Source organism: Pogona vitticeps, chromosome 2, assembly GCF_051106095.1.
Source record: "Pogona vitticeps strain Pit_001003342236 chromosome 2, PviZW2.1, whole genome shotgun sequence".
NCBI lineage: Eukaryota > Metazoa > Chordata > Lepidosauria > Squamata > Agamidae > Pogona > Pogona vitticeps.
The window spans coordinates 291,109,794-291,253,972 of record NC_135784.1 but is presented as its reverse complement, the minus strand read 5'-3'; the positions used below and the strand labels follow the sequence as shown (position 1 = coordinate 291,253,972).

The following is a 144,179-nucleotide window of genomic DNA, read 5'->3' as shown; positions in this document are numbered from 1 at the left end:
TAAACAAAAACACAATTGCACTAACAGAATATTGTACTTAAAGAAAGTAAAAAGACTGTATATGCTCCACTTTTTAGCCAGCTTTCTGTCTCTTGTCACTTGCTTTTTTTAAATAAATAGTTAAAGGATTTTAATAGTGGCTGTTACTATGGCAACTTGCTATAGCAACTAAGCAAAAAACAAGATTTTACACTAAAAAAAGGAAAGAAAAGGAAAGGCAATCTTTGCTTAGAGATAAAGTGTGGCAGGATTAAAGGGACAGATTTGTACAGTCCTGTGCTTAGGTCCATTTCTTGACACTAATTTAATACAACACCAAGCAAAACTTAATCTTAAATAATAGGAAGTCTTTGCATGTTTCATAGGCATGCAGATAAAAACCTTAGTAGTGAGAGTGGCTCTGCTTAAAAATGTAATTGTAGGAAGTCAATGCAAGCATATACTTCTTTCATTTTTTAAAGAACTTACTGGGGTCCAAAAGGCAGCTTGCGAGCTTTCAGTTGACCCTTCCCAATGGAAGATTTATCAGAGTTGCCAGCTTGGGCGATCCTGCCATGCGTATCACCACTGCGAAGCCAGTATGTTACGAACACCTAGAACTTATATGGACTTAAGAACAAAAACAGAATATTTTTCCCAGCTGGAACAGGCTCTGTTCGAATAAAAGAGAAATCAGCTGAAGGTATGTGCTTTCTGAAAAATAAAAACAAGGTATTCCTGCAGGTGCTACATGACATATAGTTTCTCTTTTGCTACAACAGACTAGCACAGCTACCTGCTAACTTACCTTTGAATAAAGCTAATCATCTTAACATTAATTCAGTACTAGTCTTCCCTGGGACGTGGTGGCGCTGCGGGTTAAACCGCAGAAGCCTTTGTGTGCTGCAGGGTCAGAAGACCAGCAGTTGTAAGATCGAATCCACGCAACGGAGTGAGCTCCCGTTGCTTGTCCCAGCTCCCGCCAACCTAGCGGTTTGAAAGCATGCAAATGCAAGTAGATAAATAGGGACCACTTCGGTGGGAAGGTAACAGCGTTCCGTGTCTAAGTCGCACTGGCCATGTGACCATGGAAGATTGTCTTTGGACAAAATGCTGGCTCTGTGGCTTGGAAACGGGGATGAGCACCGCCCCCTAGAGTCGAACACGACTGGACAAAAATTGTCAAGGGGAACCTTTACCTTTACCTTTTAGTCTTCCCTAGCAACTGGTATTCATTTCTTTTATTTCTTTTATTTATTCGATTTGTATGCCACCCACACTCTGCAAGAGTATTTAGTGGTATAGTCCCCTTGATTCAGTCTTTGCCCAAACTTTAGCCCATAGGTTGCTCTTATATTTGAGTCTTAAGTCTACAGCACCACAGTTCTCATGAACTTCTGAACAGATCAGTGGATCAGGTTGGGAGTTCAGTTCCCCACTATGCCTACTTGACAGGGGCTGGACTTGATGATCCACAGGGTCCCTTCCAGCCCTGCAGTTCTAAGATTATAAATATCATTATAGATGGTCAACCCTGTGTAAATTGTCATATTTGCATGGCTATATATTTACATTTTGTTAATATATCTGTTAGTAAATTATATAGAAAAATTGCAGTATTTTATTATAGAACGTTCTCTCTTGGATGGTAAAAGTCACATTCTCACTTACCTGTGGTATTCTGGGATTTGTCCAAAAAGACCCATCTTTGCAACATCTATGACACCTTTGCAACAGCTATGACATTAAGACCATCAATGGCTGGATCTACATCCTAAAATCTCAAGTGCTGTTGGTATGAATGGGGAAATCTGCCGGTTTTGCTTTCTCTTGCATTCAGATATTTAAACCTTGAGATTTTTTCCCCCTATCCCAAATATGCAGTTTGCCCATGATGGATTCTTCACAAATATGAATGAAAATCCAAGTTGACTCAATTTGCACTGGCAAAATTCAGTATGGACAATAGATACATTGCAATATAGAGATGACCGTGTTGCACCTCTCTGTTGTCATTGTAGTAAGAAGAGAGGTTTCTTAGTAAAAAAACAAAACAAAACACATGTACGTACCCATGCACAAACACACATACACAAACACACACACAGAGAGATGGCAATACTAATTCATCACTAACCAGAACTTGGATGTGTCTCGCTGGAGCATTTAGGGAATTTTAACCCAAAAAGTAACTTGCCTAAGACTTAGCATTAACATAGTTGAACATATAGGGATTCAGACCCTGATTTAAGCATTCAGTAACCTGGTCTTCAAAAGAGACATGGTGGCGCTGCAGGTTAAAACCGCAGAAGCCTCTGTGCTGTAAGGTCTGTAGATCTTCAGCTGTAAGATCGAATCCATGTGACAGAGTGAGCGCCCGTCACTTGTCCCAGCTCTTGCCAACCTAGCGGTTCGAAAGCATGCGAATGCGAGTAGATAAATAGGGACCACCTCAGTGGGAAGGTAACAGTGTTCCATGTCTAAGTTGCACTGGCCATGTGACCATGGAAGATTGTCTTCAGACACTGGCTCTATGGCTTGGAAACGGGGATGAGCACCGCCCCCTAGAGTCAAACACGACTGGACAAAAATTGTCAAGGGGAACCTTTACCTTTACCTAACCTGGTCTTCTGCCACCCCATCCCTAATATGATGGAGTTGGCATATTTGGGTACCTTTTTACCACAAAGCAAAACAAAATTCTCATCCTAGTTACCAGTGCCTGAGATACTGGGTCCAGGCTATCTGAAAGACTGTGTCTATCTAAGCGAGGATGCCCAGGTTTTAAGATCATCAAGGGAGGTGATTCTCTCAGTTCCGCCATTGTCATAAATGTGTTGAGTGAGGCTGCAAGACAGAGCCTTCTTCTCTGTTACTGCTCCACACGAGGCTAGGCTGGCCTTCTCTTCTACCAATAGGCAAAAACTTTTCTCTTCAGGCAGGCTTCCCCTTTCTAGGCTGCCAACAAGTTACTGTTTTTCTCATCAGGACTGTTGCATCATTTTTATTATTTAATATCCTATTTTTAGAATTGTTTTTCAATCATGTTTAGGCACTAGTTTTAATATGGCATTTGTTTAATTGCTTTTTAATATTTCATTGCATTTTTAATAGCTTTTAATATTGTGTGTTTTAATATTGTAAGCTGCCTTGGGTCCTCTTGGGCAGAAAAACAGGCAAGATACAAAAATTAAAATGAACGAATAATTGAATATTCTTAATAGCAGATTTTAAGAACTGGGTTTTCTTTTGTTTTTGTTTTTTCTTTTGACAAATGGAACTGACTCAGTGCTGTATTCTCATATTCATATTTTCTGCTTTTCCTGAAAACGCAATAATCACTTAGGTGATAAAATTAGACAGAAGATCAAGGAAAACCATTTCCTCTGTTCTACACAGAGATTGCTCATTTCATTTCAATATATTCAGACCAAATGGAACTCATTAGGTGACACACACACACACACACACAAAGACTGTGAGTATAATATTAAGGGAATAAGGCCCACAGGAAAAATTGCCGCAAGGGAGAAAGTCCCCTGTACTCCGTAGGAGTAACTTTAGTGCAAAAGCATTTTAGAAAACACAGAATGTCGTTAAAGATGTCAGTCAACAAGATAGCCAGTGGGCGTCAGAAAAAGTTCCAACCAGACTAACTGTACTGTTACTTCCTTGGTGCTGGAAATTACAGTTAAAATGACATGAAAATGTTGTGCCAAAGCCATCACATTGATTCATGTTCAAATCATTATTCTATTTTTGACTGTAATCTTCCTCAGTCTGTCTTGCATTGGTACATTTGTTTTGTCTTGTCCATGTGTTCAGATATTTTACAGCGGCATTTTTAGATTTAATCTAATTCACTTTCAACACAGCTCTCCAGATGAATTACTTAATTTTACTCATATTGTCTAAAATGCTTGCAGTTCTTTTTGAGTTTGTGTTAACTAATTAGTACAGTGTCAACATCTTCATTTCCAGTTTCTGATAATTACTACAGAAATTAGTGGGGTAATAAATGTCATTTTATGATGCTCCTCTTGAATCAGAGCTGTTGTTAGCACAGCACTTGTAGAAACTCAAATTACACTGACTTCAGATGGTCAGTTGATAGCCTATGGAAATGAATGCACTGATGTCTAAGGTGTATTACATGAATGTTCAAAGGATCATGTTTCTTCAGAGGGTGATCCATTCTTTTGCTCTCTGTTCCTCCATTTTTTAAAAAGAAGGGACGTGGTGGCGCTGAGGGCTAAACCGCAGAAGCCTGTGCTGCAGAGTCAGAAGACCAGCAGTTGTAAGATCGAATCCACGCAACAGAGTGAGCTCCCGTCGCTTGTCCCAGCTCCCGCCAACCTAGCGGTTCGAAAGCATGCAAATGCAAGTAGATAAATAGGGACCACCTCGGTGGGAAGGTAACAGCGTTCCGTGTCTAAGTCGCACTGGCCATATGACCACCGAAGATTGTCTCTGGACAAAACGCTGGCTCTATGGCTTGGAAACGGGGATGAGCACTGCCCCCTAGAGTCGAACATGACTGGACAAAAATTGTCAAGGGGAACCTTTACCTTTACCTCCTCCATTTTTATCTGCTTATTATCTCCTTTATTTTCCTTATGAGATGCATTTATAGTTCATATCACATGTCTCTCGTGAAGCTTTAATCAATGTTTATTTATGAAGTATGTTAATGCTGGGAACTTCAAAGTGCAAAGCTTTATTATTGTAATGAACCTCATATCTCTCCTTCCAACCATCCCTCTCCCCCGCTCTCTTTTTCTCCCGCACAAACCTGAAAACTGATGCTGTGACCTATTTTGACCCCCATGCACCAAACTGATTACAGTATTTCACAGCACTTTATACACCTGACAAGAAGTCCATTATTAGCCTTTCTCCACTACACCACCCTGAGCATATGCAGCTGCCACCCAAGCCATTATGCTGCCTGAGGAAATGATAAAAAGGCACCCCTTCCTTTCCCATTATTCATACACACAAACAGAAAAAGAATATGCAGAGAATAGCTGTCAATAAGTATTAGGACTGCCGATAAGTATTAGGCTGAGAAATAGTCAGCAAAATGAACGTATTCTTGTTTAATGCAAGCTTCACCACTAGGGAGCATCAGCGTCCCGGTTATGCAAAAGGTCTTTTGCTTTGTGTCAAGAGCGTAGGGTGGAATACAAAATTAAGGTCGACACATCTCATGCAATTGCAAGACTGTACCAGGCAAGTACCTCACCTGTCCGTATCCCATTGCTTTTAATTACACTCAAACCATAATCAACATGTCACCTATTTCTGAAAGCTGAGTCATCCAGCTGGTTTAATAAAAAAAGCTCTGCATCGAAGCTCAGGAATTCCTGCCCAAAGTAATGACATGAAATGTAAAGTGCTCTTACAGTAATTTCTTCCGCCCCCCCATCCCACCCTACTATTCCACACTTTTATTCTTGCAAATCCATTTTACCCATTCATTTATTCTTGCAAATCTAGGTGATATTTGTTCTAAACTGTTCGATTGCTAGCATTATCTCCCGGTTTTAGCATGAACTGTAACATTTTCTACTCATCATTTCAGTCCTCTACTTTTTAAAAAGCACAGTTTGGAACTATTACTGTTTTGGGCTATAATTCCTAGAAATCTCCAGCCAGCATTTTTTTTTTTTTTGTAAGCCCTGCCCCTTATCCCGAAGACCACATGCCTCCCTACAATTTGGTTTTAAAAAATATGATCATTAGAAGGTCCATTTTCACTTACTCCAATTTTGCCCATTTTTCAGATAACAGGAATCCATCATGACAACAATTAAAGTATGTAACCATTGTATTTTTTTAAATTAAAAATTTAATATGCAAAGCCCTTGGCTTTTAGATTTCAGATTTTAAATCTGAAAACAGCCCTTGGCTTTGCTGAGGTTGACCCAACCCTATTTTAGAGGATCTTGGGTTTCAATTTTTTTTTTAAAACAGAAAGACTGCCCACAGCTCAGCTACCATTACCTTGGCCAGAATAGTAGCAAGCAAAGGGTAGAACTCATTCCTGAACACGGAGAATCTGTTTCTCCTTGCATTACATCTTTAAGAGAAAGCTCAGTCTGCATGAAAGGGGTGATCAGAGGTGGGCAATTTGTTGTGTTGGGAGGGCAGTTTTCTGTCCCATGATCCTCTGAGCTGCACAGAGCATCCAAAACGCAAACACAAATGCAAAACACAAACCAGAAGTGGCCCAAAGTCTACTGGTTTTAAAAACAATTGGTGGTTTTGATGACACTGCAGCATATTAAGGTGTCTATTTAAAAGCATCAATAACCAATCAGCTTCCAGGAGCAAAAATTCACCGTTTTGATGGCAAAAACAATTTCCCCCAATAAGGGAGTCTGAAGAGACAGGGTGCTATAGAAACAGTCTTGGGCATATCTGATTTCTGTGAAGATGGGGTGACCTTCAGCATCTCTAGTTAACCATGGGTGCTTTGTATCCAATAGGGGAGCCTTGTAGCACAGTGGTTACGCTGCAGTACTGCAGTCAAGACTCTGCTCACAACCTGAGTTCAATCACGATGGGATCAGGTAGCTGGCTCAAGGTTGCCTCTGTGTCCCATCCTTCTGAGGTTGTTAAAATGAGTACCCAGCTCATGGCAAGGTGCAATGTGTAGCCTGCGTAACTGAAATTGCCCAGAGAATGCTTAAAGCTCTGTGAGGTGGTATTTAAGCAGCACACTTTGCTTTGCTTCCACATAAAGACATGCTCTCTTTTTTTGCCAAAAAGCCAGACAAGCACTGACTTCCTGCCATGCACAGACCTGCTCAAAAGGGGAACAGAACTTTTGACACACTGTGAATACAGTTGGAGAAAGCAAACTGGAAGCATATGATGCCAGGCAGCAGCAGGAGGTCACAGAATTAGTACAAAGAATGGCTAAGTGGGAGCAGTGTACCTGAATGGGGAGGGCTTGCTCTTTCAGCAGCCTTATCCTTAAAACTAACTCTTCTTCTTTTAACTTACCCCAGCAGTCCAAATTCTTCTGGATGACATACCGGTAGTAGAATTTAGTTCCTGCTACAGACCTAGAAATGGCTGGTTGTGTCACTCTTTCTGAATAGAGGGCTGGTAGTATTCCACCCAGGTGGCAACCAGAACATTGCTATATGTATTTGAAGCCTGGCAATCGAAAAGTCTCTTGACAAGAAGACATTAATTCATCTCTGTGACAGGCATCTCCCACCCATCATTTCAGCGGCAGCAGTATCCAGAAGACCATTTCCTTTAATGTGACACAATAAAGAAAGTCAGAGTGGCATCTGTGCTTTGTTTATAATGCCATTAGCCTTTCCTGAACTGCAAATGGTTTGGCAGAGGCTGGGAAAGCGGAGATAAACAACACTGGCACATCACGGCCAAACTCTCTGTAAAGGTAGAGAGGCTTACCGTATTTTTTGCTCCATAAGACGCACCGGACCTTAAGACGCACATAATTTTTAGAGGAGGAAAACAGGGAAAATATATTCTGAACCAAATAGTGTAATAAAATATTTAATAAACTATAACAGAATAACATTTGAACCATGTAAAGTGAACAGCAGTCAACAGTGGCATTAAGAACCATTACCACTGTCATTAACAAATAGAGAGACTTAAAGCTTTGTGTACTCTAGTTTATGTATCATAAATTTGTGTACCATAAATTTAATTCAAGTACATATAGACCATTATCAGCCAGTGATAAGATCTATACCACACTACCTATATTTTACATTTCCTTTCATCCACCTCCTCCCCATGCTTATAGAAATGTCTCAATGACAGATGAGATTGTTGTGCAACTCTGCCCATCTACAGTTCAAGCCTATATTAAGTTAGAAATGGTTTGTCTGATTTGGCACTGCATTGAGAAGTCCCTTTTAGTTGTGTGGAGAACAAATAGTGGAATTAAACTATTTAACAGCTGGTTTTCCTTATTTACTTTACGTTATGCAAAAGAACAGCAACACAAAGCTTAACCCATTCACCAGCAGTAGCACATGCTCAGCATAAGACCAAATCTCGGGTTTCTGACATAATTGAACATTTATAGCATGCAAGGCACAACAGCCATGAACAATGTTCTTGACGAGCCAAAAAAACTGAATACAAACTATAGTAACTGAAATCAGGAAGCAGGTACTGTAATCCAGTTAGAAGTCATGAGGCACAGTTAGTTTCCTTGCTGCAACACCCTTTGGAAATACATTCTCTATTAGATGCCCAGAACTAGTTGAAAAGTTTGCAAGTCGAATCCAAATTTCTCATAAGAATGCATTGAAAATTAATTAATGCATTCTTATGGGGGAAAAAAGGTCAGAAACTTTTAAAAAAATTAAAAGAAAGTCACTTAGCAGGTACTGTAGACTGAGCCCAGCTCTTCACAGTGCCTTGGTAGACCCCAGAACAGTCAAAAAAGAGCCCCAAACAGCTAAAAGCCAGCAGGCAGCCGGCAGCCATTTTGTGCTCTTCTCTGCTCCTGCCCCCTCCCCTCTCCCCACCTAACAGCTGATTGGCACTGGTCTGAAAGGCTTCCCAGGCAAGCAGGTTTCAACTCAAACAGAGCACCTTTTCACCCAAGCACTGTTTAACCCAAAACTAGCAGCTTTTAAAGAAAAACAAGCAGATTTTTACGGCAAGCATGAACGTTTCTACACAAGCAGGTTTCAACTCAAACGGAGCACCTTTTCACCCAAGCACTGTTTAACCCAAAACAAGCAGCTTTTAAACTACATTTTACATTTTAAAATGACAATACCAGGCAGTCCCAGGACTCTCTCTCCCAGCTCTCTAACTGCTTGGACTAGCAAGGAAGCAGACAAGCAGCCTCTTGACTAACTGAAAGTTTGAATTTCCCCGCTTTCCCTGCCTTCCCCGCATATTAGGTATGATAATATCTGTGCACTGGAGGATTGTGGGAGGAACATTCCAGCCCCTGATGGGGGTCCTGTGGGGCACCCCAAAATGCTGAACAGCTCTCTTGGCCTCTTTCAGGACTGGGGCTGTGCAGCCCTGCTCTGATCAGGAGGTGCAGCTGGGTCGTCACCATGCCTTTGGGGGATAGGGCACAGAAAGGGGAAGAATTTTCAGGGGCCATTCTAACTCATACCTGGCAGGAGAGATACCATTATTGTAAAAGTGGTTTTCCCAGGGTAAGGTTCATCTATTGCACTTTGGATATGCTGACCCCTGTGATTTCCCCAAATGTGGGAAAATCAACTGCCTAAGTGGGGGACTGTGTTTGTGGTTTCCCCTGGTCTTTCTAGAATCACCCTTTCCCCTTTGGTCCTTGGCTGTTTTCACTGCCTGCTGCCATAGGCCTGTTGGCCTTGCTGGTTTTCCAGGTGGGCTGCAGGAAGCAGATCCTGGAAAGCTAGCAGTGCAGAATGGTGAGGTCCAAACAGCAAGTGGTCTCTGATGCCAGTTCAGAGGCCTCCCAGCATGGCAGTGGGAGGCTTCTGGGTGGTGGTGGCTGAGCCCTTTTTTACTGTATTTACTCCATAAGACGCACATACTTTCTCCCCCTTTATGGGGGGGAGTGCATCTTATGGAGCAAAATACCTTCTTGCTATTTACAAACCTCGTTTGCTGGAAGTCATCACATTTACAGCAGATGGATAAATGCTGCATGGGCAACTGTAAAATAAAACATGACACTGCTCTAAAAGGATTATTTCTAATGCCAAAAATTAGCAATCGTGCTGTCGTACTGTTTGTGTATTTGGTGTGTGTTTTTACTGTTACAAGACGCAAGGTAGGCTTGCCTGTTCGGGTTTTTAGGTTGGGCAGATGAGACGGAGAAGAATAAAGTATCACTGGTTGGTTTATTTTGGTTTTTAAAAACCTGTCCCTATTCTCTTGATTTTAATTGGAAAGGGACTTGCAGAAATATAACAGGTGCATCTTCTCCTGGGCTGAGGGAAAGGATTTTCCACTGACTTTCTGTGTCTCGACCTGACATTAAGACTACAAGAGCAGAGCCGGAAAGAAAGGTGGCAATCCTAAAATTTGCCAGAGAAAGGACTTTTCAAATAATAATAAAAAAGGAGTGACTGTGTGGAATGAATAGGTTCAGGGAGCAACTATAGAGATCCTTTGCAATGCATCAGGAGAAAAGCAGCCTGGAAAGGAAGGAAGGAAGGAAGGAAGGAAGGGAGGGAGGGAGGGAGGGAGGAAGGAAGGGAGGGAGGGAGGGAGGGAGGGAGGGAGGGAGGGAGGGAGGAGAACCTGGAAAAATTTCTTTATTGGATAAAAATTTCTGAAATACCCAGGCCAGTCGTGTTGGCTCAGGAATCTGAGACTTGTTGACAAAGAAAGGCTGGACAGAGGACGGGATTTGTTTATAGAAAATCCCAGACTCAGTCTTTTCAAAAATTATTTATTGTTGGCAGCACCCCAGCTACCGGGTTTCCCTGAAAATAAGACATGATCTCATATGTATTAATTTTTGCTCAAAAATGCATTAGGGCTTATTTTCAGGGGCTGTTTTATTTTACAGTCATGTCATCTTCTTCTGGTTGCTGCACAATGGTGGAGGTTGGGGTTTCACTTAACTAGGGCTTATTTGGGGGGTAGGGCTTATATTACGAGCATCCCAAAATCATACTAGGGCTTATTTTCAGGTTAGGTCTTATTTATCGGGGAAACAGGGTAGTAGGTAACTTTCCCTATCTCTGCCATTAATAAAAGTCTTGTGTTGTTAAGTCAATTCTGACTTATGGCACCCCTTTTCAGGGTTTCCCAGGTAGAGATTACTCAAAGGTGGTTCACCATTCCCTTCCTCTGAGGGTGTGCAGCTTTCCCAAGGCTACACAAGCTCTCTCTGTTCAAAGGAGACACAGTGGGGGAATTGAATTCCCAACCCCTGGCTCTGCAGCCACGTACATAAACCACTTGTTATTATTATCTAGTCAGATGTCTCTGCCATGGGGGGCCTGGATGTTCTGCATCAGGCACAGAGTTGGATTACCCAGCTTTAGTTCTATGACTTTAGATAGGTAATGATGGCTAAGAATTCTAGTGGAGAATGCAGACAAGATAGGGCAAGGTAGACAAGCAGTCCAAGATGGTATAAGGCAACATTCCCTGTTCCTGTTTGTGGTGTGGAGATGACATGAAGCAGAGCAGACACCTCGTTCCAAAAAGGGAGAGGCTGCTCCAGTCACAAGGTGCCTATGGTATCCGTGTACAGTCGTGCCCCCTTAACGATTGCCCCATATAACAACGAATCCGCTTCATGACGATGTTTTTGCAATCACAATTGCAATCGCAAAACGATGTTTTAAATGGTTTTTTTTTTCACTTTACGAAGATTGGTTCCCTGCTTCGGGAACCGATTCTTTGCATTACGATGATCATGTAGCTAAATGTAGCTTGATCCTCAGAAATCAGGAGGTGACACTTTTTATCCTTGACCTTATCCTGAAAGCTCTCTAACTCTTCCTCTTCTAACTTACCTCAGTGGCGCAAATTCTATGTATGAAAATGAACACAATCACCTACTTTTGCTCATCAAAGTACCTTTAAAAGCACAGGAGGAAAGGAGAAGCAAAACCACCAGGCAGCTAAAAAAAGGTCGTGTGACCTGAACTGGTGGCATCCTCATTGTGTGATTTGCAAACTGTCAAGAGACACAGTGCCTGGAAAACAAGGTACTGTACATTCCAGGCATTTTATGTATAAATAAATGCACAGCAGTTCATCTCCAGATAATCCAATTGCACTGGTTGTTGGGTATCAGTTTTCCCAACCTTCAGACAAGAATATTTTATAGGAATGTAATGGTTCTCGCCCAACTGGTATCACACAACTAGAGTGTTGTCTAGTTGTGCAGGCACGGTGAGCAACTGTTAGATAATCTCTGTGGCATTATTGGTGCAAGGTTCCATCATCACCACCATCATTTGATTCATATACTACTTTTCCATGATAAACCACACTTGGAGTAGTTTTCAATAATATCAGAAAACACAGAGATAGGAACATTATTTTTATTATTATTTACTATCTCTCTCAGAAGATCCCAGACAGCAAGCATGGTAGGAGCCTGCTGGGTATTTTGAAGTTGTAGCCCAAAAATAACTTCTTGTATCTCTGAGAAAAGATGATGCAATAAATATATAAACCCCCTGGCTCCAGGGGATCCCGGACAAGATGTATTATCTGGATCCATTTCAATCTGACTTCAGGCCTCTTTATAGAGGCAGCTTTATAAAGGCGGATTTGATTGTTCTGGTGGATGACCTACACCAGCAACTGGACAGAGGAATTGTGCCAAAGGCTCATCTGGGCACACAATGTAGTCATGGAGATTAATTGTCACCACCGAATCTGATTAAATTATGTAGGATTCCTATGACTGACTCTTCTGAATTCATATCCCAGGTCAAAAATACTTGGAGTTTTTTCAAGTAAAATAAGCAAGGTGTTCATCGACCAGGACAGGGGGTGCCTCCTTGGAAAAAAAATTCAGCCAGTATCTCCCTACCTTGGTCACAAGCTCTCTATGATTACAAGTTGTGTTATCTGTCTGCTTCATGGTCACATGATCACCAAAAGTTTCTGGACGTATAGGAGCAAAATACGCCAGATGCAGAACTGGCTCAAGGTCTTTTACTGGCTGGGCTTTTTATTTTCATCTCATGTTCAAAGTAAGCCACCAGCTGAAGTTTTCTTCAGTTCTGACAAGACGACCTCGTATTCCTCCAAAACTGAAAGCAGCACACTAACAGAAGAGAGCAGGACAGGCTACAACTTACCTCTCTTCTCCAACAATTTGCTGCCACTTCCTAATACCTGTTGCCTGAGGCAGCTGCCTTACTGTGGTTAATGGTAGGACCAGCCCTGGTCAGACTTTAAGGGTGCAAATAGGCAGCCCAATAGCCCAGCCTGGATCAGCAACAGGGTTGCTTTGGTGTGTGGTATGTCATTTGTGGTGATCCTTGCATCCACACCTAAGAACCAATCAGACTGCACCTCCAGAGGCCCTGTTCAGCATGGTCTAGGCTGATCTTCTTTTCTTTTAAAGGGAAAGAGAACAAAAACTAATCCCCCTCCCATGTCCTCCCCCATGCTTTGCCTAAGCCACTTAACAATCTTGAGAAATGGGAAGCTTCCTTTCTGCTCACCTGTGGAAGAGAAGGGAGACAAAGCTTCTCATTTCTTTTAAATTGGTGCTAGCTGACACAGCATCTCACACATGCCCTTTCAAAGCATTACTGATACATTATCAACAATTAAAAAGAAATACAAAACATCCTCCCCCTCCCCCTCTGTACATAATAAAAAAGGAAGTGTCCCATTTCTCAAGACTGTTTATTGATTTCAATAAAAAGCTAGCCAGGAAGCTGCTTTGCTTCAATCCCAGTGAGCACACTTGCTGGAACTGAACTAAAATGGAGCTATTCTGTTCGCACCAAAAATAAATCCCAGTAGCTTCTGATAGGTACTCACAAAGGTCATGGGTGAGCTGGTTTGTGAAGGCACACGCATCATGAGGTCACCAAGGAAAGACGCGATCCAGCCCATCTCCAACGTGGACCAAATGCCTGTCTGATGGCGCCCTGAAATAACTTCAGTGAAGGAATTTAAAAGGATAGATTAGTGGAAGGGGAGACTTTAGCAAAGCCAATGTACAAAGAGGGTGGGGATGGTAAGTGCCTTCAAATTATGGAATAGGACAAGAAATAGTTAAGTAAGTAAATTATTAGTTATACGGATACCCTGCTCTACCTTATGCAAAAAAATGGTGGTGGGAGTGACTTATACCGAAACAATGGTCAGATCTTCATTTAAAGAGAGAACAGCATCAGGGGCTCACACACCCACTAGGTAAGCTTATCACACTGCAGTGTTGTTTATGTGCTTATTGAATATGTTTTCTAAATTTACTCACTACTATTTGATAGTACATCTCACCAAAGCAGCATGTGTGGAGCTCTGGGTGTAATTAAATGCAATTAACATAATTATACAGAGTTCCTTCAAATGCTATCCAGGGGCTTGATGCTTCCTGATAGTATTAAGCGCTCCTTCCGTGACACAATTCTGTAATCCTAGTAAGAACAAAGATAGGGAGGCCACCTAAAAGCCCCAGCTTTAGCTTAATTTTCATGCAAGCCTCTTTGAAAGAGTGCTCTTTCTATTGCTCTAAGAGATGAACGCTGTTTTACAGTTTCTCATCTAGGCCAGTGGTTCTTAACCTTTGTTACTCGGATGCTTTTGAACTGCAACTCCCAGAAACCCCAGTCAGGACATCTGGTGGTGAAGGCTTCTGGGAGTTGCAGTCCAAAACTCCTGAGTAACCCAAGGTTAAGAACCAGTGATCTAGGCAACCAAACAGGGGTATAGTGAAATTGGACAGGTTAAAAAGAAGCTTATTGGGGAGCAAGGAAAACCCCTGATACTCACTAGCAAAGGATGGAAGTAGTCAGTGCTTGTTGGATGGAGAGATTTAAAATCAGAGCAGTGTTCCTCCCAGATCAATGAGTTTGACAGACATTATTGTGTAGTTATGACAGATTCAGGCTTGTCATAAAAGACACAAATTCCTAAGCTACTCCTGACAAGACAAGGCTGGCCCTACTGTTAGGCGCCCCAGAGAGAGAGCACAGCTGTGATACAAGGAGATCTGCAAGCGGGATCTGAAGGCCTTAGGAATGGACCTCAACAGATGGGAAACCTTGACATCTGAGTGTTCAGCCTGGAGGCAGGCGGTGCAGCATGGCCTCTCCCAATTTGAAGAGACACTTGTCCAGCAGGCCGAGGCAAAGAGGCAGTCCCAAAAAGAAAGGTTACTTACCTGTAACGATGGTTCTTCAAGTGGTCATTCTGTGAATTCACACAAAGGGTTAATACCAGAGCCAGCGTTGGGCCTCTCGGAACATTCTCTAGCTGCAAGAGAAAAGTAACAATGTTTAGGACTACCCCTACTGCGCACGCCCAGCCTAACCGTCCCTCAGTTCCATTTGTCCGCCATAGGCCCTCGAGTCATAGAGATGCCAGTGACAGACAGACAGAGGGGAGGTCGGGCGGGATTGTGTGAATCCACAGAATGACCACTTGAAGAACCATCGTTACAGGTAAGTAACCTTTCTTTCTTCATCGTGGTCTTCTGTGAATGCACACAAAGGGTGATTAGCACGCTTACTAACCGGATGGTGGGCTGTCACTGAAGAGCCGACGCTAACACTGCCCTCCCAAATCTGGTTTCCTCTCTTGCCCTCATGTCCAATCTGTAGTGGGTTATGAAGGTAGAGGCATTGGACCAGGTAGCGGACCGGCAGATGTCGGGCAGGTCGACGCCACGGAGTAAGGCAGTCGATGAGGCAACAGCCCTGGTGGAATGGGCTTTAAGTCCTTCTGGAGGATCTCTGTGGTGGAGCTCGTAGGCAAGGGCGATGGTAGATACGAGCCATCTAGAGAGCGTGGACGGCGAGGCCGGACAGCCCTTCTTTGGGCCAAAGTAACAGAGAAACAGTCTGTTGGCCAGGCGGAAGTCCTTGGTCCTAGAGACATAAAAAGCTAAGGACCATCGAACATCGAGCATGTGGAGCATGCGTTCAACATCAGTAGTCGGAGACGGAAACAAGGTTGGTAGAATTAGTGGTTGATTTACATGGAAGTCGGAGACCACCTTCGGGAGAAAAGAGATGTCCAGGTAAAGCATAACCTTGTCCTTAAAGAATTGAAGGAAGGGTTGGTCATAACGGAGGGCTGCCAACTCACTAGCTCGGCGAGCAGACGTGATAGCCACCAGAAACAGCGTTTTCAAAGAAAGCATCTTGAGGTCACAGGTAGCCATAGGTTCAAATGGAGGTCTGGAAAGAGCATGTAGAACCAAGTGAAGGGACCACTGTGGGAGTGGGGGACGAACGGGAGGTAGGAGGTTAGAGAGACCCCTCAAGAACATTCTGACGGTAGGGTGAGAGAAGAGCCGGGAAGAGGGAGAAGCTCTGGGTTGGAAGAAGACAACCGCAGCAAGGTACACCTTGATAGTAGATATAGACAGGTGGAAATCAAACAGGTAACGGAGATACTGTAGAAGCGTAGAAAGAGATACAGGGGAGGGGACAAGATCCCTCTGCTGGGTAAATTTCAAAAAACTTTTCCACTTGTAAGTATACAAGCGAGACGTGGAGGGCTTGACGGCGTTAGTCAAGACCTCTTGGATTTCGGGACGATCCTCCACGCCGTCAGATGGAGCGTGTCGAGGTCGGGGTGAAGGACTTTGCCTGCTTCCTGGGTCAGCAGGTCCGGCCACAACGGAAGGGTCATGGAGTCCACAGCCATGCTGACTAGAGTGGGGAACCACACTTGGCGAGGCCAAAAGGGTGCAATGAAAATGGCCGGAGTCATTGAACGTTGGAGTTTGATCAGGGACCTCTGTATCAACGGTATCGGTGGAAATATGTACAAGAGACCGTGGTTCCATGGAATCATGAATGCGTCGCCGAGCGAATGTAGGCCGAGACCTGCCCGAGACGCGTACCGGGGACATTTCGCGTTGTGAGGGGATGCAAACACATCCAGCACTGGGGTCCCCCATTGGTGGCAAAGGTCCTGGAAGACCAGAGGGTTCAATTCCCATTCGTGTGTCTGATGTTGAAGCCTGCTCAGAGTGTCCGCAACTGTGTTGTCCTCTGTGGCTACATGGATGGCTACCGGGTAGATATGATGCCGGTAACACCACTCCCAGAGGAGGATGGAAAGGTATAGGAGTGAGTGAGAGCGGGTTCCTCCCTGCTTGTTGACATAGTGCATTGTGGTAGTGTTGTCCGTCACCAGCTGAACTCCGCGGCCCTGTAGCAGAGGAAGGAAGGACCTGAAGGCCTTGATAACTGCGAGTAGCTCCAGGTGATTGATGTGGAGCATGGTTTCCTGTGGGGTCCAGAGGGCATGAATGGTGTGATGGCCGCAGTGCGCCCCCCAGCCGGATGGACTGGCGTCCGTTGTGACCTGAACGGTGAGACGGAGTGGACGAAAGGGCCGGCCAACCGTGAGGTGGGGTGTGTACATCCACCACCGGAGCTGTCTGGCTAGCTCCGGGGTGACACGAAGGCGCTTCCTCTGGCTGTCCATCATAGGGTCGAAAAGGGTGAGGAACCATGATTGGAGCGACCGGAGCTTGAGGCGAGCGTGAGCGAGCGCCGGTGTTGTAGAAGACATCAGGCCGAGAAGGTGTTGGGCGTGATGGGCTGTCACCCGAGCACGAGGGTGAAATTTCCTGATGGCTCGTTGAATCTTGTGTATCCTCTCTGGGGGAAGAAATGCCTGACCCTTTACAGCGTCTAAGCAGACCCCTATGTATTGTACTGTTTTGGAGGGGATGAGTTGAGACTTCTGTCTGTTGACAGTGAGACCGAGATTGGAGAGAAGATACAGGATGAATTTTGTATCTTTCAGGGCTTGTCTTCGTGAGGTGGAGACTACGAGCCAATCGTCCAGGTAAGGGTAAACGTGAATGCCCCTGAGACGAAGGTAAGCTGCCACTGGGGCCATGACCTTGGTGAAGGTCCGGGGAGCTGTGGACAGGCCGAATGGCAGGGCCTGGAATTCGTAGATTGTGCCCTGAAAGATGAACCGAAGAAACTTGCGGTGGTCGGGGTGGATAGTGACGTGAAAATATGCGTCATTTAGATCTATGAGGACGAACCAGTTGTTTTTCTTCAGCAGGTGCATGATGGACTCTAAAGTGAGCATTCGAAACCGTCTGGGACGCAGGTAAGTGTTTAGGAGTCTTAGATCGAGGATGGGCCTTATGCCTCCTCCTCTTTTTGAGACAGCAAAATAGCGGGAGTAAAAACCGTGTTGTATGTCGCGGGGTGGTACTGTATAGATGGCCTCTTTTTGCAAGAGGGATGATATTTCTTCCTCGAGCTAGGAGTCGAATGGAGAATGATTTATGAAACCTAGCGGAGGAGATCTTATAAACTCCAGCTGGTAACCGTGCTGAATAATTTTTAGAGCCCAAGTGTCGGTTGTGATGGTAGACCAGTTGTGAAGAAACGGTTGAAGACGGGTGGTAGGCGGTGAATGGGTAAAAATGGGGGGCCGAAAGTCAAAGATACTGCTTTTGTTTTCTGCCAGGTGGTTTAAAGGACTGGCGGCGATGAGATGGGCGAGGCCGGTATCCCTGATAGCCCTGGACGGAAGAAGAGGACTGGCCAGAGCGCTGCTGAGGTAAGTGCTTGTAAGGACGGTACTGTTGAGAGGGCTGATATTGGCCATAAGATTTACGCCATTGGGGTCGTCGCTGTCTAGATTGAGTTTGAACAGAGTAGGACTTGGCAGTCCTCTTGGCCTTGTGAAGGTCTTCTAAATGAGAGTCGGTCTTTTCGTTGAACAGCCCGGTAGCGTCAAAGGGGAGGCTCTCGACTTTTGACTTGACGTCCTCCATTATGTCTGCAGAACGGAGCCAAGCATGGCGCCGGATAGAGATGGCAGACATGAGAACTCTAGCAGAGATCTCTGCTGCATGCCTGATGGAAAGACGTTCATACTTGGATACCGTCTGAGCTTCCTCATATGAGTTTAGGAAAGCTTGCCGGGTGTCTTCAGGTATCAATTTCAGTCCTGGCAAAAGCTTAAGCCATAACTGTTTGTGATAAGCCCCTAGAACAGTCTGATAATTTATGACCCGAAGTAACAAGGTGACAAGGGAGTAGATTTTCCTGCCGATGATTTCCAGTTTCTTACCCTCCTTGTCAATGGGGGTAACGTGAGCCTTGGCCGATGGCCTTGAACAGCTCGTTTCAACAATGAGCGAGTTCGGAATCGGATGCTTGAGTAAGAAGTGAGTGTCAGCCCCATGAATCTTGTAGAAGTGTTCTGTGCGGCGAGGGACATTAGGGGTAGTCGCAGGCTGGGCCCAGAACTCCTTAATGGCCTCCATAACTACAGGCACAAAGGCTATGCTAGGGAGAGCGGTACTGTCCTTCTTGATGTCCCCGAAGAACAAGTCCTCACCCGGAGGCGAAGGGAGATTCAAGTCCAGCTTCAGGGTCTTGGCAAGTCTGGACATCATCTGAGAGTAGGAAGAAAAATCCTCAGATGGAGAAGAGGCGTGAGGATCACCCGTATCCGAGAGCACCACATCGCCCGGAGGTAAATCGTGCGGTGGCAGGGGCGGGGGTTGTTCCTGATCAGAGTCAGAAGACTGCTCCGTGGACACCTCATCTGGATCCGAGGAGAAGACATCCCTCTTCTTTTTTGGAGGGGGTTTCTCGATGTCGACCGGCGCTGTCGGAGGTCGAGTCGGGACCGCAGTTGGCGCCGAGGTGGAAGGGACCGGTTGCGGTGGAGGGGCAACAGGTAGCGTAGGAGGCTGTTCTCCGACTCGAATGGGTCGGCGTCGACGTCGAGGACGGTTCGACTCCGAGGAAGAAGACAGGTATATGTACCGGATCTTCTTATGGTACCGGTCTCGAGATGCGGACGTCGAAGACGAGGAAAGGGACCTCGAACGCTCACGCCGACGTCGATGGCGTTTACGACGCTTAGGGCGGTCGGAGTCCGCCGAGCAGGAAGAAGAGGATCGACGTCGATGTTTGCTACGACGCCGACGGGAGCGGCGCTTCTTCCTAGAGCGTTTGCGCTTAGAAGATTTCGAGTCCGAACGATGGGAAGAGTCGGACTGGGTGGAAGCCCGGTGCCTCTTCTTCGACCGTTTCCGTCGAGGAGACTTCGATCTCGAGCGGCCGGAGGAAGGGGACCGACTCGGGGAGCGATGCTTCTCCGTGCGGGAACGTTTGCCTCAAGGAGATTTCGACCTCGAACGCACAGGTGAACGAGGCACCTTGTCTCGAGGAGATCTCGAGTCCGAGTGCACGGACGAGATCGACACGGGAGGCGACCCCTGGCCCGCAGGAAATGGGCTATGTGGGGCAGAAGTGAGACCAGTAGTGACACCGACTAACTGGCTCGGCGTCGGGGAAGACATTCCCGATGGTGGCACAGCTTCAGTGCGTCGAACCGGAGGAGGAGCGGGTGCATCAGACGAGGCCTCGAAGCGTCTCGACAACTCCTCGAGAATCGGAGACGGTATCGAGCCCGAGCTCGGAGAGAGTCGAATGGATGTCATTTTAAGCTGGGCGGCTGCCTTGGCTTTAGATGTCTTCGACGGTTTAGCTTTTGGAGCCGGGGGCTCGGGGTTCGAAGCAGGAGCGGCCGATTTCGACGACGCGGATTTTTTCGACATTTTCGAAACTTTGGAGACGACCGATTGAACAGGAGCTGCTCGAGAAGTGGAAGCCATTTCCCCCTCCGAGGGCGCCGTGGAAGACAACGTTGACTCCCACAGATGGAGTTTAAGGCGCTGCTGGCGAGCCTTAAGAGCGGCTTTAGTGAAAGCTTTGCAGTGTGGGCAAGTTTTAGAGTTGTGCGATTCCCCCAGACAATACAGACAAGTATCGTGGCCGTCCTGGTGGGGAATCTTGCGGTCGCACACCACACACCTGCTGAATGGCCCTGAAGGGGACATAGGGCAGTAAGAAAAACCGAAACGACTAGTTTAAGGGAGAAGGCAGAGCAGTCCGTAATCAGTCCGAGTAAAGCCAGAGAATAGAATAAACCGAGTCGTCTAGTTGAAGGGAGAAGTGCTAGGGTAGTCCGTGAGCTAAGCGAGGTCAAAACCAAGGAATCAATTAGGTCGCAAATAGACGCAGCTAAGACGAGAGGCTCCAAACCGCTAGGCGGAAAAATGGAACTGAGGGACGGTTAGGCTGGGCGTGCGCAGTAGGGGTAGTCCTAAACATTGTTACTTTTCTCTTGCAGCTAGAGAATGTTCCGAGAGGCCCAACGCTGGCGCTGGTATTAACCCTTTGTGTGCATTCACAGAAGACCACGATGAAGAACCAGCACAATCTGGGAGCTGGACAGGGAATAAATTGTCTTTAGTGTGGAAGGGATTGTCACTGTTGAATTGGCCTTCTCAGCCATACTAGCTGCTGTTCCAAGTCCTTCATACAGAGCACATTACCATAGTCCCTTGAGACTTAAGGATGCCTACCTATCCTACTGTTAGGCAAAGTGGAAAATGCTGAAAACTGGCAGCAGACATTGGAGGAGCAAGTGGTGGCGCTGTGCATCTTGCCCTGCCCCCCCCCCTCAAGCTAGCCTGCTGTCTTCTGGTATAGTCGAGGGTGCTCTTCCATTGCCAGGGTGGGGCATAATCCTGTTGTCTGCCTCTGACAGCAAAGTACTTTAGGATAGCCCTGCAGGTTCGAGAAGTAGGTCCCAAGACAAAGATCTAGTGTGAACAGGTAGGACTTCAGAGATGTGATGGACCTAGTATGAAACTGTTAAGTGGATCTCAGTATACTGTTTCTGTGCCCACGCACTTCTCAATTTCCCCTGCCTCCATGTTTGGGTGCTTAATTAAGAACACCTCCAACTTTCCTCTGCTTTTTCTTGTCTGTTTCTTTCTTCACTGCTGGAATAGTGTGCATCTCCTTCATTAGGATCTTTGCACATAAGGCTGTTAGGCAGCTGTGGCTGACAGTTCCTTTCCACCTGTCATGACTATTAGCCTCTTCATCCTTGAGTCCCACGGTGAGAGAAGTGTTGCTTATCTTGTCGTCTCCTGTGACATTTCTCTCAGGTTTTGATTGTGTGTGTGTGTGTGTGTGTGTGTGTGTGTGTGTGTGTGTAACTGTCACATTCTGTCTCTGTTCAGAATGTCAGTTGATGGGGAGAAGAAGCAAGACATGGAGAATTTTTAACGTATGTGCACTGGTCAAAAGCACTCTTATTGCTGCCACGCATGAACACAAGGCCCTTCTTAGCCCAAAAAAGAAGATGGTCCTGTTTAATTGAATGACCCTGAATCCTAGATGAATGTGTAGTGGAGTTGCTCACACACTTGTCAGAAAGATGCAGAGCTGCTGAAAGTAAATAGTTGACGATGGCACAGTTTCTTTGCCAAACGGATATGCAAGCTGTGAGCAAGGTGGCAGGTGTGTGTTCATTGGCAAGTGATTACACATTACATAATTAGAATAATTTTACAATTTCTGTAAATCACTGTGGGGATGAACAAATCACTGTGGAGGTATTCTTCATAGTGCTTAGGAAAGGCAAAATATCTGTGACGAGCATGGGTAGAAATAAGGTGTGGTGTGTGTGTGCGCACGCATGCACGCGCACGCACACGCATGCACGCACGCACACATTGATGGCCTTAGCCTTCATGAATTTCTCTAGCACCCGATGCTTCATTCAGAGCTAAACCAAACCTATGTTTTTGTTTCAGGATGTATCACTGGGGACCAAGATCATCCACACACTCATATTTCCAATCACAATGTATAGATATGAAAACTGACGCGGGTGGGGGGGGGAGATTCATTTGGAATATGGTGCTGGAGGAGAGCTTTGTGGATACCCTGAAATGGGAGAGAAATCCATTTCATTTCATTATGAGAAAATGTATCAAAATTTACCCAAATATTATATTTGGGATGCAAAAAAAAAAAAAATACTAGGTATTAAAAAAATTCAAAAGAGGCTGAAAGTGAAATTTCCACATCTTTTTCTGTGTAATAGGGCTGGAAAAGTCCTCTGTTTTAGACCCTGGAAAGTTCTTGTGGATCAAAAGAGACAAAACTTAGCAGAGGTACCAGTGGCTTTCTTCTTTCTTTCTACATTTCAATTTGAGTTTGTGGTTTCCCAAATGGCAAGTGGTCTAAATGCTTAAATATTATTTTGGTCCCCATTGAGCTGACTGCTTGGGAACGTGAGAATTTCAGCAATGATCAATTTCTCTCCTAATCCCTTGAGAGAGCTCTAAACTCATTTTTAATTAATTTAGTTGCAGCAGAACATTGTTATTGACATTTGGTGCCCTCATTTGTATGCAGTGCCATCCATCTGCCTGCGATCAGAAGGAGGGGACGAGGAGGCCTTTTTATTAGTTCGACTTCACCTTTTGCCACTAGGGCTAATTTGCATTGAGATTGCTTGAATCAATGCCATGAGTAAATTGCCACCTCTCATAATAAGCCATAACCAGAGCCATTTTGAAAGCAAAGTCTGAAACCATGAACCCAAGAAGGCAAACAAAGGGAGTGAGTGCCATCACTGTGACAAAAGGGAAATTATGGGAACAATTCAATGACAATGGTCCATAAAGCTGTGGGTGGATGTACAGGTGTGCACATGCGCACACATGTACATGCATGCATTCATTTTCTAAGGAGAGGAGGATATAAGATGATGCACTCAGTTCTGCTGGAGTGTTTGTCCTCTTGCTTTCAGTTGTTTGTTTCTCTTTCTAAATCTTTTTGTTGTTGTTGTTGTTGTTGTTGTTCTAACACTGCTGGAACAGATGAGTGCTCTAATGTTATGGAATTAAAAGGATTAAAAACCTGTCTTGGTCCCACAGGTGTGCTTCGTGGGGACACAGGAGAGGGCATTCTCTGTCACTGCTCCCAGACTCTGGAACTCCCTCCCACATGAGGCCAGACTGGCCTCATATTTGCTAGCCTTCTACAAGCAGGCAAAGACTTTTCTCTTCAGGCAAGCCTTCCCTCAGTAATGAGTTACCTGTGTGTGATTTTCAGATAGATTGTTACGCATTACTGCTTTGACTGGATTGTTAGTACTATTTGTGTTTTTCCATTTTTGTGTTCTTCATTGTTCAGAGTGAATTTTTTTAAAATTTGTGTATACTAATTGATCTTTGCCTTAATATTGCCTAGTAAGTGATGTAAGATATGTCCTTATTCAATCAATGATCATAATTTTTAAATATAATCTCTTAATGTTGTTAATCACCGTTGTATACTCATTATTCTCAATTTTAAATGGTGTCCTTCACTGTTGTAAGTTGCCTTGGGTCCTTTTCAAGGAGAAAGGTGGGGTAAAAATATTTTAAACACACAAACAAAAACAAACAAACAAACCCAAATGAGCAGGGCCAGATTTCATTTGAACCAATTTGAACCATTCCTTTATTCAACATATGTTTGTTTAGGAGTAATCCTCAGTACAGCAACTTCCTAGGCTGCAAACAGGAGGTCAGTACAATGCAACATCTTCCTTGGCATTGAATAGTTTATTATAAGTTATCTCTAATTATTGACCTAAGATAAAGTTAAAAGAAATTTGTGAACTGGATATGGACCCCTCCTCTTGGTCAGAAAATTCTGCATCCCTGGGACAAATGTTGCTCACGATTAGAGCAAATTGGAAAACTAAAGGTTTGTGATGGTTCATGGTTTGTGGCTACCCATGACCCCCCCTAAAACCAAACCAATTAGCTGTTCATTTTTCAGGTTTATGTCAGGGCTGCCTACCCAGTTGCCCCTTCCCAATGCTCCTGTTGTCTTCCTACCTGGTCCTTTCATCACTGCCGTCACCTGACTCATTGTTAGAGGCAGTGGGCTTGGCTCCTGCAAGGGAACCCAGCCCACTGGCATCATAATGATGGCAGTGGCAGCTGCAAGATCAGTTAGGAGGTGATAGGGCAGTGGGAAGCGGGCAGGCGGGCATCCATTTTGTCAAAGCAAAATGAAGTGCCAAAGGGAACACTTTGGCCAAACAGGATCCCCAAACCAGGTTGTGAAATGAACCACACACCAGTCAGATTTGTGGTCTTTCTGGTTCATGGTTCAGTTGGTCTCCATCTTTATTCATGATGATCCTATAAAATATCTGCCAAATCTATAGTTCTTAGTTTGAATTCAGGTGTGTCACTGCACTCATTTTTTTTCCAAGGGGGTTATGTTTTTATGGAACTTGCACAAACTTGCACAAGTCTGGTATCTATTGCCATCTTCTTTGCAATTTGCATGCTGTCTGTAGTTTATGTGACAGGGAGGGACTTTCTGGTCTTGAGCGAGCACCTATTTATCCAACTGTTCCTTCCAGCTTTTGAAATTTAAAGAGAGTCCCATCTCCCTGCTGAGTGCTTCTTTCCCTGTCTTTCTTCAGTTGACGTTGTTTGTGTGCTAGATCTGCTAGATTGGTTGCTAAGTATGTGTGTGCAGTAAAGAAAGCAGCATTTACAAGCCTGTAATTTCAAGCAACTGTAAGTAAATAATTTTTAAAATTCTTTCTCCTAGAAATATCTTTGTCGTGAATCACACCTGTCAACATCTGGTCCAACGGTCAAGAGACATCCAGAAGATTTCACGAAGCAGTCCCTACGCAATAGCATCCAAAAACAACAGTTACTTCCTGCACTGATTTTGCACAGCAGCCAAACCTATATGGGACCGTGATTAGTCATTGCTTCCAGCTGCACTCCCTGACCAATTCCTGCCAACACTTACAGCCTGGTCTCAGCTAAGCCCTCAACTGAACCACCACAATCTCAGAGTGAGTTACTTGTAGCTATTCTCTGCTTTGCTTTCTTCCATTTCACATTTCCTTTTTAAAATTTAAAATCCCACATTCTTTTTTCTTGCTTATGAAGACATTTGGAAATTTTGGTACATTTAGACATCAAAACTGGCTCAGCATCACAAATGTGAAATTGCTTACTGCTCAGAGGATATGTGGCTCAACAGTATTAGACACACAAAAGCCAGCCAATGTATACAGAAATGAATGTTAGTATCTGTTCAGAAATTGTTTGTTTTTTCATTAAAACTCAACATGTTATTTTCATAAATGTCCCCATCCATGTTATCCCTCTGTATGTGCTTCTTTGCACCCTGCTCATTCTAGAACAGTAGGTTGCATAGGGACAGCTGCCTTTGAGCATGTGATTATAAGAAAATTGATCTAAATGTCAGACATGGCTGTGCTTTTTTTTAAGGTCCCACCTCTGGGGCTGAGGATGTAGAATTCTATAAAAGTTTTCTTTTAAAGCCACTTCATCATCATTGATGATGATGAAGTGGCTTTGAATGAACTGCTTTGCATTCTGTAGCATCTTTCATATAGTGCTGTTTAAAAGTCAAAAGTTATGGACTACCATAACTTATATAGTGGCAGAGCAGTCAAATTGTTCCCTGCGATCATTTTTCTTTATTTCCCCAAAGAATGCTCAGTGGTATTTAAAAGAAAGGCTTTCTGAATTATGATGATCTCCTTTGTCTTCTGCTGGCAAATCTTTCAAACTCCTCAGAAGCATGTTGATAGGGGGAAATGTAACAACGATGTGGGGTCTCATTTGGAGCAGAGATCAACGGCAACAGTTATAAATGTACTGGTTAACCAACATAGTTTTGTTGTGATGGTTATAAGAGGAGACCTATTCAATCCATATTTTATTTAAACAATGTCAACTTTTTAGAAATAAGTTGGAACTTATACCGGTTTCAAGTTAAGTTGGAATTTAAACTGGCTTTACGTCCTCTTGTGCTGGAGAAAGACTCCAACTGCAGCAGGGCTGGTTTTGAGCAACTCTGCTGTAGTTTTTACTGGCCCTCCACCCCACCTCATCCTTCAGCCAAAGCCAAAGGATGAGGTGGGGCAAAGGCAGCAAGCAGGCTCATTTCCCATCCCTGCTAATCAATCACCTCCCAAAGGAAGTGGGGGGGGGGGAAGGATGGTTATGACTGGGGGAGGGGAGATGCAATGCCCTATGTGACGATTCCCCTTTGAGCCCCTTATTTCTTTGGGTTCCACAAAGGTAAACCTGCCCCTTTTCGCTGCCACCAGGTATTATCTTAATACTAATTCAAGTCCCACACACAGAAGCTGCTCATATAACTTAGGAATCAGGGGTTTTGATCAAATATTCTTTTATTAATGAACAAATAAAAAGGAAAATCAATATATAACTGTTTCAGGTGTGCATATATATTAGATCATGTATTCAATAACTGGTATTTCTCATGTTATGCTTATGTGTTCATTCCTGCTTGTTCAATATGATGTAAACGGTTCAATTTTTTTCCTAACCCCTCTAATCTATTCCTAAACCCTAACACTCTCTCAGTATCTCTTCTGGTCCCTGACTCTCTCTCTCTCTCTCTCTCTACCTCATTCCAACTGTCTCTAACTGTCTCTTCCAACTGTCTAACTGTCCTTTTAGCTCCACCCCTCCTGCCCTATCCACTGATTGACAGGCAGGAATGACGTCATCTTTTGGATTCCCCTACACCCTAATTATGGGACAACCTACCCACTCAAAGCCCACACAACAATCATTCTTTCACAATTACACACACAATAAAACCCTATCCACAGTGTAATATTTCAGAAAAGTTATATACACTAAGCTGATAGAGAGAACAAACAAAAAGAATGTTCTGGAATGCATAAAGTCAATCTAATATTTTTAAACAGTCATGCATCATTCCCCACAGTGCCTCCTAGACGGGGCTGGACTTGAAGATCTATAGGGTTCCTTCCAGTTCTGCAGTTCTAAGATGATTGTTATTCAAATTATTATGTCCTTCTCTTCACTTTACAGTTACACGAATTGACTGGCAGAGCAATTCTAAGTGGTTATATGTACGAGGCGATGACCTCAGTCTCAGCCATCCCTTGTACTTCAATGGTCTGAGTATCCAGGGGAACTCTTAGGTTTTATTGGAAGCTTCAGCTATCACTTGCCTTCTCTTTTGATACCGGCAGTTCACTCTACTGGATTAGTTTCGATCCCCCCTTTCCTCTAATCAAATAGTTGACCATCTTTGTAACTCCATGAAAGCTAAATGGGATATAAAAGATCTGTTGTGGAGCTGCTCCCACCTGGGGCAGGGGGTAAACAGCGGTTTTCTCTGCTTCGCCTTGAAGTTGCCTTGGAATTGCACACATACCCCTTGCTTGTCTGAAGGCTGTGAGCTTGCCTAGTCGTGGCATCTCCACATTGAGAACTTATGACGTGATAACACCTTCCACCTACAGTGGGGTCTTGACTTGAGAACTTAATCCGTATTGGAAGGCAGTTCTCAAGTCAAAAAGTTCTCAAGTCAAATCTGCATTTCCCATAGGAATGCATTGAAAACCATTTGATCCGTATCTGCTCTTTTCCGTCCATAGAAACTAATGGGAAGCTGCTATTCCGCCTTCGACCACTAGAGGGGGATATTTTGTTTCTTTTTTTCTTAGGTCAAGAAAGGTTCAGGGAAGGCAGGGAAAATACAGTCCAGGCAGGACAGTACCAGGCAGTCCGAAGACTGTCTCCCAATCCACTCTCTAAACGCTGGGAGGAGTGAGGAAGCAGACAGGCACCCTTTTCACGGGCCAACAGTTAACTGAAAGTTCACATTTTGCACTTTCCCTGCCTCCCACATGGTTTTTTTCAGTTCTTAACTCAAATCTAAGTACTTAAGTCAAGTCAATATTTTCCTATGAGAGTGGTTCTTAAGTCAAAATGTTCTTAACTCAAGCCGTTCTTAAGTCAAGACCCCACTGTAATGAAATTTACAACAAGAAACTTGGGAAATGTTACAGGACCCTTACCTTCTATGTGGAAATAGATAGCAAGGCTGTATTTAAAGCTATGGGCTTATCTATAGAAATGAGTCTAAAATCAGAAATGCAATGCACTATGATCTTATAAAAGTTTGCTGGGAAGTCAAGTTCCATCATTTTCAACTGGATTCACTCCCATATTCATGGGTATCATTTCACCATGCAATCCCACAATTTTAAATAAGATTTACTCAGTAAATGTGCATAGCCTTACAGCAAAATCTTCTGGATGCTTCTTCAGAAGTAAGTCCCCTATGTTGAGCAAAACTTGCTCTGTTGTAAGTGAGTTTCAGATTGTACCCTCCATCTATTTTTCCTCCTGAGACATGTCTGTCTCAGTTCAACTTCAGAGATAAAGGGAGTAAAAAACAAACAAACACCCAATCTGCCCCCACCCAGATTTGACAGCATTATGGATTTGCTGCAGATACGTGGCTGGGATACTGGAACTGGATAAAGAGAACGTAGCATATATTGAAAAGAGTAAGCACGAGACTTAGGCAGACCATGCTTGGAGGGTGGTGGGGGTGGCCCTGAGGTTGTATGCCCGTCGCCTCATCAGTCTCTCCCCCCCTTTGACAGAGAAACGGTCTTCCCCTGCAGAAAACAACTGCATCCAGGAGCAGTAATTGATCTTTTAAAGGGGTAGCAATCCTCCCAATAATGTTTAAATCTTGGAATATGATTTTTTTTTTTAAAAAAAATTGAAAGTACAGTGGGGTCTTGACTTAAGAACGGCTTGAGTTAAGAACATTTTGACTTAAGAACCGCTCTCATAGGAAAATATTGACTTGACTTAAGTACTTAGATTTGAGTTAAGAACTGAAAAAAAACCACGTGGGAGGCAGGGAAAGTGCAAAATGCGAACTTTCAGTTAACTGTTGGCCAGTGAAAAGGGTGCCTGTCTGCTTCCTCACTCCTCCCAGCGTTTAGAGAGTGGATTGGGAGACAGTCTTCAGACTGCCTGGTACTGGACTGCCTGGACTGTATTTTCCCTGCCTTCCCTGAACCTTTCTTGACCTAAGAAAAAAAGAAACAAAATATCCCCCTCTAGTGGTCGAAGGCAGAATAGCAGCTTCCCATTAGTTTCTATGGACGGAAAAGAGCAGATACGGATCAAATGGTTTTCAATGCATTCCTATGAGAAATGCAGATTTGACTTGAGAACATTTTGACTTGAGAACCGCCTTCCAATACGGATTAAGTTCTCAAGTCAAGACCCCACTGTAGATTTTTCACAACTTATGGCCATTTCTGGTTTCATTCCTTTCATTTTTGGTGGTCCGCCAATGGCAGAAAACTCCCTCTCCTGCAAATAGCCAACCCCTCACCCCATACTGATCAAGGTGGGGACAACATATGCAACTCCACTCCATTCCACGAGGACTAAAAGTGTGAATACAACTGGCATGACATTCTGTCAATATAAAGATATGTCATGCTTGTGATTGGCCATTCACTCTCCTTTTGAGACAATTCAGAATTCCTTCTGAGTTGTTTCTACCGCAATCTCATTGGGCATCTACGGAGAAAGCTGTCCATTGAACTCAATTTGTCTTGAAGCATTCAGGTTTATGAGATTTTTGGAATCTGAATGCACGTCTAACACTGAACTGAATTTTCACCGGCCATTGAGATTTGATAAATTCCCCATATTTATGACTGAATTATATTCCAAGCACTCAAGAACAACTACAAATCTAGCACTGCATATTTATTGCTTGCTTGATTTTTACAAATTATATTCTCCCCTTCTCGATAAATTCAAAATTCACATTTCAGGAACAGAATTGGGATTTTTCCAGAGTTTGGTCTAAATTTTACAGGATTCCCCCCCCCCCCCCTTGCCAACTTCCCAAACTGAAACCCAACTCGCCATGTGCACTGAAGTAAACAAATCAATCACAGCAATATCAGATTTGGGGTTATAGATTTGAAATATATTTATTTTAAAAAAATTCATTTTCATCTTTACAATAAAAACTTGCATATGAAGGGAAACAATCAAGCCCTGGGGGAGATATCAAGAATTCCAACTACTCATTGGGCTTAGGAGACATATGAAACTTCAAAATGTCACAAAATTAAGCAGATGCAGCGTTAAGAAAGATAGTACAACGACCCTTTCCATTTAGGATTAAGTTGATAATTCTCATATATTGTACAACATACACAACCCACACCCCTGTGTACATACATACAAACACACACATGAAGAACTTACAGGAACACTGGCACAATTTCAAAATTATGATTGGGGGGGAAATCACTGAACTCTTGACAAGTTTGCAACTGATAACATTTTTACAGAGCGTACAGCATATTTTATCTTTTATCGCCAGGTAAACAGGTATAGTTCAGAACAATGTAAACACAGAAGCGGCTGCAGAGTTATGCCACACATATTGTAAAATTCACGATTAGCGTTTGCTTCACTGTTGACAGAAAACGGACTTCTAAGATAGTTATCGGCTGAACTCTTACAGTCCACACAAAGGGCACTGTGCAGGCATTAGTGCTTGGCTCTTGGTGCCCTGCTTGAAATTAAACACACAGAAGCTGTTCAGTGAAGCAGATTGACAGCTCGTCTTCAGAAACTTTCTCTCTGAGGCTCTCCTAGATGCCATTAAGGAACACCTCTGCAGGCTCCTTTGAAAACAGTTATAATCACACTAAATTGAAATAGAAAAAATAGTCTTGTGATCCATGAGTAGAAACAAATTTCTTGAGGGATTGATCCTTTCATTGGATGGCTAAAAACCTAGAAAGTTTGAGATTTTAAGTCCTTTTTAACTCTTCTTTAGGCTTAGATGGTGTACTATAGTAATGGTGGGGTATTTGTTGTATTTATATGCATGTTCAATGTGTTGTACTCTGCTTAGAGAGTGTGTGTAGTATAAAAACCGAATGAATGAATGAATGAATGAATGAATGAATGAATGAATGAATGAATGAATGAATGAATGAATGAATGAACGAACAAACAAACAAACAAACAAACAAACAAACAAACAAACAAACATACAATTTGGGGTATGGAATGTGGAAAGTTCAGAAAAAAACTAGCCAGAATCATCCCAGCCATGTTTCTATTGAAAGAACAGGGACAGACATGAACAGACGACTTGATATTTTTCATTTTCAGTGAACTTGCAATGTCCTTCTTGCCTTGCTAGCAGCCTGCCTTCAAAAACAATGGTCATTGCCTCTAGTCTGTTTCAAAACCAGCTTTCTGCTTCTTCCCCAACCCTACATTTTATGTCATCAAAACCCAGTGAGGCATTCTGGAGGATGCAAAGGTTGAAACAGAATTTACATGGATGTTGAAAATTGTAAGATTAGGAAGGATTAGGCCAAAGAAAGATTACCACAGAAAGACACTAATCACTAACATCGTTCCATGGGTAGCAAGAATTGGTAATTAATGGCTGGATAAATAGGATCATTTGATTGATTGATTGATTGATTGATTGATTGATTGATTGATTGATTGATTGATTGATTGATTGATTGATTGATTGATTGATTGATTGGATTTTTACCCCGCCACTCTACAATATGTCTACTCGGCGCAGCTTACATAGATAAAAACAGAACAATATGTTTGTTTGATTTATAGGCTGCCTTTCTCCCAATAAGTGGACGATGGGGGTTACAATGGCTATACTGTACATTCATCTAATAATCCTATTTACATTCCATTGCTTAATCATAGAAGGTTGCCATAGTCTGACCAGCTCATTGGTCCATTTTGCCCTCTTGCCTGCAGTGGTGCTTTTCATCCTCTAGCAAACTGTGCCCGAGATCCTTCAACTGGAGAGGGCAGTGATTAAATCAACAATATTGGGGACATACAGTATGTGTTTGATGGCTGATTTATGGATCTTCCCATGATGCCCACGAAACAAATAAGCTTGCACTGATGCAAACAGAAACAAAGCTGATGACGGGAGAGGGGCAGAGGTGCCAAAACCTGTAGTTCTGAGGAATGGACAGCACCTTAATCTTGCTACACTTCGCTTCGTGTGAGTTCCATTCTTCTGTATTTTTCAACCTCACATCCCAATGCTAATAACACTTACTGAACACTTATTTTCACTTTGCATACAAACATGAAATGGAGAGAATGGAATTCAGCATGACCTGTCTTAAATAGCTTTCTGTACTTTAATTTGCATCAGTGTCTGATTTAGGGATGCAAAACTGGTGGCTTTCCAGGTATGGTGGTACTGTATGCAAATTCTTTTCAGTCTCAGCCAGCACAATCAAAATCCAGGATCTAGGACCATGTATTTATTGACCAGCCAGATGTTGGAGGTTCAAGGCCTCTTCCACTGCTAAGCTAGCGAGCACAATCCAGCTTTTAACACAACTGAGCACAAAGGGATTTGAAGCCAGACTTTTAAGAGCTGAGCAACCCTTGAGCCAAACCCATAATTTCATTTCTCCCAGTTCCAAATGTTTTCCATTCTAAAATTCTCCTCATTCCAAACATGTTTAAATCCACGTATCGTAGATAATTATACTACATTCTTTAAAAAAACGCAACAACCTTGAAACAGAATTCTCACCTACATTTTTTGCAAAGATTATAGGAACTGTAATTCACCAACATCTGGAAGGCTATCCACTGCTTTAGATGTTCTCCCAGCTAACTGAGAGCCACTTCTTCAGAGAACTTTTGTGGGCAGGCAGTGTTAGTCGACTGCACAGCTCTTTTAGATGACGAAGCATAAAGAGTCACCTGGCACTTTAAAGTTCTATTGAGCCTTTGTGGACTGCCATTCACTTCATCAGATGCAAATGAAGCTGTGCTCCATGCATTTGATGAAGTGTAGTTCATGAAATCCCATTTGAATAGGAAGGAAGGAGAGGGGGGAAACGGGGGGAAACTTTAAAACCATCAAGTGTTATTTTTTTAATGGTTCAGACAGACTCTTGGTTGTTTTCTATGATAACAGCTCCTGAACATCAGGGAGAATGACTCTTTTCACAGAATTTGACATCATACCAGGAAGAAGGAGCCAATTCTGTCGTAAAGAGCTTTGCTGTTGAAAACCTGCCCCCCCCCAATGTGGTTCATTTAATCAAGCAGTTTTCATGAGAAACTACAAAGAGCCCTGCTGGAGCAGATCAAACATTAGCTAGACGAGTGTCCGGCTTTCCACACGATTCAGGTGTTCTCCATGGAGAATTGACTCCTGTGCAGCTGGCAAATCATCTAAAAAGCCTCACTGTCATGGTGACAAGAGAGAAAATCGCATGGAGAGCAGCTTCACACAGACGGGTTGGACAATGAAGGCTACATGCAGCGGCATTCAGATCTTGGTGTAGTATGAACACGAAGTGGGGAAAACTGAATCCATTTCATCTAAACTGAAGGATGTAATTCTAGAAATGTTACGTTGATTCGTTTAAATCCGAGTCTTTCAGTTTAACTGAACTGTAGATCAGCCCAAAACAATTTTTCTGTCTGGGGCAAAAGAGATTCTATGTACAGAGATGTCAGCGCTGGCAGTTCAACCTGAACTTCTGTGCTGACAAGGGGAAAACATCCCCCACACTGAGCCTAATTCGGAGGCTACAAAGCAGGCTGTGTGTAAAACACAGTTTTGTCTCCCAAGGCAAGAGCCTTGTGGCGCAGTGGTTAACCTGTTGTACTGCAGCCAAAACTGTGCTCACGACCTGGGGTTCAATCCCAGGTAGCCGGCTCAAGGTTGACTCACCTTCTATCCTTCCCAGGTCAGTAAAATGAGTACCCAGCTCGCGGGGGGGGGGGGGGGAAGCAATGTGTAGCCTGCACAATTAACTTGTAAACCGCCCAGAGACTGCTTGAAGCCCTATGGGGCGGTATATAAGCAGCATGCTTTGCTTTTTTTTGCTTTGGATGTAGCTAGCGGGCTAAGTAGCGGTTGTGACTGGCCTTGCTTTGGCCACCTGAGGTGACTAACGGCAGAGCTGACTCTGTGTGAAATGGCATTCTTGTACTAAAATTATATGCATGACAGCAGATGGGTGAGAGGAGTTTCATGTAGGGTGGCCAGCATTAATCAGTTCAATTGTTTGATCCATTAGCTGAAGCTTTAGCTGACTAATTGGTAGAGACTGATGAGGAGGATGACGTGTAAGCAGTAGAATAATGACTTAAGGGCACACGTTTTCATCTACTCTTTAAAGCTATTTTTGGTCTGGTGTGAAACTAATGAGGGGAGAAATTGCCTCTTCTTTTAACAATGTGGCAGCTTTTGTGCATCCATGTAAGACTGGCTTGCACTTCCTGCAAGAGCTTGAAAGGGCACCATTACTGAAACTTTCTGTAATATGGACATACATTTATTTATTCTTTTTAGGCCATTTCAAGACTCTTCAGTGATATCCAGTTTGGTTATCCTTAACTTTTTGCAGAATTTTTTTTTTCAGAGATGAGAAATATTCCTTTTTGGGGGGGGGACTACTACAACTATCAGAATTTCACAGGTAGTCATGCTAGTTATGGGATTCTGGAAGTTGTCCAACAATGGGAACATTTTCTATTTCTGCTCTTTAAAATCTAGTATACCACCTAACAGTAGTCTTCAATTTTGCTGTCCTCCTCCACTCTTTATTGCTTTTCCTTCCTCTATTTCTGTTTCTTGTCTAACTGGAATGTCTGTTTTGCCGACAGCTATATAAAAATAATAGTTCAGTCTTATACACAGAAGTATTAGGAACCTAAATTAAGTTTGAGACTGAGCAGGGCTTGTCACGGTTGATACTTCCCAGATCATTTGTACACTGGACTCCATTTTGCAATCCAGAATCCTCATGTTGATTGGTGATTGTGGACACATCTCAAAAATGTGCCTATGTGAAAAGTGCGCACAGAAAAATGTGTACATTTCAAAAGCATCGGAACACTGTTTATATGTGGTTTCATGAATGTGAATGCATTCAGTCCAAGCATACCATTTAAAGCAGGTGCACAAACATGCCCATTTGAGGGGGGAAATGGGAAAAGAAAGACAAATTTAATTCTGTAAAAAAATGAAAACAACTTTGGATCCCCCCCTTCCCCACAATACATCAAAATGGCTGTGTTTGCTTCTTGAAAGGGAAGAGAGTCGATTAAATAATAATGATGGCATTTTATACCCTAGCTTTCCTCAAGGAAATTCATACGTTTTCCACCCTCCTGAGACATAAATTAGGGTAAAAGGTGATGACTGGCTCACAATCACCTGTGGGGCTGTTGGGAGCAGCCACGGAGAGATATGGGGACAATGCATATTGGAGCAGGAGATTTGGTAGTATCCTAATTTAAAAGGCAAATAATAAATTACGGGGGGTTATTTAACTGGTCATCGAAGCAACCAACATGAATTTGACACAACTCTGGGAGGCAGTGGAAGATAGGGGGGCCTGGCGTGCTCTGGTCCATGGGGTCACGAAGAGTCGGACACGACTAAACGACTAAATGATGATTTAACTGGTATGTTGCTACACTCTATATCTGCCTCTTGCTCTCTCTCTCTCTCTCTCTCTCTCTCTCTCTCTCTCACACACACACACACACACACACACACACACACACACACACACACACATATATGGGGGGCATATCCTCTTAGTCTGCAGGCATAGCAATATGGAACACTCTTAAATTCTGAATTCTGTCTAGAATCTTGCCTGTTATTTTGTCTAAGAAGCCCCTGGCCTTGCGGGTCAACCTTCTGACCTGATCAAATTTCATACTGGGGGAGGGGTGGGCCAGATTGCCCATAGGAACATTCTGACTCAATCATGATTATGATTTAATGGGCCTCTCTCACCTTTCAAGAAGCAAGGATCGACATGTTGGTCCATAATAAAAGGCTTTAAAATTCCCTGCAGAGAAATGCCACTATTGGGATTTAATAAAAATTTCACGAATTATTTCATTGAAGCAAAGTATGACAAACACTCCCCCGTTGCCCTGCTGCCCAATTATTGGTATAAAGCTGCATTTCTCCATTTTTGTGGACATTCTTCTAGGCAGCCATCCCATGAATGGCCTGGGAAAATTAGCTGAAAACATCAGTTCAGCATTAATTATGTTCCTTTGAATACACACATCTAATTTAAGGACAAAGAGGAGGTGATTTCCTATAAAAATTGAGTATATTGAATATATGTAATCCTCACTGATGAGGGTGCGTTAGCCTGTTAAATCAGTTGTCTGCCTCTGAAGACAAACTTCTTCAGTGCATCACCGCTGATAATACCAACGTGCGAACAAAATGTCTTGTTTTATGTCTTCTTTTTTAATTAAGGAAAAAATTGTCATGCTCATTCCCTAATATTCTGTTCTCCACTGGAAAGGAGATGATTAGCTACATGAAAACGAATGTTTAACAAGGGCAGCCTCTCTCTCGTTTTCTCCCTTTCTGCAGTTCAGTAAGATAGTTAAAATAAAGTTAGCAAGAAACAATGGACCTGTCTTTAATGCTTGTTCAGGATGCAAGAGAAGGTCTCACATTTCCTTGAGAAGTCTCCTGCTTCCTGACCTTCCATTGCCAGGCAAAGACCTTTCTTTTCATTCAGGCTTTTAAGTGATGCTGGCTAGATAGCTTAGTGAGTTAAATACCTGAGTTCAATCCCACAGTGTACCTCCTGTGTGCAGAGCCAGCCTGTGCAGCCTTGGGCAAGCTGCAAAGTCCCCGGATGCCCCCAGAAGGGAATGGTAAGCTACTTCTCTGCATTTCCTATCTGGAAACCCCTGAAACGTGTCACCATAAGTCAGATTTTACTTGACGGCACATGGTTATTATTATTTAAATGATCTGGATACAAGAGGGCCTTTAGGAATAATCCAGTTGCCAAATTCAGGAATTTTAAAAAAATGTTTTAAAAGTGTTTCAGTGGTGATGTTAATAATGTTATGTGGCTAATTCTTTTAATCTTATATCTTAAATATTACATATGTTAATACTAAAAGATAGATATTAAATATTAATATTGTATCATTTTAATTGTGATGATTGGGCTTTTTAAATTGATTGTGAACCTCCTTGAGTCCATTATGGGGAGAAATATATTTATTTATTTATTTATTTATTTATTTTATTAGATTCATACCCTGCCCATCAAGACAAATAGTCTACTCTGGGCGGCAATATGTAAACAAAACAAAACAAAGCACAAATAAATATTGTCTCTGCAGATGCCTTGGTTCTTCTTGCATTCTTCTTGGAATTTCCAACGTCAACAAACACAACTGAAGCTCAACAGTTATTTTAACAATTCCAGTAAACTCTATAGTCAGCGACCAGGATCCAGTTCAGTAGTTCTATTCCATTTATTGTGTGAATAGTTTGACGTTTGAGAAACATGTGTAAAGATCTATCAAATACTTTCCTCTGCAAGCAGAAGTCCCATAGGTTTGAATGGGCACTGTCCACAATCTGTTCCTGTGCAATGGAGATTAAACAGAACTAACCAGTGCAACAGTCCAATAGCATTCAATAAGCTTCTGGCCATTATAGTTGCATATATTTAATATTAACAGTACTGAAATAGCAACTGAACTCTGCCTCTAGTTCTGAGAAAAGATTTAAAAGATGTAACAATGTTATCAACTATTAATGCAGCTTATTAAAACTCTGTCTTCCATCCTAAAATGGCATTTGCCTGTTATGTGTCTCAAAGCTTTCTTGCATGCCATTCACTGAAATGCTCTGAAATCACAACAACACTGGAAAAATAACAACCTTGCATGCATTAAGACAAGGCTTGACCAAAGATGGTTGTCTTTTGCCATTAATTTGAATGGCAAAGCTTTACATGCCTTTCTCCTATTGATTTGTTGATACCCCCTCCTTTCTTCCTCTCACTAACATCTGAGAAGCAGCAAGCATGCAAGTGCTCCCATAGACTGGAGACTCCATTGTACCTTTCTTTTTCTTTCTGATTGTAACTACTGATAGTAACTGTGAGTAAAGATACTTTTTTCTACTTAAAGATGCTTCTAGGGTGACTTTTATTATGGAAAGAGCTAGAGATTTTGCACTTAAAAGAGGGAAATCTCCCTGCATTTATGTGTTTCTTCTGCATTGTGCTCTCATAACCATGGGAAGAGACAAATTCCTACTAGAATGCATGTTGTCCACCCCAGCTTAGAGAGCGAAGAGATGACTGGATGACACACATCATTTCCTGGTTCAAACCCATGCAGATGCCTCCCCCCATCTACTAGTGAAGTGACTACCTAATTCTGCCTAATGGCAGGGCCAGTACTAAACAAGGAATATTTGATTATGGGATTATTAATATTCCAATATATACAATGGAATATCACAAATATTTATTGGGAAAAGGCTTCATATTAGTAAATAACATATTCACAATTCCCCTCTCCCCCCTCCTCCAGCTGGATGAAGCTGAATGAAAAGAATACCTGAGCTACATCAAGGTGCAAGAGGCGGAGAATTGGATTGTACTTACTTTAATATATGTATGTGTGTAGTGTAGTGTAAAATGGCAATCAAATTTAAGCTACTTTGTTAGTTATAGTAGAACATTCAACTTCTGTCTATGAAAGAAATCACATCTCAGTCCTTTCCCTGATTTCTTTCAGTTTGCCCTCACTTTTTCCTCTATTCCTCACCCTGATTCCAGGAAACACATGACACTGTGTCAATCATGGGGGATTTCTTTGGTATCCTCATTGATCTGCAGAGATTTTTTTTGCTACCAGTAAGAAATGGTGCCAAAAATGATAGCTCCTTTCATGAATGTATCAGCAGAAGCCACTCTACATGGCAAAATTCAATTTTTAAAAAAATGTATATGTAATGGCAATGTTCATAGTGGTTTTATCTGGTTCCCCTTTTCTCATTTTTGCTCAGAACAAACCAACTAAGCAGGGATTTGAACTTCGGTCCCCCAAGAATGACTAATACTCAAAAAATCATTACATACTGGCTCTCCCAGATTAGTGGTTACTGTATAAATAAATATTAGCAGAAAAACAATTAATGTGTTCAATTCACATTATGTGTAAATTAGAGTGTGCAGATGTAGAGAAGCAGAATTTGGCAGCCCTAGTAATTAGACCTGAAATCATACTGGTATATGAGAGATACAATTTTAGCAGGACTTCATGTCTAAGAAATCAGACCTGCAAATGCACCTTGAGCTTAGCTTCTGAAGATCAATAACAAAGCAAAGCAAGCAAATCTGTGTACTCCAGGAGATGCAGAAACCTCTTTCTATAACAATCAGACACTTTCAGTTAAAGAATTCCAGCATTCCAAGCTATCTGGAATGTATAGCATGGACCAGATGTGAAGAGATGAGACATGAATTCTAGATGTTGGAAAGCAGCAATAAGAGCATGACTGCAGTCGCGAATGATATGTTTTTATGCTTTGTATTCATGGTCTAAGAAGATCTTTGATGACACCACACTGCCTACTTATTTTGAATGATAATGCTTTAAATCCAGTTGCTAACCCCAACTAGAGTAGATCCACTGAAACAACTGTTTGATGGTAACACAAAAGTAAACACTGATATCACTTCCACCGATTCAACAATCAACTCTATCTGGGAGTAGCAAATTGGAGAATTATTTCCTTACTCCATCAACTTTGTTTCCTCTCAGCATTTTGGCTACTCCCTTAAGAACAAAATCAATGGGAGTGTCTTCCATTATAATGCACAGTAAGTGGTTCTTTCCTTCACACATTATTTCACACAGACAATGAATGGTTAGTACAGTATAATTAATTACACACTGACCTATTCCATGCTTTCATTAAAAATATTTTTCTCTGGTGTTTTCATATTTCAGTTGGAGATGAGTGGGGATGATGTTAGCCTCTGTGTTTACAGGTTTCTTGAACAGAAATATTGTATATACTGTGGTTGGTGGGTTGGTTTGTTTCACAAAAATTTAGTATTTGGCATATTAAGTCAATTTAAGCATGACTGAATGATACTCAGAGTAGGCCTATCGGGAAAAAATGGGATTTTTTTAGTTAGGCCTAATTTCTCCCATTGGTTTCCACAACTGAACTCTAAGCATGACTTAGTCGAGAACCAATTTACCACACAGTACTTAACTGTATCCTGTTAGTCTTATGACGTATATTTTAAAACAGCATAGAGTTTTGTGGCCCTTTAATAAACAGTAAATTTCATCTGGCATCTGCTTTTCAGTGGACCACAGTCCAGTTCATCAGAATAAGTGGGCTGTAATCCATGAAAATGTATCCCAATTTCATCTTGCAAGTATTAAAGAGTCACAAGACTATGCTGTATTTGCCTCAGCAGACTATTATGGACCCCCTGCCCCCCCCAGAAAATGAATATCTTACATTTATTCATTGTTAAAGACTGGTCAATCACAATGAAGCTCTCAAGCAGAGTTTGCTGCTATTCTATACTTTTATTCCCAGAAGGGACTGCTATTGCAATTTTTAGTTTGTGATTACTTGTATATCACTTTGGGCTTCTTTTAGACAAAAAAATTATAAATACTTGCCTGCCTGCTTGATTAATTAACTAACTAACTAAAAAGTCTCCACTAAACGAAAGTATGTTTTCTATTGACTTTTTAAGATGTTTCAATCATTAAAGCAGAATCACCCACTTTAAATTCCAAGTAATTAAAATGTCAACAAAATTTGGACAATAGATATAGAGCTCCACCCACCCACCCTTTTGGCCAAGGGTATACACTTGGGCTAATTTTTCAGTTTGATGACACATCTTTCCCTCCCTCCTGAAACTAACAAACCTAATGCCACCAATTAGCACACCATCAATATATGTAGTACATTTGCTAATAGAGCACTTTTGTACAATTGTAGCAGGTTTTTGCTGGGACAAAACCACTTTGGTTCTTGTTTGGTAACAAAAGATGATGATGGGAATCCACAGCACAGAGAGAGGGCAATAACTGGCCATCATCACATATGAATTCAGCATAGTGAATGTTCATCAATATGGCGAAAAACACATTTATTTGTTGACAGAATATTTATTAATGGCTTTTTCGAGTAAGACAACTGGATGAATGAAACCTCGCTGGGTTTCAGGAAACACAGAACTGATGAACATCAAGAAAGGATCAGAACAAGTGAAAAAGTATCTCCCCTTTGCCTAACCTTTCTGTCCTCAACATGTTCAAAAGAAAATAACAATATTTAGCATATGCTTGCAAAATCGGTGTCACAAGATTACAACCTAACCTAACACAACTGGGGAAACAGTTCCACTTTGGAGCATATCAGACATGTTAACAGTACTATCAAGTCGTACCAGCTTCACCTTCATCCAAGTGGTAGTTCAGTTTAATGATTGTGCTGATAAAGTCACCAAGTTCTACAAAGTCTGCAGTGACAATGTTGATACCGCCTTCGCCTGGTGTCTGTGTTCGGACCCACTGCATCATAGCAGGGAGGGCTCTGGGGAAAGAAAAAGAGAAGGGTTGCCCATCAATGAAAGCAGAAGATTTTAATATACGATTAAAACTAGTAGATAATTATCTGTTGTTTTATGTGAACCGCCCAGAATAGTGCTGTGTTCTCATGGTGAAGTATATAAGTATCAGAATAAATAAATAATACCAGTAGCAAAGACACATTACCAACTATGACAACAACAAAAACACAACGTTGAAAGCACATTGCAAGGTCATTATTGGAAATATCCCATATACTGATGGTTGGAAGGAAGTCAGGTTTGGAGTTTTCTCTGAGTTGGAAGGGTATCTTTCTAATGGCAGTATAAAATACATTTACCTTTCCTTATCATCTGCAGTTCCTGCCTGCTTCAATATTTGTAACTGGCATTATTAAACATTTTAGTCAGAGAAAATGGAGACCACACTACACCGCAGTTATCCCCATGGTTGAATGCTCTCAAAAAACTAGAGCAAACGCCCTGTCATTAGCAAACACCTTCAGGGGGGTTGTTAAAAAACAAAAACAGAAATGAACGTGAGTTATGTGCAATTTCTAATGTACTGCTTTAGTCTTTCACATCACAGTGACCGAGAACCAAATGGAAAAATTCATAAAAGGAAATGAGGATACAGACCAGGTTCTGCAGAAAGCAGATGAAAACTCCTGTCAGAGGTATCCAGCATACACTGCTTTTCATCTACTGTAATTGCAGGAATAAAGTTCTCTAATAGCGGTTGGTGCAAGACTCACAAAATACTGCACTCAGGTCTACAGGCCAGAAAATGGCAGCAACTACTGTTCTTCTTTCTTAGAGTGTACCGTAAGACTTTTTCCCTCCATGCAACAACTTATGGAGCACTTTGGTTCCTCCGAACTTTAATATCACTGTGGCTACTCTCACTATTAGGCTTGTTAGCGGAGTTGTTTGTTTGGTTGGTTTTTTTAAAACTGTTTTCACCCTTCCACTTTTACCAACAGTCTGTTTCACTGTAATTAACAAAGCACAGTTTTCCATATCCCTTTATCTCTGGGCCAGGAAAAAAAATCCACCTCCCTCATGTCAGCATGCCAAGCTGTACAAAAGGCAATGGGAGCCAAAGGTTTGGGAACAGTTTATTGTCAGGCCATTCTTCAATTTTTCATAACACTCCTTCAACCTGAAATCCTTTCACAGAAAACAAAGAACACCGGCTCATCTAGATCAACACTGAGTATCTCAACGTGTAAGTACCTAGACGGAAAAATAATAATAATCTTGGACCTTCAGAGCTGAAAGGGACCTGACGTATCACCGAATACAGCCCGTCAAGGAAACACAGTGGGGATTTGATCTCCCAACATCTGGCTCTAAACTACTGAGCTATCCAATAGTCCATTACAAAATGATCTGCTGTGAAGTCACACTCAAGAAGTCAGGTTTCCCCGGATGAATTTGCTTTAGGAGATCACACAAGAGCCAGGAGAGAGAGCAGAGAGCTTTGCCTCGCCCCACTTGGTCTCCAGCTACTCTAGTGCACCAGTGCTAGCAGCAAGCCTTGGGTGGGGTAGGGGGAGAGATCTGGAGACAAAGGGTGCTCAGGTGAGGGGAATTGATACCCCCACAAGTGCCCCTTTTCTTCCTTTCACCCCCATCTTAAAAAAGGAAGCTGGAAGAGCCAGCTTTTGATTGCCCAGTCAACCATTAAGCAGCAATGTCTCAAGTAATCACACCTCCTGAGCTAATGTGAATTAGACCTGGGTTATATTAGTGCAGGAAAATCGCCCTAGAGGGAGACCAAAGCTGCAATACAAGGACATCTGCAAGCAGCATCTGAAGGCCTTAGGAATGGACCTCAACAGATGGGAAACCCTGACATCTGAGCGTTCAGCCTGGAGGCAGGCGGTGCATCACGGCCTCTCCCAATTTGAAGAGACACTTGTCCAGCAGGCCGAGGCAAAGAGGCAGTCACAAAAGCAGCAAAATCAGGGAGCTGGACAGGGGACAGATTGGATTTGTCTTCCGTGTAGAAGGGATTGACACTCTCGAATCGGACTCCTCAGCCACACTAGACACTGTTCCAAGTCCTTCATACAGAGCACGTTACCATAGTCTTTTGAGACTGAAGGATGCCTAACCTAAATTCATATTCGTATGCCTGGGGATAAGCATATGAATATCAGCACCATAGGTGTTGTGGAAATCTAGATTTATTTTCCCCTAGAGATATATACTTTTTAATGCACCATTTTGGTACTTCCAATGAACCACAAATTGCACCACAAAGTTCTGAGTAGCAAGACACAGGAAGGGTAACTGCGTTCCAATTCACACCTTATTCCAGATCCAAACCGTTCACCAATCCTATTCTCAAATGACACCTCAGATGGCTCCTTTGTATTTGTAGTGGTGGCTTTCTGCCTCTTTCTCTCCATTCCACCAACTTGAAAGCCTGGTTATGAGTAACAGATGTTTTCCACCACGGGGAGGCATTTGTGTGAGAATGTTACCATCATTAACATTCTACTGCACTGTCAGAACTTGATGACTCATACCCTCAACTCTTCTTGAGGCTTCTGTGGCCCAGGCATGACTCTTCTCCTCCAACCCCCTCGCTAAATGTTAATGTGTTTCGCTTTGCCAGAACTTTACGCACAAGAATTAATCGCTCTGCTTTCCCTCCAGCCTCTTTAAGCCAAACATTACTCAGGTTTATTGTCCTGAAAATAAAAAGGGAAAGTTCTGTTTTTCAGCACTAGGGATATGCGTTGAAGTTTTTGGACTACAAATCTCATAATTCCCCTTTCTTGGAGCACCACTTGCAGGACCCAGAACTTACACACACTTAAATTGTGTTCCTCTGTAGAGAAGGCCCAGCTGGCAGGTTTCATATTTGGATAGACCTAACTTCTTGTTTGAAAAGGAAGTTATCTAACAATCATTGGGGCAGCTTCTCTTTCAAACAGGAAGTGAGGCTTCTGCAAAGAATGAAGCCTGCCAGCTGGGCCTTCTCTCCAGGTGAGCACAACTTGGGTGTTTGTAAGGTCTTAGGTCCTTACAGGTAGGATTCCCAGGAAGGAGAATTATGGGATTTGTAGTTCAAAAAAAATCCAAACTGCACATCCTTATAAACACCTCCACAACTCTGCTGACAACGGCAACTTTGCAGAAGACAGAGAGAAAAGGAGAGAGCTGTAGCAACACAGAACACATATCTAATTTGAGGCAGTTATGTTTTTCAACATATGGCTGTAAGTGACCCTCAGAGCCAAAGCACTACGGGAAGTTTGACATGCAAAATGTCCTGTGTTGAACACAGGTGATTTTCTATCTTGCCCTCTCCCATACTGCCTCAGCTCTGAGAATTCCTCAGATCCAAAATATCCAAAATGGGCCCTTCAGGGGTGGCAGGGGAAGAGGTACAGGGGAGTTATCACCCTTAGCACTTTGTCACCTGAGACAACTGTCTTATTGAGCCTGATGTTTTAAGAGTAGCTGTCAAGCTAAGGCTTCTTTAAATACTGAGGACTAGATAAGTATCATTAGCAAATGCTAGGACTGACTCAGCAGCTATAGAGATGCAAGGTCTTGATCTAACTTGACTTTTGCAAATGGTGCCAGGAGGAACACCACCGTTCAACAACAACCTGTAGGGAAACATTTTTCCTCACTGGGGAAGATCTTGTGCCAGCCCACTGACCATTTAGGGGGCTGCAACCTCTTTCCTTGCCCATGAAATTCAGGAGAGAGAGTGACAACCGAATGCCTCATGAAGCATGAGATTCTGACAAAAAAAACCCCTTCTGAACAGGAGCAAAATAAAAAAGAGAAATGTACAAGCAGGAACTATTTCCTTCGAGAATACAAGGAACTATTTTAATTTGGTGTCATGTCATTTGGAGAAATTGTAATCCTTTGTCAGATGATTTGTCAATCAAAGTTAAATATGTACAGAGTTCTTTTGTATTTATTGGGCAGTGTTAAGTCCATCAGCATCAATTTCAGTAGCAAACTGCCACAAGTTAAGTAGTCAGCCATGGTGCGCCAACATAGGCGACTGGTAGGTAACAGCAAATGCCTACCCCGACCTCTTCACTAGCAGGAATTTCTTGCTGAGATTTATGCCAAAGCCCCTTAGTGCCTTCGTACTCACAGAAAGGATAATGGGAGGCAGAAAGCAAGCTTAATCTGTAGAATGACTGAATCAAAGGCTGTCTGTGTGCTTGTCTTATTTCCCCATATAAGTGCAAGAGCAGTCCTGCCACAAGGCGGGATGACACAGTTGGCTGAGGCAGTGAATTATTTAGTTACTGTTATATTTATACTGCTACAGAGGAGATGTACTGGTGAGATTTTCTGCTCACGTGCCAGAGAAACAGGGCTGGATTTGAGTACTAAGCACCTTGACCTGGATGGGGAGAGAGCACCTTTTGCTGTTCCATCTTAGGGAGGATAATCTCTTGGGATGGCACTGGGTGTGGGTATATGAGAAAGCTGAACATTCAGGGGCAGATCAAAACTTCAAGGGTCTAAGCTGCCATATTTTCTAGACCTGGAAACACATTGGAACTATACATCTGTGTAGAGAAATTATTACCTTCTACATCAAATGCTGATATGTACCAAAAGCGGTATGACACGTGGCTAGTTGCCTAGCTATTGAGGTTTGTTGTGTTTCCTAGACAGCTGGCTGCAAAGGCACATGACTTATGTTACGGTCAGCTACTCTCACACAAGATCAAGAAGGGTCTGACTCTGTGGTGTCTGTTCCTATCTACAAGCTGCACAACATTCCCTGGTGACAAGATAAACTCTCTGTTCAGCCTCCCACAGTCGGGAAGAAAAGACCTGACACCAGCCTGACCTTGCTAGCCTATATCTTGGCTGCATAATGCACTCTTGACACCAGGCATGTTCAGCAATGAACTGTGCCAGCTTTTACTACTAGATGGTGTTTGAGCCATCATGTTAACTGGACCATTTGAATTAGTCTCTGCTGTAGCAGAAATCTCACCAGAAATGTTTCCTGGCTGGCTGATTTCACAATGGGTAGAATGCCAATGGGTGCCCAGGGTCTACATAGTGCAATCAAGGTTGGTGTTTGGCATTTTACCGAACAGTTCTGGCTTCATATCTAGCCACAACAGAAACTGAACACTACGGACTTTAGTATAGACATTTTCTGCAACCTTGCTCGCCAGTCTTTACCTATATTGCTTTCTGAATATCATCCCACCTTAAGAGATGGTAACCAGCACATCGCTCTCCAGATTCAGAGAAGCTGAAAACAGTGTTTGGATGAAGATCACATTTCTCTCCTAATGAACAGGTGTCTGGAATTGTTGTAGCAAAGAACATACTTATACTTAAGATACTCTGATGACTTTGGAGATGATTCTCTGACTTCATTCTGATATTAACCCTTTACTGAGATGTTGTCAGCTATGATGAACTTAGAAAACTTTTGTCAGTTATAAGCAAAATCAGAGATGGTCCTGAACAGCCAGTTCAGCACTTTGGCCTACTTCGTTTGTCATCAAAACAGATGTTTGACAATTTGGTGCCCCTCTCCCTCTGGCAGGTGCACACCTGGAAGTAGTGTCCTAGCTTCCCTTCCCCATATCCTCCAGGCGTTGCCTGGAGGCAGGGTGCTGAACCACCAAATAGCCATTCTGATCTTAAATGAACCAGGACGAACTGCTGAACTGGCCCATCTCTAAACAAAATATAGGCTTCTGTGATTTGCCCCATAAGTCTACCTTCAGGTTGGCTTGTAAGGGAGATCATACAGAGCACCTCCAAGTGATGTCTGTCACCTTTGTGCTGCTCCAGATATTATTTGATTGTATTATATTTTAATTAGGTTTTTTTTACATCCTACCTTTTCCCAAGAAATGGAAATCCAGACAGATTGCAAATTTAAAATAAATACAGCTAAAAACTAGTACAGATAACAGCATTGTAAAATGCAGTTAAACTATATACAATGACAAAGCACCAATACACTTGTAACAGTTTAAAACACATTTAAAAGGAAAAGAAGTAAAAGAAAAAGAAGTGCTGCCTAATATTACTAAAGGTTAAAATCTTATATCTAGTGTCCTAATGGTTCAATGTGGAGCAGAAGGACGTTTGTGTAAGAGTTCCCTCTGTTCTTGCATCTTCCCATGAACACTTTCACAAGTGATCATGCAACCAGTGTGACAACAGGTATGCAGTAGGAAGTCTGCCAGAGTAGGAGGAAATTATGCAGCTGACGTCCAGCTCCATGTTTCAGTGTTAGAATCCTGGTCCATATTCACATTGTCTATAAGAAAGATGGATAGTTAGACTAAGCAGGAAAGATCTGCAACAATTGTTATGTTTTCAACATACATCTAAACCAAAGTTGGTGGAACATGTCACACTTCAGAGGGAAGGATATTCCATACAGCAAGTGCCACAACATTAAAGACCATGTTCTGAACAACTACAGAGCAGTGCTCAGCAGCATGTGGCACCAAGAGGAGGCCTCTTCATATGACCTCAGGGCGGAATGGGTCCATGCCAGGAGTGGGGGAGAAACTTGGTCAATTGCAAAACAAAGTCCTGAGTCTGTGAAGACTGTCAGTCATTCAGGTGAAGTTATCTGGAAGTTGAGTCATGGCAACTAGACCCATGACAATGGGTAGAGAAGAACTGCAGAAGTGGGCTTCTCACTCACCCCCAATCCTTTGTCCATCTAATGATTCTATTCAGACCAGGGGAAAGTGAAACCAAGGTGGAGGCTATATCAGGAGCCTCAGCCTGAAGAAGCTACTTGGATGAGTAGCAAAATGTTTCTACCTAATAAGAAAGAAGTCTAGTAGCCATGACTCAACTTCCAGGTAAGTCCCAAGTTATTTATGACCAATAACGTATTAAAAAGCAACTACCAACACTTCAAACCTGGACAAATATGTAATGTCTGCAATTACATCCTGATGTACTGCCGGTAGACCCCCTCACTCAAAAACGTAGCTGAAGCATTCTGGAGGCAGCAGGTATGATTCTGTTTGCCACTAAGGAGGTGAGAAACACATACAGAATATCTTTATATATTTTGGCCGTCTCAGCCACATGATACATGAGATTCCTTGACTCCTGCCAAGAATGAGACAAAGGGCTAACGTTGCTTCATTGAAAGGCTCATTACCGTATTTTGTGCAGGATGCTTTCCCCATGAGAAGTAAAGCATACACACACACACATTGTGAGTACACTCAAGAGCTGGCTTATTGTATGAAATACAAAAACAAGCCAATCTGAAGAAATACAAGGTCAAGATGTTCCTAAAACGAAGGAGCAGTCCTTCCAGAATTTGTGAAAATATTAGGATTTGCTGGCGGAAAGGGAAGGAAAGAAACTGTCCTTGCCATGGCAATGGCCTGTTCAAGAGCAGCAAGAAATCTCAGCCAGTCCTCACAGGAGTGGAGACAAATGTGCTGATTCCTTATTCTTAACTACAAAGATAAGACCCAACATTTACTTCTACATCTTATCGATGCCCAGTTGTGTGTTAACCTCACTGAATAACACGGGATTCCTTAAAATTCAAAATCTGTCAAAAAAAGCTGTTTGTTGTTACAGAATTCCAAGTACTGACTCCTGTTGCAGTGCATGTCCCCGGTAGATTTCCCCCAAAATGTCCAGACCACAATCGACCTGTCTTCACTTATGATGCCTGTCAAGAACATGGTTGGAGGTGATTCAATTCCAGGCAGTTTTGACAGGTCTGATCTCCACAGAGCATATGTTAAGTCAAACTGCATCCAGCACATGGCACTTCCTTTGCAATGGAAACCACAGTCGAATGTATACGTCCCTGCACGGTTGGACACATTCCCCTTGATGGAATATTCAGTGAATAAGCAAGGCGAGTAGTCCAAGTGACATGGTTAACCATGCAACTGTGAAATGGAGCACTGATGTGAGAACGCAGGAAACTGAAACTAGCTGGCTCAGGGACTGATGCATCCATGTCAATGAGCAATGGAGAGATGCATAAAGAAACAGCAGGGAACAAATGATGAGGTAAGTGCCATGAATTGGAGAGATGGGGAGCAAAGCTCGGGTATATTTAATTCAATGACAATGGCTCAGTGAAAAGCATAAAATGACTCAAAGCTTTGCTTAATTGCTTTAAAACTGGTTCTGAAAATTGAATTCTGTGTCCTTCTGATTAAAACAGCCCTTGTCATGGGCTGAGAAGACATTTTGTTCAGTTTTTATTGCCAGTTTGCCTAATTCAATTTCACACTTCCTGCACCAATACATGAACTGAAATACACGTCTGCTTCGACCTTTGCACTTTTCTGGATTTTGTGATCCCGATCAAATAATGCACACCAAAATTCGTACGCTATGGAAATGTTCATCTAAGAATACATAAGTTATTAAAAACAGCATGTAAATGCACACTATACAAGGGGAGAATGCTGACAAAATGTGCACATTTGGAAGAGCGCATACAAAAAAAATGAGCATGGAGGAATTCAGGTTAAAATGGGCACAGAATCTGCCTGATGAAGTAGTATGGCAGCCCATAGTCTGAATAAGGCAGATGTTTCTTAGTAGTAAAAAGTCAATTTCTGTTTCCTACATCATGGAACCTATTTCATTTGAATTCATCCTCACAAGTTGAAAGCTGTTATACTGCATGTGAGGAAAGAAAGCACTTGGAAAATCTGAATTTACTTTATCTAAAAACTGAGTTAGACTGAGACTACACTGGCAAGCTTGTATTTGATTTGCAGCCTGTATCACGGTTCAATTTGTATTCTGATCGCACAGGGGCTGTGGATTGATTTGGGAGTTCAGTGTTCACACCCAATGCGATGCAACGTGATCAGCCATCCAGCTCACAGACCCCACTTCTTTCCTTCCTTCCTCTGGTCCCACCTCTGCAGAGCCTTTCATGGTTTGCTGTCAAGCTGCTTGGTTTCGAACGGGGTGTACAGTTCTGGAAAAAATGGCAGTGTTCAAAAGTATTTTGAACATGTACAGAAATACCAACTACCACAGGAACCCTGAAGAGGTGGTGAAATAGGGGAGAAGCCTGTTGATTACGGGGGGAACAGCGGCTACCCACATTTAATTCCATAAACTCCTCAATCAACCAGTGGGTGGAAACAAGCAGCTGAACTAGCTTGCTTTCAAGTCGTCGGCAGCCAGCAATGGAGAAGTGATAAATCAGCTAATTAACATCATGTTACCACTGGGTGAGAAATATTTTTTAACTGTACTGCTTTATGACTATCCCTGGACGAGACGATCCCTACAACAGAAATAGTGCCTTCTATCCCTCACCACTGATTGAGCAGCGGTGAATCTGAAGAGAGGAAAGAGATACAAAGAGATGCAAAGAAAATAAATTGGACATTAATTAGACATTTAATTATACTTCAAGGAAGGAGGTTTGGTATTACTTTGTCATTAGAAACTTCAGAAAATTTCTCTTAAAACCATCATTAGCAACAACTCTGAGAAACTAAACTTGTTTATGTTACTTGTAACAGCTATTTAAAGCACTGGCAAAAAGCCTAGAATCAATGACCTTGAACACTTTATGGCTGTTTGGAATTCCTTTTCTTTTTGAGGATGAACTGAAATACAGATAAATTAAGCCTAGAAAGCCTAATCCAGTCAAAGTGGAATTTTAAATTGTATCCTGGGTTCTGAACTTGACTGAAGCACAGGCTGAGACAGAATCAGTACTGGAATGGATTGCCTCAGGGGCTGGATTACAAAAAGACATCAGGCCATGAACACAAACATCGAGTGAACTATTTGGTGAGCAAGTGTCCTTGTGCCTTTAGGCAGGGAAAACCCTCTACATCTGAGACTGGAGTCAAGTTTAACCCCAAAGATAATCAATCTATTAAAGCGGACCTATGGAAGCAGGTATTGATGGAATTGGACTGATTACTTTAAGCATTTGGACAACTTTCACTTGGAATACAATTATTTGACATCTGGGACATAATGACACAACAAGAAAAATTTGGGGATGAAACAAAATCTACCCTTCAAGCAATTTTAGAAATAGATCCTACAACAAAGATGCAAAATTATTCAAGAAGCAGTTAAAGAAGGACTATAGTCAACAGGAGACAGGAAACAATGAACAAGGAAATGAGAGAGTGGTGGAATGTATGCCAATCAAAGTTGGGGCTGGAGGAAATTAGAGGAGAAAACCTAGGAGATCTAATTCTAACCCTGGAGTCAATTAGATTTTTAGGTGTGCTAAGATAAGGGGAGAGAACCAGTAGATCTAATTAAAAAGAGCCTGGAAGATTTATTGGAGATACAGTATAAAATATTCTCAGACGGCATAAGGGACAGCAGGATTTTTAGAGAGATGGAGACAAGAATTGGGAAAGACAAATAAGAGAAAGAGTTACTTAGAAAGATGAAAAGGGAAAACATTTTAAGGTGGCCTTCAACGTTGAAAGCATGTATATACCTCACTTCTGGAATTGTAAGGAGGCATATCCTATATATTAGAAAAGGGAATTAAACTGAAATAAGGGATCACTAATCAGGGTAAAGGCATAACACAGTGTTCTTAAGGTAAATTGAAGTTGGATATTTAGTTAGTTAGGCATCCTTCAGTCTCGAAAGACTATGGTAACGTGCTCTGTATGGAGGACTTGGAACAGCATCTATTGTGGCTGAGGAGGCCAATTCGAGAGTGACAATCCCTTCCACACTGAAGACAAATCCAATCTGTCCCCTGTCCAGCTCCCTGGTTTTGCTGCTTTTGTGACTTCCTCTTTGCCTCAGCCTGCTGGGCAAGGGTCTCTTCAAATTGGGAGAGGCCATGATGCAGTGCCTGCCTCCAGGCTGAACGCTCAGATGTCAAGGTTTCCCATCTGTTGAGGTCTATTCCTTCAGATCTCGCTTGCAGATGTCCTTGCAGCTGTGGTCTCCCTCTGGGGCAATTTCCCTGCACTAATTCTGAAAAAAAAAACCACAGTGGCACCTTGAAGACTAACTGCAATATTTTAATGTGACATTTTGGGGACAAGTCGACTTCCTCTTATGTTTGGAAGCCACCAACAAATAGTATCATGGGGAAGAGGGGTGGCCCTCAAGGAAACCCCAGGGAGTTAAGTAAGGATCCCAGCAGGACGAATGTCAACAGTTGGACCTGAAATACTGTACAGTGGACCCTTGACTTACAGATGGCTCGACTTACAGACTTTTTGAGTTACAGACTTCTATGGCCGCAAAATTTAGGTTCGACTTGCAGCCAGAGAATCGACCTACAGACTAGAAAAAAACAAAAATGGAACAAAAATGGAACAAAAACGGACGGTTATGGGATTGATCGGTTTTCTATGCACTGTAGGTCAATGGAGACTCGACCTACAGACTTTTTGACCTGCAGCCACCGTACCAATATGGATTAATTCCGTAAGTAGAGGGACCACTGTATCCTGGCTGTCCTGATGTGATGCTCCCTGCTCTCCAATCTCCACGAGGAATTAGCCTCTGGGTGTAATTTTTCTGAAATAAGAAGTGTTGCTGTTGTTATGTGCCATCAAGTCAGAACCAACTTATTGTGACCCAAATAGGGCATTAAAGGTAAATGAGATATTTAAGGAGTGGTGTTACCAATTCCACTCCCCTATGGCTGAATGAGGATTTGACCCTGGTCTCCAGAGTCCTAATCTGTCACCCTGCCCACTACACCACACAGTAGTAAGAAGCAGATTGTTACACATCTCCCCCCCAAAAGGCAGCCCTTGAAAACAACTCAGGGCAATCCTCCTCCACAGCACCATTGTGTGAATTCCTGGTGGTTTCCAGATTGTATTCGTTTTTGGAATATTTAATGCTTCGCACTCTGCATTACCATAATTGTCTTAAGGCTTTGGAGGCAGAATGCTCTACTCTGATGAGGTTGAGTAAACAAAGGATGGACCTGGCAGATTTCCAAGGCTCTGAGCAACTCATCGCCAATCAGTTTTGCCTCACTCCTTGCTTAGAGACACTTTATCAAGCGGTAATATATTCTACATGACAGTTGCTTAGCTACCAGAACTCTCATTTTATTTGGCTCCACAATTTAAAAATCTTGCCAAAGGTCAAAGCCTACTGAATGATCCTTCCATCGCTTTAAACCCCATCCATCCATCCATGACTTGATTGTTCGTTTTTCTACCAAGAAGACCGGAGAAAGCTCCATGATAACAACCTTTGGTTCAAGTCGAAGCATAATGGGACTTCCCAAATCATTTTACTTTTCTGGAAAAGTGTCTCTTACAAATTCTTTTAAAAGGACCTTTTCTTTTATCCCTCTGACTATGAAATTTCATTTCATTTCCAACAAAATGGGGAATTAAACAAGATCTGAAGTGTAATCTGTTGGCTTTTTTTTTAACTTGCAGGAAAATGCTACAAAATTGGATTAATGGCTCTTGTAGGGACTTTAAAGGGACACCAAACCCTAGTAATGATGATAATTATAAAGGAATCACCCTGTTCTATATTGCTGTTTGGCAGAAAACATATGCATCTGTTCTTTTTGTGAAAAAAAATCACTAGAAATGTTTTGCAAATTTAATTAATTTAGCTTCCAAAGCTTCAACAATGTGTTATATGCTATCAAGTGATCCTAACAGGGTTTTCAAGGTGATACAGTATTTAAAGAGTGATTTACTAGTTCCGCTCCCTCACAAGACTTTGTTCCCCCAAATACAGATTACTTGAACTGGACTAGTAAGGATTTTAGAAATGTAAATAAGACTGCACTGCAAAATCTGCTCTTCGAAGATGTTGACACTAACAGCAATGTATTTCATTTCAGCATTTCCACAACACTAGTTGTGAGCTGTATAGGGAGTGGGGTGGCTAATGGGATTCTATGTAATTATGGAATTTGCTGCCACAAAAAGTTGTGATGGTCACCATTCTGGATAGCATTAAACAGGGATATGACAAATTCATTGAAGATAAGGCAATCAGCAGCTGAAATCCTGCTGCTTAGTGTAGTAAGTCACACTAGAGTTGTTGTTGTCACATGCTATCAAGTCACCCCTGACTTATGGTGACCCATGAATGAGTAATCTCCAAAAAGTCCTCTCTAGAGAAGGGCACGTACTGCAGTTCAGCACTTTGGAGTGCTTTGGTGAATTGGGCTCAGAGGTGTTGTGTGGGCACCCCTGATTCCCCAGCCCATCTCTTCCTGTGGGGGCCCACTCAGAGGAGGAGGTAGGGCAGAGAAGCCCGAGGCACTGCCTCTAAGTGGACACCCAAGGAAGGAGGCAGAGCAAGGTATCTAGGGCGCCCATGCAACACCTCTGGGACTGATCCACCAAATCACAGTAAAATGCCAAACTGGGGTTTGTGCTCATCTCTATTCCTATCTTCAACAACCCTGCTGAGGTCCTGCAAATTCAAGCTTGTGGCTTCCTTTAGGCAGTCAATCCATCACATATTTGGTCTTCCTCTTTTCCTGCCTTCAATCTTTCCCAGTATTTTCTTTTCCAGATAATTCTGACTTCTCATGGTGTTCCCAAAGTAGGGCAATTGATTAGAGTAGGCTTCCAGAACCAGTAGGGATTTGGTAAGTCAACTCCTCCATAAGTTCCATTGATTCAAATGGGCCTACTCTATTCAGAACTAGAGTTTCAGCCAACAGAATTTCAGCTAGTGGCTACATATATATCATTATGGTACCTATGAGAGATGGGCATGGTTCAGTGGTTCGGCCCAGTTCAACACAGCACCTGCACAGGTGTTTCGCAGGCACCACTCACTTCTGTTCCCCACCTCCTCCACACAATCGTTCATTCACTGACAGCAATGTGTTTCCCTTCCCCACCTCCTCTGCACAATCACCTACTCACCAACAGCATCATGCTCTTCCCTCCTCCACCTCCTCTGGTGGCCACTCACTCAGACAAGGAGATGGGGCAGGGAAGCCCATGGTGCTGCCAGTAAGTGGGTAAAGTCATGGAGGAGGCAAGGGAGGGAAGCATGCAGTGCCCGTGGAACATCTGTGTGGGCACCATGCTGGACCGAACCAAACTGCCATTCGTGCCCATCTCTAGATTAGGCATCCTTCAGTATCAAGAGACGATGGTAATGTGCTCTTGGAACAGCATCTAGTGTGGCCGAGAAGGCCAATTCGAGAGTGACCATCCCTTCCACACTGAAGACGAATACAATCTGTCCCCTCTCCAGCTCCCTGATTTGGCTGGTTTCTATTACTGTCTAGTATCCCACTTACTGGGGAAAACAACTGGGAGGACCCTTTCATACTCATGTTCTTATTTTAGGCTTCTCGTGGAAATCTGGCTCACCACAATGGAAACAGGATGCTGGAGTAGTTAAGTTTAGTGATGTCCTGGCTGCGTGAAAATGTAACACCCATTTTCCAAAAAAAAGTTGGAAATTCTGCCATTCCTTGTCATCATGTCACCTTTGCTTTTCCAGAGCCAGTGTTACTTAATTGTTATCTCTCGCTCCAAAAATATAAGTGCACCTTGGAGCATTTAAAGCAAAAGACGATATAAGACCCTTTGAACAGAATACTGTGTGTATAAAAGTTAGAAATCTGGGCCAGAGCAGATCCCTGTAGAGAAATCATCTTTGCCTACTCTCACAGAAAAAAAGATCAAATACATATGGGATGCATCTAGCTCAGTGGCCCATGTCTTGCAGTCAAAACATGGAAAAAATTGAAGAAGCTACTTGATGAAGTTTAACTTCAAGAGGGAGAAAGTACAAACTCATGAACTTTTTTTTTGAGTAATAGAATAGAATAAGAACATAAGCATCTACCCTACATTGAACTAAACTAGTGCTTCCCAACCTTGGGACGACAGATATTCTTGGACTGAAACCACAGAAGCCTTCATCACTACCTGTGCTGGCCAGTATTCTTGGGAATTGTAGTCCAAGAACATCTGGGCACCCAAGCTTGAGAACCACTGAAATAGACAATTGGTCCATCTAACCTAGTACAGTGGTGCCTCGCACAGCGAGGTTAATCCGTTCTGGATTAACCCTAGCTGTGTGAAAACATCACTGTACGGGAAGGAAAAAGCCATTGGAATGCATTAAACTTAGTTTAATGCGTTCCAATAGCAGCTTTACTCACCGTACAGCGATGCTTTTCCAATGGCCGGCAGCCATTTTCGCGCCCTCCCCTTGCTTAACGAGGGCGCGAAAACGCTGCGCGCAGCCATTTTGGGGCTTCCGGTGGCCAATTTTTGCCCTATGCAGGCATCGGTATGCAATCGCATTTGCGATCACAAAACCAGCCTCGTAGAGCAAATTCATCGCTCTACGGTGCACTCGTTGTGTGAGGCACCACTGTACTGTATTTTAAACTCTATGTTGAGAAACTGGCAGTTCTCCACAGGTGGAATTCTACCCGGGGTTCCCTGACACTCTCTTGTGATCTCTCACCCAACTGTTAACCAACCTCAAATCAGCTTAGCTTTTAAAACAAGATAACACTATATTCAGGGTGATGTGATGGTACAATCCAATAGCTGTGGTCAGCAAAGGTATCTATCAAGATACAGAGAGAACGGGGTGTGTGTGTTTCCTCATCCTTCAGTTATACTTCTACCAGTCATGTAGTGCCTATAAGACTAACTAGTTTTCATTTCTAATAAGCTTTTGTATGTCCAAGCAACAGTTTTATACTCCACTGAGTGACTTGATCAATCCATTTATCTGAAGAAGTGTGCTTAGGCACAAAAAAAAAAACAACTTATAAAAAAAACCCCAAGAACTTATATGTGCTACATAACTACTCAACTACTTTTGGTATAAATTGTTACAAGAGGCTTACAGTACCTGCTACAGTTCTAGTAAAAACACTCACCTTCATTCCTCTTGAATTGGAAAAGTAAAGAGTGGGGAAGTGGGAGAACAGCAATAACAAATACAGGCACACTGTAACCGGGGGATAGGTTTTCAGTTAGGAAGGAAGGAAGGAAGGAAGGAAGGAAGGAAGGAAGGAAGGAAGGAAGGAAGGAAGGAAGGAAGGAAGGGTATCCAAAAAAGCAGATTTGGTAGCAGATCATACAGTGGACCCTTGACTTACAGACGGCTTGACTTACAGACTTTTTGAGTTACAGACTTCTCTGGCTGCAAAATTTAGGTTTGACTTGCAGACTGAGATTTGACTTACAGACCAGAAAAAAACCAAAATGGAACAAAAACAGCCTGTTATGGGATTAATCGGTTTTCAATGCACTGTAGGTCAATGGAGACTTGACTTACAGACTTTTTGACTTGAGAACCGCCTTCCAATACGGATTAAGTCCTCAAGTCAAGACCCCACTGTATTAAGCTTGAAAACATATTTCAAGTCATCTGTATCATTATTAACCAAACCTAGAAAGGCAAGTGGAAATCTGAAAAAGAAACCTAGAAAGAAAATAACAGGCAGGATCCTGGCAGAATATTGTCATTCCATCACCCTCTGCAACAGCTATGTTAAACCAGATTGCATTTGTGAATCCAGAAAAGAGATATCAGGAATCTCCTCTCCCTAAACATGGTAACCAATATTATTGTATGTCTTCCCTAGGAATTATTGGACCCCAGGAATCAGCCACTTCAGGTATCAACAGCACTGTTCTTACATGACTATTATCAGCCTAAAACAGGCACTGTGGATTAGCTATTGAGCCCGTATCTTACAAAAGACCTTGAGGGTCCTTTCTTTCTTTTTATCTCAGTCAGAGTGATGCTCCTGTAGTATGCATTTGCTGTGGTGCTCAGGCGAGGAGGGGAGAGCAAAGCAATTTTTCATTCTGAGCAGGACAGAAAAATGACTCCCTTTTAATTCCTGTCTGCATTAGAGAAACAGCTTTGTGACAGGTGGAGCTGTGTTTGTGCGTCAACGCATGGCGTCAGCACAAGCTCCTTTCGTGTGAGCTTATGATATTCTGCTATACTCTATCAACAGAACGAAGGACCTGCAGAACCATTACCACTGGCTGTATATCTTTCCGTCCCCTGGCAAAACATCTCCTGCCTAATTCACATCTGGTGGGCTATGTCTAAAGATGTGTCTTTGGAAGATGTACAGGGCTCTAGTCAGCTGTTCTTTCTCTATCAGAGAAATCATGATACTGGACCACAGGGCTGTAACTAGAGTAGAGCAAGAGGGGCTTTGCCCCAGGACACCAAAAAGTTGAGGACAGTGAAATCCAGAGGCAAATATACTGGTGAGTACTGAGAAAATAAATAGCTCCTGTTCTTATTCATTTTTCATTTTTTGAACATACCGTATTTTTTCGTATATAAGATCCTATTTTTTCCCCTAAAATAATTACACTAAAAATTGAGGCACATGTTCTACACGGAAGAAAGCTGAGGAAAGAACAAAACTGCCCATACTTTGCCTCTGTAAACAGGCTTCCTTCAATCACGAGGCTTAGTTTCCTACAGTCAGGAGACTTAGTGTCCTCCAATCATGAGCCTTATGGAACTGACATCAGCTGAAGCTGAACAAACCAATTGGAGCACACCTCATTGGAGGCGGAGCCTGTAGGCTCAGATGCAACAGGGACTTGTAATGTCTGTGTGTTCTGAGCTCAGAGGCTGAATACTCAAAGCTGTTTATTAATTTTGGGTTAGAAAAGTGGGGGATGTCTTATACATGGGGGCATCTTATAAATAGGAAAATACAGTATAAACTTTTTCTTTTGGGAGTGTTAATACATTTTCCTCCTCCTTTTTCCATGGGGGTTCATGCCCAAGTGTCATGATAGAATGAGTGGGAAATGGCACTGCTTACCCCAGATGCCAAATGGCTAGGTAAGGTTCTTCTGTACTCAGGTGCCTCAGCATGCATGGCTGAGGGCCATGAAGTTGAAGAGTTGCAGTGATCTAACATTGTGAACCACCACATTCAGAAACTGACCGTAATCTTAATCAACAGATGAGTTTTGATCCATGAATTATTTCATTAAGGCTGCAATCCTAAGTCCACTTTTCCAGGTGCATATCTCAACGAGGTCTGCGGGATTTCATTCTGAGCAGACATTTATAACACAGTTGTGGAATACATAGCTCTCCAGATGCCATTGCATTGAAGCTCCCATCAGCTCTAGATGTGGCTGATGGGAGTTACAAGCCAGTAATAACTGGCTTGTAATAATAAGGATCATATGTACCCCCTCTGTACTGTAGAGGGAGCACTATGAATGTGCACAAATCAGCAGATGTGTGAAATCATTCAGAACGGGGAAAATATGCATTCTTTGTAGATGGTGGCTGTCTGTGTCACAAATGAATTGCCTTAGGAGAAACAACTTCTTCTGTAATCAAATATTAATTTTAAAAGGAAGAAGTGGAATTGATGTACGAGACAAGACTTTGCTTTAAATTGTGTGGAATACATACATGTTGAGGGGAGCATGATAGATCTGCCCCCTTCTGGTATTTCTTTAATAACACCTTACAGTTGCATATCCATGATTAAAGAGATGACAGAAGGGGTCATCTCTTTAATCCCCTCATTATATTTGGCCTCCACAGTCTTCAAAGTATGACTGAATAGGATAGAGAGTATTGGAAACACAATTCCTAAAATGGTGGGTGCCATTTTTTCCTGTGATTATCCTCAACTTATTTTTTTTATATTTAATAATAAAATATGAGGAAGCTGCAACAACCAAAGTTTCAGACTCTTGGGAATGATTGAACTCCACCTCTGACTCCATTGTGCCTTAGGTTTCAGAAAGTCCAAATCCAGATTAGAAGAAAGCTTCTGAGGAGCCTTGCCCTACCAACCAGACCACAACCCACAATTTCAGAATTGCTTGAGAGATAGTCTATGCACTTTTTCCTAAAGCCTGGAAGAGCTATCTTCTTGAATAAGAGATTCCAGACTCTGGAATTAATGCTACCAGAATTATTGCTACCAGACTCCAGGCTTCCCATAATTATTACCGTATTTTTCGCTCTATAAGACGTACTTCCCCCCCCCAAAAAAGTGGGGGGGGAAGTCTGTGCATCTTATGGAGCGAAACTGGCGATTTTGCTCCCACTGGCCCCGTGGGGGGAGCCTCGCAAGGGTCCGAGTGAGCCTTCCAGGACCCTTGGGAGGCTCCCCCCTCCCCTCACGGGGCCAGCGGGGGCGAAATCGCCAGCTTCCAGGACCTTTTCTGAGGCTTGAAAGGCTCAGACCGTAGGACCCTTTGGAGGCTCACCCTGCCCCCCCCCCCGCAGGGCCAGAGGGAGTGAAATTGCCACCTTCTGGGACTCTTTTGAGGCTTGGGAAGCTTCAGAAGAGTCCCCTGAAGGTGGTGATTTTGCCCCCTCTGGCCCTGCAGGGGGGGCAGGGTGAGCCTCCAAAGGGTCCTAGGGTGTGCTTCATAAGACGGACCTCTCCATAAGGCTCACTAAATTTTTAGGAGAAGAAACAGATTATTATTTTCCTGTTTTCTTCTCCTAAAAATTTGGTGTGTCTTATGAAGAGGTGCGTCTTATGGAGCAAAAAATACGGTAACTGAAGAAATCATATTCCAGAAATAAAATAAAACAATTACAACCAATTTAATTAACATAATGGAAACTTTTAAGGTAGAGTAGGCAGTCTTTACATCCTTCTATCTTAGAAGGCAAGACAATTTTTTTTTCAATTTTTTTTAAAAAAATACTTATACTTATTTGTTTACATATTTATTCTGAGGAGGCTGGGGGACCTCAATTCCAGCTCCTGGGTGACATATGTAGCCCATGCCAGTGGCCTCTACTTTAAAGACAGATGTATTCCAACCTCAGGTTGCATCTAGACTTTGATTCTGCTCTGTCTTTTCTCAATAATGACCAGAATCCTAGTGGTGTTTATGTAACATTTGAATAATGTGCCACAGTGAACTGTGGCTAACTGACAAAGTCCTGGGCTCAACTTAGTTGTGCAGTTAAGTGCAGGGCCACGCACGTGATTTCAGAGCACCTGAGAACCTCACAGTTATCTGTGGCAAGTTATGCAAACCTCACCTGAACACCAACAGGATTCTAGCCCATTATTCAAGGAACTATGTGCAGCAAACCTATCTCTCAAGGGACAAAAAAAAATACTGCAGCACATTTTGAACTAACAGAATAGATTACAATATTCTCCCAGTAAAGGATGCCCAGATTGGTTTTGTGCCACTTGAATAATTAGGTTCAAAATGCACCACTTGAATAATCAAATACAAGGAAACAATTCCTTGAAGGGGGCCTTTTTAAGGAAGTACTAATTACTGATAATATGAATAATAAAAATGACAGGAAAAAGAAAATGCCCCTTTTAAAAAGACCAGAAGACACCATTCAGGTTGTGCTTCCATTCTGGGCTGGCCCTGTCATTAGGCAGAGGGAGGAAGCCACCTTTGATGGTATAAATGGAAGGAGCAGAAAGTAAGGGTAAGGTGTTGGAAGACAGAACTGAGAATGCCATCTCTTAAGACAGCCTATCATCCTCAGGTATGCTGGAGGACACATCAGGCTTGAGGTAAGAGTCAACTGCCAACCTGCTCAGCATCTCTGTCAGGAATTAGTGGGGGCAACTTATTGTCCTTCATTTCAGGCAATGGAATGTCATCAAGAACTTCAAATTATTTTGGTAGTTCTTCTATCTCCTCAGGAAATGTAGTTCTGTGATAACAGCCAGGGAACTGTAACACTAAGTGCCAGAACCATCACCAAACTACAAATGCCAGTATTCTTTGTGTCAAAGCAACAGCCGCTGCAGTAAATAAAGATTAGTCTTCCACTGTAGAATGTTCTTATGACATACAACTAAATACACAATTAGCCTTCACTTGAAAGTAGCATTTTAGGTGATATGAAATCTCCATTTATAGCAACTCATTTGTGACAGCTTTTTCAAATATCCTTGTACAGAGGGGAATAATCTTTAATCACTTCTTTTTTTATTGAAGTTATTAATGCCTCGATCGACATCTGTGTTCTTCCACCTAATTTTTTTAAAGGAGTCACACATGAACACTCCAGGAATTTACAGTAGTGACCACATGCCTAATTTCTACAGATGAGTTAATGTCTAATCATTTTTCATAGATCACAAGAAGGAGACAAATGGCCTAGATATAGATGGTCACAGTCAATATTGTATGCATGGCAGATAAAACAGGCAAATTTCTAAATCAAACATACCTAACACTGCACCCACAATGGGGTGAATTGTTCTTGGTCTCTACACATTTATGCTGGAGTCACACATGGGACTGTATCTGGCTTAGAGTAGACTCATTATAAATCAGTGGGACAGAAGTGAGTCGTGACTGATTTCCAATGGAGCTCTTCCAAGTATACAATGATTCAGAGGCAGTACTGTGAATCTGCACAAATCTCTTTAAACAGTCTTTCAAAGGGGGAGGAGAGCACTCTTCTATAGTTACAGGTTCACAGTACCACCCTACACATTAAAGATGGGGAATATGTGTCCGCTTGACTGTTGTTGGAGAGCTGGAGGCAGTGAGGTCTGAAATCCAGCCACTGGAGAATCACCTATCACCTACCCCTGCCATATATGTCTAATCAGAAGTATATATTATTGAATTCATCAAGATCTAAGATTGTAGCCCTCACTATAGGCGTGCTTTACACAAGCATTCAGATGCCTGTACAGAATTACAATTTGGAACCAATCTATTGCTTGCTTTGAAAACTGGTGGACATGACTGAGAAGAATTGGTGCTTCACTAAGTACAAAGGATCCACATTTGAACCTACTTTTGCTACTTAACATTCACCAGTAATGAAAAGACATGGAAAATGGAGTATCCAGAAACTATTGTTACCTAACCTCTAGTCCAGGAGTCTCCAAACTACAGCCCGCGGGCCACATCTGGCCGACCTTGCCATTTTATCCTGCCCGTTCCCTTCAGAACACATGTGAGGTCATGTGTGCGGGTGTGCTTGCATGTGTGCATCCGTGTGGAGGGGCATGTGTGTGTGCAGGTGGGCGTGGGTCCATGTGTGCATGTGTGTGGGATAGGTGGGGGCAGGGGTGTTCCATGTGGGCGAGCATACGTGTGGGCGGGGTGGCGGTGATGCATGTTTGCATGTGGGCCACACACATGAGGCCACACATATGAACACGTGTGCACACACATCCCTTTGGCCCTCAAAAATGTTGAATATATAGGATGTGGCCCACCTTCTCAAAACTTTGAGACCCCGGTTCTAGTCAGTTACCCCCACCTCAAGGTACCAGGAACAGCTCTTGCATTCAATTCATTTATTCTTGTATTTGGGGCATAATTCATATTTGATGAAAAGGGGAGAAACCACAGGTTGGGAAAGTCAATTTTCTGGACTGAAAAGAAATCCCCCAGTAGCTTGGCCAGTGATAGACTGGGGGATTCTGGGAGCTGTAGTTCAAAAAAGTAAGTTTTCTAAACTCTGGGTGAAAGCAAAAAGCAAAAACAAAGTGTGCTGCTTATATACCATCCCATAGTACTTCAAGCACTCTCTGGGTGGTTTACAAGTTAATTGTGAAGGCTACACAGTGCTTCTCATCCCCTCTGAGCTGAGTACTCATTTTACCAACCTTGGAAGGATAGAAGGGTGAGTCAACCTTGAGCTGGCTACCGGGGATTGAACCCTAGGTCGTGAGCACAGTTTTTTGGCTGCAAGACAGCACTTTGACCACTGCACCATGAGGCTCTTCTCAAAAGAGAAAGCCAGAAAGAAAGTGCTCTTCTCCCCTTTAGCAGAAGTTTATAAAGCTCACAACAAAGATAACAGAATTGCCCGCTGACCACGCCTCAGGACAAAACTACTCACCTTTCAGTGATTGTTTCTCTGAGACCACTAGCAACCCCCTTGACCACTGTGCTAGCCTTGGGGGTCAGCACCACCTGAGATATAAAAAAAGAGCCCTTCTTCCTCCTCTCAGTGATTGATGCCTGAAGAAACTGGATCAGTTTTTCTGGATCTGTTGTGTTTGCCCATGGAGCTGGCATCATCTGTCCCGGCCATAGGAATGGGACCTCCAAAGCCACCGGACTATGATAAAAGACCAAAACTTGATAATCCTTCTCCCACAGGTACTTTAGAGAAACTTCGTGTGCAAATATGGCAGGGCACATTTTACTCCCAAAAGTGTCTTTGAGCATTTGAACCAGTTTTTCATGGTGGCACTTCTGCATCCCGTAGAAGTGATTGAAGTCCAACAAGACCACTTCTTTATGATGCTCAGCTAGAAAGGCACTGATCTCCTCAAGGCCCTCATTGACTTTGGCACTGAATAAACCATGAGCAAAGTAGAGTTCATTATCAGGGTCTCTGGGCTTCGTGGAGATCCTGAGGTCAAAATAGCGTATCCCTGCTCCCAGCTGGCTTGTAAAGTTCATCGTCTGTGTTGCCAGCCATTTCCTCATCAGCTTTTTAGCCACAGTTCCAAACACAGAGACAAAATTCTGGACCGTTTCCGGTTGCTCAGGTCCAACTGGAGAAGCCTCATCAATGTAGAAGCTAAATGAATCATGCGACCCTAAGGATGATACAAAAGAACATTTTTAAATAAAAAAAATCAATGCAAGATATGTGACTTTCTTAAAAGTAAGCAATAATTCTCCCCAAGGTTGCCCAAATCTCTCACAAAAATATGAAGGAACTCGAATTACAACACAAGTCACTTTCCTCTTATCTTAGTATCAATTAACTGTATTTTTCAAACATGTCAAAAGTACAGTATATTAAAAAATCAGTGAGACAACTGTGCCTAGAGAATAATACATCAAATTATGAATTTCTAGAAAGCACTTTCCATAAAACCTGCTTCTTTCCCTCAACTACTTCCTATTTATATTGCTGTTTAATTTACATCAAATGAGATGATGGGAAACAGTATTGTTTGCACATTGTTAAGTCTATGTGCGAGATTGTGTTGCTTGTGCCATGTTGAGCATGGAGCTCAAAGCAGATTCACCAGCATACAGTGGGGGTATTCCACTGAAGGAATTGCTTCTATTTGCAGAACTGCAGAGAGTAATTACTCCGTTCCATGTTACCAGAAACCTACATGTACCCACAAAATATGTATTAGAGGGCTAGGAACTCCCTAGAGCAGTTCCTTCCTTCCTTCCTTCCTTCCTTCCTTCCTTCCTTCCTTCCTTCCTTCCTTCCTTCCTTCCTTCCTTCCTTCCTTCCTTCCTTCCTTCCTTCCTTCCTTCCTTCCTTCCTTCCTTCCTTCCTTCCTTCCTTCCTTCCTTCCTTCCTTCCTTCCTTCCTTCCTTCCTTCCTTCCTTCCTTCCTTCCAGTGACATGAAGGAAAGCCCAGGTGAGGGGAGGAAGTCCCATCACACAAGGGGATGTGAGCAGGAAGTTGGACCTGGACCATTGTAAGCAGCATGCCCTGGAGAAAGGAGAACTGGCTCAGAAGTCCTTATCTACAACTTAGCCTTCTTTGAGTCTCTGACAGGACATATTTCTGGCAATGAAAATGATTCAGCATTGAAAACGCTTTGGTTTTAACTCTACAAGTCCTTGCTGTGTCTGAGCAGCTCCTATGTGTGTTGCTGGTATTGCAGAATGCTCATGGAGCTCATCATTCTCATTGTCATTGAGGAATAAAGTGTGCTGCTCCAACCAATACCTCCAACCAATGTCACTGCAAAATACTGTATATAGATATAACACCTGCTGAAATGTCATCAGGGAAAGATTAGCCCCAAACAGATGCAACACCTGTTTAAAATACACAAGAGATAAATTGGGTTCAGATATGCATACATGGGTTCAGATATGCATACATTTCAGAGCATTATGCTTTGTGGTTATCACCGCAAAATTTGACATTGCGCTGACACTGCTGTGATGCTCAAGCAGAACCTAAATAGGCAGGATATGGGACTGGTTACCATGTTGATCTTATACAATGGGATCCACAAAAGCTTAGGATAAGCTTAAGCTTATCCTGAATGAGTCTACAGGCCTTTCTAGGTGGTGGTGGGAATTAGACTAATCTGTTGATCCCAGATGGATGTATTATTCAAACGAAGAATAGATCTAGCAGATTAATATCCTAAACACCCTTTCAGGAGTAGAGGGGAGTCCTATTTTTAGGTGATAAGGCTGGAGGAGTCTAGAACACTGAAAAACTAGGTTCTGTAAAGTTTGTGAAATGGAAGGGGTCTTCTACAAGGTTGGGAGGAGCGTTGCTTTGGTGGTGACAAAGGGAAAGTTCTCACTTCTGAGTGATAGCATAAAAAGATGCACTAAATTCTACAAAATTTTAAAAAACCCTGCCAAATAGTAAGAGTAGGCAGGCAACCAGTTTATCTTATCACTCACAATATCACCAGTGTAATACCAGGGTGGGGAGGTGATAGTCACACCAACCTAATATTTACAGCTATCCCAAATGCAAATACATATGTGTACACTTGCATGTTAGTAATCAGAGTTTCATTGTTTCGGTGACAAAATAAAGCTATTGATATCTTGGGAGGAAAATAGGCTATGCTCATGGAGTAGGAATCAGACCATCTCTCATAATTATAGAAGGTGGGGGAAGGTGAGGGAAAGCTGCATTCAGAAATATTTGTGGTAGAAAGACAGCTTCAGAAATGCCTAACTAGCCCCAAGAGTTAACAATACAGTCTCTCAGATTGTCCCTCCATGATATAGCTCTGTGCCCCTTCCCAAGGACTCATCAAGAACTCATTGGCAGAGAAATTCTGGACGTAATACTCCACAAGTGAACCTTATCCCTGTACGTGCATGAAGTTTCTTCACAAAGCCTGAAATACCAGTCTTCTGACAGGAGGACTAATTCGGCCTTCAGTTGACTCCAGACAATTAACAGAGTACAGTACCATTCCTAGCTTGCTGTGAGCTGACCGTGCCAACTACTGTGAGCTGACCATGGTCCTGATCTCCACTGAAATAGCTTAGCTCGCAGCTAAGCTACTATAAAACTACAAAGTGACATTTTCAATCTTCTACAGTACATTGGTTGAATTCTATAGATACAGCTATTCCCAATATGGAGAAGGGCATGTTCCATTTGACTGCTATATGGGTTTTAAGATGAAACACCTGTCAGAAGCAGTAGAGGTGATTACCTAACTCAACGCTCCATGCACTTTTGAATACCCAAGAATTCTAACCCAGACTTTACAAGCTAAGGTCTCAAAGCCCTGGATGGATGAGGCTTCATTTCCTCCTAGTATCAAATAATTTTTAAATCTCAAGGTGTTTCATATTTAAGAAGAACCATGTACATTTTGGAAAGTTCTTGTTTAAAATGCATCAACAACCTGAACACAATTCTTACCCATCCATATGAAGGTTCCAGACAGGCACTATGAGATAGCAGGAGGGAGAGGTGGCCTTATCTGAGGAATTAGCTTGTGAATACTGACACAAACTGACCTGGCCTACAGACTGAGGATTTGGGTGCAGACTAATAATAATCATGTGCCACCAAGTCAATTTTGACTTATGGTGGTGAACCTTTCCAAGGTTTTCCAGGTAGAGAATGCTCAGAAGGGGTTTACCATTCCCTACTTCTGGGGGAAATCCTGGGACTGTGCAGCTTGCCGAAAACCACACAGGCTAGCTCTACTCACAACAGGCACAGTGGGGAATCAAACTCCCAATCTCTGGCTTCGCAGCCAGGTACCTAAACCACTGAGCTATCTGACTAGAAGATAGCTATCCACTGGCTTTCATGCTTCTCCAAATGTTGCAATGTGGTTGGCTTTTTTTTAAAGGACCATCATTTCCAGATAGATGATGTCTATATGTATAATGGTATTGGCCTGAACAAGTGGGGGCTGTTGGGAGGCGGAGCCAGGGAAACTAGAAGGGAGGGGTGAATCAGAGAGAAAGTTCAGTCAGAGACGGAGTTCGGAGAAGGAGTTTGGGGGTTTGAGGCAGAGAGAGGGTGTTTAAGGAGTGATTAGTTAAGAATGTGACCTGCATTAATTAAGACGGAAGAGGTTAAAGTAAAATACTGAAGCTTTGTGTAACTTTAAGAATGTCCATAAGAACTATTCCTAAAACAACTTTCAAACAATAAACCTGTTTTTGTTTAAAAGTTCAGTACTGAATGGATCTCAGCCTTTCATAGGAAATATAGGAAATATAAGAGATCAACTGGTGGCAGCGTGTTAAAGGGAATGTTGAGATACCTTTGAGAGCTCTCTGTTAGGTGAAACAAACAGGAGCCACAGGGTAAACATCACAGATGGCTTCTATCACTAGATAGATAGATTTAAGTGCAGCTCTTCCATCTTTCTCTCCTTAATCCATTCTTTGAGGAAAGAGAAAAAATAGCAGAACCATCACTGGGAGAGTGAAATGGAAGGCAGTGTCATCTGGACCGCAACTACCAACAACCCCCATATAAAATTCCATGAATGACACTGGAGACGGAAGCTAGGCATAAGTGCTAATTAGAGCTGAAAGCATGTTTATTTTGCAGAGAGATGGCCAAGCCAGTCCTTCTGTATTTTTAAAAATTAGGCTTCAAAGAAATCCGGTGTTTAATTCCTGAAGAGCAGTCTCTGAGCGAAGCAAGATAATCTGCATAGTCCTAAAAGGGAGAGGACTTCATGCTGTGATACTCTGTTTAATTAAGAATATCCCTCTACTTGTCATGGGCTATCTCTAACATCTGCTTCTGGCCCAAGACAGCAATAACCGTTAGTAGCATACATGTAAGCTTTACAAATGAGTATTAAATACAGTAATGCATATTTGGAAGGAGGAGGTTTTTATAAAAATTGCAGATTAATGTGGAAACAGAATGGGACAAATTTATTTTATATATTTATTATTGGATTTATATCCTGCCCTTCTAGACAAAAGTCTACTCAGGGCGGCTCACAACATCAAACAAATAAAAACAACAATTAAAAACTACAATAATAATACGATCAAGATGGGAAAATGAACAACAAAAGCAAGAAAATACAATCAAGAATTGGCGGGAGGGGAGGCCTGCCTAAAGAGCCAAGTTTTTAATTGACTCTTAAATTTATGGATAAACAGATGCTAAATGGACACATTTAGTCTGGAAAGTGAGTGATGCATTCATCCCTAGGTGGCCAGAGCATGGATTAATGATGTTTGCAGACAGTTCTAGACCTGTTTCCTCCTGTTTCTGGAATGATCCCACCGGGAATGCTGAAGGGCAGGTCCAGATCAGAAATGCCTTCAACACTATCAGCAGTCAGGATCTTGACCCAAATTCCATGCAGGGCTGGCAAGACTGGTTTTGGCAGAAGATGAGGTGGATGGGTGACTAGCTGAAAATTAAATCTTTACTTTAGCCAGCCACTTGTCTTGGTTTAACATTCATGCCGTGTTCAAACAAAATTGTATCCTATAATAATTTATGCAATGGTTCATATACTAGCCTAAATTCAATGCTAGCAGAGAAAAACAAGGCATTTGTGCAAGTCTGTTGTTTTCCCCACCCCACCTGCACAAGCCAAAAATGTAACCCTGCCACCTTGAATAGATCTGATCTAATCTGATTTTAGAAGCTAAGCAGGGTTTGTTCTGGTTACTACCTGGATGGGAGACCACTAGGGAATACTGTGCTGGGGTGGAAAGAATGTGACCAGAAACTCTGTGAAGAGCTGCTGCCAGTCAATAATACTGGGTTTCCAGTGTTCTTATGGTCACATACTTCTTTGCTTTTCAGTTATGCTACTGACTGCATTACTGGATCCTGTTGCACACCTACTGGATCCTGTTGCACACCTATGCTACTGACTGTGTTACTGGATCCTGTTGCACACATTTATTATGCAACCAATTCCACACACTATAACTGGGAATTATCCGACCATTGTAATTAGGGCAAGAACTGTTGAGCTAATGGCTCTACATTTTCAAAGCTAATGCAAAGATGGAGTCCAATATGAATTAGCACACTTCACTGTGCATGCACAACTGGGATTAGTTGCAGAAGTGGGTTGTGCATCCAATTGCAGTCTCTTGTGCTGCTGTTTGTACTATACAATAGTGGAATCCAGCACAATCATATTGGCAAGAGGTTTCACTCTGTGTTTACTGCCCTTAATATGGATAGAATGATGAAGGGAATCATAGGCACCTTCAGAATATGGCAGTGTCTGTTACTGAAGCCAACCGACATAACTGTACCAGCTGTTGTTATGGAACTGGAAACAGAGAAATCTGAAATGCAATGCATCTAACAAAAATGGCAAAGGGACTCAGTGACATTTTCATAGTTCTGATCAAGTTACTAAAATATGACAATTTAGATGTTTAGTGAAACTTTTCAATCAGTCCTACAGAACAGAAATCTCACCTTGACCTTTATTAATTATCCAAATAGGAAAATGTCAAAGCTTTTCCAAAGCTTGAAGTGACTAGAGAACAATAGATTTAAGTGAGTCAGTTCCTTAAGATTTCCTTTGACATATTCCATGGCAAAGTTCACAAGAAGTGTGAAGGAGCAAGAGACATGCAGATTGGATTCAGAGCTGGTTTAAGAACCAAGGAAGCTACTGCCAAAAGGGAGACAGAAACATTTGAACTGTGAATTGATCACAGAATGCTTTCTTGAATCAAGAGACTGGCCAACACAGAAGTGCTAAGACAAATGAATTGCAAGTGAGAAATCATCAAATGCGTAAAAATGCAGAAAATCGAATGTAATGAGAAATGAAAAGTACAGAGTGTTACAGCTGATCATTCAAAGTAAACAGGTAAAGAAGTGCAGGAAGAAGAACTTTTTGGATGATGACGAATTTTGGAGACTGATTTGGATGCAAAGTAACATTTCACTTTAGAAATGCCACATCCAAAATCAGTAGAATCATAACAACATTCACCCTCTGGTAGGATCTCAGGTAAAAACAAAAGAAAAAAAAAGGAGAAGAACCAGAAGAATGATGATGTTGGATTTAGGTCTTTCTCTGTTGCAAATTGCAACATATTTATAATAGCAGAACAACATACTTGGATTCTGGCTTAGGACTGCAGCACTGAAAGGTGGCTTGCCATGACAAAATCAGCGGCCATAGATCCTGATGAAATCAAGTAAAACCACCTCCATAGTATCTTTTACTGGAGTCAGTTCAGACATAGGATAGCAAATGTTGCCTTGGTATGTTTCACCAGCATTTAAGCTCAAGTTGAAATAGTTCCTGCTGGTTGTTTTAAAAATACACCTGTCTCTCTTTGGCTTTTTCTGCAAATGTTTTTATCCTGATCCTGCTTCAAAGGCAGCCATATAAACATAGATTTAAACATCCTTGTTCTTTGAAAGGAAAGTAATCTGGCAGACTTTGCTATCCTCTCAATTATCTATTCATCTGAAGTTGTCTTACTCCCACAACCATTATGTTTAGCAATCCCAAATCAGTTCGTTCATGAGCAAAAATTGCTTTCTGTCAATCTTTAAAATATTGGGTTATTTATTTCTTTAGTTATCCTTTATTACTGAAAAAATTGTTCCTTTCAAATATCTTTCTTCCAGGTCTGCTAGCCTGATTCACACAGCTGGATTATACCAAGTAACTAATTTTTACAACTCAACCAGTAACAGATTATGTGCTCCCAGCCCCCATGCTTTCGGTGCCGCCAAAATATCTCTCTTGTGCAAGGAAGGGGAAGCAGAAATCTCACTGCTCATTGGCACCACACAGCAGCAAATAAAGCATGTTGGGCAGAAATCAGACAGAGAGAAATCACACAAGTCAAGGCAAGGCAGTGGTTCTTGGCCTTCATGATGTTCCTTTTCACACACTTGCTAATTCAACACAATTCTGGCCACTATGGAGCTGTAATGCTAGATCCACATAAAAGCAACTCCTTCTCTGTCTTATGACACCCACTAGACATTCTGGCCTTCAATTAGCCATAGTAGCTTAAAGTGGCTGGGTATCGTGGTGGCGCTGTGGGCTAAACCGCAGAAGCCTGTGCTGCAGGGTAAGAAGACCAGCAGTCGTAAGATCGAATCCACGCGACGGAGTGAGCTCCTGTCGCTTGCCCCAGCTCCCGCCAACCTAGTGGTTCGAAAGCATGCAAATGTAAGTAGATAAATAGGGACCACCTCGGTGGGAAGGTAACAGCGTTCCGTGTCTAAATCGCACTGGCCATGTGACCATGGAAGATTGTCTTCGGACAAAACGCTGGCTCTATGGCTTGGAAACGGGGATGAGCACCGCCCCCTAGAGTCGAACATGACTGGACAAAAATTGTCAAGGGGAACCTTTACCTTTACCTTTATGCAGGTGAATGGGGCTACAATGATTACAGTTAGAAAGTTGAAAGGGTGGCCTGTCTGCCTCATCCTTTCATCCCCTGGAGGATTACCACGAGACTATGGCAGTAAGACAGCCTGAGGGCACAGACAATGCGACAGGACACCTATGTGGGCTGAGAAGGAAGAGGAGCCCCAGCTGTAGGGAAAGAACACATGTGGAGTTGGGTGGCCGGAGCAAGAGATAAAAAAGGAAGAGGAAGAAGAAATGAAGGAAAGGTGGATAGAGGCATGGAAGGAGCAGCTCTCTGTCTTCTACACCATGAAAGAGATCCAGCCACTGCTCCTTCAACCACTCCTCCTCCACATACTAGAGTAGGTCAGTTTTGCCCCAGGGACAGGTTGTGGTGGTGGAGCACCCATCCTCCCTCTCATCTGGGTCATCAAAACAGCAACAGCACCAACCTGTGGAGCCTTGCTGAGGGAAGCTCATGCCAACCCAGAAGGGTTGCTGGAGGCGTTGCCAACAACAACAGCACCTCAGCCATAGGAAGAAGGGAAGAAGCAACTTTGCCGAGAAGCCCCACATCAGCCAGAGTGTTTGTTGAGAGGTGTCACATGGCTGCAGGTCGCTGCCTAGAACTTAACCCCACCTACAGATACTAGTCAGCTGGGGCCTAGTGCTGGAAATGTAGGCCTAGCTGTGAACAGCCAGGGACTAGTCTCAGGAACTGAACCCCTGGAAGGACGGACAGGTCAACGAGACCAGGATACCCAGCCTGCAGATGTAGCCCATCTCTCTAGCCCAATAATACCAGGACTCTGGAGATCATGGAGGCTACGGCAGGCTAGACCTTGCCCGCCTCTCTCCCTCTCAGGGGCATTTTAATAGAACAGCACCTAGACATTTTATTGCCCCCACTATGTCCTGGAGGAAAGAGAGAAGTGAGGAATAGTACTGTAGTCCTTGGCATGGCAACTCTTCACAACCCCACTAACATGCTTATGTCAGGATAATTTTGAGATTTTTCTGTTTTGTCTCCCCACCCCTTCAAACTCTGCAACGCCCTGCCTGGAAGATTTCACAAGACCCCAAAACTTACTTGTTTTCACTATTTTAGTTGTTTGATAAAGTTACTGCCCACTGTTGATTTTGGATTTTGTGCAGACATCACACCGGGTCTATTTTCCTTTTTTCATTTAGCAACAACGCATGATTTCTGCAGAAGCTTGGAGAGATATTAACAAATTGTCCTTAAACTCGTCTCTCATTATATGACAAAAATATTGTGTCTGGGGATCTGTCAAGCCACCCACTGGTGATGGAACTGCCTTTTTGTATAATGAAGGACTGGCAGCAGCCAATATAGTCTTGTAACAGGACTTAAAAATACTTTGGCACAGGCTTATGAAGGATGGCTTTGTTTCACAGGTTTGTCAGGTTCCACAGCATCCCACTGGTCTTTTGAAGAGACAAACATTATAATGGAGAATGAGGCACTGCAAGCACAGAGCTGTAATTTATGACATAATTTGCACTCCTTTTTTGTGTCCCCATGTCCAATCTTCCCACTGAAAAATAGCCCACAGGAGTCAAGAAAAGACATGCTTATAAAATATATGGTTGTGGACCGTGGTCCAGTGAAGGAGTCTTGGCTCTGACATGCTGAAAGTCTCTAAATAAGCTTGGGACAAAGAGAAAGTGAGAGATGGGTTGGGTGGGGGAAAAGAGGGAAGGAGAGAAAGATGGGGGAGACAGAGGGAAAGGTGAGAAAGATGGGGAAGAAGAAGAAAGAGAAACAAAGACAGAGAAAGACAAAAAGAGAAACGAGGTAGAACAATAGAAGGAGAAAGGGGAAGAGAGAAAGGGAAAGTGGGATAAGACGAGAAAGAGGACAAAAGGGAGAAATAATCATAATTAGCAATATTTGAGCTGGTGGTTTACTGCCCTATTAGTTAAAACTGGTATATGTGAAGAGATGAGGGGGAGGAATGCCTGGGTCTGAGCATCTCATGGGAATATTGGTTCTGTGCTGAGCCCCCATTTTGTGCTTGATTTTGTCTGGGGAGGAGTGGCTGGGCTCAACAAGCATGCTTAGCACAGGTGGGTTTGTGTCCTTCCAGCAGCAAACATCTGTGGGCAGGTTCCCCCTCTTTCAGCAGCAACTATTTATACCCTCTAAATTGCAGAGCTGGTTGTCCTGTTCTAATTATGCCCCTAAAAAGAGAAAGAGGGAGATCAAGAGGGGAAGGGAGTGAAAAAGATGGCGGAAAAAGATAATGGGAGAAGGTGAAAGAGAGAGAAGGGACAGAAAAGGGGAAGATGAGAGAAAGAGAACAGCCAAATTCTTGATATAATCCAGTGACCACACTCATGATGAAAGAGTTTGTGGAAGGGAGAAGAAAAGGGAGTAGAGATAAAAGCAGGAATGGCTTTACCATTAAGCTGTGAGGGAAGTGGTTCAGGTCAAAGATGTTGTGGGGAGGCAACAGTGGCACTCCCTAGTTTGGGACCCCTTTGCTCCCTTCCTCTTGCAGGTGATCAGCATAATGGGTGTCCAGTACCCTCCTGTGGGGTAGGGGACTCTATGCCCCTGCCATGTTGAAGAAAGCTTCTACTGCCAATCTATTCAGCTTCTGTAAACAGAATGGAGGGAGGGACTATCTTGTTATTTGCATTAGATAGCAAAATATCTCGGTTAGGACTCTAAAAAAGAAATACAAGAAAAAGAGTTTCTGAGGAATACCAAATATCCAGGAGCTTGAACAGAAGAGTAATAGATAAAGAGGAAGAACAAGCCAGTGACCATCTTGGTGAAGTCCAGATGGCGGATCCTTAACTTTCCACTAGTATTACCACTAGTGGAAGGAAATGGAAGCCCCAAAGGAATGAGTATGTGTATGAGAGCAACTGAAGTACCATGATTTCTGTCACAAAAAAAGGGGGGGATCTTATGGAGATGTGTCACACAGAGCTTTTCACTTGGTAGTATCTACACGTAGAGTCTTGTGGCACCTCAAAAACTAGTAAGTTTCATTAGGATATACTTTTGGACTCCACAAAGTGAACCAAAGTCCATAAAAAGGTATTTTCTACTATGATAGTCAGTTAGTTAAGTCTGGATATGACAGCTGGACAGTAAAGAAAGCTGACAGGGGAAAATGAGTAATTTAAAATGTGGTGCTGGAGGAGAGCTTTGCAGATACCCCGAACTGCCAGACAGATGAGCAAGTGGGCCCTAGACCAAATCAACTCTGAGCTATCTCTGGAGGCAAGAATGTTGAAACTGAGGCTCTCCTACTTTGAGCACAGGATGAGAAGACAGGATTCTCTGGGGAAAAACCAAGAGTGTTAGGAAAGGTAGAAAGCAGCAGGCAAAGAAGAAGACCAAATATGAGATGGATTGACTCCTTAAAAGAAGCCACAGGCTTGAGTTTACAAGAGCAGAGTAGGTCAGCTGAAGACACATTTTGAAGATTACTTTATTCAGAGGGTTGTCCGAAATCAGAAGTTATTTGATGGCACATAACAACAACGTGTAAGTTTAAGGTGCCACAGGAATTACTGTTTTTGCTGCAACAGACTAATACATTTATTCCCCTCCCCCTTCTCTTAAAATTAGTAACCCATAAGACTTTCTTGTGTGGACTTGACAAGTGGAATTAAAACTGTGTTACAGACATCTCCATTTTGAAGGAAATCAACCCTGAGTGCTCACTGGAAGGACAGATCCTGAAGCTGAGGCTCCAACACTTTGACCATCTCATGAGAAGACTCCCTGGAAAAGACGCTGATGTTGGGGAAGTGTGAAGGCAAGAGGAGAAAGGGATGACAGAGGATGAGATGGCTGGACAGTGTCACTGAAGCTACCAACATGAATTTGACCAAACTCCAGGAGGCAGTGGAAGACAGGAGGGCCTGGCCCTGCTCTGGTCCATGAGGTCTCAAAGAGTCAGACATGACTTAATGACTAAACAACAACACCACAGACATCTTTTCATGAGGCACAATATGATTGTTTTTTGATCGTTGCCTGACACCATCTTAGTGTTTTATCATCCCACCTTTTTGCAGTGATTAGAAAGGGTATATTTCAGCCGAGACCTTTCTGTGATGGAAATGCTGTTTTTATTGAGTGAGCCATCAATCAAAGGTAGGCAATTTTTTGAATAAATCTATTTATCCAGCATAAAATGTTTGCATTGGTCTCATTAAAACAAAAACAAATCAATGCTTGAAAGCTAATTCTTTCTCCCTGAGTCAAATATGAGAAGGCATGAAAATCTATTGCCAGGCATTTAATCTGCTCAAAGTTGCCAGGGTTGACCTGTGAGGATTTTAAAAACTCATTCCTCAACTAAAGAAAGAAAGCTTTTCAAACTTGGAAATGTCAGATTGTTCCAGAATAAATTAATCTCGCATGTCGAAACAGAGATTAGAGATAAATGTGCAAGACTATAAACCAGCCCACAGCAAAAAAGGAGAGGAGTGTATTCTCATGCTAGAATGAAAAAGGCAGGAAATGTCCAGGTATCTGAGCAGTACTTCCACCCGTGTCTCAGATCTGGCCCTATCCTTAGGCGGACTAAACCTATGGCTTCTCATGGTGGCAGACATCTGTGAGGCAGAAGTGTACTGCCATTCCCAGTTCCATGCTCATTCTGCTCTGTTAGACTGCAGAGCAGTGTGTGTCACATGACCTTTCCTGCACCCGCTACCTGGCAGGCAGTCTTGCTGCTCTCAGCTGCAGTGGAGGATGTTATCCCATGTCAGTCAAGAAGCAATTTCTTATACTCCTCAGACCATCCTCAGCAACAACAGCACTTCGCCAGCCAATGCTTGGTTCCCTTCCACTCCACAAGGAGAACAGCAACTTCAGATGACCTCAGAAAGATCTGCCCTGCTGAGCATGTGAAATACTACGATGCCTCTGGCCATCCTCTCAGCGTGTCCACAAAAAACACACAAGGGATTCAATTTTTTTTTTTTTTTGTGGACACGCTGAGAGGATGGCCAGAGGCCTTCCCCACAAGGATGTGCCAAGCCAAAGAGGTGGTGAAGTTATTGATTAAATAAATTTTGCCATACCACGGGATTCCTAGGGTGGGGGTTGTCTTCAGACAATGGGATGCATTTCATTACCAATGTCGTTAAAAAGGTCTCAGCTTTCTTGGGCATTGACTGGAGGTACCCTGCAGCCCATCAACCCCCAGTCTTCTGGGCAAATGGAATGTTTGAACCAGACCCTGAAATCACATTTGCGTAAGTTGTCATAGGAAACAGGTTTGGGATGGGTTGATCTTCCCCAGGCGCTTTTGCAGATTCATATCCTTCCTCAGGGAAAACTGCTGATCAGCCCCTTTGAGGCCATGTATAGGCGTTCCTTTGTGGTTACTTCTGTGAGTTTGGATGGGACAGCATTGGCAAAGGGAGGTGGAGAGGACTTGTGTAAATATTTGCTTGGAATCTCTGGTCTCCTACAGGAAACCCATCGGTTGCTTTTAGAGAAGGAGTTGCAGACCCTTGACCCTCTCCACCCTGGAGATTGGGTTTACAATACCACATGGGCAGTATATAACATGGAATTTTAAAAAGAAATTATAGCTCTCAATGCCCGAGATTCTAAGAAACATAGTCTACAAAATTAACTCTCAAAAGCCGTTTCTAATATTTGCTGCAGCCTTTCCAGCATCTCCCCTACTATCATTCTTGTTTGTAAAAGCTCTGATACTTCTATTGGCAAAAGTGGCTTGGAAAGTGAATCTTTCGTTGTTGTTTTTTTAAAATGAAAAACTTATATAGTTCTACCAAAGTTTTAATCTCAGCACACCATTAAGCAAACAAGTAGAAAACTTTGAAAAGAGAATAAAAAAAGGAGTCAATAGATTTCTCCTTATACTTAATCTGTCTCTTTACTTGGTTTGTGTTAAGCATAACCATATCCATAATTCTTCTGTCCATCCTGTACAAGACGGCATAAAAAGTTTTGAAGCATTTTGCTTGTGATTACACAATTGCTGTGGGTGGGTGTGGAATCATATCAGTTAATAAAACATACAACCAGAGATGGACACAATATGGAAAAGCGGCAGTTCATGTTGGTTTGTCACTATTCACGAACTACAAACTTTCATGAACTTTCCAATGAAACAAACCATTTTGTCATGTGTACAATTCAGGACTTCTGGGAGTGGTAGAATGGCCCCCATGTGAATTAGAGATACCAAACCCATAGCAGTCATCAGCTGACTCTCCTTCCTACTTCCTCCAAGTTTGGCGAAGATTGGATTTGGAATGTCCAAGTTATAGCCCCCCCCCCAAAAAAAGTGCTCTTTAGTAGCTGGAGGAGAGTCATTTGAATACTTGCTGTGAGTTTGGTGTCTCTGACTCATGCAGGGGCCTTTTTACTACTACTCCTGGAAGTCCTGAATTGCACAAACCACAAAATGTATGAATCGCCAATGGCAATAATGGTTTGGCATTTTGATTCATTCTGGGTAGGTACAGTCCTCCAAAGTGCCCCGAAATAAACCTCGAAAGAGTCCAATTCATAGGCTTTGTTCTTTGCTTTGTGGCTCTTTTTGAGGACATCTTTACTCATACCTGTCGCGTTCCCCCAGTGTCCCCTGTGTGTTTTCCCTCAAACACAGGTCCACCTTCGGACACGATGTACTATTTTCTCCCTTTACATGCTGCTACCAGTGGATCTCTATCGACCCGGGCTGCCAAATATAACAGATTTATTTATTGTCTGATTGGTAAATCACAGAAGTAAAGTCATAGATGTTCTTTTATTGTTCAATCATTAAATTTGCATAGGATTATACGTTTGCTTGTTTGTATTCATTTACATTAACCGCTGTAACAATATCTTACGACTGTCTATCTATTTTCTATTACAGTCAACCCTCAATTTACAAACTTAATCCATTCTGGAAGTCAGTTTGTAAATCGGAAAGTTCGTAAATCGAGCCAGCATGCCCCATAGGAATGCACTGGATACCAATTAATCCATTCCGGCCGAAGTCCTCCCATGGAAAAGCTTGTTTGGAAAAGCAAGCCGGGCGGCCAGGGAGAAATCGGCTCCCTCCTTTCACCCAATGCTGAGTCCCCTTCGCGCCAGCTGAGCTCAGCCCAGCACGAAGGGGACTTAGCATCGGGTGAAAGGAGGGAGCCGATTTCTCCCCAGCCGCCTGGCTTGCTTCCGAAGCAAAAAAGGCAGGGAGAAAGGGCGGGAAGTTCAAACTTCCCGCCCTTTCTCCCTGCCTTTTTGGCTTCGGAGGTTTCAAAGGGCTTCCTCCAATGTTGAAGGAAGCCTTTTGAAAGCTCCAAAGGCAGGGAGGAAGGGCAGAAAATTCGAACTTCCCACCATCCTGCCCTAGAGCTCCATATGATGGACAGGCGTGACTTGGTCATTCCACCACAATAGCCGAATAAGACATTCTGGGTTTCTGGCTTATTTTGTCTCCACTGTAATTTGTTTTCAATACAATCTGAGATCCTTCCTCAGTGTAAGGCAGGATTGAAAGTACTGTACATTTTTAGGCCTGCTACAACGTGTTCATATTACTTTCAGCTACCACAACAGGGTCTAGTACCCCTGTAGATAATTCCAGAGACTATCGATACAGATTCTGGTCTTCTGTGCTTTTAAAATCTGTGACTGTACTGCAAATTCAACAGCGTCATCCCTTTCCCCCTGACCTTTAACTTGAATCAAATATTCAGAGACATTTCAGTGAAACTGAATTATCATCATCTGTTCTTAGAATAAAAGGCCCTTTAATTATCCAGAGGCCTCCTATCTCTGTTATCTACCTTTCCCCTCTTCTGATTAGCTCCTCTTTTTAAAATAGAAACAAAGGGGATATTATAGTAAGTGAAAAGAACACCATCTGAAGCCAAAGTGAGGCCAGAAAAGAAAGAAAAGAAAGAATGACACTGCCATACACATTAATTTATCACCCCAATTTGTTTTTCAAAAATGAATGACAATTTTAAAGGCCACCATCTGAATAGTTAAACACCAATGATGTTAACAGGTTGAATAAAGATTACTCTTTCATATCATATTGGCTTGTTAACTATTGAGAGTAGGACTTCTTTTACTATTTTTAACCAATTAATTGATTTCTTATCATTTAAACCTAATACGTTATTAAGGATTATTGTAACAAATTAATGGAATAGTTTCTATCAGGAAAAGAGTAACATTATCCAATTTATTTCTGAATAGGCACTAGCATTAACAATTTTGCTTTACTGATAAAGTTTCTAAGCTTTGACTTATCCCATTTGGCTCTTACTGGCAGGAACTATATGTTTCAGATGAAAAGAAGTAAGTGGTTTTTTTGGGGGGGGGCTGGGTTATCTAAAAACCAGGCATGAAGCTGCCTATTTCTCACATCCTGCTTTAATGCAAATCCTAACATTAAAACTGGGCGTGGAACATCTCCCTGTTCCACAGACGGACTAGCACTGGGAGGCTTCCTGCTGCTACTGATAGCACCAGGTCTGAGGCAGCCTTGTTCTCTTGCCATGGGGTGGGGAAAAAGCCACTGAAGCTGCTCTCATCCTGGCAAATACATTTGTTTATTTATTTAAAATATGTTTACCCTGCCTTTCTCCTTAAAAGGACCTCAGGTGGCTTACAGCACCAAAAAGACAATATTTAAAAGCAAAAAACTGATATATAAATATTTTAAAAGAATTAAACGAATATTATATTAAAAACCCTAAATAAAATCAATACTAGTAACACGTTTAAGAAGCAGCAGAGCACAACAACCCAATTTGAAATACTCCTCTCAGACAGCCAGTCACTAAGGAAAAGCCTGTCTGAAAAGAAAGGTCTTTGCCAGCCAGTCAATGTTGAGGCGACTAGGGGGCCTTCGCGGCACTGGCTGGGCCAGTGATGCTCTTTGCCTTCAGGGGCAACCCATCCGCTCCGGTTTGTCGCACGATGAGCACCAACCCAATGCCGTCAGTTGCCAATGTGGGCTTTTAAAAACCGCACCAAGGTGTATGTCATGTGAAATGACCCAAGCAGCTACAAACCAAAAGGGGACGAGAGGAAATCAGTGAGGACTATTAAAGAAAAACGCATTTATTCCTGTGGTGATTTAAAGATGCCATGACATAAATGGTCAAGTGACAAGAGAAAGGGAGGTTTGACATGAGTATCAAAGAGAAGGGGTGTGACAGCACATAAGGCAGTACAGTATACTGGAAGGGAGGAGCAGCAGAGGGCTTGATAAAGGGAGAGAAAGGAATCAAGCTGTATGATCACTGGGGGATGTCTTTAGAATGAGGAATTCTGCAAACCCCGTAATATGGGAGTCAAATCCCATATGTCTGGACTCCCAAATCAAGCACTTTAACAAGTCTTGCTGCATTCTTCAGATGCTAATAATTCATCTTCATGATGCCACCGGAAACAGATTCCCCTACTCTCCTCCAAAGGCTGAGCCTGATCAGGAAGTATTAATGGATGGACTGAGAACTGAGGCGATGAGGTAGCAACTGTTTATCCCTGCTTTATATGAAATATCCAAACTGATGTATTAGCAGCTTCTGCACACTTCTCTCTTCCTATCTTACTTTCTCTCTCCATATAGATGCACTTGCTGACAAATCAGCAATCTCCCTCAGAACAATTGCATAGGAATTTTTCTATATACTTATTACAAACGATGAATGAGGCCTAATTAAAGCATGCCAGTAACACAGTGTGCCCATGGCTCATTGCCAAGAGAGAAAGAAAACCGGAGAGAAAATTTGTGCACATTATAATTCTTTATGGCTGGGCTGGGATTTCTCTTCCTCCCCCGCGGCTTTCAAAGCCCATTTTACAGCTTAAGGAGACAGAAGGAAAGCAAGAAAGGGGATCATTTTGTTCTTCACTTTTATCTGCTATAATCACTATTAACAAATGATTCCCGGTTTGTACTTTAAAGAAGAAATGCACAACTGTACTGATATTTTCCATTCAATATTTTCTGAGTCCCAACAAAAGACAAAGTGCAATGTCTAGAGGTGAACAGAATATTATATAGATACAAAATGGGGTATCTGTTGAAATCAGCAGATTTCCCAGCAAATGTGTTTACATGGGGGGGTTAATAATCTCAGAGGATTTCAGAAGACGCATACAGTTGTACAAAACGCCTCTGGTGTCATTAAGGGCCACTCCACATACTCAGGGGAAAAAAACCAAATAGTAAAGCCTTTGTGGGCTAGTTGCTACTTCTGGCTGAATGGGGCCACATGCCTGAAGGCTTCACAAATAAATGCGTGCATGCACACAAGATATTTTCTCTGTATGTCAGGAAAGGGATAAATTCCTCACTCCAATGAGCTGTTTACGAGATGCAGATGGGTTTTTGAAAATACTATATCAATCACCCTAATTTTTAGTAAGCCCCTCCCCAGTAAAAGCTAAAACAGGCAAATTTTTGCACTGTAGAAAATAGATAGATTATAGACAGGTCAGAGACAGGCTGTCAGACAAATCTTTGACAGACAGACATTTAATAATAGAGAATATTCAACCTGAAAAAAGGAACTTAGATGCTGGGAAGTGGAGGTTAGCTCAGTAGAGCATTTACGTTTCATCTCAATTCATAAAAAAAATGCAGCTCAGAATTATTACCACAGGCCAGCTGATATGTTTATTTTTATTTCTTTATGTATGCTGATAGGCTGAACGGTACACCACAGAACACAATGTTTTGATGTGCTGACTGGAAAGCAAAGATTTCTTAGCACTCTCTGTCTGCTGTCATAGATGTGGTTGAATCAAGTGACGTCTCTCTTTCTCCTTGAAAGTGAGCCAAAAGTGGGGTGGGTGGGAGAACCTTCTTGTAATCCTTCGTACAGTAGACACAAAACTACTGGATAGCCAGACACCTCCCCCATCACATGCGAAGTTACCAATGGCTCAAATGGAATGGAAAGGTGTCCTATTTTCAAAGTCTACAGTACACTTGAGATTTCATCACCTTATTAGTACAGATTTGCTATCAGTTGAGCCATGCATGCTTCAGTTGTACCACAGGATGTCTCAAGACTCAAATTCTTTAGAGCTAGGCATTGGATTTAGACAAATCCTGAATTATTTACAGAATCTGCTTCATTACTTACAGAATCAGCTTCATTAGTATGAAGCCCAGAGATATTAAAGTGGAATAGCCAGGTTCTGACCTGGAGCATGTTAAAGAAAATGTATACGAATCAATTTGTAATCAAGTTTACAATTTGAATCCTATGGGACAGAAACCACTTCAGATTAAATCCAGGTACATTCTGTAGCCTCTAGTTGGCCTCTGTCATAGACTGAGGGACATATGCACAGCCTTACATTAAATTATAATAGATGATCTTTGTAAAACCATATTTTAAACACGTGGCTATTACCATATAATATTTCCCTGCACCTTCCAGTAAAATTCTGTTGAAGTGGGCATTTTGTCATACCTACTCCAAATCACTGGCTGATCATCATGTTGAGGCAGGTGGAGGAAAAGTTATTGGGAAAAGTTACTTTTTTGACTACAATCTCCCACAATTTCCCAGCAGTAATTGTTTCCAAAGATTACCTTTCCAAGTCCAGTCAGTGAAACCAAGATGTGCATCACCATTAATAAGCCATTCCTGGGAGACAAAGAAAAAAAGCTTTTGCTGTTTCTTCTTCTTCTTTCCCCAGTGCATCTTAAAGAATAATTTTTTGTGACAGAATCTATTTTCAAATACAGAGATTTATTTATATCAATTCCCAGAGTTGGGCTCATTAAAATGGCTTAGCAACTGTACATAAATGTGTGCCTCTTGGCTCCAAGTCAGGCATGAGAATAAGCAGTTTATCTCAGATGACTTTAGGCACAATCTACTTCATACAGGATCCAGGACCCTACCTACCATTAGGCAGAATGAGACGACTGCCATAGGGAGAAGATGCTGAGGGGCAGGAGCTACTGCCCGTCATTTCTCCTCATTCTCCTGGTCATCTCCATCTCAGAGAGCACAACACTGAACAAGTCTTAAGGCCTTTTCTACATCCTTAAGTAGCAAAACTGCAATCTCTCCTGCCTCCTGTTTCTCTTCTATACATTCTCTAAGTCAGGGGTCATTAACCCCTGGTCCGCAGCCCGGTGCCGATCCGTGGGCTTACCAGAACTGGGCCGCGGATACAGATCTCTGCATGCACATGCGGTGAGCGTGTCATGCTCATGCAGGGCGGTGTCGCACCTGCAGTGGGTGTGTCATGCTTGTGCGGGAGCATGTCACACTCACGCAGGGGCATGTCACACTCACGCACATGCACGCAAGCGTGACATGCCCTCCATAAGCACAACACACCCATCATGCGAGCATGACGGGCCCCTGCCCCCCCTCCATTGCATGGAGCTCACTCCCTCCAGCCGGTCTGTGGCCCCAAAAAGGTTGGGGACCCCTGCTTTAAGTGATCCACTAAGATCACTGTCAAAATAATTTCCAAGGTCCTGATGCACAGCTCTTTCAAACGGGTTTTGTTTTCATACCTGAAGTATATACCAGTGCCACCCTAAAACAAAATACGTGCCAGTGATATTAGGGAAAAGCAGAAGCCTCTTCTGTCAACAGAAATCTTACTTTTCTTGTCCTGGCAGAAAAACTCTCTTTTGTTGGCTGATTTCAGATTTCAGAGATCTGCCACCAGAAGGGCTCTGTTTACTAAGATCTGCCAGCAGAAGAATATCCAAGAGTCAAAGAAGGGTTAGAGCAGTGGAATAAAACTCCAGCCAAGGGACACAGGCATCATGGCAGCACAAGAGAGTCCAAGGTGAGGATTCTCCCTAAGTAATTTCCAATATTCTTCAACTGGTCTAGTGTCAGCTTATCTAGCCTTGAGCCATTTTCAGTAGTAAGGTTCCCACTCTTAAGTTCACAAAGCACAAACATAAATCACAGTGATCACCATCTTTGCAGAAAAGAAAAAAGAAGAAAAAACAACATATATCAAAAATATTTTGTGCACTTCTTGTAACTCCCCCCCCCCAAAAAATCTAATGCAGAATTTTGCTTTAAAATGTACCACACACAAGATTCCTATTTTTGACAAATAAATTGCTAGCTGTAACGAGGGTTTATATAGCACTTTTCCTAAACAACCAAATTCTTCATCTTAATTTTGTTGGGACATCAGATGAATGGGGAAGGCCAGTATTTTACTCTGTCTCAATTTAATACAGTGCTGAGATGCTGATGTAATATTTATATTGATCAGTGTTTCAATTTCTCTTTCAAGTGAGTTTATCTAAAAGCCCAAGAAACGGAAGGCAGAATAATTCTAACAATAAATAGATAGATACCATGCCTATGCATTGCAAATAAAGGTACGTACTGAGATGGAGGCTCAGTTCGGATGGATCTGCTAAACCATGGGGATAATAAGGAGCTACTATAGATGAATTCTGCACTGTAAATCGTGGACTGAGGGTGGACTAGAGAGGGCCTTGACATGCACCCCCTGCTCTATGATTTTATGACCTCAGATTAGAATTTTAAACACAATGCTGAGCTCTATCGTGTTATATTCTAGGGACCGGAACACTTTCAAGGCATTGACAAAGACTTCTGTTACAAAGAGAAGAAAAACATGTAATTCAGTTTTCTTGCTACTATCATTGACAGTTCAGGTTGTTAACCTACATTTAAATCTGTGGTGGGGAGGGGGGGCTGATCAATTTTTTTTCCTTTTATACTTTCTGGTGGCTCTAGGGGAGACCTACCTATCACAGCAGTCTTTGAAGCACATGGCAAATTACTATTTTCCCCCCTCCTACTTGCAGTTCTTCAGATCTAGTCCCTTGAGACTGGATTCCAGACTTTTATCTTCTTTGAATCCATGCTAACCCCACACTTCAGATGAGGCCCAGGGAAAGTAATGGTTCTCAGGTCTTGAAGAGCAAAGCAGGGACAAATCAGCAACATGGCAGAGTCAAGATCCACAGGGTGAAATAGAGAGTACTTTAACAAAAAAATCTTTAAAAGGGACCGTGATCATATCTACCACCTTCTTTAGTACCCTGTTTCTTTTCACTTTGTCTGTAATTCTTATAGCAATCCTTATATCAAGTCGCTCAAGTTCTGCCATAGATTGGAAGGTGCATTCTGTCAGTAATAATACACTGGTGTAAGCTTTCTTTGTTGTGGAGATGTGAAGGGTACTTGCTAAATTCCTTGTTCTCATCAGATTAAGCTGCCCTGGTGTGATAAGAGATTTCATCATGTGAGGAACTCACAACCCTGTGAGATTACTTGCCCCCAATACAAGAGCAAGATAAGAAGCTTTATTTTCACCAAGGTCCCTGCAACATGTTGTACAAACTATCTCTGTGCAAAACTAGCGCTTTCCCCTTTCAGGAGCAAATAACAGACAAGTAGACACACACAGAGCAAGCACCGAAAGACTGGAAGAAGAACCAGCTCAAAAAGACACAAGCTGTTAAGGTGAGTTCTTGCCCATCAGAATTTGACCCATACCCCTAATGTCCTCACACCTCCAGAACGCACTTCCTCTGGGGGTTCATCCAGGTCCTTCTTTACTGAAAAAGACTTTGAAGACCTACTTTTTTCTTCTTAGAATTTTCTTCATTGATTTAAACCGTGAACTGCTATTTGTACTTGATGTCTTCATGGATCGTTATTGTTTTCTGTTGCCTCTTCAGTCATGCTCCCTGCCATGGGATTTTTCCTACCTTAAAGGACAGGGCAAGGCAAGCAAAAGACCACCCTCCAACATCGTGCTACTGCAGTCGTTGACCAACACCCCACACATACACTATACGCTATGAAGAAATGCATTCATCCTGTTCCCACAAACTGTATGGGAAAGAGGTGGCAGGAATGTGCCCGAATTCCCACCTACCCAGTGTTCACCCTTGGTTAGTTGTGGCGGATTACATCATTAAAAGACCAAAACAGATATTCAACAGGTAAACATAAGCACAATATTTCAGCAGACACCTGCAGCACATTATAGTTCTACCTTCACTTGGGCTGAAAAATAAACAACAGCAAGAACCTAAAAAGATCTGGTATTGGGAAAGAGGCACTGTTATCCAATTAAAGCAAAAAAACAACAACAAAAAACCAAAGCAAAACACATTAGTTTGGAACCATTCGGTTGCCAGTGTACATATTCCTATTTGCAAGCTGTTAGTGAAAAGATTAACCGGATGGAGGAACCTGCCCTTCTTATACCTTGCACATCTGAGGAAGCCAACTACCCATGAAAACACAGGCCACCATAAAGTTGTTTGCCAGAGCACTTGGAAGTCTTTCTACTTTGTCCAAAGGGTATCTGGCTCAGTATTTTGAAGATCATTATCCTCAATCTGTGTTCATTGCTGCATATATGCTACAGCTAATCTTGCTTTATCATTTGCAACAGGTGTAGAGGCTGGCAGCTCTATCTGGCCCAACACTCAAAGGCAGGGAAGAAGCTATTGGTTCCCATCCCCTTTCTCTTTTAACTCAGTGTACAATCTAGAACAACTCCTGACAGACAGCTCTACCCGCTGGGTTTTGACTTGCATGATAATCCCTCTTAGCTTTGCAGTTCTAGATAAGAAGCCAAAAAGTGGGTGTTCCAAGCTGTAATGTGTATCCACTAAGGTTGCCAGCTAAATAGGGGGAAGGGAGACCATCTGACCAGATTTTGTTAGGCTTTTGTTTAGAGAAAAGAAACAGACAAAGCTGTTTATAAAATCTGTATTCCACAAGGGAATACAGGGCTATCGTTTTTTTGAGCTGGTGAACTCTGTCATACTTGCTGGACTCCATTCTTTGCTTCTACCATTAAACCAGTTCTTGGTTTCAATCACTAACTCATGTTCTGCAGATTACATCAAACATTCAAGTTTCAAAAGTTGGCCATCAGAGATGGGCTTCATGGCAGGTAACAAAAAGAAGAAGAAGAAGAAGAAGAAGAAGAAGAAGAAGAAGAAGAAGAAGAAGAAGAAGCTGTGTCATATTCAGTAGGACCATCTAACTCAATATCATAAATAGTATCTGACCATCTATCTCAGGGATTTTAGCCAAGAATCTTTCCCAGACTTACCTATGATGCTGCATTGAACCTGTGAACTCCACATATACACTCTACCAATTAGTTATACCTTGTGCCATAGACAACCAACTGTAACATCAAGCATGGGCATTACAATGTGCTAATCATGACTTAACAACCCAGCTAACTAACCATTCAAGTTGCTAAAGTCCTTTTTTTTTTGGTGGACATTAAGGGTAATATTAAATAATGATGAAAAACTGTGGTAGAACCCTCATCACCCAGGGAAAGCTGCTTCAAATCTTCTAACATTCTTCATCACAATGATTACTTCTGGGTGGCAGTGGTGGGATTCAGCCGGTTCGCACCGGTACTACAGAACCGGTACCTAATTTACTTTCAGTTCTGCAGAACCGTTTGTTGGCCTGCTGAATCCCACCACTAGCTTTGCCCTAGGGCACCAAAGCGTAGAGCTGTTTAGACTGGTAAATATCAGGAAAATAAACAGCAACATCTCCCCAATGTTAATCGCTTTCCTGCTTTTGAAGGTGTCACTTCTTCCCGTGGGCGGACGGGCATGACTGTCTCTCCCTCCTTTTTAATGGAAGGCTCACTGCCCCTAGGAAGCAATGGTTGGTGTTCTTTGGATTACATAATCCACAATCCAGTTATCCATACTTGACTCTTGCAGGTGGGGAGGGGGGGCTTGTCATTCCAATATAAAAAAGGAGATCTGAAGAAAAGGTGATTTCAACTGCCTTGATTGTTTATTCATAGGGAGAAAGCAGAATTAGTAAGATTATATAACTTCAGTACTTCTGTATATGTAAAGGGTGGGGCAGTTTCTCAAGATCTGAGGATGTAGCTTTCTGCAAAATATGGAAGTGAATAGCTTTCCCAATGAGACTAAGGATCTTTAGGAAATATGTCCATGAGGTATGCGTGCTGAAGGAAAATGCCAGCGGGAGAATGGAGAAGAAAGGAGGAGGGCATGAAGGGTATCCTGCAGACTCTGTGTGTTCTAAATCCAAACAGAATGTGGAGAAAGATAGTTTCAAGGAGAAAGGGCATGCCAGCTGCCATGTGCACCATGAGAAAGTACAGATGAGGGTGTGTCTGTCAGCCTTTGCACAATGGGGTATTGGAGGGGAACACATAGGCTGGTGTGTGTGGTAGATGAGCTTAGTTCATCGTGCATTTACAGTATATTGCATCCTACTGCTACTTGGGAGGAGAGGAAAACTGTCACGTTCAGAAAAAGACCAACTCGATTTTGCCATATGTTACTGTTCCTATACAAAATGTATTTTGGAAAGTGAACCTTCAATCAATAACCCATGGAAACCTGGCTGCCAAATATATGTGATCATAGCTATATGTCCAGGATACATACCCGGTGTGATGTAGTGAATAGAGTGATGAATTAGGACTCTGGAGACTCAGGTTTGAATCCCCAATTGGCCGTGGAAATGCATTGGGAGTGTGGAATTGAGAAAACCACTCCTTAAATATCTCACTTACCTTGAAAGCTTTCTTAGAGTTGCTATAAGTCAGTTCTGTGTCTGGATGGCACATAACTAACTAATAGTTTTATACTTCTTTGTAGATTTTGAATGATGGAGTGTATTAGTATCTGCTCAGAACACTTCTCAGGGCAAGAAGCTGGCTACAACAGCTGGGCTGTATTCCTGTTACTCTTTGATAACATGGGTCAGTTTTGTGCCACTCATTGCACCAACTTGTTTTAGATGACTCAATAAAGGAAATAAAGCAAGTAAATCATTTCAAAATATTCATTGATAAGTTATATACTATTTTTCGTCAATCCAGTAAGAACCAGATTGGACTTCCCAAAATATCTGAACAACTTGGAATTGAAGTTATAAAGATTGGTAGAGTTTTGGGACCAAGATGGGCTGCCTGTAGTTTAAGGTCAACCTTAGCTGTGTGGCACGCTTATCCTGCACTACATCACTATTTTTCTTCTAATGCAAAATACTTGGATATGGCTACCCATCTTATTTTTTTTCCCATTGATTTGGCATTGATGGTTGATATTTTAAGCAAAATTTCTCTGCTTTCCAATGCACTGCAAGCAAGAAATACAGACATAATAAAGGCTGAAAAACTTGTGATACGGTCTGTTAAAGCATTTGAAATGCTTGAAAAAGAAAAGGGTCCATACGACAAAAAAGTTAATGAATTAATTACTTCAGAAAGCTACAAAAATATAGATTTTGTAGAAAATCATCAATTTGTTGGCCTTTCTTGGGAAACACTTTTAGAAGGCATTGTAACGAATTTGGAAAAAAAATTAATGGATGAATGGATTGTGGACATTTAAACTCAAGCTTAAACTGAAGAGAGTAGGAAAAACCCCTGGGCTAGTCAGGTATAATCTAAACCAAATCCCTTATGAATACACAATGGAAGTGAAGAACAGATTTAAGGAACTAGATTTGGTGGACAGAGTGCCTGAAGAACTTTGGATAGAGGCTCGTAACATTGTACAGGAGGCAGCAACAAAAACCATCCCAAAGAAAAGGAAATGCAAGAAAGCAAAGTGGCTGTCCAACAAGGCCTTAGAAATAGCAGAGAGGAGAAGGGAAACAAAATGCAGGGGAGATAGGGAAAGTTACAGAAAATTGAATGCAGACTTCGAAAGAATAGCAAGGAGAGACAAGAGGGCCTTCTTAAATGAACAATGCTAAGAAATAGAGGAAAATAACAGAAAAGGAAAAATCAGAGATCTGTTCAGGAAAATTGGAGATATTAGAGGAACATTTTGTGTTCAGTCTACCGCTAAAGGAATGGAATCCGACTCCTACAGTGCAAAGATGGTTAAGGGTAAATCACACAGCTGATAATGCTCGTATAAAAGCAAAGAAAATTACAAGTGAGGACGCCAATCAAACAGCAATATGGAAATATCTTCAATAACTCTTTGTCAGGTATTCAATATTAAAAATCTTCCTTTAAACATAATCTAGTTGTCTGTACTTCTTTTACTGTTCTTATTGCAGTATTTAACACGTGAATTATTAAACTACCTTTCAGTATATCTTTTGGTATAGTTAAAATGGTCATTAGGACATAGAACCTGTTGTTATTTGAATCCCACTACTGCCGAGTGGGTTCAGAACAAGTTATCATTCAGACTCTCTGACAGAAGGCACCTTCAGACCAACCACTGAGCTCCTCTGCAACTCCACAGCACATCCATATATCATCTCAAGCACACACAGGTTCACATTGCTATACAGCAGTGGTCTCAACCATGGGTCGCCAGATGTTCTTGGGCAAACTCTCAGAATCCTTCACCACTAGTTGTGCTTGCCTGGATATTTTGGAGTTGTAGTCTTGTAGTAGTTGACTTGCTCCTTTCCAGCACAATGCGAAGGGCTTCTGTGTTTTCTGTATGATTCATTATCGTTATCCCACTGTGTAGCCCTTGCAGATGGTTATTACACACCCAAATGGGCAGCATTATCTGAGATGACAACCCTGTGACATGTTAGGTAGGTTTGTGACATTAAAAGGGAGGACAGAGAAACCCCCTCTACTTTCATCTTTTTTTTAATTAGTCCCCTTTTTATTTTTAAAAAATATTTCCCTAACTGATGATGCAGTGAAATTCTAATTATTGCTGTGCAGGAGTGCAGCAATACATATGGTGCAACAACAGAGCAAAAGTGGATTCAGAACTTTGTAACAGAATCTCTCACCTGTAATTCATGTAATTATGTGATTTGTAATTATGTCTGTAATTCAGATATAAATCTGTACTTATATGTGCAAGTTACCCCAGTGTAGGGCTCATGGGCTGAAACAGGTTCAGTAAACTTTTTTTTTAACATGGAAACAAAAGCAAACATTTTAAATGGTTTGTACTCCTGCCATCAGCCCTGTGCACCCAATCCTGGCTTCCATGCCAGATAGCACCGTGAGCAGGATACACAACAGCAAAGGTTGACTGAAAAACCAGTCATATGCATAGAGGCATGATTGGCTTGCCATATACAAACAATGGGACAATACTGGCTGAACACCCAAAATGAGATGCTCTATAAGGTTAGGCTTGCGCAAAGCGGATGAACTCAAAACAGGAGACAAAAAAAAAAAAAAAAGCAATCCATGATACAAAGCCAAATGATTTCCTTTCTTCTCATCTGTGCATTACTGTTGTTTACTGAACTCCAACATACAGTATTTTATTAAGTCTCTTCCGCGCAGAAATTCTGACCAATGTCGTCCAATGTTGATTGTGTACTATAAGTGATCAACAGAGATCTGGATTTCTACATGGGGATCACTGCAGGCACCATGACAACACATGCTCAAGCAATGCAATCCCATATTATTATGCTGGCAGGACTTTCTGCTCAACAGAAGCTCAACAGGATATGGGCCAAAAAGTTGTAAGAAGAGTCACTTGCCAACACACATTGGAGAATAGCCTACAATGTTGTAAACTCAGTCAATCAATAATAAAACCACAGGCAGCCATCTGTCTGGCCTAGTTCAACAAAAATCACTGAATGGCAAGGAAATCTTGCAGATAAAAACTCTGGCACAGCTATGTCACCATATAGTCTGACACTTCTTAGTCCAAACAGGAAAAATAGCAGCACTGCAATGCAGCTATAACCATAAAGTGGGGAAATGTAAAGAGCTGTGACTTCAAAATTCCGCTACCCAATTAGTTCCACATTGCAAACACCAAAGCATCTGTTTGGTTGCAATTTTTCCCAGAAATGCAATCCTCTCCCACAGACTTAGGAATAGAAAAGGATTTTAAAACAAACAAACAAACAAACAAACAAACAAAATGGCTATGTGTGGCTAGTAATATCTGTTCTTTACAACAGCTATTCCCCCAGCTTAATAAACAGCTGTAGTGGAATTACATACAGAAAACCAAGAGTTTTGTTGTGAGAGATGTTAGTGGGAGCAGAGTAACAGTGCTGGCCCATCTTTGGCAGTGTGTAGACTGGTGCCCTTTGGGAGATTAAATGGGAGAGCATGGGAGAGGGGCAACCAGCAAGGGCTACAGCCTGCGAAGATTTACAGGAGTACAAAAATGGCCCTGGATCTGTTGAAGTTACTGACTTCTGTGCTAGATATTGTTACAGGTTTACAAGTTCTTCTGAGGTAAACAGGTTTAAAGATCTGATGATTGTGACTATTCTTTTGCCTGCTCAGCAGCCTGCCCTCAGACTTTCTTGACTAAGCATATATCCCAGTTTGCTAGACACTTACAACCTCACACCAGGACAGCATGTTTAGGCAGCTTTTCCAGATAAAAATAATCGCCAAGCAACAAGTGGCTGAATGAGGTTGGATGATGAAGTATGGAATGTGCATTATGCAAATACTCTGGAAATGTCTAGTATTCATTCTAGAAATGTCAAATGTCTGTTCATCTTTGTCCAATCTTTACTATGAATCACTGGCAGAAACTGCCACATTTCTTGGTGCCCTCTGAAGTCTCTGTCTATACATCAGAGACTGCATCCTTTTGTGAGGGTATCTTTTTGTAAATACAGAGAGAATAAACCAGCCAAACACTGAAAAGGTTCACTGCCTAGAAGGCAGTATGTGACAACATTGGGCCACGCATGTAGATTCTCTCTGGGTAGATTCTCTCTGGGAAGTTCATTTTCTTTCCAAGACTGCCTTCCCATGAATATGAATTGGAAGTAGGATATTAAAAGTGTTTGCACACACATTTGCTTTAGCTGAATTAACACAAGGGCAATTGGTATTGCCTCCATGAGCATATTTTTATACATATACTACCTGGTTTCTGGTGGCTGATGTATTTTCTTGGATGCTACCAGAGATGCCCCTCCCTACCTAAAATGGGATGATGAAATACGTGAAGAAACAACTCCACAGCTTATATAAAATTCCTGGTTCTTTCTAAAAGGGTTTTCCTTAACCCTCAGTCCTAGGCTGACTCTGTTGCACGGAACAGGAATTCATGTAATGTGTGAAAGGGCTGGAGTACCAAATTAGACAATACACTTCAACCACAATTAGAATTTGGCTAATTTAAGCAGTAAATGACCTCTGTTTGCCCTCACATGTGCTGGTCCTCGCCTCCACATTTTTCATTTCAGTTTGCTTTGCTGTGATGGGTCACTGGAAAGCGAACTCAGGTATGATTTGCAAATCTGACTGCCATAGCACACATATATAACAAAAATCCATTGTTGGAAGAAAAACATGCGAGTAACAAGAATACCAATCCACTTAATGTTTAATTTGAATGCGTATTTTGCCTTGATCTCTGTTCAAGGACTGGCCATTATTCAAAGACAAACCACTTCTCCTGCCTTTATTCTTCTCGACCTTCATTCCTCTCGGCTTTTGATATGCTAGCTGTTTTTGACTTGAAGTGCCACAATCCTTAACCATTGGCAGTGCTGGCTGGGGTTTATGGGAGCTGAAGTTCAAAGGACCACTGCTCTGGATCATATTCTACTCTAACTCTGCAGGGAGGGCCACAGGCCATTGATAGAGTCCATGTTTTGTTTGCAGAAGGTCTTAGATCCAGTTCCCCGCATCTTTGGGTTAGGCTCAAGAGATTCCTGAATGATAGCCTGAAAAGGTTCTGCCAGACAGTATAGAGAATACTCAAGGAGGTGGACCACAAATCGGACTTGATATAAGGCTGTTTCTTCCTCTGTTTCTGCTTATCTGGCCCTGCCACCTTCTGAGATCCCAGCCTGCTCTTATACCTTTTTTCCTTTTTTTGCAGCCAGAGGTCCACCTACACTGACCCATCCTAGCACTGGTGATACAGCCAGTGTTGGTCAGAGATCTTCTGCAATATATGGCACCTGAGCCAACTGCCGTTAAAAGCTTTAACAAAGCAAAAGTACAATAGAGAGAAATCAGAATGAATCGCCATCCATTTTTGAGAGAGAGCCAACCCGGATTTTTTCAGATCGGTTGGCTCAGGTGGCACAGCTTTCAAATAATGTTTTTATATCATTTGCCAAGTGTTTTCTAAGCTCAATTCAAGATGTTGGTTTTAAACTAAACACTTTAGGGACCCTCTATGGCAGGGGTCAGGGAACTTTTTTACCTTTTATCCCCCCCAAAATTTATACACACCAACATTACCCCCTTGATTTGAAAGGAAGGAAATCATACATTATTTGAATTCAAAATATTATTGAATCTACACAGGCTGTGTACTGAACTAGCAGGATATATCATAAGTATCAATGGCTGCCAGGCTATGTACCAAACTAGCAGGATGCACCAAATTTAATAAAGATGTGCACTATTTTTGCTAGAACATATTGCACTCCAGCCATGGGGTGGTATAGGGAGTAGTAAGGTGTCCAACGTGTCTAGCAAGTTGCATTAAATTTCTGCTAACTCGCAGAGGATTTAATCATCATCAAAGGCTACCAGAGTGGTGCTAGCAATGATATGCTTGCTAGAGACAGCCAATGCAGACTTGGGGGGGGGGACTTTTCCTACCACTTTAATCATTTTATGTATGGTGTGCAAAAAGGAACAAACCAGGCTAAAGGTCATGTCACCAACCCTGGTGCCACAGCCCAATATCAAAGACCAGTGCGCTATTTTTTATCATCATCAATGGAAAACTCAGCAGTGGCCAGAGGATTGGAAAAGATCAGTCTACATCCCAATCCCAAAGAAGGGGAGTGCCAACGAATGCTCCAACTACTGTACAATTGCACTCATTTCACATGCTAGAAAGGTTATGCTCAAAATCCTACAAGGTAGGCTCTGCTCATTACCCCCAGAATTTTCATTTTTACCCCATTTGAGGTAAGTTACCCCTGTTCCCAGACCACTGCGCTATGGCTTAGGACCTGTTCGAAGCAGAAAACTGTCTTAAGGGTCTGCCTATCCCATTATGAACCCATCCACTTATGATGGTCTACAAGAGAGGCCTGTTGTAGTTGCTATTAGTAAAAAAAAAAAAGCCCATTTGTTGAGCCTTCGTGACAGAACTTTTCCCCGTCGTGCTCTTGAACTGTGAAATGTCTTCCATTAACTTTATGACTGCCCACCTTTCCCTCAGCATTTAAAAAAATACTAAAGTACCCATGATCAATCTGCCTCTTTAAATTGATTTCAGTGGACTTACTGTCTTCATAATGTTTCATCATTGTTTTATTGCTGATCTGTATGTGTTTACAATATTTGTGTAGGTGGATATAAAAAAAAAACCCTCACCAATTTGCTATATACCATTTCAAGGATGTTTATGAAAAGACTGCATAAAATGCTTCAGATAAATATTTTAAAAGATTAGATCCATTGTGTCCTTCCTTCCTTCCTTCCTTCCTTCCTTCCTTCCTTCCTTCCTTCCTTCCTTCCTTAATATGTTTCACTTTGCCACATGACGTTCTAATGTACTCATCTGAAGCTCAATTACTGCACTCATAAAGTACTCCGTAAAAGAAGGCAGTCAGCTCATACAAAGAATGACATCTCCCCCACCTCTCTCTCACACACAAATGCACATACATTTTCCATTGAAACACATAATGTTTTTACGTTCTATAAGCCACAGGGAGCATGTCTGTGTAGGCAGCTTAAATAGTGAGATCAGAGAAGCAAGTGCAGTGATAATAGCTTGGGTGGGGGTTTCTTTCCTGCTTTTTGATTTCCCAGGAAAGCTGGAAAAAAATTGCCATATAAAACCACCAAAAGAAGGGGGTGGACGTAAAGTGATCCCATAATGTAATGACTTCCTGCTAAGCCACAGCGGCGTATTAACACAAGCTTCAAAGAATTGGTGTAAATTTTAAAAACATGGAAAGAACTTTTTCTGCAACTAAGAAATTACTCTTCTTATGTTACAGCATTAATTGATGTTTCAACAGCAGCAGTATCTCCTGCTGAACTTTTCTACGTTACAAGGCAATGCATCGTTATTGTCCCTTAAAGTTAAACAGTGGAAAATCCACCTTGAAAAGATTTGAAAACGAATAGGCCAAAAAGAGCAATTCTGATCAAAACATGATCCTGCACTAAACTGGTATCTTTTCCTTTTGTGAAGAAAATTGTACGTATGGTAAGTATACTGAAGGATTGGTTGAGGAATCAAACAATCTGTCTTATCTTTCCATGCAACAAGGTAGCAGCCTTCATTCTTTACCTATGCAATTTGCACAGTTTCATACAATCTGCACAAATATCATGCTGCCCTTAAACTAGATTGTTACAATTGAAAGAATTCTGCCAGGGAGATATATTCAATGTAAAAATTCTTACTGAGAACAACAGAAAATATCTCACTACCTCACAGACAAAAATATAACTCTAATGCATCCCACTGGAGGAATATTTTACTGTTTTTCCTTCGCCCAGGCAAGAACAAGACATGTGAGCATTTCCCACCCATGCCGTGTGGTACGTTTTATTGCTGCAAGATCCAAGATAGATAAAACCTATTATCCCAGCTTCTCCTGAACATACATTTCTCAGCTTTCTGTTTGAGTAGAGACAGCCATCAAGGTCACTCTGAACATGGCATTTCTCCAACGCCCATTTAGCACAAGCTTGTCTGGAGGTGGACGACTGCTCTTCTTACAAAACCTCGGTGAAGGATGCTTTGGAAGGAGCTCTCCCCATTTGACAAATTCATGGCATCATTTGCTTCTCAGTGTCTTTTCAACAAAAGGCTAGCAGTGAAATAACCTGGGGCTTATTTCCAGCAATTTTCTAGAAGCTATAATTACACAGTTACTCATTACAGTAATGTTTAACAAATCTGCAACCTCATAAAAAGTTCACAGTATTGACGGCAAACCGCCAGGTTCCATCTACCGATTAGAGTAAGTGCTTCAGAATAATACAAAAATGTCCAAGAAGTTGTGTTTTTTAAAAATCTTCCAAAAGAAGTGAGATATTCCTGGAGCAGCACTATCAGGTTTATTTTCTTTTGGAAGAGAGAGACTTAGGATAGGGTGACCTTCATTTTGTAATACAGCTTTATTTATGAGTATGCAAGTACAGCACAGCTGGCTGGATAGCTCAGTTAGTTAGGTATCTGGCTGCAGAGCCAGAGGCTGGCAGTTTGAGTCCCCCTATTGCGCCTCCAGGGAGGAAAGCCAGCCTGTATGGCCTTAGGCAAGCTGCACAGTCCCTGAGCATCCCGAAAAGAAGGGAATGGTAAACCACTTCTGAGGACAGTCTACCTAGAAAACCCTGAAAAAGGCCATCATAAGTAAGGAATGATTTGATGGCATGTGATTAAGTAAGTAAAGCACAAGAGATGATCAAGGAGGCAAACCCACTATGTTCAGTGGTGCCTCTCATTACGACGTTAATTCGTTCCAGCGAAATCGCTGTAGAATGAAAACGTCGTAAAGCGAAAATAAAAAAGCCATTGAAACACATTAAAACCTGGTTAATGTGTTCTAATCGGCTAAGAACTCGCAGTCCAGCGAAGATCCTCCATAGGGGCGGCCATTTCCGGGTGCCTGTGCAGCGAAAAATGACTCCTAAACACAGTGGGGAGCCATTTTGAAAACCCGACGATCAGCTGTTTTGATCGTCGGGAAGCGAAAATCGGTTCCCGAAACAGGGAACCGATCATCGCGCAGTGAAATTCTCCCATTCAAAATGTTGTTTTGCTATCGCTTTTGCGATCGCAAAAACCTCGTCATAATGCGGATTCATTGTTAAACAGAGCGCCCGTCTTGCGAGGCACCACTGTATCTGATTTTGGAGATCCCAGCAGCGAAGTTCTGCACCAAATGTAAATGGGGCAAAGCAAACAAAACCTGGTAGCAGAGATCTCAGGTTCTGTTCTCAAAGTCCTACCAGAGAACAACATAAGAGAAGTCAAGGACATCTGAAGTCCGACAGCAGTACAGGGTCTAGCAAGTCCAGATCGCAATGGCCAACTGGCAGGGAGACTCTAAGAGGCAGGAATCAAAACAAAGTGCAAGTTCTTTGGATCCCTCACCAGTAAATTAAGTGGCAAGACCAATGGATCACACAGGCTCAGAAAAGGCATTGTTTCCAACAGCCTGACAATTCCAAGGCCAGACTTACATTGCTGAGTGCTGAGGCCCCATCCAGAGGTCAGGTGCAGCCATTTGGATACCTAGATTTCTCAAAGAGACACCTATTCCTGAGCAAGCCTCTGCTTCTGGGCAACCCTCCCTTGCAGTGGAGCACATCATTTTGGAGCTGAAGACAAGCCCACGCCTTCAGTCTGCACCATTCTCCTGGGCTGGAATGTGGGCCACTCTCAACACATCTGGAACTGAGCCACATCTGTCTAGGTTTGCACCATCCTCCACTCCGCTGGACCCCAGGTCTCCAGGGCCTGCCAGGTCCATACCACGTGCCTCTAGAGATTCCAGTTCATCTTTTCTGGAGAGGTCCTCTGGCAGAGTCAGGATAAACCCCTCAGAAAGAGGGTCAGATTGGATAATAAACTCAGCATGTACTTAAAGGTGAAACTTCCTCAAGCAGAGAAAGACGTCATCACATGTTGCTTTTCCTTACTTAGGGTGTGACCACATTGACCCTTTTGGTGTGGGTTGGTACAGTCTAAATAGACTTGCTTGAGGTCAGGGGGGAGGAGCTATATGCGATTTTGTGTGATCCTTATGTCCAAATGGCATACCTACCCCTATTTCTGGTGTCATGAAGTAGCTTAATATTGATTGGCATTTCATAGAACTTCAATGTGTGTGTATATATAATTTTTAAATTTTAATCTAAGCAATTTGGCACATCAGCAATGGCATATCACTTCTCCCCCTGACCTTAAGCAAACCTATTTAGACCATACCAAGCTGTCTTGCCTGGTGATTCTCGATCTTTTTCAGCCTGTGACGCCAGATACTGTGGACAAAGCGCTTGATCGCTGTTGTGCCACCACCTCCTCCTCAAGGGAGGAGGTGGTGGCACAGCCTGGCTAATCAAAGCAGCCAGGCCTATAACAACAGAATGGGCCACAGCAATAATTAATGGGTCTTTCCTTGAGGGCAGGGTTCTTCCTGTCTTCAAGGAGACACTCGTTAGGCCCATAAGGAAGAAACCTAATTTGGCGGCAGATGAAATTGGCAATTATAGGTCCATCGCCAATGTTTCTTTCATTAGCAAGGTGGTCGAGAGGGTGGTGGCTGACCAGCTTCAGGCTCATTTGGATGAAACAGATGCCCTGGATCCGTTCCAGTCGGGCTTCAGGCCGTGCCAGGGTACAGAAACGGCATTGGTCGCCTTGTATGATGACCTGTTGAGGGTGGTTGACAGGGGTAAAACATCTCTGTTGGTCCTACTCGACATCTCGGCAGCTTTCAATACCATCGACCATGGTATCCTCCTAGGGAGGCTCTCCGAGTTGGGAATTGGTGGCTATGCGCTTGCATAGCTCTGATCCTTCCTTGGGGACTGTCCTCAGAGAGTACAGCTTGGGGAGAGGTTACCAGTTCCGTGGACCCTCAGTTGTGGGGTGCTACAGGGCTCGATCATCTCCCCAATGGTGTTTAATATCTATATGAGGCCGCTGGGTGGGGTCATCAGGGGGTGTGGGGCATCATGTCATCAATATGCTGATGACACCCAGCATATTGATGACATGATGCCCCACACCCCCTTTTCACCCACTGCAGGAGATGCCGTTCTGTCCCTCCAGCCCTCTACATAGGGCTATCTTTGAGGCTGATGCGGAAACTCTTTAGTGGACCATATTTCTCCTATTCTGGCCGCATTGCACTGGCTGCCCATTCGGTTCCGCATTGATTTCAAAGTCTTAATGCTTACGTATAAAGGCCTAAACGGTTTAGGGCCTTGATCCTTGGCAGAACGCCTACTCCCACCAAGATCTACCCGTATCACCCGAGCGAGTCAGGAGGTGAGGCTGAGGAGCTTGACGCCGAGGGAGGCCCGAAGGAAAAAACAAGAAACTGGGCCTTCTCGGCAGTAGCTCCTTGCCTCTGGAACAACCTTCCTCCGGAGATTCCTGTGGCCCCTTCCCTGGGTATCTTTAAAAACCAATTAAAAACCTGGATGTTTACACAGGCCTTCCCTCCAGTTAATATCTTCTCTTCTCTGTTTACTTTTTGTTTTCCCTTTTCCATCTTGTAGAATTTGTTATTTGATGTAATAATTTCTTTAATTTCTTTTGTTATATTTACATGTTGTTGTATGTATTTGGAAGCCGCCTAGAGTGGTCATAAGACCAGATAGGCGGGATATAAATAAAATAAAATAAATAGTAAAGGATCATGGAAGGAGTAGTTCCACAACATCTAGAGAAATACACATTCCCCATTTCTGCTGCCTTATGCCCATGCCATTATGCATATAAACAAGGCCCCTTTTGAGGCATTCTACTGAACAGGCAGAGTTGGGGAGTGGAGTTAGTGGGGTGCAGCAACAGTGCAAGTGGCATTAGCAGAGTACAGTCCCATCCCTTCCACACATTCAGTGTACACAGGAACAACTGAATATGGCTCCAAAATATAAGGGGTTCAATTGTTTTGCATCTCTCTCTCTCTCTCTCTCTAACACACACACACACACACACACACACACACACACACACACACACAATGGGGGCGAGAAAAATTTGGACTAAAGTGTGCAAAGCTGCTTGGTAATTACCCATTTTGTATACACCTATTTGTAAGAGTCCTTTTCTACCAAAAAAGACTCCAGATGTCATCTTGACATTAGTCTCAAGATAATTATATGTTGTGTATTATTAAGTTTAAGATTTTATCCATTTTGTACTCTGCAAATTTTCAGATGACTATGTTATTTCCATGGCTTTTGCTTTAATAGAATGGTGATATTGTTTTTCCTCCAATTCAGCTTGTTGCCCACTGATTGCAGCAGCTGTCTCTGACAAAGACGTTTGTTGACACACATTGAGCAATTCTCGGTGTTAACATATTTGCTGTAGGCACTCGGCAGAGATTCACACACATACATTGCTTTTTGAAAGTTATCTTCTAGCAAAAACAGCCAAATTTGTAACTGGTTCAAAAACGGGTTTATTCTATAGCTCCCCATGAATATAAAAAAACAGGGCATTTCTAAGACGTGGTAGTGTTTACCAGTTTCTCAGGCAGAGGATGGAAAAGTTACTTTTTCAGACTACAACTCCCCAAATGTTTTTCCTGTTCAAATGTTATATCAAGATCCACTGGCTTTAATCATCCTGGCATGATACTTTTAATACAGTTCATCTCGTTGGGAGTCAATAGGGTCATTTAGTCCAAACCAATAGATAGATTTTTTTTTTCAATGCAGTATGGGTGCACCTTGATCCACTGTGAATTTGGCCCCTGGGCTACCTTTTTTAAAAAAAAAAAATCCAATGCTGTAATGAGGCATTTAAAAATGATTTGGAGACAAGGGGTGTTTGGTTAAGGGTAACTGACACCCTCCCAAGAGTGCACCTTTATGTCCTCTCTCTCCACCTGTCAGCCACTAGCACCTTTGCACATTCCCCCCCACACATTATTTTTGTACATCAGCTCAAGGGAATTACCATGCCTGACAGCATGTGCTCTCAAAAAATCCAGAAGCCTCAGTGATGGAGGAAAAGAAACACAAGTGATTGAAATGATGAGACTTGCATGCCATAGAGTTAATGGTAAATATTATAAATCTGACCATTCCAATCCCAGAGCAATTCCCATATTATTTGTCCATGTAGCTACCTCATAAGTTAACTTTCCTTAATTTGCTTTCCGTCTTTGTAAAGATTTGACTATATTTCATTGGAGTTTATTGTTCTTTTCATACTTCTATTGACTGTATATTATCACCAAAGCCCTCAAACTTCTCATTCAAAGATGAAGTCATTATGCAAAATGAGAGCTAGATTTATATATACTGTAATAAGGCCTTGATTTCCATCAAGGTTCTGAATTCAGATAAAAGTACCCAGATGATTTCATGTTACAGGGTCCATATCTTTTTCTAGCCACACCTATTTGAGAAAACCACATCACAGGGGATTATTTCAATAGCCAAAACAGCTTCACTTCTCTCCGCCTCATTTTTAAGAGCAAGTTTTGAAATCCAATAAACCTTCCCAATAGGCTTGTGCTTCCCTAGCAACTGTGTCATACATCCTGGCTAATCTGCCGGGGCCCTGTTCAAAAATGGCACATACTGAGCACAGATTAGTCAGAAACTGATACAGTGGAAAGAATTTCACTTTTTCCAGGGTGCCCAAGATAGGAAGAATTGAAGATGAGGTGTGAAGAGGACTGAGCAGTTGTTATTAAGGATGGGACTTTTGGATTTTCTGGAATGCAAATCCAATAATTCTCCATTTTGGGAGTTCTAACTAACAACAAGGCGGACACCTTAATGTGGCTCACCTGGAAGTAATTGTCAAGTAAGTGAGTTCAAGATGGCAGCCTTCCTGTATAATCCAATGCATGTCAAAGGTAAATCCAATGTGTTTGTTGGAGTTTACATCAAGGGAGGCAAGAGTCAACATATCTGTGGTTCTGAACTGCAACTCTTCAGGATTTCTCAGGGAGCATAGTCCAAAGCATAGAAATGTACATCAATACAGGCAGGCAAGAGGAGGATTTTCACCTCCGCTGTTGCGCCTCTAGTAACAAACAAGACAATGCAGTTTCTGTAGATTGAAGGATTAATCTATGCCTCAGGGACAAGAAACCACAACTAGGCTACAACTGTAGGGGAATCAGAACTACAGACTCATCATCATCTTCCTTTGTTCTTGTTTAGACTTTTGTTTGTTTAAGACCAGAGAAAGACAGCAATATAAGGTGAAACATTAGAAGCAGACCTGGTATTACGTCTTGCAGCTAGGATTGCATTCAGAGAATACCATACACACCACTTCAACAATTCATCACAGTCTTCAAGATCAGCCAAGAATGCATGCTTGGGATTGCCATATTCCAGCACTCCACATCTGGGTAGCCTAATCAGCATGTTATGCAAATCAGGTGTATTAATTGCTGCAGTTATTTTCTTTTCTGCCAACCCTATGTCCATTTGACTAAATTGTAGGTACCCCTGTTTTGAACATAAAATCAATTTACAGAGATGATTTTGGGGGTCTTTGCCACAAACCCTGTACCTGCAGAGAACTTTTGAAAATTTGCATATTACAATTCCCATTCGGGATAGGAGGTGTTCCATATTATTGTAATTGAATCCCCCATAAATAAATTAGAGACCTGACACCTGAGGTAGTCCAATGGTTACGTTCTTTTTTTATAATAGGAATAATAAAGAGCCATGTTGTTGTACCACACCTATCAGCTTCTTTGCTTCTAAATTATTATTGTATGCTCTTAGAAAAGCTTCCATTTGCAAGGATGTAAAAACTGTTTTCCAGCCGAGTTTTAACATGAAATGGAACTAAATGAGGTAGGGAGAGATATAAGAACCGTTCCAGATGGCAAAAATACTTTCTCCTCCACAGAACCTGTCAATAGCAGTGAAATTTTATCGAGGAGAAAAAAAGAGATTACGCTTTTCTTTTCTTTTTCTTGGTAGAAGTAAAACATAGAGGGAGGGACAGAATGTGTGTGCTTTGCAAACCGCCCTCCGTTGGGAGCGGAGTTGGTTGAGTTTGCATTTCTTTTGAAACAACACATTAATGCTTTTAAGCACTCTTATATTACAAACTTAATCACATATATGAGGCGCTCTGAGCTGGAGTAAATGGATTACTGATGTGGATGGAATTTGCTTTAAATATTGGTCTTCCTACCCAACACACAGGGACACACAAACCCACACCCCTTTTATTTTTAGATCTCCAAAAATACGAGGACAATTGCAGGTGTAAGTTAGACCCTCCCTGCCAGTGGTGTCATATTCCTTACACCGGTGTAACCTGCGTAACAAGATTTTGGACAAAGTGCTTTTGAAAAATGGACATATTTCTTCCTGAAATATACTTTTACATATGAAGTGATGGGGGGGGGGAACCGTACCTCCTTCTATTACAGAAAGGGTCAATTGGCAAGGATAACAGAGACAGACCAAGTATGCGGTTTTCCTATCTCCACACAGAAAATGAATCCAGCACAGTACCATTTTTACTCAACTGAACCCTTAGTATTCTCCAGTGTTTTTTTAAAAAAGAGAATGGTAATGTTTTATTACCGCGCCAAGAAGCTTCCAATGGCTGTATGTTTTGCTTAAAATAAGTTGTGGGGATGCAAACCCCCCCCCCACTGCCGCTGCCAGTCTTACAAATACAAAACCAGAAGCAGCAGTCTGGACATTTTCAGTTTTATTTTATTTTATTTGCATTTTCAGCCATTTTGAACCATTTATATGCAGCCTGTGGCAGATGTGAGAATCCAAATTGATCAGCCTGAACCAACTGATACAACATTGCTGAAATGCAGTTCAGTGATCCCCAACCTTGGGCCTCCAGATGTTCTTGGACTTCAACTCTCAGAAATCCTGGCCAGCAGAGGTGGTCGTGAAGGCTTCTGGGAGTTGTAGTCCAAGAACAGCTGGAGGCCCAAGGTTGGGGACCAACGGTCTAGATGGCAGACTGTGCAACTGTGGGATGGAGATTAAAATCCCAGGTTAGTGGGATTCTGTCCTGGAAGAAGAGAATTCTCTCCGGTTTGGTACTTTAATGTCTGAGAGTTCAACACACACCCCCATTTAAATTAAAAGCCACCCACATTGGCTACTATTTACTTTCTTTACCTGATCTGACGACTAAAATCATCTCCAGCCATGACAACACAGAAACTGCTCAAGACTCTGTTATATCTTCCTCTAAAGGGGCTTCGTAGTGACTAATGCTAGCTTTGAGTCGCAAAGGGGTTGTTGTATTTTCAAAATGGAAATTTAACGTTTATTGGTTTTGTTACAGCCTTTCTTGTTCCCCAAATATGAAGGGGCCGCTGGGATAAAATCTAAACACTGCTGAGGAGTCCCAAGGTAGCGTTTCCAATTCCTTGCTCATGTCATCTTGCAGGTTATGTTCCTCCTAACATCATGCTCCTCGTCACAATTTTTTAAAAAATCATGCCCGACAAAGAGATTTTGAAAAAAATCTCAAAAGCTTACACAGAGAACCTTGTACCTTTCTCCAGAAGAAGGGAATGCTGAACCACTTCTGAGTACGTCCATACCTAGCAAACCCTGGAAAGCGGCACTGTAAGTCAGAATCAACTTGATGGCACATTATTATTATTATTATTATTATTATTATTATTATTATTATTATTATTATTATTATTATTATTATTATTATTATTATTATTAATATTAATATTAATATTATTAGTATTAGTAGTAGTAGTAGTAGTAGTAGTATTAGTATTAGTATTATTAGTATTAGTATTATTATTAGTATTATTATTAGTAGTAGTAGTAGTAGTAGTAGTAGTATTAGTAGTATTAGTAGTATTATTATTATTATTATTATTATTATTATTATTAGTAGTAGTAGTAGTAGTAGTAGTAGTAGTAGTAGTAGTAGTAGTAGTAGTAGTAGTAGTAGTAGTAGTATTCTTATTCTTATTATTATAAAATAAAAGTTATCATGTCAAAATAGATCTTGTGATTGGAGGACTTAGCAGTTGCTCCCAAACACTACACAGGAGTGGCTTCTGAATACCACACAAGAATTGTATCCTACCTGAGCCAAAGAACTGGGAGTTAAGTTAAGAAAGAATCTGATTCCTGCACATTTCGTTATCTGCTTTGGGATTTGATGAAAGAGGCATTCAGTTCCTTCTGGAGGGTTATTCCTTGCTTTCTTGTGAGACTATCGCAGTTAAAGCTCAACTTATGTAATGTCTAAAACCAGCAACATTATTGTGGCACAATGCAGACAGTCCCACAAGGTCTATCGGTTGCAGGAAACATACAATAAACTGAAAGCTTAAACATGTGCTGCCCCTTTGTGTCAACTCAAATCTGTTCTCTGAGACTGATGCCTCAAACAGTCTTATGGTAGCTATAGTCCTGCCATCAGATCAGCTGCCTGCAGACTTTCCCATGTGCTTTGTTCTCAGATCTGATACTTTCAGGGATGGCTTGTTCTTCGCTTGATTAACTAGGCCATGATGGCTAGAATGAACAGAAGCCATGCTTAGGCCAAGGGAGTCAGCTTCTTCATTCAATTATTTTTCTCCAAATAACAGCTCTGTTTTCTTAAGTCTCAACTGATTTGAAAAATATGCCAAGTTCGATTTGAATTCTTAGTGATAGAAGTAAAAGTTTGACTTATTCAATTAAGGCAATTGCCTCATAAAAGATTGTTCTTACTTGAAAAAGAAAACCAAGCTGTTTGTGTGTGTATTCAGAAGAGATTAGCCAGCCTTGTAAAAACAGGCTCCTCGACCCCCCTTTCTCCTTGCTTTCTTTCTTCATAACTCAAGGCTAAAAGCTAGATAAGCATGGAATGTTGAGACAAGGGGCCCGATTTAGGGAAAGTGATTGTTCTGCGCATGTCTAAAATGTGTTTTCACTAATCCAATGAATTGTTGCTAACTAACTTAATGACCTCAAAGGCCCACCCCTCTCGCCCTGAGGGGACAGCTATAAGACTGTACCAATTCCTTTGTTCTTTGAAGAAATCCTAATCACCCACAATTAAGGTGAAATTGGTTTTTCTTCCCACCAACTGCAGTGGTGTGTTTTGTTTGTTTTGTTCTCATGTAAATAAAATGAACTTCAATAGAAAAGCCTTCGTGTCTCAGTCTTTTGTTTAAGGTAAATTGTTTGGCATAACAATTTGGGGGCTCGTCCGGGATCTCTAAACGCCCCGATTGGGGCTGGATTTTTATCCAGTTGAGGTCAGGCAGAACAGGCGGCGGTGAAGTGAATCGGAAGGCGCCTCTGCCTTCTTTTAAGGCAGCCGCTTCCTTGCCGACGCTTTGGCTGCTTGGCATCAAGAACTCGGAAAGAGGCACGAACGCGAGAGTTTTTTTTTTAAGCCGGCCGGCCAACGAATCAACGAGCCAGCAGATCAACGGACCTGGTAAGTCGTAGTGGGAAACTCTGAAAGGGTTGGTTGTTGTTGTGTGAATGAAGAGTGAGTGACCTTGCGGTTCCCAGAGGTGGCCGTTGAAGTAGTCCGGGACCCTGGGCCAAGGTGTGCGACTGTTGTCTGTACCCTCCTTGTGTCTGCGTCAGAGAGACCCCTTACTCTCTACGCAACCTCCCTATCCTTATGTCTTTGTCTCCCGTGGGATGGGAATACAGACTTCCAAAAAGGGCCCGCGGGGGTCCAGAAGGTCCAGAGGGGACCAAGGTAGGAATTCCGAGGGGGACGCCCCGACTCCAGGCCCTTGTGGGGGGTGGTAATGAGTTAGGAATTCCTGGCAACAGTGCGGTGGGCAAACTGTTGCTGCATTGGGAGTCTGTAAAAAGGTACAGGAGTTTCAGACAGAGAAGGAAATGGTCCGTGTGCTCTGGAGTTTAGACACAATTTGATATTCGTTCTAAAGGGCCAAAATTTGGCCCATCCGCCCCGTGTCCCTTATGTAGATTTTTGGATATGGTACCTAATCAAATTTGGAGAAGAAATAAAACTGGCAGTAAGTAGAGACTTGATAGGTTCTAAGTTACAAGGTGAGGAAATGACAAAATTGGAGTTTGTAAATTGGACTGCTCCACCTCAGTAAAAGAAAAGGAGGGGGATGGCGAAAATAAAGACGGGACGCTGTCCGAGGGACCAGTGACCCGTTCTCAGGCACGGCAGATGAAAGAGCAGGGAGTTAGTGCCCAGTATCCACTCAGAGAAGTCTCAGAGATGCTTTAGGGATTATGATTTACAAGCCCACAGAGCTGCTGCACATTTGTAAGCAGCTGGCCGGAGTCACATAGGAGACTCTGGCAATTGCCGCTCGAACAGAACAGGCGGCCGGGGAATCCCTTCCAGAAGTAACCCCTGGAGATTGGGATTTTCAGGATGAAAATATCAGAGGGCGAAGTACAGAAATGAAAGAGTTCTTGTTGAAAGGGTTGGAGGCAACAGTCCCTAAGACTGTTAGCATGAAATTGGCTTTTTGGTCAACCGAAAGGAAAAGAATGAAAGTTCAGTTGGATATCTGGAAAGGCTAAAACGCAATATGCGAAGGAACACTGGGCTGGACCCAGAAGATTCAGGAAATGAAAATATTCTGAGATTGGAATTTGTGTCAGGGTGTTACCCAGATATAAAGTCCAAGTTACAGAAAATGGATGACATGACAACCAAACCCATAGGACAGTTGCTAGCGGAAAGCTCAAAGGTGGTAGCAAGAAGAGGAAACTGGAGGAGTTTTTCTCTGCCCTACCCGCTCAGAAGAGAAGGGAAAGAGAAAGGGGGGCAAGGGGCCCTGACTGTGTTCACTTTTAAGGTGGCTCAGGAAATACTTAGGTGAAGCTAGGCAAAGAGAGAGAGTATATTGTAAAGAAGGCAAGGAAAGTTGTTGCAAGATCAGGTAAAGAGTTTTGAGGGGAAATGGGAAAGGAAAGGCTATAAAGGAGGGAAAAATAAGTGTGTATCAACAAGCGATGCAGCTAGAGGAGGAAGGAGATTCAGGAAAGGAATCCTTAACAAAACTAATAGTGCATGCCAGCTCGGACAGCAGAACTGTTTGCTCTAAGCTGAGCACTACAGTTAGCTGAAAGGAAAAGGGATTAAAAAGAGAAGAAGGAACGTAACTTTCTCAAAGTTCATGAAAAACACAGAGAATGTTATCCAAAAGTGTATATGAAATGGAATCCTCAGGAAGAGTCCTAAGAGAAATAGGAGCGAATGGAGAACAGGGAATGAGAAAAAGCTCTTTTGGCTTGTTAAACTTACTGGGGTATAAAGGGTTAAGAGTAGGCACAGAGTAGGAAAAAAAAATGGGGAAAATCACACACACACAAAAGACACTAGGGGAATTGTTGACTATGGAATCCCACAGAAAAACATGCAGGAAAATGACAGATGCAGTATGTGGATTGATTGGCAGAAGTACGTGTTTAAAAAGCCTGAATTGAAAAGGAGGCTTTGGAGGTGTGAAGATGTTGGCAGTGATAGAGAAATGCAAAGAAAGAGAATTTGACAGGAGAAAGAAATAGGTTAGTAGATAAGAGATAGCAAGCAGAATTGCTGGGAATGTTCAGATCCCCCTCCTTGCTTCTCCAGATGCACAAAGTGGGAGCTGGAGAGACAAGGGGGGGTTGATTTCACACCAGGAATGGTTTGCCTGTTTTACATAGACACTTTCTGTGGGAATTCCTTAGAAGTCACTTTTGCATTCAGAGGTCACTACCAGTTTTAAGAGATTAAAATGTGTGGTATTTTTATTGAGAGTGAATTATCTAGAAGCCACAGAGGATCTAATCATTGGCATGGATGCCTTGCAAACTATGGGTTATGGTTTAATTCCTATAACAAACAACTACATCGAGCCTAAACCCGGAAATCGTTAGGAGAAAATATATTCCAGTTTTAAGGTGAAGAATTTGAGAACAGGAGTAAATGCAACATAGGAAGCGATTGTCCTGCATTCTTCACACCAGCATAGGACTATCCTTGGCGGTGGATGATGGTCAGTAGGCTGCTACAGATCGAGGCTATTCTCCTTGAAAAACTCGATCTAATACTGAGGGTTTATCAGAAACTGTCAGGAAGGAACTGTGTAATGAACATGATTGTATTGCCCTGACTGGTCTACAGATAAAGTTTAGGGAAGACCTACAGGAAGAGGCAATAGAGGGAACATGGAACCTGTACACTGACGGTTCCTCTAGAGTAGTGAATGGGAAAAGAATAACGGGATATGCAGTGGTAGAGAGGATGGGGGGGGGTTCGAAGTTGAATCTGGACCCCTTCCCCCGTCCATGTCAGCTTAGACAGCAGAATTATATGCCCTAAAAGAGCTTTAGAAATAAGCACAGGAAAATCTGTAAATATCTGGACAGACTCTAAGTATGCATGTGGAGTAGTCCACGTTTTTGGAAAAATTTGGAGTGAAAGAGGACTACTTACATCCCAGGGAAAGAATCTGGCCCACCATCAGTTGATACTGGACACCCTGGAAGCGTTGAGCCTCCCGTCCGAGGTAGCTATTATCCACATTCCAGGGCACCAGAAGGGAAACTCCCCGGAGGTAGTAGGAAACCGGCTGGCTGACGAAGTGGCAAGAAAGGTGGCAGGAAAAGAATTGAATCCCGCCCTCTTAGCAGCCCTTATTCCTACCAGTAAAGAGATCACTGCCCCTTTGGTGTATTCACAAAGGAGCTTGAATTGACAGAGGAGCAGGGAGCTACAATGGTGAATGGCACGCTAAAGTTGAGAGATGGAAGACAATGGCTGCCCGAGGGGGTGGTCAGGAAAGTCCTCAAGGCATTGCACGAGGGAGGACACTGGGGAGTTAAGGCTCTGGTCTCAGCCTTTCTGCAAAAATATACAGGGAAGAAAAGTGTGGTCACACGCCAACACCATTTTAGCCCACTGCATTCCTTGCCAGAGAGTAAATAAGAATAACCCGAGAAAAACAGAAATGGGAGGACGACTTCTGGCCATCCACCCCTTTGAACATTTGCAATGTGATTTTATTGATATGCCAAAGTCAGGACTTTGGAATCAGTGTTTGATAATAACTGATCAGCTCACTGGCTGGGTAGAGGCATACCCTACGGCTCGGGCAACGGCAGGGACAGTTTGTAAAATCTTATTGGAACAAATTATTTGTAGATATGGGTTAATCCAATCAATGGTTAGCAACAGGGGTAAAAACTGAAAGGATGAACCAGACTTTGAAAGAGCAAATTAATAGTTGATGCAACAAGCGCAGTTGCCCTGACCGAAGGGTTTGCCCCTAGCAGCTGCATAGCATTACAGGACTCTCGCCCTTTGAAGCCTGTGCAGAATGGAAATTTGGGATGTTAATGCACAGAGATACACAGAGAGTGAGCCTTAATTTAGATTTGTTCAAGGATGCCTTTATAAGAAAGTATTTGCTGGCCCTATTCTCTATTCTCTCCGATAACAGGGAGCGAGGCATTTCAGTGCAACGGACGCTATTGGAGGTAGCAGTGCATTCCTTCCACCCCGGGGATTGGGCTTATATCAAGGCATGGGAGAATGAACCGCTCGCCCCAAGATGGCTTGGTCTGTTCCAGATACTGTTGACAACAGAGACTGTCATCCAAACTGAGGAAGCTGGTTGGACTCACTATACCAGAGCCAAGCACGCAGTCGACCCTGAGGGACGGTGAAAAGTTGTGCCTGTGTCCAAGGACGGACTAAAAGACTATTTTTAAACGACATATGTAATGTCCATTAGTCGGTTAGCGCATAAGTATTGTCCTTTCTTTAGTGAGTATATAGAAGTAAGAAAAGTTAATAATCTGGTCCAAACTTGGCAGGTACATTTGAGAATAGACAGGAGTCTTAGGGGACTCTATTTCTTAAAAAAATTATTCAATTGGTGATCAAGTAGTGTTGGAGGACGAGGGGACCATTGATTGGGAGGAGGAAAGGAAAATCTTTAAAGATCAAGAACCTTATGAAAGTACTGACACTGATAGTTGCTCTGAAGAAGAAGGGTTTTGAATGAGGATTGTCGGATTTTATTGTCCTGCCCAGGTTACCACTATTTGGGTAATTGCTGTCAGAGTAATGTCTATAACTCCCTATATAACAGGTAGAATTTGTCCCTGGTTTTCCTGTTCAATTAGTCGAACACCAAAAGGGGAGGTGGAAGAGTGGAAGGTACAGATACAAACCACTTCCTATTGGGACACTGAATACAAAGGGTTGGCCTGTGGTAACCAATTGATGGTACGCAAAGAGGTACGAGGTAAGGGCCGTGGAACTTTGTATACCAGCACTGAGTTGGCTTCAAGTCTAGAGTTCTGGCATAACCGAGATTGCAAGCAGTGCCCCCTCATTAAAATCAGAGATAGCAACATCAGCCCTGGATCAGAGTCAGACTCCGACTAGGTCATTTCCCCAGGAAAGTGATCTTTCTACTCTCATACTTTCACCTCCCGGCAGTTTACTCGGAGTATCAGGTAATATCTGAAACTTAAAGACCCCCTGATAGGATTGGATCCTTTTGAGCCTTACTGTTATTTGTATTGCCATTTTTGCCCTCACCATTGGAGTGCCAGAATAACTAAATTTGACGAAAACCCGGCTTTGAGGTGGTATGTGCTTAAGGTGAGATATCCTGAAGGGTTGTGGACTGAAGCTTGTAGGCTGTAAAAACGCCAATTGCAAGCTGTCTGTGGAGAATTCAATCTGATAGCTCGGCGCAGGCAGAGACCAATTCCCAAGGGATGGCTCCGTTACGCATCTTCGGTGCACCACGAAACGTGTTAGAAGTGCAAGAACGCAAGCCCCTGGTCAGTGCCCAGTCTAGATTCAGAGGACGAGGAATGGAATTCCCACTACAAGCAGAGGTAAAGCCCACCCCTCTAATGTCTTGGAGAAATATCAGGCAATTGTTTATTGGCAGACCACGGGTTGATGGCAAAATAATGATAGTGTGAGGGCTCTTCTTGAGCCTTGCGCTACAAGCTACAGGATCCACCTGCCCCTGTGTAATAACAACAAGGCAGGGAAGCAGGGAACAGCAGACCTTAACCTATAAGTCCATCTTCAATTGTGTTGATAATATTACCTCCTGTGCATTTGACAAGGTAGAGTACAAAATTTGTCAGGACTCCCTTGGAACTCAAACTTGTTATGACCCTAGAGAAAACCCCGAGAGAATTTGGATTGAATTCCGTGTTACAGTAATTAGTAATGGAGGCTGGACTAGAATTAAATGTGGTGGAATAGGCTGGGTTCAGCACCACATGGTATGGAGAATAGCAGCAAGTGTAGTTTAGAAACTCACCTGTTTGTTCCTGTATGAAACTGTGTGAAGTTAGCCACCTAATCTACCACGCCCTGCAAGCCTCAGGAAGGTGCCTGTAAAGTTCGATTGTACCTGGGGCTCCTATGAAAACTGTCCAAGTGAAAGACACCTTTGGTCGGTCTGGGGGAGGGGGGAAATTTTCATAATAGTGAATAAGTCAAAAGAAATTATAAAAAGAAAAACGGGGGAATAATTGATAGAAGTAAAAGTTTGACTTATTCAATTAAGGCAATTGCCTCATAAAAGATTGTTCTTACTTGAAAAAGAAAACCAAGCTGTTTGTGTGTGTATTCAGAAGAGATTAGCCAGCCTTGTAAAAACAGGCTCCTCGACCCCCCTTTCTCCTTGCTTTCTTTCTTCATAACTCAAGGCTAAAAGCTAGATAAGCATGGAATGTTGAGACAAGGGGCCCGATTTAGGGAAAGTGATTGTTCTGCGCATGTCTAAAATGTGTTTTCACTAATCCAATGAATTGTTGCTAACTAACTTAATGACCTCAAAGGCCCACCCCTCTCGCCCTGAGGGGACAGCTATAAGACTGTACCAATTCCTTTGTTCTTTGAAGAAATCCTAATCACCCACAATTAAGGTGAAATTGGTTTTTCTTCCCACCAACTGCAGTGGTGTGTTTTGTTTGTTTTGTTCTCATGTAAATAAAATGAACTTCAATAGAAAAGCCTTCGTGTCTCAGTCTTTTGTTTAAGGTAAATTGTTTGGCATAACAATAGCTTAGCTCATTTATCACATCAGTCCCATTTGAGTGGAAGGAGAGCTTGTCCATTTCTTGTCTTACATAAACCTGGCTTAGCATCAAATAATGAAACATTACTGAAGGAAAAATTAGCCCATTTCTGCTCCATGCCCCTTTTCACATACTGTATGTCCATTTCTACAACTCCTCTTTCCTGCAGCATCCCTATGCATCCTAATAACCTGCTCCAGAAGCTTACAAAACCCTTTAGAGTGGATTTCTGATACCACAAAGGGCTCCCACAGCAGAAGAAAGACAAAAAAATCCCCTGTTTTGCTAACACTGGAGTGCACCACTGGATCTTGTCCATATTTACATATAAAGTTCCAAATGTAGCTTCTCCCGATGTATGTGTCCTCTCAATATAAATGTTTCTACAAATATTTTCAATATGTCTTTTGAAGCCTCGCTCCCCCATGACATTTGAAGACATTGGAAAAGTACGAAATCTGAAGGTCAGCTATATTCTGATCTGCCCATTAATCCAGGATATGCAGCTCGAGTTAGTTCATAGCGGAACTCGTAAAATAAAATAAAATAAAATTCCTTGAGCGTTTCTATTAACTGGTGGTATTTACATGCCTAAAAGCAAACAAAAGAAACAATAAAATAAAGAAATTGAGCAGAGCAGGCTGACCATACCCTTATGTCCTTGTTCAAGAGAAACGATGGGGCAGTACCCCACTGGTAAGGAATTCAGATGAGGTAGCACCTACATTGTAAGAGAGATTAAACAGAAAGGTTGTGTAGCCAACAGGCAGAGGTGTTGGCAGGATGAGTTGTAAATGTGAGAAAAGGAATAAAGCGACCAAGGTTAAATCACCAAGGTTAAAACAGAAAAATTAGACAGTCCTTAAAGTCAGGGAAAGCTGTCCTTGAAAATGGGCAGCCATTGTGAACAGTGCTGGAGGCAGGAACCAGCTTTTAAGTTAGCTGTGATTGTAATATTTCCTTTATCCAAAGGTCATCAAATTCTTCCAGTAACCAGTAAAACTCAAGTAGACACAGAGATGCAGCTAAAGATCCGGAATGGAACTACGACGCATGTTGGCAAACACAATATGTATGATAGTATCCCTGTCACTGAGAAGTTAATGAGGACATCTGATACACAAATCATCAAGTGTCATGAGTGAACAAGTTAGATGATACACAAGGCATACTACGTAAAGCCAATGAAAGAAGTAAGGGACACAGCTGAAATATGGATGTTGAAGAAAACCAAATTAATATGATCAATAAAAAAATAAGTGAACCAAGAAATGTTGTTAAAAATCCAAATGAAAGAGTGGAGCATGTCAGCAGATCCAGAGACTCTGAAATTTGGTGATCTGAAGGAAACTGCTTTGAACCATCTCTACTCTGATTTATACCACATGGCGGTGAGTCCGCTGTTCCTTCAAGCATTAAATTCAGCAGGCCGTCTAGGCCTCACTCATTTCTGGTGGGGACCACCCTCCTGTAGAGAGGAGGTGATGGCTGCCACTCTGGGCACATGTACTCCTACACACTTTTCAATCTGCTGATGCAACCCCTATGAAATATTGGTTCAGCCTAAAGGAGTGAAAGGGACGTAGTGGCACTGTGGGTTAAACTGCAGAAGTCTCTGTGCTGCAAGGTCAGAAGACCAGCAGTCGTAAGATCAAATCAGGTTTCATTTTCAGTAACTCTGACATGACTTGTGACTCAGAACCCACCCACCCCTCACTTTTTTTTTCTGGGGGGAAAAGCTTATTTTTAATAGGGACTCAAGACTTGGAGTTCGGGGCTCGGGACTTGGTACTAAGATTCAGACTTGGGTTGCACCTTGATTGAGGCAAAAACCACCTTCCCATAGTGAGGAGAAAGGAAAGGATAGATACTGTATTTTTCCGTGTATAAGACTATACTTTTTTCTAAAATCTTTACTAAAATCAAGATAAACTTTAAGACTGAAGTGTCATTTAAAGCCGAGAGTCTAGTTAAGCTGAGAGCCTAGTAAAGCATGTAGCCTCGATCAAGCTTAATACACATCCAAAGTACTAAACGCAATTGTTAATGCCAACTAGTGCAGGCCCCTTGAATCAGCAGGACTTGCATAAGTGGCACCTTACAGCCCCATTCAGTGAACGTCTCTATAGGTTTCATTGATTCAATGGACTTCTTCAGTTGAAAATTACTACTCAATTTCAACCACTGGGTAATTAAAAAAAAATTAGTTTGCTTTATTTCATTCTAATTGCAATAACAATTTAATTTGCCTTACCCAAAAAAAGTATGTAATTCCATGTAACTGTTTTACTTTCCACTTGTTCTTTCCAAGCTCTGAGTTCCCTTGCATAGAGTGTATTGTGACCTTGAGCACCTGCATTTTGAGCATGGCTAACGTAGGGCAGATTCCCCCCGCCATGATAGGGACCCTTATTACCTCATATTTCTTCTGTTGTTGGCTATACTTCCAGATCAAGCCTATTCAGACCAGGCTAAGCCAAGGGCAGATCTCTAGATGTGGTTGGATTGCAGCTCCTTTCAGCCTTAGTAGCATAACAAATGGTGATGGGTATATTTGGAGTTGCTGGCTCACAAACAGTACAGGTGGCTCGTGGAGGACCGACCACTAACCACCTCTACTGTAGGCCATGGTTTTGTCAAGTTGTAAGATCCCAATACTTACCTATGAGTAAGGGACTTTAGTTTTTGCAATGCTGATATGCGTCAATGTAATAACTGCTCAAAGCTATGAATTATATTCAACAGATTTCAGAATATGCCTGAAATACAGTATCTTATTCTAATGGTATACTTTATCATCACCTTTTCAGAGAGATATTTTTCATGAATTATAAATTAATTACAAGCATACGAAATTGTATCAGCTTGGCAGATTCATTTTTCTACTTAGAGATCATAGAATTAAGAAGACAAGATGTCTAAAGAGTTAACTACTTCACCATCAGTTATATATAACTTATTATTCTACCCAGAAGAAGGATGAAGCATTTGTATGAAGATATCCAGATGGATTTTTATATTTGAAAGTGCGAAGATCACTCTGAGTTCCAGACAATCAGCAAAACTCTCTTGTGCAGAGACAAATGTCTGCTGTGGAAGAATGGGCTTTCTTCTAAACACTCAGAGTTGACATATCAGCAGGCAAAGTGAGAGAGATAAGGACAGAGTTAAAGTGCTGGAAACCTACAACCGTGGATGATGTTGAAAAGAATACAGTACTGAAGTTAGAAAGGGCCTATAAGGCCATCGAGTCCATTCCCCTGCTCAATGCAGGAATACAAACCAAAAGATATCTGCCAGGTGGTTGTCTAAATTTCTCTTGAATGCCTCCAGTGTTGGAGCACTCAACACCTCTCAAGATAACTGGTCCCACTGCCGTACTGCCATAACAGAAAGGAAGCTTTTCCTGATATTCAACTAAAATCTGGCTTCCTATAACTTGAGTCCATTGTTGCATGTCCTGCACTCTGGCATGATTGAAAACAGATTGTGCCCATTCTCTGAATGACAGCCTTTCAAGTATTTGAAAAGTGCTATCATATCTCCTCTCAGTCTTCTTTCTGAAGGCTAAACATATACAGTGGTGCCTCGCTTAACAATGTTAATTGGTTCCCCAAAAAACATCGCTATGGGAAAACATCGCTAAGCGAAACACCATTTCCCATAGGAATGCTTTGAAAACCGGATAATCCGTTCCAATGGGAACGGATTACCGTCCTTAAGCAAAAATCGCCATAGGAAACATCGCTAAGCGAAACGCAGTTCCCCCATTGGAATGCATTGAATAGGTTTCAGTGCATTTCAATGGTTTTGACAGGTCCGTTTTCGCTATTTTTAAAGTGTCTTAAAATGTTCAAAAACTGTTTAAAATGCTTGGAATCGTTAGTGCACCCTGTAAAACCTTTGCAAACTTAATTTGGCTTTGTTCTGAGTCTTCGTTAATTTTTAGTGAATTTCCCCCCCCCCCATTGGAATGCATTGAACTGTAGGTTTGACGTCCACTATTGGCTCATATTTAACTTGTTATCTACAATGATTCCAAAATCCTTCTCACTTGTAGTATTGCTGAGCCAGGTATCCTGCATCTTGTGTGTTTGGTTGCTTTTTCCTAGATGCAGTACGTACTTTGAATTTATCTCTGTTAAATGTCATTCTGTGTTTTTTTTTCATCCCAGTGTGCAAACCTTTCCTGATCATTTTGATTTTTTGTTTCTGTTGAAGAGCAGAGGGCCCAGCATTGAGCCCTGGGTTACCCCATTTGTTACCTCCTCCCAGTTTGAGAAGGAGCCATTAATCTTCTGAGTATGGTTCTGTAGCCAACTGTGTATCCACCTGACAGTTGTTCTATCTAGCCTACTCCTAGTTACCTTGCTAATCAGAATATTATGAAGCACTTTGTCAAAAGCTTTGTTGAATTCAAGATACGGTATACTATGTCTGCAGCATCCCCTCTGTCTTTCAGTGAGGTTACCCAATCAAAAAATGAGATCAGATTAGTCTGACGGGATTTGTTCTTGACAAATCCATGTTGGCTTCTAGTTATTACTGCATTGTTTTCTAGATGCTTGCATACTGACCAATCAATAATATGTTCCAGAATTTTCCCTAGGATTGATGTCCGGCTGAGTTATCTACAGTTCCTAGGTTCCTCCTTTTTTGCCCATTTTGAAGATAGGGACAACATTAGCCCTCCTCCAATCCTCTGCCACCTCATCCATTTCCCATGATTTCAAGAAAACAATGGACAGTCGTTTCTGAGAGCTCTTCAGCCAGCTTCTTCAATACTCTTGGATGCAGTGAGATATTCCTTGACTATTTGCTTATCAGTCTCCAGCTACAGTCCTGTCCCCTCCATTTGCACTTCAGATTTGTCTGGCTGGTCATAATCTGTCTTTTGGGGAAAATACAGAACTAAAACAGGATTGAGTTCTTCTGCTTTTTCTTTGTCGTCTGTTATCATTTTCCCTTTTCCATTCAGTAGCTGAGCCACTGTTCCTTTTACTTCACACATTCCTGAAGAATGCTTTTTTGTTGCTTTTAGTGTCTCTCGCTAACCTCCACTCAGTCTCAGCTTTTGCCCTGCTAATGCGATTCCTGCAATTCCTTGCTACCAGTCAATACTCTTCCTTCGTGGCCTATCCTTCCTACTTTCTATATGTGTCTTTTTTGTTTTTGTTTTCAGATCTTCTCTGAGCTTATTGTGAAGCCACACAGGCCTGTCTCCCACCTTTTTTTTTCTTGTTAGAGTTTCCTGTTTTAGAAACTCCCACCCTTCTTGGACTCCTTTTCACGTTAGGATCTCCTGCCATTGGACCTTACTCATTGTCCTGAGTTTCTTAAAATTGGCTTTTTAAAAATTCAGCATGTATGTGTGGCTACACTCTCTTTTGGTTTCCTTTGAAATCAAGAATTCTAGTAGAACATGGTTACTCCTGCCCAGAGTTCCTCTTATTACCACTTCCTCCATCAAGTCGTCTCTATTGATTAGAATCAAGTCCAGGATAGCTAGTCCTTTAGTTTCTTTCTCTACTTTATGTAGGAGAAAATTATGAACCGCACAAGCCAGGAATTTCTTGGAAGGACCATATTTCACAGAATTTGCCTCCCAACAGATATCAGGATAATTGATATCTCCCATCACTACTACATCATGTCTCTCTGAAATTTGTTTTTCAAAAGCTTTGAGCGCATCCTCTCCTTGACTAGGCATTCCATAGCAGACACCAACTACCATGTTCCTTTTGTTTTTTGCCCCAACTTCGTTGATCTGGATGCTCTCAATGGGACAGCCAATCTTATCCTCCTGTATTTCTGCATAGGGATGTGTGTTTTTGATATATACTGCAACTCCACCTCCCTTTCTATTCTTTCTGTTCTTTTTGAACAATTTACAGTGGTGCCCCGCATAGTGACGTTAATCTGTTCCGGATTAATCGTCGCTATCTGGAAACATCGCAATGCGGGGGAGGGAAACCCCATAGAAACGCATTAAACTTCATTTAATGTGTTCCTATGGGGCGAAAACTCACTGTTATGCGAAGATCCTCCATAGCGCCGCCATTTTCGCCACCTTGGTAAGCGAGGAAATCACACGAAAATGGTTGTGGTGGCCATTTTGGGCACCTGGTGGCCATTTTGGAACCGCCGATCAGCTGTTCCGCAAACATCGCAATGCGATGCTATTAAAACATCACAATGTGATCGCATTAGCGATCCCAAAAAATAGATTGTTATGCGGATTCATCATTAAACGGTGCACTCGTTATGCGAGGCACCACTGTATATCCTTCAGTTGCCATATTCCAATCATGGGAGTCATCCCACCAAGTTTCAGTTATTCCTCGCTGTCAAGTCGAACTTAAGTCACATCAGCAACTTGACTCAGACTCGACTTGGGGTGTGGTTTTTTGGGCTTTTTTAAATGACTCAGACTCAATTCATGAGTTGGAACCCAGCCACCCATCCCCTCCCTTTATTCTGGCAGAGGGAGAGAGAGCTACTTTTTAATAAGGACTCGGACTTGGGACTTGGTACGAAAGACTCGGACAAGGACTTGGGACTCGGGACCCAAAGCCTTGTTAACATCCCTGCCTTCTGCCTGACAATTTTATGTGGCCAACTGCTAGCGTCCTCCTTATCTCTCTCACACACACTTCTCTTTGCTGCTTTGATCTTGGCCAACTTCATGTTCCTCCACCTTCTCAGCTTCCCATTCCCCATTTTAATATCTCCTCCTTCCAGCCTTATATGGTGGACAATTTGCCTCAGACCTGTTACTTCTACTGTATTAAGCCTTGGTGGAGATATCTCATCTCTTCATTTTTATTGAATCTTAATGACAGAGATGATTGTTTGGTTAGCGCGTGTCAGCCTGATATGTGATTTATTAACTTTAATGCTGAACTCCCTGGAAGAGTATTATCAAGGATCAATCAAATTACTGTGATTACAAAAACTCTTAATTGCTGCAAAACTACTCTGCCCTTGCTTGGCGCTTGAAATCTGCATCCGTTGAGTGGATAATTAAGGAACTGGACATCCCCAAAATGGATCCATTAATAGATAATGTGCACGGCAGAAATGGACGTGGAGGCATCTCTGGTGATGTTGGGGAGAAATGGGCTGTTTGTTTCTTATTGGAGTATCACTGTTAACAGGATTAAAAGTGGGACAGCAAGCCTTTTTGGAAGTTAAATTAAAAAACAATGTGGTGTAGTGGTAAACAAGTCTCACCCGCACTGAGAAGATCTAGGTTCACCACTTTTCAACCTAACATAGAGGCCGGAAGATTCTAGCATTCCCAGAACCTCTGAGCTTCATCAGACAATTGGGAGAGAAAACTAAGAGGAAACTATGTGCTCTTGCACAAGCTCATCATAAGTAAACTGGACTGAAATGAAATGAGGGGGGGAGGAAACCCTAAATAACATGGCTTATGCCTCCGGGATGCTCTGTGATTTGTCTGACTCCAAAATTCTGTGCTGTGATATTTATGGGAAAATGCATGAGCCTCTCTTTAGCAATGCCAGACTTGTTAACCCCTAAGCTTTTCAAGCACCTAGGAATCTAGATTCAAGACAGATCCTAAGCCAAAGGGTTTATTTACTCAGAATTCAATTCTAAACTTGACCCAGTTTCCTTCCTTAGTGGGTCCAGAACCTTACTTGTACTTTTCTTTACTTGCAAGTTGGGTGTGGTTCAATGTATGAAACCATCTTGTCTTTCTGCCTCAGGCAGCAAAATATCTTCGAATGGCTTTAAATCAATGACAGCAAACACAGGGGATAGCTGGATACTTATTTAATAAAATGGGTTTTCTTCCAAAAAGTGAAAGCTACAATTTAACCATAGCACAATTCTACCCCCGTCTACTCAGAGGTAAGTTCTGCTGAATTTAACAGAAGTTCCTCTCAGGTAAGTACAGGATTGCAGCGCCAGGACCTAAGTATAAAGAACTGTGCTTAAATCATTAGCTGAATTATCACTGTTATGTTCAGCCAACTCTCATCTGCCTAAATTTGAATTCTGAGGCCCAGATTCTGTTTGTCAGTTTTTTTACCATATGTGCAATGGTTTGTTGCTCGTATGGTTTCACTTTTCTCATCTTTTGCACAAGAGAGTATTTGCAACCCCCTTGGCAAGATGAAGCCTGTTTGCTTTGAAGGGGACAATCTTCTGCTCTGTGCAGCTGCCCAGCCAAGGAACTGAGCTGAGCGCGACACTTCCTCAGCAGTTATGACCATGTTTACTAACAGGTCTTTGGCTTGGGGGCTTTACCACAACGACTCAGCTTGTGACACCAGAATGAGGTATTTATCATGTCTACCTCAGGCTTAACAAAAGAAGACAGCCTGATCTCCACAATGGAAATAAGGAAATAAGGGAGACATAAGGAGGGCTGTCTCCAGAAGGCAGCAAGACCAGCATTTAAGAGCAGAGGTCTGAATCCAACTGGGCTGTCCAAACTAGAGCTGCTGAATCAATGGGATTTACTGACTCACCCTTCAGAGGCTGATTCAATGGGTCTGCTTTCACTGGGTGATCAACTAGGCTTGGGCGGATCTTCGGAAAGTTATCATCGGAATTAGAGCGCCTAGAATCTCTCAGCCGATGTGGCCACTGCCTCACAGGCTATTCCTGGCGTTGTCATCCACGAAGTCATTTCTCCAAGCTCTGCCTAACAGCACCCATGGCCCCCAACAGTCCTCTTCTCATTTCGCACAGAGGACCCAAAACATTCACACCAGCGGGAGAAAAGTCACAGACACACACCACCCGCTCCAGCTTGGTTGCCACAGAGGAGAACTACTGTGGTTGCCTACTTCAAAGTATGCCTTTGAAGGCTTTGAGCCAGAAAGGCTATACAGTAGGAACCCCATATCCACGGGATCGGTATCCACTGATTCACTTCTCAGTTGCCTAGAAATGCGAAATAACCCCCACCTCAGAAATTTGCATCTATCCAGGGTATATTTACCAGAACTCGCCACTAGAGGGGGCCAGAGACCATGCAATGTATATCATTCAACACTGCTGTGGTTTTTCACGCTGCTGTGGTTTTCCATCATCCTCTCTCTCTCTCTCTCTCTCTCTCTCTCTCTCTCTGTGTGTGTGTGTGTGTGTGTAACTGATCCCAAGCGGATGCTGTACAATATGGCTGGGCAGCCTAGGGGCCCACATGTCTTTCCCAGCACCTCCGGGACCCCCAACATCTCAAAAATAAATAAAAGTGAAGGGAGATATTTTAGGTTTTTAAAAAAATAATATTTGTAGAAAAATGAAAGGTTCCCAGGGGGTTCATTCCGAGGAACATGGCAAGCGAATTTAAAAAAATAGATCCATGTCACGGTTCTGGAGCTGTACCAGTCCCACCAGGAGACAGTGGGAGGAACTGGGGACTGTTTCAGACCAAGCATGTGTGTGACTACAGAGCTATGGAAAGCCTTAGGTCTGCTGAACAGCATGACTGCATGCCCTCAGCTCCACAGGTAGCCATTAACGGTTATTGTAAGTGCAGGACATGCTGTTCGACCAACTGGGCCCTTTTGCTACACTGTTGGTGTCTGCCTTCAAACTGCTCAGTGGACATGAAAGCTTATCCACCCCCCTGGCATTCCGGCTCACTTCCCATGTCAAAGCTGGTACTCAGAGTCTAAGGTACTTGGAAAAGCAGAGTTGATTGTGGGGGGGAGAGAGAAACACAGCAATAATTGTGTGTTTTTGTTTTTAGATTTAACTAGCTGGATAAACACATCTCTAATCAGCAAGCTATCCACTCTCTGTGTCAGAGCAATTAACCTATTTGCATTCATTAGATTTCAATTAGCATATATTAGCTTTCAATTAGCAATTAACAGAAAATCTTTTCCTCTGTACTGCAGGATACAATAGATTTCCCCTCCCTTTTTCTCCACCTCTCTGCTAGCCTAAAATGGTATTGCAGAGAAATTCTTTCTCCCAAAATGAAGAAATTATGGAGAAAATATATTAGAGTAGACATTTATTCCCAAGAAACTACCGGATTTTACCTTTGCTCAGCCTCTTGCTGACATCCTACATGAAACACTAATGGTTCAGAAGCAGACAAATATTAAATTTTCATTATTCTCTACAACAAGCACGCACCGCCTCTCTTTAGCTCTTAGGCATTCTGAACAACTCTGGCTATCCGAAGCTTTTGCTGTTTCACTGAAATGAGCAGGCACCTTTCATTCTTCAAAGCACTCCGTATTTTCAGATCATGTCCTTTGCTCCAGGTCATGATCCGTAGGTCCTCTGTCTGTCTGTCTGTCTGTCTGTCTGTCTGTCTGTCTGTCTGTCTGTCTGTCTGTCTCTCTCTCTCTCTCTCTCTCTCTCTCTCTCTCTTTCTCTCTTTCACACACACACACACACACACACAGAGAGAGAGAGAGAGAGAGAGAGAGAGAGAGGTTTCCAAGACTCTGTCATGCGCTTGACGTTTTGATCTATCAACACACATATGGCATGCAGAGTATTTTCAGAAACGAGGACTCAAATGTTTGCTGCTTTACTTTCTCTGCAACGGAAAACTAGAATCTACCCACCAGCCACTTTCTCCCCTATGCCAGTCTTTTCCTCCACTCTAGGTGCCTTGGGCTGAACCTCCCATCGTCCCCAGCCACAGCCATGCTGAATAGGGGTGATAGCAGTTGTAGTCCAGGGCATCTGAAGAACAACAGAGTGGATGAAAGGCTGTCCTATGTAAAACAAGAGAAACACTGAGTGCTCACATCAATAGCTTGAGATGGTGTAAATCTTGATTGATGAAAACAGACGTGTCTTTTTTTTTTAAAAAAAAAACTCTAATTAGGTCAAATAACCCTAAAGAAATATTTTAAACCAGTTTCAAAAGTAAGAGCTTTTTTTCTCTGAAGCTGAATTTATTTGGGGAGGGACGGGATGACATGTGCATGTTACTATCAGTTGTATTTCCCTCCCATCTTCCTTTAATATTATACTATTTATCAACGCAGGAACCTTGTGAGGGAAGAAAGGGATTAAGATACCCTCCCAAGTTAAGCTCTCATGCCAGTTTCAACAGGGCTCTCCATTACCTCAGTCACCTCACTTGATATGCAAAATTACCTGATGACAGGGTTTCTTGAGTAGGTTTAGAACATTTAGGCAAGCTTTCTACTTCACAGAGAGCAAGGGCCATCTTCTCCAACTTATTGCCTGCTAAAGGAGTGAGACTACAACTCCCATCCTCCCCAGGCAACCTGGCATTCGGGATGATGGGGTTGTAGTTTCAGTAGGTGCCTGATTGAGGAATGTCGGAAGAAGGCGGCTGCCAAAGCAAGGATCCCAAGAGACTTCTCCTCATTGCTCCCCACAGAAGCATCTTAAAATACGAAATGCAGAGTCTCCGTTTTCATTGCCTGTTCTCTTTCCCTCTCAGCCTCTTGCTCACTACAGATCTATTCACATCTACTCGCTCGCTAGGGTTGGCTCACAATCGTGCACACCCATCAATGGATCACTATCAGATCAGGGAAATATACATGAAGTGATACAGAACCATTGAGAGACAAACCTCTGATTTCATCTTGTCTCGCCTGAAATCCCTAGTTTTCCTCACTGAGGCATCCTCCTTGCTCAAGGCTGAAAAGAGACATTAACAGGATCCTGTTCACTATCTGAAGAAAGCACTGCTCCGATCAAATAGGGAGAAAGGGGGAATGGTGTGCATATGTGTATAGGTGCACCCAAATTTAAACTGCACACGTGTGTGCACACACACATGCATGCGCGCACGGACACACACACACCCAATTAGGTATTCTAAATGTCTTCTTTGGCCTGTTCTCCAAGGCACAGGGACCAAGCACACAAAAATTATTAGGGATTCTAAACGTCTAATTTAGTCCTCTGCTACTAGTCCTCAAGGCATAATACTGTAATCAGGCACACAAAAAGAATGAGGTCTTCTCAATAATTTGCCCCTCAAGATCCAATAAGGGAGCAAGAGGTGACTCAGGCAATCCGGAGAGAAGCAGGCATGTGAGATGCAGTACACAGATCACAGTGTGGGACCCCAGACCCCCCCCCCGGGTGGGGGACACACCTCAAAGTGCCCTTGAGCCTCTCTCTAGGATGTAGTTCTGACCCCCGGAAAAGGTGGGTATCCAGAAAGAGGCAGTGATCCGCCTAGAGTGGTCTTAAGTGACTAGATAGGCGGGATATAAAATAAATAAATAAATAAATAAATAAATAAATAAATAAATAAATAAATAAATAAATAAATAAATAAATAAAGCAAAGGGGGACGTCTAGGTAAAGGGGGTGGGTGGGAAGAGAAGGGGCGACGGTACGATCAGGAGGCTGAACTTTCCTCCTTGCTGTTGTCTGAGTATCTCCCTGGCAAAGACTTGAGGAGAATATTAAGAACCCCGGGCGGGCGGCGAGCGATTATCCAAAGCCACCCAATGCGAATCAAACCCGGATCTCCTGGCCGCACCGGCCGGATTTCCATACAGAGAAAGGCAGACATGAATGCAGATCAATCTATGGGGTGGGGAGGTGAACCACGGTCCTGCCACCAATTCTCCTCCTTCGCACACATCAACACCCCCCCGCCTCACACGCAACGGTAAGGAAGCGAGGGCGAACCAATGTCACCTTTCCAGGGATGGAGACGGAGGGCAAGTGCCCAGGAGCCTCCTCCCCCCCAAAAAAAAATCCCAAGCGCGTTTTTTTTTTTCGCGCAGACGATCACGACTGTTTATTACGATTATGAAAAAATAAGAGTATTCTGTTGTATTTGCTTTGATCGGGACAGCAAGTCAAAGGCGCCCCCCCTCCCGCCCTCCCCAGGGCTGCGCCCCTCCACCGACCCCTTTCTCAGCTCGCGTACCTGGGATGGCCAGGTTGGCCAAGGGCACGCTGTGGATGCTTTCGGGCAAACTTGCCATCCAGTCCGCGAATTTCAGCTCGAGCTTGCCTTGCGATGAAGCCATGCTTGCTCGCGGGGAGCGGAGAAGAAGCGCGCCGGGCTCGCTCGCTCGCTCGCTCTTTTCAGCCGCCGGCAGGGATCGCAGCCGCCGCCTCCTCTGCCTCCTCCCCCTTTCCTGCCGGATCCCTGCCTCCCCCGTCAGCTCACTCCTCTTGTTCTCCGCTCCCGGCTTCGCTGGAGAGTTCACACGCCCCGCTGCGCCACACCCCCTGGCGGCGGATGACGCAGGCGCAACCTAATTCGAATTAGGCTGCCCAGCGAATTCGGATCACTGGCCAGGCGGGCGGGCCTTGGCGGGGGGGGGGGGGGCAAGCAAAGAGCAAAACCTTTGGGCTCCCTAAACTGTTTGGCGGGCGGGGGCAGAGAAGGAACCGGCCACTTCGGTTTGGAAAGAGAAGCCAGCGGGGAGTGAAAAGGGGAGAGCAAACGGTACTTGGTTCTTCCCCTTTCTTCCAGCTTGCTGCCTGAAGCAAAGGAGCAAACAGCTGCCCACCAAGTCCAGAAGCTTAAGCCTCTATCCAATTGTTATTCCTCACAAGAGTAGAACCACTGAATCAATGGGATTTAAACAGTGTTAAGGCATCAAGTTCTTAAGGACTCAATGGCTTTCTTCCAGTTGGGATATACAGTAGAGCAGGATCTATGGAGGGTGGGTTCCAAGCCTGGCCACCCCCATGCCTGAAACCAAGGATAGTAGCCTTCCAAAGGCAGAAGGCAGGGAGGGAGGCCTTGAGGAGTGCTTGAACGGCTGGCACCCTTGTCCCATTGGAGAAAATAAGGACTCAGCTCTGCCCCTGGAAACCGCCACCAGAAGAATGTGCCATATAAGGGAGATAATGAAGGACTACTCTTCATTTCATATGGTGATCAGCTGTGCATAAGTGAAACTGTGGTAATCGAAACAGCCAATACAGGGCTCCTACTGTTGTTGTTTAGTCGTTTAGTCGTGTCCAACTCTTCATGACCCCACAGACCAGAGCACGCCAGGCCCTCCTGTCTTCCACTGCCTCCCAGAGTTGGGTCAAATTCATGTTAGTAGCTTTGATGACACTGTCCAACCATCTCATCCTCTGTCCTCCCCTTCTCCTCTTGCCTTCACTCTTTCAGAACATCAGGGTCCTTTCCAGGGAGTCTTCTCTTCTCCTGAGATAGCCAAACTATTGGAACCTCAGTTTCAGGATCTGTCCTTCCAGTGAGCACTCAGGGTTGATTTCCTTCAGAATGGATAGGTTTGTTCTCCTTGCAGTCCAGGGGACTCTCAAGAGTCTCCTCCAGCACCACAATTCAAAAGCATCAATTCTTCCGCGGTCAGCCTTCTTTATGGTCCAGCTCTCACTTCCATACATCATTACTGGAAAAACCATAGCTTTGACTATGCGGACCTTTGACGGCAAGGTGATGTCTCTACTTTTTAAGATGCTGTCTAGGTTTGTCATCTTTTTCCTCCCAAAAAGCTCCTACTGTACTACTTTCCTATTGATTCAAGTCTAACAATTGGACTTATACTCACAAGTGAACAAAACTACATGGCTTATTTTATGCCTGAGACAGAAGCCTCACAAGCCCCTCCTTCCCATCTCTAGCAAAAGGCCAATGAAATAATAATGACTATGCACCATCAAGTCAGTTCCGACTTAACGGTGACCCTTACCAGTTTTCTAGAGATGGTGTATTCAGAAGAGGTTTCCTATTCTCTCCTTCTAGGACCTTGCGCTTTGCCCAAAGCTACACAGGCTGGCTCTTCTCAGTGGGAAATAAATGTAAAATTACAACAATGTAAATAATTGTTTTGTGTGGCTTCAGGCACCCTCTTTGTCTAATGGTAGGGCCCATCATGGCTCTTACCTCTGTTCTTTTGCTCATCCTCACTGGGCACTTGGGCATGGAGGATTGGGCCCACCATGCTATATAGAAACAGAGTGTAAGCAGGACACCTTAGCCCTATACAGGCATTCAAACAAGGGCTAACCTGAAAATATGAGCAGGGAGAGAATACGAATATAACCGATATCTTATCTCCTGCTTGCTACTCTCTCCAGAAAGGGAGAGAGTGCATGTGGCATCTCTCTGTGCAGCCGAAAATCCTGGAAAATCAGGATTCTGATCACATGAACATGCTCCACACATAGCAGACGGTTGTCTGCTTCAGACCAGCCATCATCATAAGGAGACAGCAGTAGGCAGGGGGTGTGGCTAGAACTCTCTCCGTGCTCACCCTTTGTAATTAATGCTTGCTCAGATGCCTGAATAGGGCTTCTGTCTGCTCACTCCCCTCCTCTCATCCAGCAATTCATAATAATAAGTTTGGTCTTCTCAGAAGGGGCTGTCTCATCTTCTCCTGTCATTTCATGGCTGCCTGAAGCATTCTGGAAGTTTCAGGCCAAAAAGATAAAATCAATTGCTGTTCCTTCCTCCCCTGTTTTGATTCACATACAGTATTTCAGCCGTGGTAGGAATTGTTGTCTAGAGAGAGAAAAAGACATCTCTTACCTTTTCCTCTCACGTACCAGTTTGGAGAAGGAAGGGGCAGCCCCTTACATTCATCATGGCTTTTCTCTCTGGTTGGGTATTTGGCACCATGATCCTCCATGGTTTGCTACCCAGGGAGAGAGAGAGAGAGAGAGGAAGCAGGGCGAGCCGACAGTGCTTACCCCTTGCAGAACAAGAACTGCCTCCACTTGATCACCCCATTTTCTTTCTTTCAGTAGATTGCTCCACTGCCTCACTCACTCTGTCAGTATGTTGATCCTGTCCACTTGGCTAATGTAGCAGGAAAAACAAGGCTCAGTGGCGGTCAGGTATCTTCTGTTGCCCGAGATGGGAATCAAACCACCCCCACCTCACCCACATTATGCTGAGGATCTGGTCCAAAGCCCTTCCTGTAAGAGGGAGATACAGTGGTGATGGTACCCACTCCTAGCTCTCCAGCACTGCTGGAGAAGCAGGCAACAATAAGATGATAAGGGTGGTACAAATGTCTTCCCATCTAGCTGAGAAATCAAAGCAAAGCATGTGTATAACCCCCCGTAGTGGTTAAAACACTCTCTGGGTGGTTTACAATGTAATTATGAAGGCTACACATTGGCCGCTGCCCCACCCCAAGCTGGGTGCTCAATTTACCAACTTCAGAAAAATGGGAGATTGAGCCAGCTGCTTGAACCTGTCAGGATCAAACTCAGGTTGTGAGAAGAGTTTTGACTGCAGTACTGCAATTTAACCACCGCATCGCAAGGCTCAGTGGGCTTTATAGCAAAAAAGCAAAAGAAACTGGTGTCAGTCTCAATTCCAGAGCCACCTGTCAAGGAGGCAAGGAGGGAGAAGGATGTGGTGGCAGTGACAGCTGTGCCTCTATTGAGCAGTGCCCATGCTCACACTGCTGCCCGTCTGCCCATCCAAAGGAGGGGGATATCAGAGGACCAGTGCCAGCTCCCAACGAACAAGAAGACTATGGAGACACAGCAGTCTCAGTCCCTCTAACCACCAGACATTGGCTCAGGACTGTTGTGCAGAATTGCATCAGCTCTCCAGAATGTCCAAGACCCCGTCAAGAAGCGAGTGGAGTGCCAGATTACTCTGACATCTGAGGTTATTTCCTCAGTGAGACTAAAGGCAGGGCTGGCATGGAGCCATCCAGAGATGAGGGGACAAAAGACAGCAAGCTGCCCACTTACTTCCTCTCATGAGGTAATATGGAAAAGGAAAAGGGAAAGGCTCAGGAAGTGAGCAGAAGATGAAGCACATCTGAAATTTCTACCCCTGCTGCTTCACTCTTCTGATCATGCTGGGATGTATGAAGAATAAGATTCATTGGGCTAATCTATCATCACTGTGCCACTCGCGGTGTTACTAGATGAGTCAAAGTTCCCATATTGAGAAGGAGTGCTCCTCAAGTGGCAAACATGCTCTAAGTATATAATTGTGAAAACACGTTAAAATAAATAACGTGACTTTGAATTATCTCTAGAATGTAAACAAAAGCTTCTTTTGCATTTCTAATCCTGGAGATACATGTAGATCATTTAGCTGTGAAAAAAGCAGTGCAAAAGCCAGGAGAAGGAAGATTTTGATATTTGGAGCTCCTGGGTCATGAAAACATTTAGGACTTAGCCCACGTTGGACACCAGCCCAATATTCTGTTATCTCTCAATGCCAGAGCCCAGCCTTGGGAAAAAGGAGGGTATTGGACAGTTAGCATTCCCTTTCTGCTTTCCCACCTAATAAATCGAATATTCCACTCCCAACTGAGCATGCTCAGTTCTTCATAAGCTGCTTCTTAGGGTTCCTTTTTAAAATGCCCGTGTCCCCCTCTTGCAATAAGATTCCTCCAGCAAGATTTTTGGCATGAAATGTTCTACTTTGCCTAGATAAAGAGTCATACTTTTTTTAAAAAAATGAGGTGACTATTAAGGTGCATAATAGACCTATCCTGTGTAGGGTACAACGTTTTCATTGGGTTTGGAATAATCAGCTGTTCTTTTCGAAGGAGGCTGGTTCAGAGCCCTGTTCCAGCATGCTTTGGAAGCTTAGCAGGGCCAGTAAGTTGGGCAGTAATATGCAAACTCTCCATCACTCTGTGCCCAAAGCATAACACAGCAGAGCAAAGAAACAGCAATTTTCCAAGATAAGAGTACGATCGTATATTTACTAAAATGAATTAAAATTTCATGAAACTTTCCACTTTCCCAAAACTTTTCTTCATGTCCAGGATGGACATAGTTTTCTCCCCCCTTCTGTTATTTAACATTCTGCTTCTTAAATACCTCAAAAGCCTGCTCACAAGATTATGATATTATGTTTGTTTCTAATTAGGATATTACTATACTGTGGACTTTTTGACATAATATCCCAGATGGCTAGGTTTGTTTTTTTAATATATATATATATATAATTAAGTGGTGCTAATATTCGAAGGAAAGCATTCAACTGGAAAATGATCCTAGTATTGAAATGACAATAAGTTACAGTTTTTGACCGGTGACGGCCACTGGGTGGCAGCAAAGCAGAGCAATCTGGGAAATGTAGGCACCGTCATGAACTGAGCAAGAGCCTTCAGAATTAAGCAGTAGAGATGGGGGTATTTGTATATGAATACCCCCCTCTCTATTAAGCAGCAATCCACCCATCCCAATGCACTCTATTGTCTTCAGCCACACAGAGCCCAGAGGTTGCTTGGATCTTTTAAAACTGACTTTCTTAAATACCTCTGGTAGCATATGTTCTCAAAGTCTGGGTGGCAGGAACTGTCAGGGTCTCCATGGTGCAAGCTCAGCTCTTAACACCTTACTTAGAGATGGGCACGAACCAAAAAACAAACCAAGAAGTTCATCAATAGTTGCTGGTTCGCTGAGTTGGATCGGGTCAGGTTTGTCCAAACTTGACAAACCAAAATGAACTGAACCGAGGAACTTTTTAAAGTGATTCAACAAATTTCCTGCTTCATTTGCCCCCGCACTCACAGCCAGCATCTCACTCTCTTCTCACAGCCCTGTCATCTCCCTACCTTGTGCTTCCTCCTCTTCCTCCTCCTCCTCCACCATCATCAGTGGCCTGACTTCCCTTCCAGGGGCTGCACTTGCCGGCTCTGTGCATGTGTCCACTCATTAGGTAGCAGGCATGTGCATGCGCAGCGACAGTGGGCTGGCTTCTGTGAGCTGGGCCTGCTATCTCTGTACATGCGCCAGGCTCCCAGTTGATCAGGGAGATCAGCTGGGACCAACATTTTCTGTAAGCTGTGTGGCTCAATGGGCGGCAGAACCAGGCAGGGAAGCGACAGGGAGCAGCAATGGGCAGGTGGCAGGCAGATGGGGTGACGTGTTTAGTTTCCTCTCCCCCAGGCCAAAAAGCCAAACCAGGTAGCCATGAACCACAAACCATCACAAACTGCTGTTTTTCTGGTTTAATGCCCATCTGCAGTCCTTTTTTTCCCTTCAGATCCAGGGGCTTCCTCTTCAAAGTGTTCAGCCTGGGTGGCATAAATTCACTAGTGTGCCAGGTTTCAGAGCACTGGCAGAAGTCTCAGGGGATTGCTGCACTTCTTCAGGTCTCCAAGCAAACTGCAGGGCAAATAGCATTGGAGAAGGTGGCGTAGTGGATGGAATGGCAGAGCAGGACTCTGGAGACTTGAGGTCAAATCCTTGGTCAGCCATGGAATCACACTGGAGTATGGCAATGTAAAAAAACCCACTCCTTAAATAACTTGTGCCTTGAAACTCCTGTTAGTGTCGCTATAAGTCACGTACAACTTGACAGCTCCCAACACAGAGAACTGGCAAAGAAGAAAGTTGGGTTTTGTGCTAGAAGTGTCAAGGCCTGGACACTTCTCCCCAACTCATTCCCAAGATCCTCAACACCTGCACTGACTCAGCACAAAGGAGTCTGCACATTTGCTGTGCTTGTTTCCTCCAACCTTTGGCTGCCCTGCCGCTGTGACATCACAGGATCTACCCTTCTGACCTCACAGGATACACCCTCATTTGTGACATCACAAGGCCTCTGTCTTGTGACATCATAAAGACTATCCCCCAATCTCAGGTTTCAGCCCTAAAATCTCAGGAGATCAGATGCTGTTGACCTGGCAAACAGAGCCCTATGTCGGCCGAGGGCTTTGAAATAGGGTGGTAAAATTTCAGAGGGTGCAAAAGTTTGCTGGTGGGGAAGTACCTGTTGCTATTTGCTGCTGGGAGTGTGCAAAGCGGCTTGCCCTGGGTATGTACTGTCTCCAGCCACTCTTCCCCAGACAGAAGGAAAGGTAAAATAGGCAGCTCAACAATGGACAACAGGTTGACTTCCTTCGTCACCACACCCAGCCTGCCCTTCTCTGGGGACCTCTAGGGTAAGAAATCACAGCCCGGGATACCTGATCCAGGAGACTGCAGTCAACAGGGAAAGCACAAAGTCCTGACTTCGCCTCTGTATTTTCTCAGTTGCCAAGCCTGGTCCAAGTCCCTGTTCAGAGCTGAAAACATCTAATTTTTTTTTTAAAAAGTTGTTACTTGCTATTTTTAATGATTGTTGATTTTCCAAGTAACTTTGTTGCAGTTAGTCATATTTGAAGAGTGACTTGTGAATAACTTTCTAATAACAGGCTATTTTTCAGTTTCTTTTTATAATATTCATTTTAACAAAAAGAATACAGGAAAGATTCAAACTTGGCAAACCTGATGGGGACTCCCGAAACAACCTTTTAAGAGTAACAAATCCATGTTAATTGTTATATTTAAAAGTAACAATTTTATTGAGCATTACATTGTTTCAAAAAAAAGCAATACCAGTGATGAAAAGATTTTGTTTAAAAAATTAATTACAATTTCCAAAATATCCCAGCCAGCATGCTGGGAGTTGTAGTCCAAAAAGTAACATTTCCCATTTCTAGTTATGCCCTCATTTTCTCCTGATAAACAAACATATCAGACAAACAAAAAACAATAAGAGACAAAAACTGTGTGCCGCCTGAAAGACCTACTGCCATATACAGTATTAATGAAAACCTTCATGGATCAAGTCCACCTGAAAGTTTTGGCCATGCTGAGCTTCATTGTTGCATCATATGAGCTGCGATTGTGTGTCCTAGCCACCCTCTACAAATGCATATTGCAGGATAAGAGATCTTTTGAGAAAGAATGTTTATCATTCATTACTGATACTCCAGTAAACTGACCCAGGCACTGAATTCTTTTTTAAAAATCCCAGGACTTCAGGAGCAGAATTTAAAAACTCATGATTATTGTCTTGGAATTGGGTGCACAGCTTAATGTGTTGAAGGGGTTTGAGTGTTCCAGTGAATCTGAGAGCAATGCCATGAGGAAGGAAGACTCTTTTGCCAGTCTGGACCCCTACCAGGGTCAACCAAGGCAAAATGTTCCCAGCTGAGGCACCAGACTAAGATGCATCCACTCTCTTTGGAAGTAACACTCACATCAGCAGAAGGGGATACAGTATATAGCTCCAGGGGTGATTAGGGTGGAGACGCTCCCAGAGGACAGCTAATGGGCAGCAGTGATAGTGGAAGGTAACACTGGTGGAGGATCTTTTACAGGTGACATTCAGGCTAACCCTTGTTAGCTCTGTGCAGAAAAAGGCATTAGTAAACCACTTCAGAATATTTCTTACCTGGAAAACTCTGTGATGGATGATCCACAAAGAGGCAGATTACCTCAATAAAGAAACCCTGAAGAGTTGAACTGAGCCATTGATGATAGAACTTCGGGGAAGTCATTAAATCATAGGGTCAGCATAAGTTGGAAGCAACTTGATGGCATATAACAACAAACAACAAGGACACTTCATTATCATAATCTATAGACCAGAAATGGACAAATTGTAGCCTCCTCTATGTTGTTAGGTGGCCATACCCTTCAGCCCTGTCCATGATATCATGGACGTTAACCATCCTGCATGAGATCAATGCCAATGTCCACCACCTTTTTATGGAGGAGACATTATGGATTCCAAATGAATGTGGTTCTTGAAAAACAGTAGCTTTTAACAGTCTCTATAGACATTTGGGGGCAAAGCCTGTTCACAGCTGGCTGTTGCTACTCACTGGCCTGAATTCTCCCCACTCCCCATTTTGCTGTGTTGCTCGACATAGCTGAAGGGACCAAGAAAATATTTTTATCCCTGAAATGTCCTGTTGCACATAAAGGTGTAATGTTCACACAGTCACGGGGAAGATATGTAAACTGGAGCCTTGAACCGCCACCACCCTGCCTTGCTTCATATTTAACTTTGATTCCAATGCTTCAAACTAGAGTGTAACACTCATCTCACAGATGATTTTGTCATGTCTCGAATTGTATGTGCCTAGGAAGCAAAAGAACAACAGACAAAAACTGAGAAAAGAATAGACAGGAAACAAAGCCAGTACTGTACATAAATCTTTCCAATTCTAAACATGTTTACTTAGTCCCATATCAACTTGATCTTATGTAAGGGTGTTTAGCATCATCATGTGAGAGCAAAATCAGTCAAGTAGTGTCCTCAGAGTCTGGATGAAAATTTGGTAATTGTGTCTGTTTCAGATACAATGGGGGGGTGTCATCTTTCACTTGTAACCCCTTTATCTCAGTTCTGTTCTTTCTTACCAGAAAACAGTATGTTCAGACAGAAAAGACAGAACAGGTACACAATGGCTTTTGCATTCCAGGACCGTCCATCTGGAATCACATCAGAAATGAAGGCCTTCACTGGTTCTGATCAAACAGAACAATGCATAATTCATTTCTCTTTGAACTTGGAGATCAGCTGTAGGAGACCTTGATCCAGATGGATCCATGGCATGCAGGCGCAGAGATAGTAAGTGTGGGGCTTGCTTTTCTTTCCATGCCATGTCTCTGGTTAAAACAATCTCCCGATGCCACACAGGCGGCCATTTGCCTTGAAAAGAAAAACATACGTGGAAGGTGTCTGTGAAGATTCTCAGTCATCCAGGTGGAAGCTGAGACATGGCAACTGGACTTCTTTCTTGTTAGGTTGTGATGTTTCGCTACTCATCCAAGTAGTTTCTTCATCTGTGGAAGGTGATTCACTCCTCCCCAAATCAAAGTCCTGATACGTACTAGCCTCCTTGTCTGCTGTAGGTGGAACATTAAGGAAGAGGAAGAGAGGACAGGCAAAGATTTGTACAGTGTTGTCACCAGCAAGAAAGAGGGGTGTTGTTTGGATCAGATTGGCAACAAACCATCCTGGTCTAACATTGCTGACAACAACAACTGTGGCTGCTGCTGCTCATTCCATTCTTAGAGGAGGTTAGCCGTCATCATCACTCTTCTGACTTCAGGTGTGGCAGCACTAAACCATGATGTTGTGTTACATCCAAACTAGTCTCCAAATTTCTTTGGTATTCAGAATCGATAAAAAGTACAGTGGTGCTTCACCTGACGAGGATAATCCGTTCCAGTGAAATCACTATAGAGCGAAATCCTCATCAAGCGAAATAAAAAAGCCCATTGAAATGCATTGAAAACCGGTTCAATGCATTCCAATGGGCGAAATACCTCAGCATCCAGCAAAGATCCTCCATAGGGCGGCCATTTTCCGATGCTTGTGGAGCGAAAAATCCATCCTGAACACAGCAGGGAGCCATTTTGAACAGCCGGCAGCCATTTTGAAAACCCGACGATCAGCTGTTTTGATCGTCGTAGTGCAAAGAATCGGTTCCCGAAGCAGGGAAACAATTGTCATAAAGCAGATTTTGCCCATTAAAACATTGTTTTGCGATCACAATAACAATCGTAAAAACTTCGTCCTGAAGCGGATTCGTCGTCAAGCAGGGTAATCATTAAGTGGGCACCACTGTATCTCACATCATGCATGCATCCTTTAGCAGCATTCATTTTCAGAAGATATGTTGATGGCTGTTACATAACAGCACTGATGTTACCTGTCTGTCATGGGTTTGGAGGGAAAGTTCCATCCTATGGGGAGAGGAAGGCGGGACATCAGGAGGAGGGGCTGTACTGTATAAATATGTGATGCCTGTGTGGTGAAGAGTAGATGCTGAGACAGACTGTGAGACACTGGGTTGGGACGAAGCAGCAGCTGGGGAAGAAGAAGCTGTTGTGGGAGTCTGGGTGTCTGACAGGGTACTACTGTGTGTCAGAGTACCAACCTGAAAGGTTCAGGGGTCTGTTGGTTAGCCAGAACTGATGGGTTCAGGGTCTGTGCTTTAAGTTAAAGGTTCTAGGTGAACCAAACTGTATGCTTGTGTGTGTGAGAATAAGCCACGTTACTTTATTTTATTCACCTGATTGTTTTATTTACCCTGTTTGTATTTAAAATAAACCTTATTCTTTTGTTGTTTAAAAATCCATCCCTGGTCTGTGTGACTTATTATAGGGAATGGTTGGTGGCAGCTTAGTGTAACTGTGTGACATATCCCAGTAGGTCTGGGTTTGTCACATTGATTGGTGTCCAGCGTGTGGGATACGACTGGTCCAGTTGTCCAGCGGTCCAGCAAAGCCTTGGCAAGTGTGCCCAGAGCAAGGGGGGTCTAGTCAGGGACAGTCTGAGGCGCGTAGGTAATCTTCTAGGTGTACCTCACGGGGAGGTGCACTAGTAGAAGAACGTGCCAACTGGGGAGACTTAGATTAAGGTGCTCTGAGGCAGCCTGATTTTGGCGGGAAAACGCTGAGGCAAAACTGCGTAGCAACAGTGAGCTAGCTTGCCAGCTGAGAGGCCCAGCAGAGGGGGGAGGCTCTGACTCGATACTGTTACAAATTTAGTGCTGAAGAACAGCAGCCTAGGGAGAGCTGGTTCTGAGGCAAAAAGGAAAAAAGTGGTCGTTTTATTTTGAGGCTTGACTTTTTAAAGCAGCCTGTTCTGAGGGGGGGGTTATGCCCTTGACTCGGAGCCAAGTAGCAGAAATGAGTGAAGTGAAAGACCCCCAGATTGACCAAGGTTCTGAGGAGGAATTTGGCTCAGTGCAAGGTGATAGCACAGGAGAGCAGGACCCAGAACTCAGAAAAATACTCCTAGCCCAACAGCATGAGCTGAGGGTGAGGGAAATGGAGGAAAGATTAGAGAGAGAAAGAAGGGAGGAAAGGGAAAGGCAATTTGAAATGGAACAAAGGGAAAGGGAGAAACAGAGACAATTTGAATTGGCATTGGAGAGAGAGAAAATGGCGTTTGAATTAAGAAAACTGGAACTGATGAACCAGAACAATAATAATAATAGGGATTCTGAGGGAGGCCAATTGTCTAAGGCTGACCTGAAGAAATTCCCTGTGTACCACAAGGGAGATTGTCCTGAGGTGTTCTTTTCCTTAGTGGAAAGAGCGTTTGTGGACTTCTCAGTAAGGGAAACTGAGAAGATGACCATCATGCGGTCTTTAATCAGTGGTAGCCTGGCTGAGGTTTATGCCGAGATGCCTGAGGAATTGATGAAAGATTTTGCAGAGTTTAAAAAACTGGTGTTTGCCAGACATGGGATAAATGCAGAGCAGCTGAGACAAAGATTCAGGTCCCTCACCAAGAAACCAGAACAGACTTTTACCCAAGTGGGGGCCCAATTGGTGAGGCTGCTTGAGAAATGGCTATCGCAGGAGGGAATAGAGACCTATGAGCAGCTTAAAGACTTGATAGCCCTGGAACAGTTCTATTCAGTCCTGCAGGGGGAATTGAAATTCCAGGTGAGGGAAAGGAAACCGAAATCTGTGGCAGCAGCCGCAGAAATCGCGGATTTTATCTCCCAAATAAGAAAGCCCTTGGGTGAGGGGAAATCTGTAGGTAAACCCAAAGAAACCTACAGCAAGTACTCTCAGGGACCAGGGAAAAGCCAGCAAGGGGGAGGGGCCCATGGTGAAGGGAAGCCCTCAGGCATGAAACCAAGCCCTCAGAATTTGGAGGGAAAACCGAAACAAGAGGAGAGAGAATCCAAATACACTAGAAAATGTTATTTCTGTCAGGGAAAGGGTCATCTAATCTCAGAGTGTGAAAAATTAAAGCAGCTAAAAGGAATGGTGCCTCAGAATTCTAGTGGGACCAAGCCAAAAGCTGTGTTCTGTGTCCAGAAAGAGCAAGGCTCAGTGTCACAGAGGGAGCCTGTTGCCATGGCTACTCAGTCTGGGACAGCTGCCTCTGCTGATCAGGCTGAGGAAAATGGTCCTCTTCTGGAGGTAAAGCGCTGCTTGCTGATAAAAACAGATTCTCAGTTGTTTGAGACAGCAGGGGTGGACGTAGGAATACTTGACCGTCAGTATAGGGGGCTGCGGGACACTTGTTCCCAAGTAACCCTATGCCATCCAGATATCATCCCTAGGGAGTTTATAATCCCAAATGAGAGCATGAAGGTGGCAGGGATTGAGGGGCAGATAATCTCTCTGCCAGTAGCAGAGGTACCTGTCAACTTTCAAGGCTGGAGGGGAGATTGGCGGATAGCGATTTCATCGACTCTGCCAGCAGCCGTGCTCGTGGGAAATGACCTGGCTGAACATGTGAAACGGGTGCTAGTGATTACACGCTCACAAGCCACCACAGGGACAGTTCAGGGGGGTAATGATGAGCCAGAGACGGAAGCAGAGGGGAGTTCAGAAGCTGTGGTGGAAACCTTAACCACAGACAGCAGATTTGGACAGGAGCAAAAGGCAGACGCCACTCTCCAAAAGTGTTTTGAACAGGTGACTGACGCCCAGCTAACACCTGAAACCCCAGTGAGATTTCTGGAGGAAAAGGGGATTTTATATAGAGAAACCCTGAGGAATATCTCAAAAGGGGGAGATGGGATCAGAAGTCAGCTGGTGGTACCTGAAAAGTATCGCCCCATGATCTTACAAAGGGGGCACTCTGACATGTTTGCTGCACACTTAGGGGTGAAAGAGCCCCTTGATTTGATCAAACAAAATTGGGAGCAGATCACCCAGGATGACCCACAAGACGTTGTGACGTACATAGACACCTTGATGAATGACCTAAAGAGAAATCTAGAGCTGGCAGCAGAAAACCTGCAAGCTCAGAAGGTCAGACAGAAAACATGGTATGACCACAAAGCTAGAGAGAGGCACTTTGACCCAGGGGAGGAAGTGCTTTGGCTTAGGCCCTGCAGAGAGAATAAACTGCAGCTCAAATGGGCAGGACCATATAGGGTCATTTCCAAGATGTCAGACCTGAACTACCTAATAGAGCAGGAGGAGAACCAAGCAAGGAGGGTGGTTCATGTGAATGCCCTAAAACCCTACTACAGAGGGGAACAGAGGGTTTTATTTGCGATAAAAGCAGCTGAGAGTGAGGAGGCGGAATTACCCTTCTGGGAGGGTAGAGGGGAAGTAAAATACAACCCAGAGGAGGTAAAGATCAGTCCTGCACTCACCCAAGACCAGCAGCAAGAACTAAAAATGCTGCTTAGTAAATATCAACAGGTGTTTTCCAACAAGCCGGGGATAGTGAAGGGAGTGATGCATCGGATCCACACAGGGGATGCACCCCCGCAGGCAGTATCCCCATACCGAGTAACGGGACCCTATAGGGACAAGGTGCGGAAGGAGTTGGACGAAATGCTGAGGGAGAACATAATCGTCCCCTCTTCTAGTCCTTGGTCCTCTCCGATAGTCCTTGTGGACAAGCCTGATGGGAGCATTAGGTTTTGTGTCGATTACAGGAAATTAAACCGTGTAACCACTCCTGATGCCTACCCAATGCCCAGGCTAGACAACCTGATTGAAACCATAGGGGGTTGTCGGTTCATCTCATCATTGGACCTGGTAAAGGGATATTGGCAATTAAGAATTGATCCCAGGGATCAAGAAAAGACTGCCTTTTGCAGCCCTTTTGGTCTCTATGAGTTTCGAGTCCTGAGCTTTGGTCTCAGAAATGCACCAGCCACATTCCAAAGGCTGATGGACCAGACCTTGGCAGGGCTCAGTGACTTTACAGTGGCCTACATTGACGACATAGGGATCTTCAGTAATACCTGGGAAGATCACCTGATACACCTGGAGTTAGTGCTGCAGAGGTTAAGTGCAGCAGGGCTAACAGTAAAGGCCAGCAAGTGTCAGCTGGGTAGCCCAGAAATAAAATACTTGGGTCACATGGTAGGGGGAGGAATGATAAAACCCCTGGAGGCCAAAATAGAAGCAGTTCGTGATTGGCCTAGACCCAACACCAAGAAAAAGGTCAAATCATTTCTTGGGTTGGTGGGCTACTACAGAAAGTTCATCCCGAGGTTTAGCGAGATTGCGGCTCCGCTGACCGATCTGACGAGGAAGAAGGCTGATGACCGCATCCCGTGGACCGGCGACTGTGAGGCGGCGTTCCAGAGGTTGAAGGAGGCGTTAATCAACTATCCTGTCCTGCGTGCTCCAGACTTCGACCGGGAGTTTATCATCTACACCGACGCGTCTAACAGCGGGGTAGGAGCGGTTCTGTGCCAAGAGGATGAGAATGGTGACCAGCATCCAGTGTCCTACCTGAGTAGGAAACTTCAAAAAGGTGAGAGACATTTGGCAACCGTGGAGAAGGAGTGTTTGGCCATAGTCTACGCGATCCAGAAGGCCAAGCCTTACATCTGGGGAAGACATTTTATTCTGTGTACTGACCATTCACCATTGCAATGGTTAAAGACAATGAAAACCCACAATAGCAAACTTATGAGGTGGGCTTTAAACCTACAGGACTATGACTTTGAAGTGAAGGTGGTCAGAGGGTCAGTGAACTGTGTTGCTGACGCCTTATCAAGAAGACCTGAAGACTGAAGACGGCGAAAGAACATGGACTATATGTATATAATGAAGACAAAAAGTTAAAATGTACCTGGTTTTAAATTGGTTTGTATTAATAAAGGTAAAATTGATGTAATGCATATGGTAAATGTTTGAAATGCCTATTTGCTATGGTTAACTTGGAGTGTAAGTATATGTAAGTATTATATGGTATGTATAAATGTTGTTGTGTATTTTATGCAGGTTGTTTTTTTGGTGAAAAGCACTTTTAGCTTTCCCCCTACAAAACAACTTTTAAAGAGGGGAGGTGTTACATAACAGCACTGATGTTACCTGTCTGTCATGGGTTTGGAGGGAAAGTTCCATCCTATGGGGAGAGGAAGGCGGGACATCAGGAGGAGGGGCTGTACTGTATAAATATGTGATGC

At 42.8% G+C, this 144,179-nt stretch overlaps 1 protein-coding gene, 1 long non-coding RNA gene and 1 pseudogene across 2 annotated transcripts; 2 read left to right on the top strand and 1 right to left on the bottom strand.

Annotated features, from left to right (window-relative positions):
* The first annotated feature begins 9,107 nt into the window (after window positions 1-9,107).
* LOC140705140 (U1 spliceosomal RNA) lies at window positions 9,108-9,262 on the top strand (annotated as a pseudogene).
* Window positions 9,263-30,295: 21,033 nt separating this feature from the next.
* PLCXD3 (phosphatidylinositol specific phospholipase C X domain containing 3) lies at window positions 30,296-128,807 on the bottom strand. The gene is made up of 3 exons (XM_072992795.2): window positions 128,501-128,807; window positions 64,582-65,290; window positions 30,296-41,804 (listed from the first exon to the last, which is right to left on the bottom strand). The coding sequence occupies exons 1-3, from the start codon at window positions 128,601-128,603 to the stop codon at window positions 41,648-41,650; spliced, it is 969 nt and encodes a 322-aa protein (XP_072848896.1). The 5' UTR covers window positions 128,604-128,807; the 3' UTR covers window positions 30,296-41,647.
* Window positions 108,244-115,560, top strand: LOC140704833 (uncharacterized). Its single transcript, XR_013541142.1, has 2 exons — window positions 108,244-109,015; window positions 113,010-115,560. It is a non-coding gene; the product is annotated as an uncharacterized LOC140704833 (long non-coding RNA).
* Window positions 128,808-144,179: the final 15,372 nt, after the last annotated feature.

What these genes read in the sequence shown, in the direction of transcription:
- PLCXD3 (XM_072992795.2), bottom strand. Translation starts at nt 128,603, where the DNA reads ATGGCTTCATCGCAAGGCAAGCTCGAGCTGAAATTCGCGGACTGGATG. An exon ending in GGCCAACCTGGCCATCCCAG is followed by an intron (nt 65,291 to 128,500) that starts GTACGCGAGCTG and finishes TATCATCCTTAG; the next exon opens with GGTCGCATGATTCATTTAGC. An exon ending in AGAGAAACAATCACTGAAAG is followed by an intron (nt 41,805 to 64,581) that starts GTGAGTAGTTTT and finishes TTCTTTCCCCAG; the next exon opens with AGCCCTCCCTGCTATGATGC.